Source organism: Martes martes (genome assembly GCF_963455335.1).
Source record: "Martes martes genome assembly, chromosome: X".
NCBI lineage: Eukaryota > Metazoa > Chordata > Mammalia > Carnivora > Mustelidae > Martes > Martes martes.
The window spans coordinates 88,806,918-88,951,096 of NC_137897.1; the positions used below are offsets into that span (position 1 = coordinate 88,806,918).

General features: G+C 39.2%; 1 protein-coding gene across 4 annotated transcripts; it reads right to left on the reverse strand.

Moving 5' to 3' along the window:
• Positions 1–41,427: 41,427 nt before the first annotated feature.
• IL13RA2 (interleukin 13 receptor subunit alpha 2) lies at positions 41,428–118,924 on the reverse strand. 4 transcript variants are annotated; one of them, XM_080795898.1, is made up of 13 exons: positions 118,861–118,924; positions 118,371–118,423; positions 64,793–64,918; positions 63,638–63,779; positions 60,863–60,986; positions 58,761–58,912; positions 57,234–57,387; positions 56,138–56,258; positions 53,215–53,399; positions 51,912–52,057; positions 50,171–50,315; positions 42,330–42,445; positions 41,428–41,567 (listed from the first exon to the last, which is right to left on the reverse strand). In XM_080795898.1, exons 5-13 carry the CDS (start codon positions 60,951–60,953, stop codon positions 41,517–41,519), a joined length of 1,161 nt encoding a protein of 386 aa, XP_080652024.1. In that variant the 5' UTR covers positions 60,954–60,986; positions 63,638–63,779; positions 64,793–64,918; positions 118,371–118,423; positions 118,861–118,924; the 3' UTR covers positions 41,428–41,516. The 4 variants fall into 4 exon arrangements, with proteins under 4 accessions (XP_080652024.1, XP_080652022.1, XP_080652023.1 ...); XM_080795896.1 differs by lacking the exons at positions 63,638–63,779; positions 118,371–118,423; positions 118,861–118,924 and adding an exon at positions 88,080–88,165 and having other exon boundaries at positions 51,882–52,057; XM_080795897.1 differs by lacking the exons at positions 118,371–118,423; positions 118,861–118,924 and having other exon boundaries at positions 51,882–52,057; positions 63,732–63,779.
• Positions 118,925–144,179: the final 25,255 nt, after the last annotated feature.

The window sequence follows — 144,179 nt, forward strand, 5'->3', positions numbered from 1 at the left end:
GAAAAAAAAATATCAACTTTCTGCATTTAACTAAAAAGTAGTTTATGTCAAGTTTGGTAGAGGTGTTATATATAATGCTTTGTTAAAGAACCCCCTTTTTGGAGCGCCTGGGTGGCTCAGTTGTTAAGCGTCTGCCTTTGGCTCAGGTCATGATCCCAAGGTCCTGCGATGGAGCCTCGCATTGGGCTCCCTGCTCCATGGGAAACTTGCTTCTCCCTCTCCCAGTCCCCCTGCTTGTGCTCCCTCTCTCCCTGTGTCTCTCTCTGTCAAATAAATAAATAAAATCTTTAAAAAAAAAAAAAAGAACCCCCTTTTCATGCCACTGGTGAGTAGGGATTGATGAATAAGAAGAGCTAGGTTGAACCAGTAAGCCCGTTCTGGGTTTCTTGGGTATGTTCTCATGTAGGAGATAAAACCAATTTTGGAAGTATCCATGAGTTTTCATAACTAACTTTAATTTTAGCATAGTGATTGCCTTCAATTGTCTGACCTCAGAAGTTATTAATTAACATCAAATAACATCTGTATTGGGCCCTACATAAAACATACAGTTGAGTGGGAATAAACAAAATAAAAGACAAATGTGTGTTAATGTCTCTGCAAGAAAAATCGGGATAAAGGCCTAAACAGGAAAAACTTCATCACAACCTTGATGTTAGATATATATAAGGTGATGGCAAAGGTTTAGAACAAATTTTTTCAAAGACTCTATCTAAAACCCAGAGTAAACATCCATGCTCAGAGATAGCATAATTTGGAGTTATTCAGGAATTGCAGAGAAATGCATTTCACAGAAATCAAGATGTTATTTTTGTGTACTTACATCACTTAGACAACTGATTCATTTGCTATAATCAGTTTTTAAAAGTCAGATGGGAAAAGCAATTGAAGTCCTAGAAAATAGAAATGTAATTTTAAACTATCCAATAAAGCTGGAGGAAGGAGGTGAGTTGGACTAAAGTTCTTTTTGTTTGTTTCAAATTTTCATTAATGTACATAGGGCAAAATGCCATATTAAAGAGGGGAATGTGGAGGACTAAAAAAAAAGACTATTTAAGCATAAAGTTAATATAAATAACTATAATAAAAATAATACAAAAGAAGGTGAGAAAGAAAGAGGGCATGCAATTGTGGCACAAAGGGAAAGCAAATAACAAGGTACTAAATTTAAGCTAAAATAAATATAAATATATTTATATTTATATTTATAATAAATAAATTTATATTTATAATAAATATATCCCACAAAAATGGATTAAATGCTACAATTAAAAGACAATTATTTCCAACAACTACACGTTGTTTTTTGAAAAAACATTTTAAATGGAAAGGTAAAAGTAAAAAGGTGGAATACAATCTAACAGGCAGACATTAATCAAAAGAATGCTGCTATAACTAAATTACTATCACAAAAAGTAGATTTTAAGGTAAAAGTCATCATTAGATATAAAAAGTTACATCTCATAATAAAAACATTTATAAAAAGTTACATCTCATAATAAAAACGTTTAACTCACTCATTAACACAGTAGCAAAAATTCTAAACTAGAAAAATAAATAAATAATCTAAGTTTAATCCAGGAATACAAGGTTGGTTTAACATGAGAAATCAATCAATGTAATTCACTACATTAATAGAACAAAGGAGAAAAAAATTATCTCAATAGAAGCAGAAAAATTACCTAAGAAGATCTGATTAATATTTATGGTGAAAACTATTAGAAAACTAGAAATAGAAGGGAATACACTTAATCTGATAAATGGTATCTACAAAAAAATACTATCACAAACAAAAAACTTAGGGACAAATTTTTGAAATTTTCCTTCCGAGGTTGGGAAAGACCAAAAACCTCTACAATCTCTACTTATAGTCAACATTGTACTAGAAGTCCCAGCTAGTTCAATAAGGCAAGAAAAATAAATAACAGATGCAAGAATTTAAAAGGGAGAAATGAAACTGATGTTACTTTCAAACACATGATTATGTTTTCAGAAAATTCGAAGAATATTCAAATAAAGTATATGAGTTAAGTGAATTTAGCAAAAATAGAGGTGTCTTAATTGTCTCCCATTCAGTGTGTTGATAAGAAGGAATTCCTGCTCTAGGATTATGGGGCTGGCAAACACATGAAAACATTGCACAGAAGAATCAAAAGAGTTTATTAGTCTATACTCACAGCCCACGGGAGGAGGATATTACACACCACACAGGAACAGAGTGAATAGCCAAGATCTCTAGGAGGCCTTGTAGCTAGAGGATGGAGCGACCTTGGTTTCTGGGGAAGAATGTATTTGGCTTATTTGAATAATTCTGTGGGCTATCAGGTAACTGAAGCTCATTCCTTCATGATAAGCAGAAACTATGCCTGGTCCCCTTGATAAGGAGGATATTTTAGTTAGAAGACCTTATCTACAGAAGCAGAATGGGGAAGAGAACTTAGCATTAGTTAGTGCATTAGAGGTCCTTCCAGTTTTACCAGAAGTCAAGGGAGCACATAATATTTGGTCTTAATTTTAGGACTTATACCCCAACTGCATACAAAAATCAATATATTTAAAATTCATTTTTATATGAAGATTTTATATATATATATATTCATCTTTGCTGTTGGTATATATATATATATACATATAATGTCATCAAATGTTAATACATTCCTATTAATAAATCTAATGAACAAAAGAAAGAATTCTACACAGAAAACTATAAAACATTTTGGAAAGAAATGAAAAAAAAAAACTAAATAAATGGAGTCTTATACTGTGTTAATGAATTAGAAGACTCAGTATTGTAATGATTGCACTTCTGCCCCAAAGTTAATATAGCTATTCAGTACAATCTCAGTAAACATCCCAGAAAGCTTTTTGTAGAAATTGGCAGATTCATAGCAAAATATATATGGAAAGCAAGGCCAATAATACCCAGATAATTTTGTGGAAGAAATAGACCAAAGCCAGAGGACTTACACAACCAGATACCAAAACTCATAAAACTACAGTAAATAAGATCATATGGTATTGCACAAGGATAGCGAAATAGACCAGGAGAACAAAAGAGTCCAAAATAGATTCACAATTATTCAATCACATAAATTATAACAATGATGCTTCTGAAAAAAAAAAGTGAGGAAAATATTTTGTTTTTCAATAAGTGGCATTAAATAAATTGAATATCCACATGAGAAAGAGAAAAAAAATGGCTTCACTAGACATACAGATTAATTGTAGGTAGACTGCAGGTCTGATATAAACATTTAAAAAAGAAAACTTACAAAGAGGATAATATTAAAATATCTTGGTCACCTTGGAGTAAGAAAAATTCTCTTAAACAGAATATTTAAAGATTAACGATAAAGGGAGTAAGTGATCAACCACATCAAAATTAAGGACATCTGTTTGTTGATGTCACAACAGACTAAAAAAGTAAAGTCATGGAATGGTAAAAGATAATTTGTGAGACATAACCAGGAAAAAAATTCATATCCATAAGTCATAAAGAATTAATAAAATTCAAGAAGAAATGACAGACAACCCAGTAATATTAGGCAGAAGGCTTCAACAAGCATTTAGTAAAACAGTATAGCCAAAAATTATATTAAAAAGGCCTCAACCTCATTACTAATAATGGAAGTGGGGTGGCTGGGTGGCTCAGCGGGTTGGGCCTCTGCCTTCAGCTCAGGTCATGGTCTCAGGGTCCTGGGATCAAGCCCCGCATCAGGCTCCCTGCTCAGCGGGGAGCCTACTCCCCCCCATCTCTGCCTGCCTCTCTGCCTATTTGTGATCTCTCTCAATGTGTCAAATAAATAAATAAAATCTTTAAAAAAAACTAATAATGGAAGTGCAAAATTTTAAAAAAGGACATACAATTACATAAACATCAAAATAGGAAGAATTATAAAACCTGAAAATGTCAAGTGTGGGTGTTCATGTAGAGTAACTAAAATTCATATATTGCTCACAGGATTTTTTTTAAGATTTTATTTATTTATTATTTGAGAGAGAGAGAATGAGAGTGAGAGAGCACGAGAGGAGAGAGGTCATTGGGAGAAGCAGACTCCCTGTCAAGCAGTGAGCCCGATGTGGGACTCGATCAAGGGACTCCAGGATCATGACCTGAACAGAAGGCAGTCGCCCAACCTAGAGCAACTCAGGCCCCCCTGTTCTCAGGATTGATAATGTTACAAACACTTTGGAAGAAAAAGACTATATGTTTTCATAAAATATTTACCATGTGACACAAAGATTACTCCCAGGTATTTATTTAGGAGAAAAAAATACATATCACCACACAAATAATTGCATATGAATTTCTGTTCATTGCAACTTTATCTATAATAGCCAAATTCGGGAAACAACTCAAATGTCCACTGATCAATGAATGGATAAACAAAATGTATGTGCAAACAATGGAAGAGTACTTAAAAATAAAAAGGAATAAAATATTTATAAATAGAACTACATGGATGAATCTCACAACCATTAAACTAAGTGAAAGAAACCAGATGTAAAAGACGACATGCTCAGTGACTTTATTAAGATGACATTATGGAAAAGATAAAACTATAGGGACAGGAAACAATGGGTGGATGCCAAAGGTTAGTGGTGGAGAAAGGAGTTTGAGTACAAATGGTCATGAGGAAAATTCTTGTGGTAATGAAAATATTCCATATCTTAACTGTGATGGAATTTACATGGGTGGAAAAATTTTCAAGTCTTAGCTAAATGTACACTGTAAATGGATGCATTTTATTCTATGTGAACTAAAATAAAGTTTATTTTTAAACAAACAAAAAGTGCTAAAGAAGATAAAACTAGTGTATTTTATACTATGTTTTATTTTTTTAATTTTTATTAAGTTTTTTTATTTCAATTCCAGTACAGTTAACATACAACGTTGTGTTAGCTTCAGATGTACAATATAGTGATTCAACAATTCTATATATTACTCAGTGCTCATCATGGTAAGTATACTTTTTAATCCTCTTCACCTATTTCACCCATTCCCCCCACACCCCTCTTCTCTGGTAACCATCAGCTTTGTTTTGTTTTTTCTCTATAAAAAAACAGAGTCTGTTTCTTGGTTTGTCTCTCTCATTTTTCTTTGCTTATTTGTTCTGTTTCTTAAATTTCACATATGAGTGAAATCATATGGTGTTTTTCTTTCTCTGACTGACTTATTTTGCTTAGCATATGCTCTTTAGTTTTACCCATGTTGTTGCAGATAGCAAGATTTCATTCTTTTTTATGGCTGAATAATATTCCTCTGTGTGTGTGTGTGTGTGTGTGTGTGTGTGTGTGTGTGTGTGTGTAAAAGATTCTCTTTATCCATTCATCTATCAATGGAATGGGCTGCTTCCACATCTTGGCTACTGTACATAATGCTGCAATAAACATAGGTGTACACATATCCCTCTGAATTAGTGTTTTTGTATTATTTGGGTAAATACCCAGTAGTGCGATTGCTGGGTCATAGGGTAGTTCTGTTTTTAACTTTTTGAGGACCCTCCATACTGTTTTCCACAGTGACTGCACCAACTTACATTCACGTTAACAGGAAAAACTAGTTTATTTTTAAAGTTTATTTTTAAACAAACAAAAATCGCTAGAGAAGATAAAACTAAATTAAAAAAAATTTATCTCAAATGCTATTTCGTTAACAATGAAGCATTCACTTTAAGGAAATAAAAATGTATCTTCAAAGAGAAAAAAGATCATCATACCTGTTCATCAAAGACATAATTAAGATTTTAAAAGACATAGATACAACGTAGGAGAAAATAGCTGCAAAATATAACTGTCAGGGTGACCTAACAAAAAATTCTCCAAATTGCAAAACAACTTGAAAACCTGCAAAAATTGTTAGAATGAATATTTTTAGAACTCTGCAAATCAACTACAGGCTTACAGCAATCCAAAGAGAATTTAGTCAAGAAATCTTGATAAAAATAATGAGTTTTGGTGTTTATTGACTTGCACTATTCCTCTCCCCCTCTCTCAACCTTGATACCCTAGAAAACTAATAGCTAGTAATCATGGTGGAAATCAGCAGCCTGTCAGCCAACACAGAGGCGCAACAAGATTCGAGGTTCTTCATAACCTCATTCTCACAGATGTGTAATCACTTTACATAACTGGTAGTTCCCCAGAACACCACAGTCTCAGACTATCTTCATTTGACTTGACTCAAAGCTCACTTAATTCAAAAAACCTTTACCCCAGGGAATTTTGATGAAATCACTTGGAGGTAGTTGTTTGAATTTCAGGCTTCCTAAAGAGGTGGATAAGAGTTGGGGCAAATGAGAGACTAATCAAAAACCTGAAAAGGAAAAGCAGGAGAAAGAGATACCTGTAGAGGATTTGAAAAGCTCTGACATAGCCCTATAAATCCAGAATGCCACTAGCATGTATAAGACCATGGGCACACCCAGAGACCTACACTCTCAGCCTGCTTGACCTCAAAGCTCTACACAAGCAATAAGTAAAGGCTCAGGTACAGTTGTCAATTACCTGGCTAAGTGTTGTAGGTATATCCCAACACACATACACACACAAAACCCTTCAGCAAATATTAGGAGACTGTGCTTGGTTCTAGGTGTTTGATGAAATCTCTATTGATTCATCAGCTTATGAGTAAGCTAAGTGAACTGAGATTTCAGTGACTATACACAACAAAGAACAAAAACTTTACAGAATTAACTGTGTAACATAACTAAGAAACAATCAGCAATAATATTGAAGTCACAACAAAAACAAACACGAGGCAGGGGCAAGAATCTGATTTCCAGAGTTATTACATTATATTAATTAAAATGTCTAATTTTGAAAAAAAATATGAGATATGTTAAGAAAAAGGAAAGTATAGCACATATGCAGGAAGAGAAGAAATCATAGCAACTACCCCTGAGGAAGCTAAACATTGAACTTAGTAGACAAAAACTTTAACTCAGCTATTTTAAGTATGACCAAAGAACGAAGGAAAACCATATTTTAAAAACTAAAGAAAGAGTATGAGAATATTGTCCCATCAGATATTATCAATAATGAGACAGAGATTATTTTTAAAAAGCATCAAAAGAAATTCAGGAGTTGAAAAACACAATAACTGGAATGAGAAATTCACTAACGGGGTTCAACAGCAGATTTGAGCTGTCAAAAGCAAGAAACAGTGAACTTCAAGAAGAAAGTAGGAGGACTCACACTTGCTGATTTTGAAACTTGCTGTAAACCTACGCAGATCAAGATAATGTGCTCCTGGCATAATGACAGACATAGAGATTCATGGAACAGAATTGAAAGTACAGAAATAAACCTTACATTGAAGGTCAACTGAATTTCAATAAAGGAGTCAAAATAATGCAGTGGAGGGGCACCTGGGTGACTCAGTGGGTTAAGCCTCTGCCTTCAGCTCAGGTCATGATCTCAGGGTCCTGGGATCAAGCCCTGCATCGGGCTGTCTGCTCAGCAGAGAGCCTGCTTCCCCTTCTCTCTCTCTCTGTCTGCCTCTCTGCCTGCCTGTGATCTCTGTCTGTCAAATAAATAAATACATAAAAATCTTTTTAAAAAAATAATAATAATGCAATGGGGAAAGAATAGTCTTGGGGCGCCTGGGTGGCTCAGTGGGTTAAACCTCTGTCTCCGGCTCAGGTCATGATCTCAGGGTCCTGGGATTGAGCCCCGCATCGGGGTGTCTGCTCAGCAGGGAGCCTGCTCCCCCCCACCCCTGCCTGCCTCTCTGCCTACTTGTGATCTCTGTCTGTCAAATAAATAAAGAAAATCTTTAAAAAAAAAAAAAAAAGAATAGTCTTGTCAACAAATGGATGACAACATGCAAAAAATGAAGCCAAACCAGCATATATAAAAATTAATTCAGAATTACAAACCAGCATATATAAAAATTAATTCAGAATTAATCATAGATGTAAATGTAAGAGTTAAAATTATAAAATGTTAGTAGAAAACATTATACTGGAACTTTGTGACCTTAGATGTGACACGAAAATTACAAGTGATGACTGATGTTTTTACTTCATCAATTTAAAAACTATGTTTCAAAAGACCATCAAGATAGTGACAAGATAACCCATAAAATGGGGAAAAATTTACAAATCATATACCTTATAAGCTTTTGTTTGAACACCTATTTCCAATTCTCTTGGGGATATACAAATATATATATAAAAAACACTTATAACTCCATCATAAAATGAGAAATAACTCAATTTTAAAATCAGCAAAAGTGTCAAAGGGACATTTCTCTAAAGAAGATATAAAAATGGCCAGCAAATGCATGAAGAAATGGTCAAAATCATTAGCCACTAAGAAAATGCAAATCAAAAGTACAATGAAATACCACTTCACAACCACGAAGATGGTTAGACTCAAAAGGACAAATAATAACAATTATTGGTGAGAATGCAGAGAAATTAAAACCCTCAAACATTGCAGGAGGAATGTAAAGTGGTGCAGTAACTTTGGAAAAGAGTTTGGAAGTTCCTCAGAAAGGTCATAACATTACCATATGATTGAGCAATTCTACTCCCAAGTATATAACTAGGAGAACTGATAAGAGGCCTTCAAACAAAAACATGCTGATGAATGTTCATAACCTCATTATTCATAATAAAGAAATAATGGAGGGGTGCCTGGGTGGCTCAGTTGGTTAAGCATTTGATCATAGTTGGCCCAGGTCATGATCCCAGGGTCCTGGGATCAAGCCCCACAACAGGCTCCCTGTTCAGCAGGGAGCCTGCTTCTCCCTCTCCTGCTCCCCCTGCTTGTGCTCTCCTTCTCTCACCCCCTCTCCTTCTCTCTCTCTCTCTCTAACTCTCTTTATCTCATAAATAAATAAAATCTTTTAAAAAATAAATAGTGGAAACAACATAAACACCCATGGACTGAAGAACGGATAAACAAAATGTGGTATATTCATACAATGGAATACTATTTGGCCATAAAAAGGAATGAAATGTTGATTCATGCCACAATACAATAAACCCTGAAAACGTTATACCAAGTAATGGAAGCCAGATACAGAAAGCCACTTATTAGATGACTCCATTTATATGAAATGTCTGTAATAAGCAAACCTATAGAGACAGAATATGGACTAATGGTTGCCTGGGGCTGATAGAAGGGTTGGAGAAAGAATGGGGAGTGACTGGAATAGGTACAAGGTTATTTTTGGAGTGACGAAAATGTTCTAAAATTAGATTACATGATGGTTACACACAGCATAACTAAATGAAGAAACATTGAATTGTACACTTTAAATGGGTGTACTTAAGTACTGAATAAATTATATCTTAAAATAACTTAAGTGTTTGACACATCTAAAACTGTTTTAAAATAATTAGAGAAGTGTATATCTATAGAAACAGCATAGACTTAAGATCTAAAGGAGTAGTATGAATAACTTTATGCCAAAATCTTGACCTTCTTAATTGAATGTTTAATTACCAAGAAAAATATAACCCACTAAAACTGACTAATGGTGATATAGAAAGACTGAATAATTCATAATTTCTAAAGATTTAAAATAGTAGTTTAAGTTCTTCTCACAAAGTAAACGCTAATCTTAAATGATTTATGGGTGTCATATCTTTTCAAGTGAGAATGAATTATTCAAATATTATTTGAAATCTTCCAGAGATCAGAAGATAAACAACACAGTGTTGATTTATTTTTTATTTTAAATTAACAGTATGAGTAAAGGAATTTATAAACAAATCTTACCCATAAATCATAGATACAAAGATTTTTTTAAAGGTTTTATTTATTCATTTAACAGAGAGAGAGAGCACAAGTAGGGGGAGTGGCAGGCAGAGGGAGAGGGAGAAGCAGGTTTCCCACTGAGCAAGAAATCCAATGTGGAGCTCAATCCCAGGACCCTGGGATTATGACTTGAGCTGAAGGCAGACACTTAACTGACTGAGCAAATCAGGGGCCCCGATACAAAGATTCTTTAAAAAGCAAACAAAGGGCGCCTGGGTGGCTCAGTGGGTTAAAGCCTCTGCCTTCGGCTCGGGTCATGATCTCAGGGTCCTGGGATCGAGCCCCGCATCGGGTTCTCTGCGCAGCGGGGAGCCTGCTTCCTCCTCTCTCTCTCTCTGCCTGCCTCTCTGCCTACTTGTGATCTTTCCTCTGTCAAATAAATGAATAAAATTATAAAAAAAAAAAAAAGCAAACAAAAACCAGTAATGTGTAAAAATAATAATACTTTATTAATGTTACATAGATCTCAGGAAAAGAATTAAATAAATGTATTTCAACTTTTTAATACATTAAAAGAGCAAATATATATAACAATCTCAATAGATAAACTTTTGGGGGGCACCTGGGCGACTCAGCCAGTTAAGCCTCTGACTCTGGGTTTCAGCTCAGGTCATGATCTCAGGGTCCTGGGATTGAGGCCCATGTTGGGTTCCATGCTTAGCAAAAGTCTGCTTCAGGATTTTCTGTCCATCTCCCTCTGCCCCTACCCCGTTGCATTCTCTCTCTCTCAAATAAGTGAGTAAATCTTTTTTTAAAAAGATGGGGTTTTTTTGAAAAATTCAAAATAAAAAAATTAAATCTTACCAATGATGAAGAATATGGAATTTTGCTAACCTGTTAAAGGGTATCAACTGAAAAATATAGCAAATATCATTCTTTATTTAAGATTTCATTTATTTATTTGTCAGAGAGAGAGAGAGAGAGTAGAGCAGGAGGAGCAGCAGGCAGAGGGAGAAGCAGGCTCCCTGCTGAGCAAGGAGCCCAACGCGGGACTCGATCCCAGAAACCTGAGATCATGACCTGAGCCGAAGGCAGATGCTTAGCTGACTGAGCCACCCAGGCATCCTAGCAAATACTGTTCTTAATAGTTAAATGTTAGAAGCACTTCACTGAAAATCAAGAAAAAATTTATATCCATTATTGCCATCCATTATTGCACTTCCACTTAATAATGTACTGTAGTTAACTAAATGGAACAGAAAGGCAAGAGCAAGAAACCAAAGGTATGAGGTTAAGAAGGGGAAAGTAACACTGCTGGTACCTACCATGCAAAGCCTCATGAGGAAAGATGTCTGTGTCCTTGAGTCACCAATGGAAGACCTACACCAAAACTGTACTCTATGTGAATGACAAACTAGTATTGATTTAAGACACTGATATTAAAAAAAAAAGACACTGATATTTATGGGTGTATTTGTCAGAGAGCAACTTTTACCTTAAAAGATATATTCCAAGAAGATATTATTTCTAGAGAAAATACAAAGAATCTACAACTTACTAGAAATAATAATCATTTAGCAAAGTCGGTGAATGTAAAAATCAGCATACAAAAATCAATTTTATATACCAGCAACAAACAGAAAATATAAATTTTAAAACTCCTTTCAATAGCAAAATATTAAGGTACATAGGAATAAAGCTAATAAAGTTGTGAAAGGTATCTACATATAGAAAACTATTAATGTGATTGAAAAATAATCAAGAAGGTCCAAGTAAATAAAACATATCTGCTTGTGGATGGAAGTCTTGACATTACAAATATGTCAATTCTACCAAAATTCATGTAGATTCAACAATATTCTAATAAAAACCCCAACAGAGTTTTTCCGGGAACTTGACAAGATGATTCTAAAATTTGTATGTAACAGAAAAAAGCCAAGAATAACTAAGACAGTCCTGAAGAGGAACAAAGAGGAAGTGAAGGAGTAGGAGGGAGAGAAAAATGGAGGAAGGAGAGGAGGAGAAGGCTGGGAGATATGGATGAAAACTTGCCCTAGCAGATCTCAGAACTGATTGCGATGCTATAGAAATAAAGACAGTGTGGTGTTGCCACAGACAACCACCAATGCAACAGAGTAGGGAGATCAGAAATACTCATTCACATACAGAAATAATGTATGTTAGAGTTCAATGTAAATCATTGGGAAAGGAAAGATGGTTCAATAAGATGTACGGAGAGAAACTGGTTATCTGGTTAGAAAAAATGAGGTTGGGGGCTTATATTACATTATAAGCATTAATTTAGGAAGGATTAAAACCTTAAATGTGAAAAGGAAAACATTAAAACTTCTTTTTTTTTTTAAGATTTTATTTATTTATTTGACAGACAGAAATCACAAGTAGGCAGAGAGGCAGGCAGAGAGAGAGGAGGAAGCAGGCTCCCTGCCGAGCAGAGAGCCCGATGCAGGGCTCGATCCCAGGACCCCGGGATCATGACCTGAACCGAAGGCAGAGGCTTTAACCCACTGAGCCATCCAGGCGCCCCAGGAAAACATTAAAACTTCTAAAAGAAAATATAAAAAATATTTATAGGACCTTAGAATAGGAAATCATTTCTTAAACAAGAGAACCTAAGGACTAACCGTGGAAACATTTCCATAGCACCTATTCCTTATTTCCAAAATTCTATTGTCTATTTTTACATAGGATCATAACTGCTTATTTTATTGTCTACTCTTCTGAACTGATAACTACTTGAGGATAGGGATTAAATCCTATTAATTTTATCTTCTCCCTCACCCAGGCATGTGTTAGTTGTATCTCTATGATGCAAGAGAGAAGAGAGTTTTAGGAAAGATGTTTTACTTTTTTTGTTTTTTAAGATTTTATTTATTTGTCAGAGAGAGAGAGAGCACAAGCAGGCAGAGTGGCAGGCAGAGGGGGAGAGAGAAGCTGGCTCCCTGCTAAGCAAGGAGTCCAATGTGGGACTTGATCCCAGGACCCTGGGATCATGACCTGAGCCGAAGGAAGCGGTTTAACTGACTGAGCCACCCAGGTGTCCCAAGATGTTTTACTTTCCCCTTGATTTGGCACTCCAGTGGTTTCCCTTCCCTAACAATTGCACAAGTTTTGGGGTTTTTTCCTCTGTCAGATACCTAAGTGACACACATCTATAACTTCATCCTCCTTACCCAAGTCATATTTCCATTACCTAGTCTTAATCATCTACTTATTTGTATATTTTTGGTTCGTTATCCATTCCTTCATGTTCTGAATTGCTGGGCTTTCAAAGGGAACAATTAAGTGAAGAATAAAGCCCTATTAATAACTAAGAGAAAAATCTATAGGAGAACTTTTCAGGTATTATTTGTTCGGTTCTAAATTGGATCTCTGGAGGCTAACCTTCAAAAAAGAGATTTTTAAGGGTGCAACTAACAATTCAGAATGAGAGGACTATGCCACTGCAGACCAGTCTTAGATCTGGAAGAGACCTTCCCATGGTTAAGCCGGTCTAATACCCCTTGCAACATGAGAATTTCTTCTTTCACATTCCTGGCATTTTTCATAAATTAAGTCAGCTGTAATCCTTCAATACAATTCTCATGACAAGAAGCTCACTGTTTTAGAGGAAAATCTGTTCCGTTTTGTTTTGTCCTAACTAGTTACACTAAATCTAGAAAAGGGAAATAGCCCTCAGGCAATAAGAGCTTGTGCGTATTGTCAAAATTTCCATATTTCCGTAGGTGGTTTCCCAAGATATTTTCTCCAGAAAGTTTTTCAACATGACCTCCTGGATTGCATAACTAGTGACACAGAATGCCCCAAAGCCTCTTGTATATAGAAAAGCAACTAGTTGAAGCTAGTCACCATCTTCTATATTTTGCATTCCAGAAATGTTGAGTCATTTGAAAAGGCAGAAGAAATTGAACCATGAAAATTATACACCAGCAGCTTCATAGGGTGTGTCAATATTCATATTATCCATGAATCAGAGATGAATGCTTAAGTTTGCTTTGGAAAAGAAACTAAACAAGACCTAGAGGCTGAGTGTCAAACAATTTCATTAAAGAATCAAAATATGTCCAGAATAGGAAAGACCACAAAAGATCATTTTTCCAGCTGTATTACACAGAACACAAGTTCTACAAAAGATACAGAATCAGAAGGATTTCATGGTTAAAATATGTAAAAAACAAAACAGAAACTTTAGACTGAAGTCCCCTCTAGAAGATTCTAAAAGACAAGCATGTTATAGGATCTTGATTGGAAAAAAAAAAAAAAAAAACCTATTTAAGTTTGTTTAATTTAGTGTGTCTCAAATATATCTAACAATGGGGCGCCTGTGTGTCTCAGTGGGTTAAGGCCTCTGCCTTCAGCTTGGGTAGTGATCCTAGGGTCCTGGGATCTAGCCCTGCATCAAGGCCCTCTGCTCAGCAGGGAACCTGCTTCCTCCTCTCTCTTTGCCTGCTTCTCTGCCTACTTGTGATCTCGTCTGTCAAATAAATAAGTAAAATCTTAAAAAAAAAAAAAATATATATATATATATATATATATCTAACAACAACTAAACTTTTTTTAGTAGCACCCAATACAATAATAGTGCACTTCAAATGTACTCCAAGAAATACTAACCTAGTTAATTTTTTTTCCATTTCAAAGATAATAGAGGAAAGACCCAGAAAAGTTTGCAAAATGCTCAAGTCAACAAAACTACTTAATTGCAGAGCCAGGACTAACAATTCACATATCATGGCTGCTTACAAGTCTGGAACATTCCTTGCTCTGCCTTCAGTGTCTCCACATCCCTGAAGAAGGATAACATTGCAAACATAACCACAGATTGGTTTCTTTGCATCCTACTTCATACCATCTGTAAGGAAAATTTTATTACTTATCACAGTGGTTTTTTTAACCAGATGAGCAGGGTGCTCAGGGAGATCAGAAAGAGGTGTTGATAGAATTTGTAGAGCAAGGAGAGGTATATTTTTAAAGCTTATTAAATGATAAAGTATACTTTTTTATTTAGAAAGAAATAACTCCTAATAACATTTCATTTTTTTAAAGATTCATTTATTTATTTAAGAGAAAGAGGGAGAGAGCATTTGCAAGCAGTGAGAGGGGCAGAGGAAGAGAGAGAAATCCTCAAGGAGACCCCCAATGAGTGGGGAGGCCGAATTGGGACTCAATTCCAGGACCATGAGACCATGACCAGAACTGAAATCAAGAGTCCAAAGCTTAACCCAGTGAGCCACCCAGGTGCCCTAAAGTTTTACGTTTTGAATTACAAAGAGAATATGACGTCATTGTTTACCTAAAGTACATATGGATTTTAAAAGTTTGCAAAACTAAAGGGGGGTGCCTGGGTTACTCAGTCAGTAAAGTGTCTACCTTCAGCTCAAGTCTTGATCTTGGGGTCCTGGGATCAATCCCCATGTGGGGCTCCCTGCTCAGCATGAAGTCTGTTTCTCCCTCTGCCCTTCCCTTTACTCGTGTTCACTCTCTCTCTCTCTCTCTCAAATAAATTTTAAAAAATAATAACAAAAAAAGAACTAAAAGCAGAACATAACCTTTTCTTATATTAGACTGTCTGGGGGACATTTAGTCCCACAATGAACAAATAGTAGTCAGCCAAGCTAAAGCAGGAGTGGTTGAAGTGTGTTTCAGGCAAAGATGGTAGTAAATTTTAAGGACTAGAGGCACAAGAAATGGTGCCATGACTAAGGGACTGCCAATGGTTTAGTATGGCTGAAATAGAGAACAGGCAGTAGAAGGAGAAGAAAGAACCCAAGGGAGTAGGGTGGTGAGGAAGAGTGTGCACTCAGAGAAAAGCAACGTAGTAAAGAGCTAATGAGGAGCCAGGTGATAAATGTTCTTGTATCCCATGCAATGGAACTGATCTTTATCATGACAGCAATAGTAACAAGTTTAAAGGTTTAAGCAGGAAAATTTGTATAATCAGATTTGTATTATAGAAAAATCATTCAGAGGACAAGTCCACGCTTTATCACAGAAGGAAGTTTGTACTGTTCTCAAATTGTTCTGGTGCTTAATTTCCATTTTCTTAACCAATATGGACTTTGTTCTGAGGGCTGAATGATTAATCTACAGGGTTTAAAGAGAAATTCTGACAATTGAAATCATCCAGAGTTTATAATGAAACAGTCAACTCACCAAAAGGGCACAGCTGACTCATAAGCAGTAACATAAATTGTCCAAGTCAGTAAGTATGTCAGTTGAGGTCACCAAGAATATAGCTCACAAGGAAATTCACACTTGATATTTCCATAACAGATTCAATGAAAACACTATGTTTAAGTTGTGTTAAAATTTATGATATTCTCACTGAAAGAAAAGTTTATGATATTCTCACTGAAAGAAATTAAGATTTTGAACCTTATTTCATAATTTATTCTAACTCATTATTATTTCAGAATCAATTTTCCAACAGGAAACTGTCTCAACTACCCTTATCTCAAGAACTACATTGAAGAAGGTCTTTACCACAATTTTGAAGGTCTTATAATACCTTTAATACAGTGATTCTCATGGTCAGTCTACCTGAACCAGCATTCATTTACAAGAAATTGTTTCAATGAAAGTGGCCGACTATATTAGACTATATTAGAGCCCTTGTCCCACTTAACTGTCATTGGACCTACATAATTCCAATGTCATACAACCATTCTCCGGTGCCTTAAATTCTTTGTTGTCTTCAAGTCCTCCTTAGAAGCACAAATAATAATTATAATAGAAGCATAAATAGTAATAGAAACAAAAATGATACTAATAATGCAGTACTTTCTATATCCCAGGTACTGTGCTAGAAACTACATGCATTATCTCATACATATACAAAATCCCATGAGTTAGATACTGTCAATATCCCAATTTGACAGATGAGCAAACTAATCCTTAGAAAGATTAAGTAAACTGCCCCTAGTCAGACAGCTTCTGATCAAAATCAGAATTCAAATCCAGGTCTGTATGAGTGCAAAACCTAACTCAATTCAGCATTTTCTAATATTTCTAGTTACCTGTTATATAGCACTTACTATACACTTGGAACTATGCCAGTCAATGTATAAACATTACATCATTTAACCTTCAAGCAAATCTATCAAAAGGTAACATCTATATTTTACAGATGAAGAAATCAAACCTCAAAATATTTAATTGTCAATGGTTATACAGATAGAAAGAAGCAGAGGATTCAGATCAAGACTTATCTGATTCTTCGTTTTTCAATAAAGATTTCATTTATTTGACAGAGAGAGAGAGAGGGAGAGAGAGACTACAAGCAGGGGAAGCAGCAGGCGGAGGGAGAGGGAGAAGCAGACTCCCCACTAACCAGTGATCCCCATGCGAGGCTGGATCCCAGGAGCCCAGGATCATGACCCGAGCCAAAGACAGGCGCTTAACAAACTGAGTCACCCAGGTGCCCCTAGATTTGTCTGATTCTTAAATTTGTGTGTTTAACCGCAGTCTATACCATTAGAACATGATAACATAAACCAGTAGTTCCCTGCTCCCCATGAACACCATGGCTGCGAGATTTCAGAAGACAGCCGTCCATGGTTTCTAAGGTAGAGGTCCATTGCTTCAAGTTCTTTTCCAGTAACACCTTTGCAGAGATTGGTTGATGGTCGTCTGAGAGCTGAGGGAAAGGAACTCCAGAATGACCCTGGGATCCGCGCAGCTGTGAAGACCTGATATAGAGTCGAGCAGGGGAATCTAGGGAATAAAGATCATATGTGAAGCACAGGGACCTTTTTCCCCCTCTTTCCTCCTGCAGTGGTTCAAGTCTCTAATTCCAAGAATACAGGAAAAAAAAAGGGGGGGTAGGGGGGAATTATTCTAAAGAAAACAGCTGCAACATCAAGTTCATCACCTCCTAATATCTCAGTCAACTTTAGGCTCCAGGCCATGAAAGCCTGCCCAGGGTTAATCTTGTGGATTATAAAGTTGCATTTCCTCTGTTTCGCCCAGAAGCAAGGGAAATGGGCCTCCATGAAATCAAATGCCCTTTACTCTGCTGCAAGATACTCACAGTCATGAAGATCAAATAAATACAAATACAATGTTTCCTAAATATATTCCATGGAGCGTGTAAGACACTCTTTGAAAAAAGTTCCACGGACAATTAAGTGTTGGAAATGCTGCAATAAGCTCTGTGTCTCAAAGATAGGGTGACCGATAATTAATCACCCAAACTAGGGCACGTCTGAGTGCCAAAGGGGATGTTGTTAATAATTACACTGAGACAGCAGGCACATACTGGAAATGTCCTGGGTAAATTGAGACCTATGGTTAGTCTGCTAGTTACCCCAGAACTTTCCAAATGACTTTGGCCACGGGACATCTTTTCCCTCTTGCAACACCTTTCCCTCTTGCAATCCTCATGAGAGGCCATTATTCCACAGAATATAGTTCGGGGAACACTAAACTTAGAGGTCTTAAGAAAGTCTGCTTGAAATGCAATTGACCCAATGCTTCCCAATCACTTCTTGACAATGCCCACCTCGGAAGGAAGTGTTAATATATTTGCAGTATAAAAAGGGTCACAAAGGAGGCTCGTTATAGCTAGGAAAAGGACTGGCCGGGTAACTGGGAGTATTTGAAGGGATTACTACCTCAGCACTCTTGTAATCCTCTGATACTTATAGAAATCAGGCCTAGGGACGCCTGGGTGGCTCAGTCGGTTAAGCCATTGCCTCCGGCTCAGGTCATGATCCCAGAGTCCTGCTATCGAGTCCCGCATCAGGCTTCTTGCTCAGCGGGGAGGCTGCTTCTCTCTCCGCCTCTTCCTGCCACTCTGCCCGCTTGTGCACTTTCTCTCTCTGACAAATAAATAAATAAAATCTTTTTTAAAAAATAAAATAAAAGTAGAAATTAGGCCTATAGTTCATGAAGCTCTGAATAAATGAAAACACACTCACAAATGACCTGTGTGTGTTTCTCTTCCTTGAAGACCCATTGCAGATGATTACGCTAAAAGAAGGCAGTGAAGGAGTTACCAAAAAAAAAAAAAAAATCTTGTTCTTCTAGCCTCCTGGCCTATTTTGTTGCTTAGGATTTGGGTCAGTGTCAAAAATCTTGAAAATTATGGGAAATGCAACAAATCTCTTGACTGACTCAATCTATCCATCAAGACACTGAAAAAAAAAAACCCCACTTCCATAGAAAAACAGAAACTGTATTAGGTATTTCAACATGAATTCTAACATAAGGAATCGGGCAAACAGGCAGTAAAAGATTGAAAAAGCCAAAAGGGAGCGCTGAAGCCACACAATGCCCAGATCCGGCCTCAGATTTCTGAGGAGGGGGCGCTGCCCAAATGATTCTGACACATCAAAGACCCACAGTGAGGCTGATTGTGGAGTTCTAAAAGAAGGGAAGACCTGGTCTATCCACAATTTCCTGACCAATTGACCAGCTACAGATGATTCTAGTCACTCAGTTGTGGAAGCATTTGAAAGGCAGAAGATTCTGCATTTTCAGGTCCTGGATTTATAGCCAGCTCCAGCAGATAATCCCTACCTGAGACCCTTGCCCCTGAACTGAGGCTGGGCCTCTCAGGTAGTAGCTCTTTTTTTTTTTTTTAAGATTTATTTATTTATTTATTTATTTGAGAGTGAGAGAGTGAGAGAGAGCATGAGAAGGTCAGAGGGAGAAGCAAGCTTCCCATGGAGCTGGGAGCCCGATGTGGGACTTGATCCTGGGACTCCAGGATCTTGACCTGAGCCGAAGGCAGTTGCTTAACCAACTGAGCCACCCAGGCGCCCCCAGGTAGTAGCTCTTGATAAATCTGGCTTTAAACTTGGCTCAGTAACCCCACAGAAAACACCTTAGAGGGGGGATTTGATTTCAGTGGGAATTTGAAACACTAAAGCCTTATAAAGTTGCTTTGAACATTTCAGCCAAGAAGAGGGAGGCAAAGGTGGAGGGCGGAAGCTGAGGAGGGGAATTTAAAAGGAAAGAAATGTAAGAAGTGTTTGCACATTTTCTATTCAGGAGGGAAAAGAAGTCATTTAAAAAGTGTTGCGAGCAAAGAAATGGTGTTTAAAGGTTAAGCTTCTGCCATACGCTTTTACACTGAGTTATTCATTTCATGGTGAACATTTCTCCCTATTCAACTCTTCAGCTGAAATTCAGAAGCCATATATTTGACAGGTAGCTCCCTAAAATTTATTCCAGAGGTCACACTTTGCTTACCTTCCTTAAAGCCACTGTGAAAGGTGGAAGAGTAAAAGAATCCCCTACATTCTGGCCAAGGAGGACACTTTGTAGTGCTCCAGTGAGTCAGAGACTACAATGGACCCCAGATTAAAGGTTACGGTCTGCTGCAATCACACTACTGGGTATTTACCCCAAAGATACAGGTGGTAGTGAAAAGAAGGGCCATCTGTACCCCAATGTTCATAGCAGCAATGGCCACGGTCGCCAAACTGGGGAAAGAACCAAGATGCCCTTCAACGGACGAATGGATAAAGAAGATATGGTCCATATAGACAATGCGGTTATCACGCCTCCATCAGAAAGGATGAATACCCAACTTTTGTATCAATGTGGATAGGACTAGAGGAGATTATGCGGAGTGAAATAAGTCAAGCAGAGAAAGTCAATTATCATATGGTCTCACTTACTTGTGGAGCATAAGGAATAACACAGAGGACATGGGGAGATGGAGAGGAGAAGTGATTTGGGGGAAATCAGGGGGAGAGACAAACCATGAGAGACTGTGGACTCAAAAACAATCAGGGTTTTGGAGGGGAGGGGGGTAGGGGGTTGGGTGAGGCTGGTGGTGGGTATTATGGAGGGCACGTATTGCATGGAGCACTGGGTGTGGTGCATAAACAATGAATACTGTTACACTGAAAAGAAATAAAATAAAATGGAAAAAAAGGATACAGTCTGAGATTATAAACTGATAAAAGCATTTAAAACTAAAATATTTAGAGATGTAGTCTATTTTAAAGGTTAAGATCACAGGTATTGGGACGTTATAGAGCAGGGGTTAAATCTTGGCTCCTTCACTTCCTAGCTATTGACCTTGAACACATTTCTTAACTTCTCTGAACCTTGTTATCAGAACCTTTATTTGTGGACTAGTATAATCCATGTTGGCTGTATCCACAGACAACATCTCCTTTTGCCCCTGTACCAACTGTGAAACAGAACTCAGAAATTCTTTGCATTCTGTATAAAGAAGCCCTTTTTGTCAAATGCATATCATACTGAAGATTTCAGAGGCAAATTGGAGTAGGTTCACAAAACAATATATTTTTCTTCAAAAATCCTCATTTGTTAAATCTTTCCAGTGGTCCTTTCCTACACTCTCTTCTGTTATGCTTAGCCTCCCAGCTTTAGTTTCTCCATTCCAACAACATTATTCTTTTCTTTCTTATTCTTAGGAGATTACATTATCTCTATCTAGGGACTTCCAAACTGCAAAAGCCTATTTAACAAACCAAGAACCCTCCGGTTTTTAGTAGTGCCCCTCCTTAAAAAGCAGAAAAAAAAATGACAAATAACACTTTTTGTTGTCCTAGGTGGATAAAATTATAACATAACAGCAATACAATATATTATACAACTACAATGTAATATAATATAATTATTAATATTAGTGCAAAAAATTAGTGTAAAAATATTTTTTGAAAAACACTCACAAACTCAAAACTCAAATCCATCCTGTGTCTCGAAGGAAGGTCCACTTTACCTGGGCATATGTGTTCCCTTTTCCCCTTGGATATTCATAATGTGACAGTCCTCCAGTAGTAAATTGGCTCAGATACTCTTGAAAAGCTGTATTCTGGGGGGAAGGATGTCATTTTACATCTTTTGAGAGAAATAAAAACAAACAACGTTTATTGAGCTCTCACTTTGTGATCAGTGAAGTGCTACAAACGATGGTCATTTAATTCTAAAGAAAATGCTACAAAGTTGTATTATTCTCCCATGTGGAATCTTGGTCTTGGAGATGTTAATTAATCCTCGCTTTATCTCTTGGTTTGGATAGAACACCACAAAACCCATCCCAGTCACAACTATCTCACCACAACCAAATCTCTTAATCTAGAGGAAAAAGAGGGAAGGAAAAAAAAAAAACCACTTTTTCCACACCACAGTATGTGATCACTGTTTCAAAATATTTTGAAATCTAAAAACTTCATAAGGTGATTTGTTTCTTTGCCAATAACTTTGCTTTGTCATAAGCACTTTATCACTATTGGACTCTCAAAAGTAAATAAAGACATTCTTGCTATTCTCTTTGCCCCACCCCCCCAATCCTTGTTGCTTTACATCCGGGGAGAACAGAAGGGCTGCATGCCTGAGCTCCTTCCGGCCGGGAGTGCACATCAATTAACAAAAACTATGTCTTTATCCTTCACCACTTTTCTCTCTAACTACTCCCTCAAGACAAGAAATCACAGGATCTCTGGCCCTGAGCTATGCCTGCTCAGGGACTTCTAATTCTCCACTTCTCTTTTTATTTTATTTTTTTAATTTTTAAATTTCTTTTAAGTAGGCTCCACACTGAGCACAGAGCCCAATGCGTGGCTTGAACTCACGACCCCAAGATCAAGACCTGAGCTGAAATCAAGAGATGGATGCTCAACTGCTGAGCCACCCAGGCTCCACCCCCCACCCCACCCCGACCCCACCCCTACTCCCACCAACTTCTCTTTTTAAACTAGCATTAGAAGGGGGCCTGGAGATGGTTGCCTTCAAACTACCACTCAGATCATGTGCTCAGCACCAGCACATCCCCTTCTCAGCCTGGGACCATCCCTTTAACAAAGCTCCAACCAGAAGAAGAAACTATGGGTTTGAAGTGGGAAGGAGGGCGAAGTTGGATTTTGAACAGGTTGACTTTGAGGTGATTGTGAAACAGTTGAGTAGACATTAGATGCAGATCTAAGGCTCAGGTCAGAAATCTGGGTCGAAGACCTAGAAATGGAGGTGGTACTCAAAGCCAAGAGAATGGGTAAGGTTATGCAAGGAGAAAATGAAGGAAAAAGGAAAGGAATGGAGAGGAAAGGAAAGAGAGAGTGTTCAGAACAGAAATATGCGGCCTGACTATGTGGCAGTGGCAGGGGCGAGAGGAGGAAGACTTTCTAGGGAAGTGAGCAAAGCACAGACTGCACATCATTCTATCTCACTCAGTCCACAGTCCCATCAGCAGTTGGCTGGGCAGCACTTGAAACAGGTGTAAGAACTCCACTATCAGTATTGTCTTATTTACTGGCTGTCCTCTTATTTCTTTTCTTTTCTTTTTTTTTAGATTTTATTTATTTATTTGACAGATCGCAAGTAGGCAGAGAGGCAGGAAGAGAGAGAGGGGAGGAAGCAGCCTCCCACTGAGCAGAGAGCCCAATGCGGGGCTCCATCCCAGGACCCTGGGATCATGACCGGAGCCAAAGGCAGACGCTTTAACCCACTGAGCCACCTAGGCGTCCCGGTCATCTTACTTCTAAACGTTTTTTTTCCCCAACCTTAAAGACTCTGAAGGACAACTTGTTTTTCATTCAGCATCAGATTGACTCACAGAATTTGGTTAAGCAGACAGTAATCAAATCTAAACATCCATGAACCCAAAACACACAAATGCCGTCCTTTAATGCCTCTCTCCTCCCGAGTGATAACCCCGTCCTTGGAGTTAGCTTCACCTCACTTTTCAGGCAGGCAGAAAATACCACCGATATTTTTAACATGGCTCAAACTGTTTTCTCTCGAAATACTCTCCTGGGAGATTAAATATCTATTTACACGTGGAATGTAAAAAAGCTGAACTCGGGGTGCCTGGGTGGCTCAGTCTGTTAACCTTCACTCAGGCTGTGATCCTGAGGTCCTGGGATCAAGCCCCACATCAGGATCCCTGCTCAGCAAGGAGCCTGCTTCTCCCTCTCCCTCTTCCCCTCCCCCCACTCATGTTCTCTCTCTCTGTGTCTCTCTCCCTCCCTCATTCTGCTCCTTCTCGCTCTCAAATAAATAAATAAATAATCTTTGGGTTTTTTTTTTTAATAAAATAAAAAAGCTGAACTCATAAATTCAGAGAGTAGAATGGTGGTTGCCAGGGACTCAGGCAGGGGGTGGGATGGGAAGGCGGGGGAAATGGAGAGATGTTGGTCAAAGGGTACAAACTTCTAGTTATAAGGTGACTAGGTTCTGGGAATCTAATGTACTTTATGGTGGTTATAATTTTTAAAAAGAAAAGATAATTATATGACATGATGGAGGTGGTGATAAGCTAATGCTAATATTACAGTGTTAATCAATTTGTAATATATAAGTGCATCAAATCAACACATTGTACACCTCAAACTTAGACAAAGGTACATATCAATTATATCTTAATAAAGCTAGAAAAAAAAAGAGTTGTGATTAAAAAAAAAGGTTTCTCAAATTTAGAAAATGCTGAATGCTATGATGTAAGAGTCACGATGCATAGTAAAATAAAGACTCTACCTAGTCTTGCCATTTAAAAAACTTAGATTTACCTTTGCTTAACCCAAAATTTCCCCAACTGTTTGATTCCAGAATCCTTTTTCCATGGAACACTTACTAATACCAGTGGATGAAAGTTCCACAGAGCACATGTAGGTGTTTTGTTAGTTCAAAGAATCTTTTTTAACACAAGCCACAAAATACATTTTACAATGGGGGAAATTGATCTGCACTTAAAAGTGTTCTAATTTTTGTGGAAATCACTATATAGTATATCCCCCTTCAGTCATGTTGTTTCACACATTTTGATATAGTTAGGTTATTTAATTAAACTATGCATTCCATTCCTGATGTCCTAAATGATTTTTTTAATTTGCATACATTAATGTTCACGCTTTGTGCCATAAAGTTCCATAGGTCGTGACAAATGTATAGTGTCATATATTGACGATACCAATATCATACAGAACAGTTCACTGCCCTAAAAAAAATCCTCTAGGCCGCACGTATTCAAATCTCAACTCTTCCCTGTGATCCCCTAACAACCACTGATATTTTTACTCCATAGTTTTACCTTTTTTCAGAACATCATATAATTAATTACACAGCGTATAGCTCTTTCCAGACTAGCTTATCTCATTTAGCAATATGCATTCAAATTGCATCCATATCTTTTCATGGTTTGATAGCTCATTTATTTTTACTACAGAATAACATTCCATTATATTGATGTATCACAGGTATTTTAGGATAAATTAACTCCAGTATGCTTTTTTTAATATTTAATTTTATTTATTTATTTATGTTTTAGTTAACTATTAAAGGACATCTTGTTTGTTTCCAGGTCTGTGTGAATCTGTGATTATGAATAGAGTTGCTATAAAATTTATGTGCACGTTTCTGTGGGAGTGTAAGCTTTCATATCAGTTAGTTAAATACCTAGGATCATGATTGATAGATCATATGGTAAGAAGGGGGTAGGGGAAAAAACAGCACTGACATAAGTAACTTTGGAAACAAGCGGAGTCTGTAATACTAAAGGCAAAAGAATAAAGCATTGTACTATCGATGATGCTCTTTATCATGGAGGTACAGGTTAATAACCCTGATACCACTATACATGTATACTTAAATTGAACAATTAATTAAATAGATAGCAGATGGGAGACAGGTTTCTCATTGTTGCAGTGGGAGGTTATAGATGAGTAACACGAGAAGGCTAGAACAATTTATTTGTGTGGCAATGGAATACTGCTGGTTACATCAGTATAAATTCATATTTAACTTGTATAAATACAGATGGTCACATATGGAAATACTTATATATGTGTGTATATACACTAATATAATATGGGTATATGATATGATTATAAGATATGAGTAGCAATAAGCACATTGTGTGCCCAGATCTTGGTTTCTAATACCAATTTCCAATAAACAGACCAGGCTCTTTGGAGAAATTACTCATTCTAGGGCTCAGAGAGGGAAAATAGAAGATGAGCTTAGAGGATCTTATAATGCCAAAAAGTAAGGAAGTGTTAAAACATAAAAGCTTCACAATGATGGCAGTGTGTCAAAGGGAGACAGGAAAGAGCTCCCAATGGCCAAAGCTATAAAAATATGAGCAATAAAATAAATACAATAGTATTGGATTAAAACCCAAAGTATAAGGATGCCTGGGTGGCTCAGGTGGTTAAGCGTCTGCCTTCAGCTAAGGTCATGATCTCCAAGTCCTGTGATTGAGCTCCATATTAGGCTCTTGGCTCAGTGGGGAATCTGCTTCTCCCTCTCCCTCTGCCTCTCCCTCCTGCTCATGCTCGCTGGCTCTCTCTCTCTCTGTCTTAAATGAATAAATAAAATCTTTATAAATAAATATAAATAAACAAATAAATAAATAAAACCCAAAGTATAAAAGAAGTATCCATGGGGTGCCTGCCTAGGTGGCACAGTTGGCTGAATGTCCAACTCCTGGTTTTAGCTCAGGTCATGATCTTGGGGCTGTGGGCTCAAGCCCCAAGTTGGGCTCTGTACTCAGTGCAGAAGTAGGCTTGAGATTCTCTCTCCCTCTCATTGCCCTTTCCACCTGAGTTCTCTCTCTCTAAAATAAATAAATAAATCTAAATTTTTAAAAATTAAAAATACAAAAGTATCCATGAGTCTATACTGATATAAACAAATGATTAAATAAAAAAATAAATAAATGTGGGAAAATAGATCAGTCTCCCATGCAGGAGAATTCCACATAATTTATGTAAATAATTCTGCTTTCAAGGAGGTGGAGTATAACTCTCTATTCCTTAACTGTAAGCTATACATTGTGACTTCTTTCCAAAGAATAAAAGATAGAGAGAAAAAGAGTAATTTTGCAGTAGAACAACTTGGCAAACAGTACCTCAGCCAAGTGGTCAAGGTCAAGAACAAATAGGGACAGGTTATGTTGATAATATATACCTTTGATATAAATGTGATAAAAATGGCACTTAACTTCTGTTGTCTTCCTCATCAAAAACTCATAGCCTCAATCTAATCATGAGAAAAATATCCCTAGCTGAGGGAAATTTTATGAAATATCTGACTAATATTCCTCAAAACTGTCAAGGTCATCAAAAATAAGGAAAGTTTGAGAAATTGTCACAGCCAGAGGAGTCTACGGAGACATGAGTACTAAATGCCATGTGGTATCCTGGTTGGGTTCCTAGAACAGAAAAAGGGCCTTAGGTAAAACCTAAGGAAATCTAAATGAAGTATGGACTTTAGTTAATAATAATATGCATGAGGGGCCCCTGGGTGGCTCAGTCAGTTGATTTTAGCTCAGGTCATTTGTGATTTCAGGGTCATGAGATTGAGCCCTACATCAGGCTTCGTGTTGGGCATGGAGCCTGCATAAGAGTCTCTCTCCCTCTCCCACCCCACCCCCACTCTCTCTCTCTCTCAAAAAAAAAAAAAAATAATAATAATAAATAATAATAATATGTGTGATAGATGGGGACTCCCTATAGTATCTTCACATTTTTTTTTTTGTAAATCACAAACTGTTTTAAATCTTTTTAAGTTTATTTTTTAAAAAGTAGAATGATGGGGGTGCCTGGGTGGCTCAGTGGGTTAAAGCCTCTGCCTTCGGCTCAGATCATGATCCCAGGGTCTTGGGATCGAGCCCCGCATCGGGCTCTCTGCTCAGCAGGAAGCCTGCTTCCTCCTCTCTCTCTGCCTGCCTCTCTGCCTACTTGTGATCTCTCTCTCTCTGTCAAATAAATAAATAAATATATTTAAAAAAAAAAAAAAAGTAGAATGATGGATGTAATATTAGCATTATTTGTTGATGACATTGTTGTATATATGGAGACCCCAGAAAAAATCACTATATACTTTAAAAGAATTGAGCAAGATGGCTAGATAAAAATATAAAACAAACAGTGTCATTATGTAGTAACAACCAGTTGCATTTATAATGGAAGAAAGTTACCATTTACAATAGTTATAAACAGATAACTTAGAAATAAATTTAACAGGGCTACTTCCTGTGTGCCACACTGTTGGTCATGGGCTGCACACTGGATCTGCACCTGGGCTATCGGTGAGGAGCAGTAGACCCTGGGGTGCTTCCCTGGCTCTGCTATGATGCCCTGGTGTGCCTTGCACTGGAGAACTTGGAAGATGGGAGCGAAATAGAAGGACCCTAAGCTCAACTTCTCTCATGAATACAACTAGATAACTATTATATTGTCCTAAGTACCCCAGAAGTTGCCATGAAGGCTGGTAGAACAAACTCCACAACTAAAGGTAGAGACGACACCACATAGTAGAAGGTAGAAAGTGCGGAAATGCAGTTTGGGAGAGAAACAGTTGTGTCTACTGAAGTTGGGAGGGAGCCGCAGTTGTGGAGAAGGGAGAGAGACAGACGAGCATAGAGGGGAGCACATGGGGAAAATGAATCCTCAAACCAACCGGCATGGAAAGTGAGAAAGGCCAAATTTTGTGAATTCTTGTAACCAGTGGGGCTTAGAGCCTGCAATTTTAAAGGTCAACAGGCTTGGATGTAGTAGAGCCTTGGGCGGGGGGGGGGGGGGGGGGCAACTGTGCTGCTCTTGGCGAGAAGGCAGGCAAATGCCCTGGGGTCATACAGTGTGGAAACAGAAATCTGAAGAGTACGGGAGGCACACAGTGGGAAGGTTATTTGCTCTTGTGATAACACATTTGGGAGAGACAGCATTCATGGAGAAACCCCTCCAGGGATAAAGGAATTGGCAGCAACATTTCCTTCCCAACCCAACACCTCAGCATAAGCACAGTACCACCCATGGGAAGCAGTCAAGCACCAAAACTTGCTACCTAACTTGCTTACCCCAAGCACTACCCTCTCCCCCATGTTCCAGTGGAACCATCCCACTCAGCTATGCTTCCCTCAGTCCCAGTGCAGAGGGCCTCTACCCCCAGAAGACCAGCCCATACCCTTGCCCACACAGCGTCATACCATGTGGGAGTTTTGTGGCATCTCAGTTGCGGCAGCTGTGGTGACAGGTCTTATTTCACAAACAGACCAGAGCACACCTAGTTAAATGTGCCATATTCAGGTCAGGGATCAAACGTTGTCCAAAACAGGCAAAGAGAGACTCTGCAGATGACTTGCCTGAAGGAAACAGTGGCCAGGACACAACAGCAGAGCACACACAACACACATTGGAGACACTTCCTGAAGCACCAGGACCTGGGAAACGGGGGACACTGCATGACAGAGCACTACAGGATGTCTTCTTCATAAGGCCATTACCCTCAAGAAAAGGAGACATAGCTAACTTTTCTAACATAAAGACACAGGCACATTGACTTAGACCTAATGAGAAGACAAGAAAATTTATACCAAATGAAAGTACAGGAAAAGGACATGGCCAGAGATTTAAGTAAAACAGATATAAGTAACATGCCTTATAAAGAATTTAAGGTAATGATCATAAAGATACTCACTGGACTTGAGAAAAGAGTGGAGGACATGAGGGAGACTCTTAACACAGAGATAAAGACTAACATAGCAGAGATAAAGGGTTCAATAAATGAAATAAGAAACACCCATGATGGAATGAACAGGATGGAAGAAGCAGAGAAACAAATTAATGACCTAGGAGATAGAGTAACAGAAAGTTATCAAGCTAACAAAAAGAGAGAAAAAACACGCAAAACAAGAATAGACAGAAAACTCAATGACCATCAAACATAATAACATTTGTATTATAGGAGTGCTGGAAGAGAAAGAAAAGGGGACAGAAAATTTATTTGAAAAAAATAATAGCTGAAAAGTTCCCTAAACTGGGGCAGGAAACAAATATTCAGATCCAGGAGGCACAGAGAACTCCCATCAAAATCAATAAAAACAGATCCACACAAAGACATATTGTAACTAAATTGGCAAAATATAGGGGTAACTGGGTGGCTCAGTCAAATGTTTGCTTTCAGCTCAGGTCATGATCCCAGGGTCCTGGGATCGAGCCCCACATCGGGCTCTCTGCTCCACAGGAAGCTTGTTCTCCCTCTCCCACTCCCCCTGCTTGTGTTCCCTCTCTCGCTGTGAGTCTCTCTGTCAAATAAACAAATAAAATCTTTAGAAAAAATTGGCAAAAAAAAAAAAATCCATTGACAGTAATCTGGGAAAATTGTTTAAGCACTTTTGAAAATGATATTTAGACATTTGCTACAATAAAAAAACTGCATAAAAATATTGGCAAAATATAGTGATAAAGAAAACATTTTAAAAGTAGTAAGACAAAAGAAGACAATAACTTATAAGGGAAAATCTATAAGGCTACCAGGCAGTTTTTCAGCAAAAATTTTCTAAACCAGAAGGGAGTGGCATTATATATATTCCAAGTGATAAATGGAGAAAAATCTGTAGCAAGAATATTCTATCAAGCAGGGCTATCATTCAGAATAGAAAAGATAAAGAGTCTCCTAGACAAACAAAAACTAAAGGCAGTTCATGACCACTAAACCAGTACTGCAAGAAATCTTAAAGGGGTCTCTGTCTGGGAAGGAGAGACCAAAAGTGATGACAGTATAAAGGTAAGAAATACAAAAGCAGTTAAAATGAATATTTCTGTAAAAAGTCAAGGAACTCACAAAATAAAAGGTAAGAAATATAAAAACACATAGCTAAAATGTTGGGAGGAGAGGAGTAAAGAATGAGTTCAAACTTCAATGACCATCAACTTAATATACATTGCTATATGCAGAACAGGTTATATACAAACCTAATGGTAACCATATATCAAAAACTACTAATAAACATGCAAAGAATAAAGAGAAAGAAATCTAACTACATTACTAAAAAAAAAAAAAAAATCAACAAACCATGGGAGAAAGACAAGAAAGGATCAGAGAAAATTTTCAAAAACAACCACAAAATAAAGAGTAAGTTGACAATAAATCTATATCTATAATTATTTTGAATGTAAATGGACTAAACTCTCCAATCAAAAGACAAAAGGTGTCAGAATGGATTAAAAAAACAAGACCCATCTATATGCAGCCTACAAGAGATTCATTTTAGACCTAAAGACAGGTGCAGATTTAAAATGAAGGGATAGAGAAACATCTACTATGCAGATAGATGTCAAGAGAAAACCAGAATAGCAATACTTATATCAGAAAAAAATAGAACTTTAATGCAAAAACTGTAAGAGACAAAGAAGGACACTATAATAACAATGGACACAACACAACACGAAGATATAACAATTGTAAACTTTTTGCACCTAACGTAGGGGCACTCAAATACATAAAACAGTTAATAACAAACATAAATGAACTAATTGATAAGAAGACAATAATAGTAGAGGACTTTAGCACCCCACTTACATCAATGGACAGATCATCTGAACAGAAAATCAACAAGGAAAAAATGGCCTTGAATGGAACACTGGAACAGATGGACTTAATATATTCGGAGCATCCCATCCTAAAATTACAGAGTACACATTCTTTTCAAGTTCACAAAGAACATTCTCCAGAATTGACCACATATTAACCCACAAAACAAGCCTCAACAAATTCAAGAAGATGGATGCCATGTATCTCTTCTGACAAAACACTATGAAACTAGAAATCAACCAAAAGAAAAACATCTGGAAAGACCACAAATACATAGAGGTTAAATAACATGTTACTACATCATAACTGTGTCAATCAGGAAATAAAAGAAAAAATTTAAAAGTACATAGAAACAAACAAAAATGAATACACAATAGTCCAAAATCTTTGTAATGCAGCAAAAGCAGTTCTAAGAGGGAAGTTTATAGCAATACAGGCCTACCTCAAAAAAGAAAAATAATCTCAAATAAACAACCTAACCTTGCACATACAGGAGTTAGAAAAAGAACAATAAACAAAATCCAAACCCAGCAAAAGGAAGGGAAACAAAAACCAATTAGAGCAGAAATAAATGATATAAAAACTAAAAACAAAAATATAAGAAAACAATACAACTGACCACTGAGGGACACCTGGGTGGCTCAGTCAGTTAACCCTCTGACTTTTGCTCAGATCATGATCCTGGGGTCCTGGGATGGGGTCCTGCATCATGCTCCCTGATCAGTGCGGAGCCCACTTCTCCCTCTGCTTGTTGCTCCCCTTCCCTGTACTCTCTTTTTCTCTCTCTGACAAATAAATAAATAAAATCTTTAAAAAAAAAAAAGAGGGGTGCCTGTGTTGCTTAGATGGTTAAGCATCTGCCTTTGGCTCAGGTCATAATCTCCAGGTCCTGCATCAGGATCACAGCTCAGCAAGGAGTCTGCTTCTCTCTTTCCCCCTGCCTCTCCCCCTCTTTGTGCTCTTTCTGTCTCTCTGTTTGTCTGTCTCTCTCTCTCTCTCTCTCAAATAAATAAATAAATAAATAAATCTTGAAAAAAAAGAATTGATCTCTGAAACTAGGAGCTCATTCTTTGAAAAAAAATGGCAAAATTGACAAACCTCTAGCCAGACTTATCAAAAAGAAAAGATAAGGATCCTAATAAATCACAAATAAGAGAGGAGAAATAACAGCCCACACTACAGAAATACAAACAACTATAAGACAATATTATGGAAAAACTATATGCCAACTAATTGGACAACCTGTAAGAAATGGATGTATTCCTAGAAACATATAAACTAACAAACTGAAACAGGGAGAAATAGAAAACTTGAACAGACTGATAACCAGCAAAGAAATTAAATCAGTTATCAAAAAACTCCCAACATGGGGCACCTGGGCGGCTCAGTGGGTTAAAGCCTCTGCCTTCGGCTCTGGTCATGATCCCAGGGTCCTGGGATCGAGTCCCGCATCAGGCTCTCTGCTTAGCAGGGGGCCTACTTCTCTCTCTCTCTCTCTCTCTCTCTCTCTCTCTGCCTGCCTCTCTGCCTACTTGTGATCTCTGTCTGTCAGATAAAAAAATAAAATCTTAAAAAAATAAATAAATAAAACTCCCAACAAACAAAAGCCCAGGGCCAGATGGCTTCGCAGATGAATTCTACCAACATTTAAAGAAGAGTTAATACCTATTCTTCTCAAACTATTACAAAAAATAGAAGAGGAAGGAAAACTTCCAAATTCATTCTATGAGGCCAGCATGACACCGATACCAAAACTAGATAAAGACTCCACTGGAAAAGAGAACTATAGGCCAATATCCCTGATGAACATAGATGCAAACATCCTCAACAGAATACTAGCAAACCAAATCCGAAAGTCCGTTAAAAAAATCATTCACCACAATGAAGTGGGGTTTATTCCTGGGTTGCCAGGGTAATTCAATATTCACAAATCAGTCAATGAGACACATCATATCAGTAAGAGAAGCCATATGATCATTTCAGTAGATGCACAAAAAGCACTTAACAAAGTACAACATCCATTCATGATAAAAAATCCTCAAATAAGTAGGTTCATAGGGAACATACCTCAACATAATAAAGGCCATATATGAAAAGCCTACAGCTAACATCATCCTTAATGGGGAAAAGACCTCCTTAAGGTCAGGGACAAGACAAGGATATTTACTCTCCCCACTTTTATTCACCATAGTACTGATGGTCCTAGCCTTAGCAGTCAGACAACAAAAAGAGAAAAAAGGCATCCAAATCAGCAGGGAAGAAGTCAAAACTTCACTATTTGCAGACAACATGATACTATATATAGAAAACCCAAAGGACTCCACAAAAAAATTGCTACAATTGATACACAAATTCGGTAAATGTGCAGGATAAAAGATCAACATACAGAAATCTGTTGCATTTCTATACAGCAATAATGAGGGAGCAGAAAGAGAGAGGAAGGAACCAATCCCATTAACAACTGCACCAAAACAATAAGATACCTAGGAATAAATCTAACCAAAGAGGTAAAAGATCTGTGCTCTGAAAACTACAAAATACTGATGAAAGAAATTGCAGATGACACAAAGAAATGGAAAGACATTCTATGCTCATGGATTGGGAGAACAAATATTGTTCTACTATATTGTCTATACTACCCAGAGCAATAATGCAATCCCTATGGAATTACCACCAGCATTTTACACAGAAGGAGAACAATCTTAAAATTTGTATGGAACCACAAAATTCCCTGAATAGCCAGAGGACTGTTGAAAAAGAAAACCAAAGCCAGAGGCATCACAATTCTGGACTTCAAGTTATATCACAAACCTGTAGTGAGAAAGAAAGAGAGAGAGAGACAAATCAAGAAACACACTCTTAACTCTGTAGAACAAACTGATGGTTACCAGAGGGAGGGGTGTGGGGGAGGAGATGGGTTAAATTGATGGTGGAGATTAAGCAGTGCACTTGTCATGGTGATCACAGAGTGATGCATGGAATTGTCAGAACACTATATTGTACACCTGAAACTAATATAACATTGTATGTTAACCAACTGGAATTAAAATAAAAAGCCAATAAAAAGAAAATATAAAAAAAGAAATTAAACAGAAAACATTCAACATCTGTTTGAAGACAATTTTGTAGCGCTACTGAAAAACACAATATATTACCTGACAAAGTGTAAAGGCATCCATTTCCTTTAACAGGAAAATCTAATCTTGTATAGTTAACAATTTTCCCCTAATTATTCTGTAATTATTAATGTGATCTCAAATAAAAAAAAACAATATGATTGAAGTAGAGAATAAAGCAAGCTAATTCCAAAGTATATAGGGAAAAACAAAGATGTAAGAAGAGCCAGAAACTCTCTGAAAAAGAAGACTGATGACAGGGAGATGCTGTCCTTACTGGATCTTAAAGCACATTAGGCTACATAATTAAATAGAGGTACGGATACATGACTAGTAGTTGTACATGATTAGACTTAGCTCAACGGAAAGAGAGTCCAAAAAAAACCTAAACTACACATACAAACTAATTTTGTCTGAATGTTTTTGTACCTGCACCCCAAATGCTCATTGTGAAGATATTATGAGGTGGGGCCTTTGGGAAATGCTTAGGCCCTAAAGGCAGAATCTACATGAGTGGGATTAGTGCCCTTATGAAAGAGACCCCACAGAGCTCCCTAGCTCCTTTCACCATGTGAGGATATAATGGATGTCTGCAGTCTGGAAGAAAACCTTCACTTGATCATGCTTGTATACTGAGCTTGGACTTCTAGCCTTCAGAACTATGAGAAATAAATTTCTATTTACAAACCACCCATTGTGTGGTCTTTTGTTATATGGCAACCTGAAAGGACTAGGATACACACACACACACACACACACAAATTAAATATACGGTAAATGTGGAAAATGTCATTTTACATTGGGAGAAAATAGTTTGTTCACCAAATTGTGATGCAATTATTGGGTAACTTTCTGGGAAAAGTTGAAAAATTTTTCAACTTTCAAACTTGAAAAATTATTTTTCTATACCCCATAATTCACACATAAGTTCCCTACTGAAATTTCCTTTATCTTTGATTGTCAATGTCCACTTTCACTACAAAATTCAACTCAAGCACCCCTTCCCCTTTCCCTTCTTCCTTCTTTCCTTCTTCCTGAGCAGCTGGGATAGATCTAGGTAGGCATCGATGATGTAGAGGAATGGAACCGTGGTGTTCCAGAGTTGAGATGTTTGAGGTGAAGGGGAGTGAAGAGGATATCCATGCAGTCAAATTAACCTAGTATCGGGTGTCAGAACTCAAATAGAGTGAGAAGATGAGATCCACAAATGTGGAGGACAGTGTAGTATGAGATGTCAGAGTCTGATTAGTATAAATAGCATGTCCATGCTAGGACCTGTCCTGACATTGGCAGTCAGTGCCTAAGTGGAATTAAAAGGCATCTGTACAGGGAAGCAGCTCAGTATCCAAACAGGAGGCAGGCCTGGTGTATAGAATCATAGTCTGAGTAGAGGAAGAAATTGACAATGTGGCAGGTTGGCATGGAAAGTCAGAAGTCAAGCAAGACAAGGAGCACACACATGCATGGGGTGGGGCTACCCTATGTGGGCAGTCAGAGATTGACTAGAGTAAGGAAGGTATCTGCACATGGCAGAGTCCAATGAGAAGAGTTGGAAAATAATGAGTACATATATCTCTTATATATTGGGTTCTATATTCCATTTTCCACTGACTGGAACTGGGACTTGGAGACACAGTTAATTTCATGGCTAGGGCAGGAATAGTACAAGATGGGCCCAGAATATTTGTACCAAAAGCATGGAATTGCTCAAAGAATGATGGGGATGTGTCAAAAGGACAGAGAAGCCAGCTTAAAAAGTTCCCATTGTCCAAGACATCTGGAACAATGTTAACACAAAAATAAATAATAGTGATGGATTATAATTCAGTGAATAAAAGAAGAAATCACTAATTTAACAGATACAAATTAGTTAACAAGTCTAAAGTTTAATGAGGAATAGAATATTTACATTCTTTAAAATACAAAATACTTAATCGGGGCACCTGGGTGGCTCAGTGGGTTAAAGACTCTGCCTTCAGCTCAGGTCATGATCTCAGGGTCCTGGGATCAAGCCCTGCATCGGGCTCTCTGTTCGGCAGGGAGCCTCCTTCCTCCTCTCTCTCTGCCTGCTTTTCTGCCTACTTGTGATCTCTGTCTGTCAAATAAATAAATTTTTTAAAAATCTAAAAAAAAAAAAAACAAAATACTTAATAATTACAAGATGGAGAGAGAGTAACTTTACAGGGTAAAACTTGATAGCAACCACTTTAATGAAGTTAACGAAGTGGATATCATTAATAATGATACACATTGAAATCATGCACTACCTGATAACATGCAATGAGATGAACACAACATTGCTTCTGTGATGTTTCTGTCAAAGATGTATGACATGAATCTAATCATGAGGAAACACTCAGTGAACCAAAATTGAAGAGATTTCTACAAAATAACTGCCTTCTGGTTTTGGCATCCAGGTAATACTGGGCTCAGAGAATGAGTTGGGCAATGTTTCTTCCCCATCTACAGTTAGAATGAGCTTGTGGAGAATGGACATGAATTCTTGTTTAAATATTTGGTAGAATTCACCAGTGAGGCCATCTGGGCCCAGGCTGTTGTATGGGGAAGTTTAAAAGTCACTAATTCTATCTCTTAGGTCTTTTATTTCCTCTTGAGTCAATTTCAGTCATTTGTGTCTTTCTAGGAAATTGTCCACTTCATCTAAGTTTTTTACTTTGTGGTATGATACTCCCTTATACACATTTTTATTTCTCTAAGGATGGCAGTAATTTCTTTTTCATTCCTAATTTTAATAATATGAATCTTCTCTCTCCCTTTTATCAATATAGCTAAAGGTTTGTCAACTTACTGATTTTTTTCAAATAACTGTGTTTTGGTTTCTTGATTATCTGTTTTTCTATTCTCCGTTTCATTTATTTTGCTCTAATTTTTATTACATACTATCTTTGGCTTACTTTGGGTTGAGTTTGCTCTTCTTTTCCAATCTCTTCAGTGGAAGGTTACATTATTGATTTTTTTCTTCCTTTTTAATATATGAATTTGTAGCTATAATTTTCCTGCTAAACACTGTTTTGGCTGGATCCCGTAAGTTAGGTGTGTTGTGTCCTTTTTTTTCCAGTCTTACCAATGTATTTTCTATATTCCCTTGTGATTCCTCCTTGACCCACTGGTTATTTAGGAGTGTGTTATTTAATTTCCACATATTTGTCTATTTCTAAATGTTTATTTTTTATTATTCTCTAATTTCATTACGTTGTAGTCAGAGAACATACTTCAAATGATTTAGAGCCTTTAAAATTTGTTTAGTTTTGTTTTATGTCCTAGCATATGGTTTATCCTGGATAATGTTCCATATACTCTTAAGAATGTGCATGCTGATGCCGTTGGATAAATTGTTCTATAGATGTTTTAGACCTAGCAGGTTGATATTATGTTCAAGTTCTCTGTTTCCTAGTTGATCTTCTGCCTACTTGTTCCATCATTGGAAGTGAGTTGTTGGGGCACCTTGGTGGCTCAGTCTGTTAAGTGTCTGCCTTTGGCTAAGGTCATGATATCAGGGTCCTGGAATCGAGCCCCACATTGGGCTCTGTGCTCGGCAGGGAATCTGCTTCTCTCTCTCCCCCTGCTTGTGCTTTCTCTCTCAAATAAATAAATAAAAACTTTTTAAAAAAATAAAGTGAGTTATTGAAGTATAGCTATTATTACTGAGTTTGGGCTCCCTTCTCAGTGGGGAGCTTACTTCTCCCTCTCCCACTCTCCCTGCTTGTGTTCCCTCTCTCGCTGTCTCTCAGTCAAATAAATAAAATCTTTGAAATTCATTCATTCATTCATTCATTCATTCCAGTCTCAAAATGTCTGCTTTTTGTACAGAATAACTAACTCAGTTTTATTGTTATTAATATGACTGGTTTTACAACCGTCATTTTACTTTATGTTTTTCCTATGATCCATGTTATTTTCTCATTCTTTCTCTCTGTATTGTCTTCATTTGAAGTGAATATTTTTAATGTAGTATTTCAGTTATTTCAATAATTGTTCATTATTTTTAAAATTTATTTTCTTGGTTACCCTAGGGCTTTCAGTATACATCTTAATTCCCAGATGTATTTCTAATTTATACCAACTTAAGGACAGTGAGATAGGGAAATGTTACTTCTATGTAGCTCTATCCTCCTCTGCCTTTTTGTATGATGTTTGCTTATCAGCAAAATCTGCACTTTTTAAAGATATTATTGATTTTTGTTAGAGAGAGAGTATCCACACATGGGGGGGGGCAGGAGTAGACTCCCTGCTGAGCAGGGATTTCCCCATGCTGGGCTCAATCCCAGCACCCTAGGATCATGACCTGAGCTGAAGGTAGATGCTTAACAGACGGAGCCACCCGGGTGCCACAGATCTGTATTTTTTGACAGCATCCATAAACGAACTTTTCCAGTCTCTTTCAAATAAAGTCAACCCCTTTAGAGAGAGCTACAAAGCTCTCTGTTCTTACGGCTTGACTCTCGCCATATGTGAAACTCTTTGCTACTACTCCAGAGATGGGGCAGGAACATTTACCCTTACAGTATCACCCATGAGAAGCAAGACTCTGGGCTAGGGGGCAGGAAGGGAACGGACATCTCTGATCTTCTTGGTTTGTCCCTTCCAGCATAGAACCTTAGTCCTTCATGGAAGCTGGGGTGAAGATTACTGGAACCCAGTATTCTCAGCTCACTGTGCCTGTGAATGGGAGCTAGGTGGAGGGAGGAAGCCTCAAAAGTCCTTTGCCAAGAACAGAGCTTCTGCAACACAGAACTGGGAAGGACAAGTAATGCTGGTGACCAACACCTCCTAGAGAGAAATCATAGTCATAAACGGATATGGATGTTTTTATGGTATAGCTTGAGCAGTCTAATCAGAACTGATGCTGGCTATCAGGAGTGGATATATAATTAAGAAGGCACAGTGAAGAATAAAATATGGGGTTCCTTCTTCAAAACTCATTAGGAATTTCAAGACAGTGACAGCAGATCATTAAATCATGTCTGAAGCTCTTCCAAGGCCCCAAGCATAGGTACCTGTGTAATTACACAGGACATATAGTCATGAAGTCATCCTCACTCATTTTTGCCCTAGAGTAGGATCCTGGAGAATTCCTGCTATTTAAAGTTTATTAAAGGTGTTTCTGGGGGCACCTGGGTGGCTCAGTGGGTTCAGGCTCTGCCTTTGGCTCAGGTCATGATCTCAGGGTCCTGGGATCGAGCCCCGCATCGGGCTCTTTGCTCAGCAGGGAGCCTGCTTCCCCCTCTCTCTCTCTGCCTGCCTCTCTGCCTACTTGTGATCTCTGTCAAATAAGTAAATAAAATCTTTAAGAAAAAAAAAAAAGGTGTTTCTGGGAGGTCCTAGGGGAGAGGCTTCTAAGTGAGGGTATAGGGCAGCCCTAGGTGACAGAAGTCAGATGGGAGAGAGGGGGGAATGTGACTTAGTGGACTATCTATATAGCAAACATTTGGGAAATCTTTGGTATCTTAAAATTCTATCATAATGCAAAAAAAAAAAAGGACTTGAAAAAATTCAATTTCAGAAAATATGGAGTCACATTATTGAAAGGTTAATAAACCTATAGAGTTAGTAGGCCAGGAGTTCCGGGGGTCCTTCTGCAAAGACCTTTTGTCTTTTTGTCCAGATTTGTTGTCATTTTGTTGTCATATCCTGTTTATTAGGGCAATTTTGGTAGGGACTTATAGGTTTATGGCAGGAATTCCAGCAATCTTTTGATTAGTAGAACTTGTTATGCAGCTCTGAAGAGAGGAATTGAAATACTTGTTCCCCAAGACCCACTCAATATGGCTGACTTCCATTTCTGTCTAGGCTTGGCATTTTTCCCTCCACATTCCTCCTTCTTCCCCAACACCTCTCAACACTTCAAAAACATCTTTAGCAAGACCTGGTTTGAGAGTAATTTGCTAATCATATATATTGCTATGGGGCTTTTAATGTTTAACAAGGATAGGTCTTAGGAAGGTGGTAGTGCATCTGTCATTGATTACAAGGGATTGTAGAGGGTGGTATTCTGGTTTACACCTTAGTTTTATCTCTTCTTCCCCTTTTAGAGATAAATGGTCACTACCAATAATAGTCAAAGCTGTGGTTATCCTGCTCATGGGCTTATCTCTCCATTATACTGTTTTAATCAATTTCATTCTAAAATGCTCCTATATATCAGTGCTTTTCAAATTGAATGTGCAAATGAATCACCTGGGGATGTTCTTAAAATACAGATTGCTAATTAAGTAGGTTTGGGTTAAGGTCTGAGATTCTGCATGTCTAATAAGCTCCCAAGAAATCCCTACTCTATTGGTCTGTGGACCACAAGGAAGAAACACTCTGAATAATATTAAACAGAAATTTGTCCAAACTAAAACTTGGCTCTTGACTGTAATCTATAGGTCATTATTCCCTAAGTTTTAAAGCAACTCTCTACACTTAGGTTGCCATGTTCTCTCCCAGAAGTTAATTGTCAATTAGTCTGAAAGTTGGATTTACTTTTAAAAGGCTTCTTAGTAATTTCAAGGCTTCTGCCTTTTGGTTCCTGAATTAAAAAAAAAAAAAAAAAATCAGGGGCGCCTGAGTGGCTCAGTGGTTTAAAGCCTCTGCCTTCGGCTCAGGTCATGATCCCAGGGTCCAGGGATCGAGCCCCACATCGGGCTCTCTGCTCATGGGGGAGCCTGCTTCTTCCTCTCTCTCTGCCTGCCTCTCTGCCTACTTGTGATCTCTGTCTGTCAAATAAATAAATAAAATCTTAAAAAAAAAAAAAATCACACCATCAGAAAGTAGGAGATGCGGCCTGCCAACTAGTACAGGAAACTCCCAAGATTTTACTACATATTTGTGACATCTGGATTTTTCAAATATGATCTCTCTACTCATTTCATTATTTTCAGCCTTCCTATGCATTCATTTCTTCCACCTTTTTCACAAAATACAAAGCACATATTTAGACTATCAATGCACTGAAAACTTCTTATTTCTTATTAATCCTCTCCACAGGTTAATTTTAAAGCCAAACAACTTTACTTATGGTGAATACATTCATCCCAAGTATTATTTTTTTTTAAAATGAGAATCTCATTTTCCAGAATTCAACAATATTTCTGGCTTAGTGCAAGTTATAAAATCACACTGTTTTATTAACACATCAGTGAATAGAATCTGACCCAACCCTTGACTTCTCTATGTGTAGTACTCTGACTATGTATTAATGAGGAGAAAACTTATTAATAGAATCCAGAAAATGTACTACTAGTTGAGGGTTTGAGTATTCTAAAGCCTACTTAAATACAACAATGCTTTTAAAACAAGATTTATTCAATATTTGGTGAAAAGCTTCAGTTTAATAAGACTCATATTTAACATTTGGTCATAAGACTGAAAGTTAATGAGTCAAAAAAATGTCTCCTGATGAGAAAAGACTTCTTTTTTTGTATGAAAGATCTGAAATAAAAAAAAAAAAGAGCTCCATTATTAACAAATAATCAATAATAACACAAACTATTTCAACTCAGATTAGTAACTGAGAGAAATAGATTTTTAAAAAGCGTTCAGCAGAGAAATACAGTGAAACATTTCATGCACATTCAAATTTCCCTTTATCTTTAAAAGACTTGGCATTAAGATATTTTTCTCCAAATCACAATTTCTCCTTAAAGCCCACCAATCTTTACTGACCTTCATTTTCTGAAATTGTATAACATTTGTACAGCTTAAATAGGAACCATCTAAAAACAGCTCACAGTACAGATTATTACTTTTTATGGATTCTATCTCCCCACTAGAGTATAAACTCCTGGAGGGCAGACACTATCTTTTTCAATTTTTGTGATTTTTGCCTGTGACATACTAGTAATATATTTCAGGCTATATTCAGTTTAAGTCACTCTTTCCTTTCTCCCAATCCTGCTTTTCTCCTGTAACTTTTTGCTTATATTGTTCCCTAATCTAGAGGTGAATATTGTTTCATATTCCAAAACATTATTCCTATATTTCAACAAAAGTAAATCCACCTCCAAATTTAGCTTTATAGGATTAATTTTTTAAATTATTGTATTTTCTGAAGACATCATCATAATCCATACAACATCAATTGTACACGCAGTTTATAGGAAAAATTATAAAACATAGGTCTATCAATTCTAAACACAGAACATTTATTTGTTTGCCACTATCTCAGACTAAACATTATGTTATACAACTTACCGTTTTCAGTAAAGCCCTTTGATTATACAAAAGCAGACAAGTTATTACCAAAACAAACAGTGAGATAAAAGCAAATGGTATCAAGAAAAATACTACGGTTTCCTTCCATATGTCACCTAGGATTAAAAATTAAAAAAAAAAAAAAAAAGGAAAGGTTAGATGTTTACAATTATTTTTGAAGCTAAATTAGTTTGTAAGTAAGCCAGTAACTGGTGAAGAACTGAGTTAAACTTGGAAGCCTCTGCCATATTTGCTAGTGCGTAGGTACCACAGTTATGTTTGAGTATAGCATTCCTTCCATTTGTGCAATTTGTATATAGAACAATTACTTGACTAAACGTCACATCTCTTCATTGCACTTAGAAAAACAACTTCCCAAAGCTCAATTCTTGTTTTCCGATATGATTTCATTTAAAATTTTACCTTGTGAAATTTCATACCAAAATGATAAAATATTAGCTAAGTGATTAGAAAAACAGGTCTTGTGTATCTCTTAACTCTTACTAAGTCAAAGTTTTGTATTCTATCACCTAATGCTATAGTGAGCAAAATCTGGTAACAGGGAGCAGAATACATGACCAGAAAATACGCCACCTTGGCGAGGGGATTATTTTAAGCCGAAGGCAATCCAGACTCAGCAGACGCGGGGTGCCTGGGTGGCTCAATTCTTAAGCTTCTGCCTTTGGCTCAGGTCATGATCCCAACATCCTAGGACTGAGACCTGCATCAGGGTCCCTGCTCAGAGGGAAGCCTGCTTCTCCCTCTCTCACTCCCTCCCCCTGCTTGTGTTCCCTCTCTCTCTCTCTCTCTCTCCATAAATAAAATCTTAAAAAAAAAAAAAAAAAGACTCAGCGGACTCAAGAAAAATGTTTACCTCTCCCTTAACCACATAAAAGAATTTAGATTAGGCAGCCTGGTCTGAGAGCAAGCTATTACCAGAAACAACTTTCATTTGAATGACCTATCCGTATGGCAGGGCAAACATGTAATTACAGTAGCATCTCCCCACCACCAACATCCTTATCCATGGTTTTGCTTTCTATGGTTTCAGTTACGAGTGGTCACCTGCAGTCCAGAAGCAGATGATCCTCCTTATGATGTACAATCAGATCAACAGTAGCCTAATTCTATGTCATAATGCCTACAGTATTGCCTCACTTCATCTCATCACTTAGACGTTTTATCATCTCACATCATCACAAAAAGGGAAGATTGAGTATAAGGTATTTTGAAAGACCACATTCAGGGGCGCCTGGGTGGCTCCGTGGGTTAAAGCCTCTGCCTTCGGCTCAGGTCATGGTCCCAGGGTCCTGGGATAGAGCCCCACATGGGGCTGTCTGCTCAGCAGGGAGCCTGCTTCCCCCCCCCTCTCTCTGCCTGCTTCTCTGCCTACTTGTGATCTCTGTCCATCGAATAAATAAATAAGATCTTTAAAAAAAAAAAAAAGAAAGAAAGAAAGAAAGACCACATTCACATAGCTTTTATCATAGTATATTGTTATAACTGTTCTATTTTATTAGCTATTGCTGTTAAATCTCTTCCTGTGCCTACTCCTAAATTAAACTTTACCACAGATTATATAGGAAAAAACAGTTTATAGAGGGTTCAGTACTCTCCATGGTGTTAGGCTTCCATTGGGGGTCTTGGAACATATCCCCTGTGGGGATATCCCCCTCTTCCTATTGTCCTGTGAATTACCCTTCTCCCACTTTGAAATCCCAGGTCCCAATCCCATTCCTTAACTCATGATGGCATATAAGCCTCAACTGCCCTAATTGCCCTTGGGTCTCACATTTCCATGGGGCCCCTGTACTTAAGAAATTAACTTTTTTTTTTTATTGTTAATCTATCTTATATCAGTTTAATTATTAGAGAAGCCAAAGAACCTAGAAGACTAGAAGGAACATTTTTCCTCCACGACAGTTAGTTTATTCGGCAGGATAAATTCTAACTGGCTGGCAAGAATTCTTACTATGTGAGTCTCCTGGATCTCTGCCTACAGAGTCTCATGAAAGCAAGAGTGGTGAGAGTCCTTTTCTTCTCTAAATTTAGATTAATAGGAGAAAATATTTATGGAACCAGTTCCCTGGGTACAGTACGTCTGGTAAAGATTTGGTATTAGTACTTTTGTTTTCTATTAATCCTTTTCCTCGTTTCTTTTTGTCACTTTCTACAGCTTGAGAGCTTGGCTTTATGACCAGTGAGAATATTCTGCCAACCAAAGGGTGCATGTACCAGTGTGCATTTGGCAGAGAGCTGAACAGGCTGTGGATCTGAGCTGACTGGAGTTAGGCCTGGGTCCAATGCAAAAACCAGAACTTGGGCTACAATAGGGTCTAGACTTAGGTTTCTTGGTCTGACTCTGCCAGCTGTCAGGGCAATTTTGTCTTAAGGGGTCTCAGTTCATAAGGGGCCTTTGTCATCTCAATTTTTGTTGTCTCATTGTGATAATAAAGGTCTTTGTTTTCTTAGGCTGAATCCTGTGAGGGCTGTATCTTGTGCACTCTCCTTTGGGATACCTTTTGTGTCCATAGAGAGGCTTATTGATTTGAGTCACTACTGAGATTAATAGATCTTACTTATCAATGGCCAGAAAATGGATCTTTTGAATTAGATTTCTAGATTGAAGCTTTTAGAGAGCACTCATCCTATTGACAGCTGTGGAAAAACTAAATTGAAAAGGGGACACAGGGGCGCCTGGGTGGCTCAGTTGTTGAGTATCTGCCTTCACGTCGGGTTGTGATCCCAGGGTCCTGGGATCCAGCCCTGCGTCGGGCTCCCTGCTTGCTTCTCCCTCTCCCGCTCCCCCTGCTTGTGTTCTCTCTCACTCTGTCAAATAAATAAATAAAATCTTTTAAAAATAAAAATAATAAAAAATATAAATAGAACACAAAGGAATATAATATGGCAAGCCTTAGGGACTCCCTTAACAAAATTAAAGAACAAAAATTAGGAAAAAAATTAAAGTCTACATCCAGTGTAAATTCTCCTTTTCAACATCTGGCTCCATCTACGCAGTTCAGCTTCCCCTTTCCTCTAACATTTACAGAGAATCCCCTTGCCTGATCTCCAGGTCCAGGGTATATGGGTTACTTGTGTAAATACTGAAAGCTAGGAAGTGATTTTAGCAGAAGCCCCCAATAAGGGTGGTGGGACTCATTTTGCTATCCCTTATAATTCCTACTTTCCAGGGCTCTTTAATCAGGCTCTACCAGCTTCAGGTCTTCCCATAGGAAGTCCTTCTCAGGTATATCCTGGACCCCCACTGTGAAGAATTCACGTCCCATGGACAGCAGCCATTCTTTGAAATTATAAAGCCCCTTTACCTTTGCTTTCAGAAGATCATACCAGGGGCGCCTGGGTGGCTCAGTGGGTTAAGCCTCTGCCTTTGGCTCAGGTCATGATCTCAGGGTTCTGGGATCGAGCCCCACATCGGGCTCTCTGCTCAGCATGGAGCCTGCTTCTACCCCCCTCCTCTCTGCCTGCCTCTCTGCCTACTTGTGATCTCTGTCTGTCAAATAAATAAATAAAATCTTTAAAAAAAAAAAAAAAAAGAAGATCATACCAATTTAGAGAGGAGTTGGAAAGATTAGTGGCCATTCAACACCCCCACTCACAAGGACCTTATTAGATGCTGACGGGTGTTCTTCCCACCAGTATATTACAGTTAAGTGACAAATCATATGGCTCCCTGAGAAAACTGTCCTCCCTTACCCACCCCACCCCCCCAAGATATGAGCAGAATTGCTCTTAGGCCCTCCTACAAGTGATCAGCTGACAGCCAATGTTCAGGGGCAGATAGAAGCAACAGGAGATGCTTCCCTCCAACTCTAGAACAAGGGTGAATTGGTCCAAGTTTAAATTGTACACTCAGAAAGAAGGCCTTTGCTTAAAAGGTTTGCTTAGAAGTTTTGCTTAAAAGTTTTACACAGACTTTACAAAGGCCCTATGCAAATTCTTCAACATCAACTCAAATGTCCTCATATTTATCCTTCCCTGAAGGAAGGTTCCCGTATGGGCCCCTCCCAGGGTTGATGAGACCCTGAGGGATTTTCTTGTAAACTGCTACGTTATTCCCTTAAATAGCCAAGGGAAACACTAAAATTAATTAAAAACCTTGCCAAATTCTGGAGTCTGCAAAGGGCATCTTGGGGAAACTGGTAGAAGCCAGCAAAGGGTGAGAATTCTTACCAGAGTCAGCTCTCACAAATCTCTGCATAGTGCTCAATCAAGAGAAGAAAATAAAATTTAATATTGTCACTTCCTTTCCAAATCCAGACCCGCTGGTTATTGATCCTGTCTCTCCCAGAGATAGCTATATGCCTTCTTGCTTGTCTCATTTGTGTCCTACAAATCAGGCTTGGATTCCTGCTGCCTGGGACATGCAGGTGGTTGATTCCTTCCTTTGGCTATCTTTGGGAGTGACTCTGGATCTTGGGAAGGTAATATCCTTTGCATTCTCTTTGGGGCCCCTCTTACACCCAAGTGCGGGTTGTTAAGTGCTGCCAGAAAAACTGTTTGTCCCAGCTGAAAACTCACAAGATAGTCTAAAGGATTTTTTAGCAGTTCTATGGTCAGAAGTTGGGTCAGAAACTGAAATCTGATACACAGAGCCTGAAAGAAATTTTTCTTAGGCTTCCTTCCCTAAACCGAAATGAAATTACGCACCCACAAAGAGAAACCTTCTGAAGTCTTGGTAAAAGGATTTACTAAAACATTCCAAAGATCAGTGGTATAAAAAAGCAAATTGAAGATAAGGTACTTTAATGGGTGGATCCACCTCTTACATCATTTAGGCTGCAATCCAGTTCTTGGAGAAAATAAGAGTAATTGTCCTTATCTTACAAATCTTTACAGAACGAGAAATGCAGCTGTAGAGGTAGTTTAAAGTTCACTTCTTCCCTTTTATCACTCCCCAAACCTCCCCTGTTTATTTCTAAAGGCTTGTTAAGTATTGTAAAAATTCTGGCCTTGGGAAACTAAAGTCCTTGTTGGAGGAACATGCATTCTTTCCCTGTGTCTTTGGTAAATGCTTTTATCTAGGTCATCTCTTTAAAGTACAAACTTCAGGGAGGTAATTCTTACCAGAAGAACTAAAAAATAAAAAGGTCATTTGAAACTTAGATGAATGCCTATCACAAATACTAATTTGTATTATTGTACCTGATTCAATGGCAGTGATTTTTTAAAGGGAAGCTATAAGTTTTCTGTCTGTATATTTCTAGTTATTTATTTTTTAACATTTTATTTGAAAGAGAGAGAGAGAGAGCGCGCGTGCATGCACACACACACACACACACACACACGCACACATGCAGGGGGAAGGGCAGAGGGAAAGGGACAAGCAGGCTCCCTGCTGAGCTTGGAGCCCTGCTGGGGCTTGATCTCAGGACCCTGAGGTCATGACCTGAGCAGAAGTCAGAAGCTTTACCGACTGAGACACCCAGGCTCCCCTGTTTGTGTGTGTTTATATATATGTATTGTAAGATATTTTTCTGCCTATGGATAGTACTGTCAAAATTAATTTGTAAAAAAATTCTATTTAACCGACTTAAAGAAAATTAAACATTTATATAAACTGAATTCTCAGGAATATAATAAGAAACTAACGCAAATGAATTTCAGGTTTACATGATCTGGGAAAATACTGGGTATTAAAACTACTTTAAGTTTGTTGGTTTAATTAAAACAGGCACATCTTTCAAGTTACCAGGATTAAACATAATTCTTTTATTCTACCAAGGCTTATTAAAGGTCAAAAGAGTTCATGTTATCTCTTACAAAATTTGTCAGCATGAAAAAATAGTTGGAGATGACAGTTGACTTTGTTTCATGTCTTACCAAGTTTTTGTGAGTAACATTAACATAATTGAGAACAATTAGATAGATGTTTATGAAATAAGAGTTTTTTAGGTGAATTTTTTTGTTTCCCCAATTCTTTTTGGTAACATAAAACCTTAAAAGTTTTGGTAAGTTAGGGGTGCCTGAGTGGCTCAGTGGGTTAAAGCCTCTGCCTTAGGCTCAGGTCCTGATCCCAGGGTCCTGGGATGGAGCGCCTAGTTGGGCTCTCTGCTCAGCAGGGAGCCTGCTTCCCTTCCTCTCTCTCTGCCTACCTGTGATCTCTGTCTGTCAAATAAATAGTCTTAAAAAAAAAAAAGTTTTGGTAAGTTAAATGAAGGATAGCTCTAAATATCCATAATATAGTAATAAACAAAGATCATTTTGAGGGCACCTGGGTGGCTCAGTCCTTAAGTGTCTGCTTTCAGCACAGGTCCTGATCCAGAGTCCTGGGATCGAGCCCCTCATCCGGCCCTGCATCAGCCCCACATATGGCTCCCCACTCAGAGGGGAATCTACCTCTCCCTCTGCCCCTTCCCCAATTCGTGCGCTCGCGCTTGCGCGCGCTCTCTCTCTCTCTCTCGCAAATAAATAAAATCTTTTTTTTTTAAAGAAAAAAGACATTTTTATTTTATTTATTTATTTATTTATTTCAGATTTTATTTATTCATTTGACAGACAGAGATCACAAGTAGGCAGAGAGGCAGGCAGAGAGAGAGGAAGGGAAGCAGGATCCCCGCGGAGCAGAGAAGCCTGACGCAGGGCTTGATCCCAGGACCCCGAGTTCATGACCTGAGCCGAAGGCAGAGGCTTTAACCCACTGAGCCACTAGGCGCCCCGAAAAAAGACATTTTTAAATAAGATAAAATACTAAAACATTAATTACTGAACATAGGTTTATCTATTTTTTCTTCCTATTGCTAAAGGAAAAAGATAATAGGCTCAAAATGGAGTCCCTTGTGCTAAGCTCCACACCAGAAAACTAAGACTTAATATCTAACTTTATTACAGTTTCAGCATTGTGCCAGGGACATGACCTTTATCAAGTGTCTGGAATTAACTGATCAGTACTAGTGAGATAATCTGCCTGGTGGACCTCTGACCCCTTTCATCCTGTAAAGGAAGGTGACCTTTCCTAAAATAATCCATAATTTTCCCCCTTCTGCCTATAAAACCTTCCATTTCACACAGCTCCTCAGAGCTCCTTCTTATTTGCTAAATGGGATGTTGCTCAATTTATAAATCTTACATAAAGCCAATCAGATCTTCAAATTTACACAGCTGAATTTTGTTTTTTAAACACTATTACAAAGAAACTAAGATATTTGGGTCTGTTGGTAAGCATGTCTTGTGTTATACTGCAAGACTATATTGTGAAGAAGCATATGTTTCCAGAAATTATGAAATGTATTCATAAATTTTCCAATCTAAAGAATGTTGGCAAAATATACAGTTCACAATTGCTTTAGTTTCACTATAAATTAAGATTTCTAAGGATTAAGAATTCTAATTAATACATGTAATTAAAGCTGCTAGAAATAATAAGGAAAATATCTCTGTATGCAAGGATAGTACGATATGTATGTTTGGTAAGAGAGGTTATGAGGAATGAGATGCAATTTTTGTTGATGAAAAAGAAAGTAGTTTTATCCTAAAATGAATGGTTGTTTCAGAAGGAGAAAGAAGATAATAAAGGACAAATTATATAGAAAATTAGGAAGAAAGAAAGAGAGAGAGAGTCATACCTTGTGTTCTTAAGTTGGTTAAAATAGAATTAATTTATTACAGGGGATATAAAATTAAACTTTAAAATCAGTAATGCACTTTCATAAAACTGGAGCTTAATTTTCTTTTCCATAAATCTATGTTTGAGGTGCTTGCTAATTTATCTTCTATTTACAGACTATATGCAAGAGCATTTTTATTTCCATTATTACAAAATACACTGAAAGAAAATAAATTTGTTACCAAACAGCTATTTAGATACTGCTCTCATCTCATACCTTTCCAACATTGTTCATCACTCCACTCACTCCAGAGTCCATCATCTGAGCAATACATATTTATTTTACTTCTTACCAAAAAGCATAATTTTTTACTTTCATTTGATGTTCTTGTGATTTGTATCTCATTTTCAACTGTGGTAGTCTGAAAGCCAAGTAAAAAATAAGATGCTATTATTTGATCTAATTGCAGCTAGATAGATCTCATTTGACTTGTCATTTTTGTAGTAGATTTTATTACATGAAATATAGATATCAAATGACAAGAAAGCTATATACCAAATCTTAACAGTGATTATCTCTCTGCATGGTGAGGTTTTTTTCATTTTTTTCTTCCCTTCCTTACCTGTATTATAAAATTTTTCTATACTAATAATGGATCACCTGTAGTAAAGGCATGTGGGACAGAGCAAAATGCCTACCTAGCTTTATTGTTTATGATAACCAGTATTTGGAGTAGTGTCAAATTTCTCAGATTACATAAACTGGAATATGCTAACAGATACTGAGTTAGCAAAAGGAGCCATCATGGGGGCACCTGGGTGGCTCAGTGGTTTAAGCCTCTGCCTTCGGCTCAGGTCATGATCTCAGGGTCCTGGGATGGAGCCCCTTATCGGGCTCTCTGCTCAGCAGGAGCCTGCTTCCCCCTCTCTCTGTCTGCCTCTCTGCCTAGCTCTGATATCTCTCTGTCAAATAAATAAAATCTTAAAAAAAAAAAAAAAAAGGAGCCATCATGTGAATGTTATTTCTATGGAAACTACAGAGTTTATACACATAAAGTCTTTTTTTTTTTTCTCTCTCTCTCTCCTTATTTTGGCTAACTGCCATAAAAGCTACATAACAGTGCTCAGGGCTTAGCATGAAGCTTCTTCAGATATGAGAATACACAAGTCTAGATGTTCTCAAAGGGAAAAAAAAAAATCACTGAAGAAATTGCTTCAGTTTTGCATTTCAAAGAACTGAATAGTATCTCTCATCCAAAATAACAGCTTCTATTTTGTTGTATCTTTTCTTGGGAACCAGCATAACATAGTGGACTGGGAATAGCTGAATAATTTGTAAGTCAATGCACTTCCTTGGGACATGTAAATCAATTCAACTCCCAGTTTTCTTCTCAACCGTAGGTGAAATTAATTGATTAGAACTAATGGCTCACCTATGTGTCTCCACCACTTTCGAAGTTGGAAACCAATGAATAAAATTAACATATAACAATGTAGGGCTAAAGGCATCATCACACTGTTGTTGCTGGGGGGTAATGAGTCTTGGGATCATTGCCTCCTTCCTCTGTCAGCCCCTCTCCTGCATTACAAGCAATTCAGGTAGCCCTGTCAGAGTCTAATTCTGACATGATGCTTGTTCCTCAAGAAGTGGTTTTATTATGTTGTTTTCCTTTCTTTTCACCAAAGGCCTCATCATAACCCATCTCATACTTGCACTTGGCAACTTTAATTTATTGGCACAATATTAGAAACAACTGACTACATTATCTCTAAAGTCCTAATGTAGCTTTAAATTTTCTATGACTGATTATGCTTTCAGACTACAAGCAAGCATCTTTCTTTTGTCCCCTACATTATATTGTTTTCTGGAAACTATACTAAGATACATGTCATATTCTATTCCTCATGTGGATAGCAACCGATTTTGGTTCTCTTATTTGCTTATTTTATTAAGTCTATATTTAAAAAAAATTAAAAACTATGTTTACATTTTTTCCAAACAAATGCAATGTTCGTACCACCCAGGTAGTGTCATCTTCGGTGAATTCAATTTCATAAATAAAACATTTGGCTGGAATGGGTCCTTTAGGCATGCTCCATCTCAGGTTAACTTTCTCTGAATTCTCCACAGTAAGACTAAGGTACTCTGGTGGCAAAGGTTTAACTGAAAAGCGAAAGGAAGACATTTTAACATGGAGGTCATTAAGTTTAGCAGTAGCTCTTATCAAAAGCTAGGGACACCTAGAAAGAGAAATCTCTAAGATAAAACGGATGGGTCAAGACTAATCTCTACGATGTGAATTAAAATCAAAGTTGCTTGGCAACCAAGATTAGTTTATTGAGAAACTTGGTTATTTTGGAAACTAAATTTTGGAAAGTCACATATTGACAAATATTTAAACCCAAAAGAAAACTTAGAAGATCCAAATCATTACAGTCATTTTTCCATTTGGTAGCACTAGGAACGACTGCCACAACAATTACCACTACTATTTTTATCAATAGCTAACTCTCATTTAGACCTTATGATGTGTCAGGCACTGAACCAGGGATGTCACATCATAAACTCACTCACGGTGGTATCTACATGGCTTAGTCTGTTAAGCGTCTGTCTTCAGCTCAGGTCATGATCCCAGGGTCCTGAGATGGAGCCCCTCTTTGGGTTCCCTGCTCAACAAGGGAGTCTGTTGCTCCTTCTTCCCTCCCCCCACCACTCTGCACATGCTCTCTCTTGCTCGCTTTCCTCTGAAATAAATAAAATCTTTAAAAAAAAAAAACAAAAAAACTCACTCATGTCTCACAATAAACCTATGAAGTGTCCTCTATCATCCTCATTTTACTGATAAGGAAATTGAAACAGACATTAAAAGTAACTTGCCCAAAGTCATACAACTATAAACTGGTAAATCTAAGATTCAGATCCAGGTATGGCTGACTCTAAAACCTGACATTATTGTAACACTGGAACTAAGAACTCCAACTCAGAATATCCAACCATTTGTGCATTGAGATGTGGGAATAAGGGTTTCTATAATTACTCCATCATTAACACTAGACAAAAATACTTTACAGCAGACCAACTCTTTGAAGCTAGGGAATAAATTGTAAGTTCTAAATAAAAATTTAAAAAAAAATTTCTTGATTCAATTCCTTATTCCTGTACTTTTATATTTAATAAGAGCTTCTTCATATGCTCTCTTGGCCCTCACTTCTCAGGCTTTGCATTTCTGTAACTTTTTCTATATCTTTGTCTCCATCTCTTCTCTTCCATTTGATTGTAAATGGCTTAAACTAGAATCATTTTGAAGTTGTTTAACTCACCTATATTTTGAAGCTGAAAAATAAAATAGCTGGGTTGGATAGGATGGGATTCTGATGATCCATTAACACAGATATAGAAATCTTTATAGTCTGATGACTCCAAATGGGGAAACCTGCAACCTGTATTTTTTCCATTAGCCTTGATATAATCGGGGCACTGTATTGCGTGCTTCAAGCCCTCAAACCTGTAAAACGAGGTATTGTAAGAATTGTGCTTCCCAATATCTTAAAGTATCATGGTATTCAGTTTTCAATTATTTTAAGATACCAAGTGAATTAAAAAATCATTTAATAACATTCAATATTTATTGGGCACCAACTCTGTGCCAAATCCTATGCTATGTGCTAGAGATATAATAATAAAGAAAGCATATTTGATAATTTCATGGAGATTACAATCTGATGAGAGTCTTTACAAAATATCGAGGATAAGGCAAGGATTCTTACTCATGTATTGAAGTGATATTAACTTGCCCACAGGATTTGCGAATCAGAGAGTAAGATTTCTATTAAAAAAAAAAAAAACCTGGGGTTTAAATATATAATGCCGGGTGATACTGCTCTTTTAATATTGTACTGGAGAATTTATATTAGAAGAAAGCACATCTAAAAAGCAGACTTACAAAATGCTGCTATGTTTAATAAAATGAATGAAAGTCCTCTGAAGATATAATACACATCAAGAGCTAAGCCTAGAAAAGCCAACAGAGGGGTCAAAAAGAAAAAGAGCTGTCTGGCAAATAAATATCTAATTTCCCATTCTCTTTGACAAGAAATGTTGCCATATCATTGAAAGTTAACCTCTTTCCAGTAATAAAGCTAATGGGAATTAGGGTGGATTTCCCTACTGATTTTCAAAACACAAATGTCTGGTTTATTTTCCTAAATTATATTTTGCAATGCAAAATGTGACATCTGTAAAAGCAGCCAAAATCCCTCTTGAAATTAGGCCAAGCTAGCAGCTGATCAGGTGCTGATACAAACAGCCAGACTTTACTGAATTCACTTTTTGCCAAGTAGCCAGTTTGTTTCCATTGTTTGTTTGTTTTTTAATCCCAAGTTGTTATGTATTTGCATGAGGGGGGTGATAAAAGAACTTTATGATAGTGAAAATTACTTTATTTTCTAACGCAATAGCTGCCAGCAGCTAGAAAGAGGGAAGAAAATACAAGCGTTCTATAATAAGCTTTAATTTCCCTTTTCAAGTAGTCAAGTATTAACTTTGGGCAGATTTTGCAAAGTTACAATCTCTTGGTTAGTTCACCTAATTATGTTTGGGAGACTTGAGTTTTAGGCTTGACTTTACCCAGATTTACTATGTGCCAGTGTGAAGCCTCATGGCAACCTTATTTTCCAGTTTCTAAGATGTCAGTATTTACCCCTCGCCACTAAGATGAGGATAAAGCTATGTTAAATATGAACTACAACGTATAAAAGGGCATACTTTCGGTCTTTTTATCTAGAACAGTGCCAGGCATTATATAATTGCTTAATATTTGTTGAATTAATGAACAAATAAATTAGACTGTAGAGATTGACCCGGCCAATTCCAGATGAAGAAACCCCAGAAAGGAAAATGGCTTGCCCAAGACCATCAAACTCAATGATGCCAGAGCAGGCACTAGAACCCAGTTCTCAGTATTCTCAATAGCTTATGGCTTATCAGTTATGTCTTATGATTTGTCTAGAGAAAAAAGCCACGATAATTTGGGCCTGAAACACAAAGAGTAACACTTTGTCCTCTCTTGCTTTTTTACATTATTTAATAAATGCATAATTCTGATACACATTTATCAATGTACCAATACTCTCATTTAATGAATATTTTGTGATGATCTATGACAGGCATAGCACAGCCCAGATAGTGAAAAGAAATGTAAGAAACAGCTCGTGCCCACTCATCAATTAAACATTTAAGGGACCAGACAAAGCACACATACATGACAAAAATTTAAATGTCATCCGGACAAGGAATTAAGAGCTAAAATAAGTAATAGTTCGGAGAAAAACTGAACAGAAGTTGATGTGATCAGTAAAGAGTTAATGAAACTGAATACCAGATGGCATTCCAGATAGTAATGCACACAAAGGCCTAAAAGATCATAACATAGGTGAGAAAAAAAAATGTAGAGATGGGTCTAAATGGAGTGGAACACTCACACCGGTGATAGTAGAAGGTAATGTTGGAAGAGCAGTGATAAACTGAGGCAGACATCTGAATGCCAGACTAGATTTTTATCCTGGAGCAATGAATAGCCACCGGAAGTTTTTGATATATGAAAATAGCAATATGGGAAGATAAATCTGGCTACACTGTGCAGAATGAATAGGAAGGGAAGAGACTGGAAGCAGAGACCATCATTTGGGAAACTATGGGAGTCATCCAGTTGTGGAACAGAGGTGAGCCTACAGTAGAGTTCTTACAGTAGAGATGGGAAGTGAAGAACAGATGTGCAACCTTGGAAAGCAGTGTCAGAATGCAGTGAACAAAGTTATCATGAAACAAGGAAGGAATGAAGGAGATAGAAGATTCAGATGGCTCTAAGTTTAAAGCCTCAGTGATAGTTAAAAAAGGGAAGAAAGTAAAAGGATTCACCGTTAATAGGTACCTGTTTTTTAAAAGGAGAGAGTATAAAATATGCCAAAACTTTTTAGGTTATAATCCTATATATCTAAAAGATACAAAATTTAATCCAGTACAGGAACAGTGTTGCATTCCTTATATCACCCATAGAGTGACTTCCAGTAGCTACAGCCTAAACCTACTTATTCCCCTTGAAAACCCCAAATAACTGTAAGCAACCTTCATCATAAATGCAACTCTGAAAAATAATAAATTTAATTTAGTAAAAATACAGTTACTCATACTATAATTCTTGTAGATACTTTCTTAATATGGAATTCTTATTATAAAAATACTTACCAGTAAAACAACTGGTAATTGGTAACCAAATGGGCACTCATGCCAGGTTTCCAAGTACAGAGTAAATGTTGCCAGTTGTAATATACACAGTCCATTTCCCGAACTTTGGTATCCTCGTTTCCTAAAGAATGAATGAACTATCAATGCTTGAAAGGCATGGTTATGAATAATTTGGGAAATCACTATGCAATTTAATTCATTTCTTTTGATCTCTCCATTTCATTTAGCAATCTATATATAATCAGGAATATCTCAAAAGGAAATTATTAGAAGTCACTTCACTGTAATGTGGCATGTAAAAATCAAAAAACTTTTCAGGGCTCATTTAATGGTACTAGTGTAAGCATATGCAAAGGTACTAAATTAATTCTAGGATGCAGGGTGCCTGGGTGGCTCAGTTGGTTGGGCAACGGTCTCCAGCTCAGGTCATGGGCCCAGGGTCCTGGAATTGAATCCTGCATCAGGCTTCCTGCTCAGCGGGGGCCTGCTTCTCCCTCTCCCTCTGTCTGCTGCTCCCCTTGCCTGTGCTCTCCTGCTCTCTCTCTCTGTCAAACAAATAAATAAAAAATCTTTAAAAATAAAAAAAATTAAAAATAAAAATTATTCTAGGATGCTCTGAGCAGTTGAGCAAATACTCACGTACGTATTTACTAATATGACCTCAAAACTGGGAACTATAGGGGCACCTGGGTGGCTCAGTGGGATAAAGCCTCTGCTTTCGGCTCAGGTCATGATCCCAGGGTCCTGGGATCGAGCCCTGTATCGGGCTCTCTGCTCAACGGGGAGACTGCTTCCCTTCCTCTTTCTCTGCCTGCCTCTCTGCCTACTTGTGATCTCTGTCTGTCAAATAAATAAATAAAATCTTCAAACAAAACAAAACTGGGAACTATATTAACCTAGTAAGATGCAGGTTTTGCCAAATTTGTTTACTGATTTAAAGGATTCAAAAAGGCCAGTCACCCACTCCTAAGAAGAATTCTATCTGCTGCCACACTTTCATTTATATATACAATCTGGTAAATAAGGGTTAAGGGCCTTGTGCCCTGTATGGGTTGTTCTGACAGTATTAAATATGAAAAGAGAACTTTATTTTAACCTCTTGGTGATGTCCAATAAGTAGCTTCTGACCATGAACTTCGAACTTCCAATCCATTTGTGCATTGTGCCGGCACCAGTGTGTGTATCTTTGCTTCAACACCTTTGTTAAGATCAAACCCATCTTTGTAATGTAGATTCTTGGTAATGACGGTCTGTTTGATAAGAAGATGAGACAAAGTCAAACTTACAGTGACAGCATCATGAGCCACATTATTAGGGCTAAGAAGTCACCCTAGAGTGTTCCCAATATCTAAGAAATTCCTAATGATTATTAGATACAATGTCCTAGATATATTCTTGGCAGGCTCATTTCTGCATACTGTATCATTTGAGAATCTTAACATCTTATACAAAATAAATCCAGGGGTGCCTGGCTGGTCTACTAGGTAGAGCATGGGACTCTTGATCTTGGGGTCCTTGAGTTCAAGCCCCATGCTGGGTGTAGAACCTACTTAAAAACTAACGATGACAACAAACAAAACAAAACCACAAATAACCCCAAAAAACTCTGGAAAAGAAAGTCTCTATGGCAAGATCTTGAGCTATAACGAACTTGAAATCCAGAGATAATTTTCAGATACCGTATGCCTATTACATGACAAATGATCTAATCACATTTCAAGTATCATTTGGACTCTTCAGGAACCATATACAGTAAAACCTTGGAGGCAACTGGAGAAAGGCAGACAAATTATGAGCTCCCAGAGGACTACAATCATGTCATTTATCCTTGTATTCTTGATACCTAGCCAAATGCCTGGCACAAAATGTTGCTCAAGAAATGTTGTACTTGAATTGTCTCTTGAAACTACCTATGAATTGAGGAAGCTAACAGTATGCCTCCTACAACAGAAATCTTTGAACATGCTTGACTATGTCCTTAGTAAGTCAATAAACTTTCACTGAACACTTACTATAATATATGCAAAGAATTATGCTGTGTTCTGGGGGGCAAGTGCAAAGATAAATAAGGCTTAATTCCTACAAAGAAAAAGCTTATGGTCCAATAGCCTATATAAGACCCTTATACAGGTATGTACGTAATCATAAAATACAGTAAAATGTATAAGTATTCTTCAAGTCTATATTCCATGGAATCAAATTTTTTTTTCCTATACTTCTAATGGTAGTCTTAATACTGGGTGGGGTAAAAATAGATGTGGCAGGATACACAGGCGATAGCAGCAGGCATGGCAGCTTGTTTATTCTTAACATTAACTATTGAGGGGGTGCCTGGGTGGCTCAGTCGGTTAAGTGTCTGCCTTCGGCTCAGGTCATGATCCCAGGGTCTTGGGGTGGAGCCCCACACCGGGGTCTCTCTTCAAAGGGGGAGCCTGCTTCTCCCTCTGCCTCTGCTGCCGCTCTGCCTACTTGTGTTCTCTCTCTCCGTCAAATAAATAAATCTTTAAATAATAATAATAATAATAGCTATTGAGATACAGGATTCAGAGTGGACACTGACATCAAAAATTACAAGAAAGGTCCTAATAATCACACCAAGTTTGCAAGTGCTTGCTTTACTTACCTTCCAATATTTGCTACCGATGTTTCGGTATTTTAATTCATATTCTATTGGGCAGTCGTTAAAATTATCCAGAAACAGTGGAGGTTGCCATTGCAAAGACAGATAACCTAAATATCCAGAGTCCACTATCTCAAAATCCTCAGGAGGATTAACTGAAATAAAATCAATAAAATATTTTTACTTTTTTTCCTGTATCTTACAACAAAATTTGCCAAATCTAGATTACTTCCATATGTCCACCAGGTGGTGAATGGATAAATAAACTGTAGTACACCAAACAATGGAATATTATTCAGCCATAAGAATGAAGTACTGATCCACGCTACAACATCCAAAGGCCCTGAAAACATTAAGCTAATTTGAAAGAAGTCAATCACAAAAGATCACATAAGACCGATTTATATGAAATATTCATAATAGGCAAATCCACAGAGACAAAAGTCAATTAGTGGTAGCCAGGAGCTGGAGGAAAGGAAAAATAACACATGACTACTGTATAAATATTTGATTTCTTTGGGGAAGGGGATATAAATATTCTGGAATTGAGTAGTTGGGGCTGTTCAACAAGTATATTGTGAAGATACTACGGACCACTCAACAGTACACTTTAAAAGTCTGTGTTTTATGTTATGGAAATCATATCAATAAAGCTGTTAAAAAGTCTAGATTACTGCTATATGCAAATATGACTTTGCCTACCTAGCTACTAAGTTTTCATAGAAACAGGCAATTGAACATGGAGTTATCTCTGTGGTTATATAACCAGAATTTGGCCTAAGATGGGAACACTTTATTACATAAATCTCTCTAATACCAAGAACCAATCAGTATTAATTCAGTGTTTACTATATGCATATAACACAAAAGGGATAGAAAATGTAAAATATGACTACTATGACTTAATGCCTTAAGGATTAGAACAAGCAGATCTTGTCATTCCATTCTGGTTAACTGAATTCTCCAACTAAAGTTCAGTACTATCCCAGGGAAAACCAGGGCCACTCTTCAGAAGAACTTAAGAAAAAGTGTCAGGCAGCTGAGGAGAGTAAAAAGCCCATTTTATTTGTCGGGAGGAGCAGTGGACGGCAATGGCTGCCCCAACTGGTGGTTTAAAAAGCAAACAAACAAGTAATTCTATAAATTTTCTCACTAGCAAATCTAATAGTACTATAGTACTGCCCTCATGTTGGCTTTCTGCTCATAATTTCCTTTCATTTTTGCCCATTTGTTCATTTTAATGCCTCTCATGATACATATTGAGGTGAAGAAAAGAATCTACAAAAAGATTTGTAATTTGCGGTACAAATTATGATTTGACTTGGGACCCCCACCAGGTACCAATAAAGAATGTCTCTATCCTCTATTGAGGATAAAATGACAATCCTATTGTTTCAATTCTTACAGTTACAAATCTTTGTGAAATGAATTGTTCTAATTACCTTTTGAATAAGGAAAATTCAGTAGACATGATTTAATAATTCTGTAATTATGTTTAAATTTTACTTTTTTAAAAAATTTTTATTTATTTTTTTTAATTTCTTTTCAGTGTTCCAGAATTCATTGTTTATGCACCACACCCAGTGTTCCATGCAATACGTGCCCTCCACACAATACGTACCCTCCACAATACCCACCACCAGGCTCACCCAACCTCCCACCCCTCACCCCTCCAAAACCCTCAGGTAGTTCCTCAGAGTCCACAGTCTTTCATGGTTCGTTTCCCCCTCCAATTTCCCCCAAGTCCCTTTAAATCTCTATATATTTTTCCATATTTATCTAATTATCTCAAAGATTAAGGACCACAAATAAGTTTTGAGTTAGTTGAGTATTAGGCAATGAGATTTCAGATAATTAACCTATTTCTTAGAAGACTATATGAAAAGGTCTGGAAAGTGTCTTTTAGTTTGACTTTTATCCTGCAAAATGTTTGTTACCATTAGTTACCTTAAACGTGAGGCTGGCTAGTAAGAACATATCTTTTGTGTATGGACTTCCTAAAATATTTCCAGTAATAATCTATCTACTTGTTATGCACTTCCACAGGTTAGGTTGAAAAGACAGTTAATATCCTAAATTTTAAAACTACTCCATTGTTGGTTTACCTTTTATCTCAGCATTTGAAGGCACAGAGACAAATGCTGTGCAAATAAGCAGGATACAGAAGTGTCTCACATCCAAATGAACGAAAGCCATTTCTCCAAGATTAAATATCTTGAAATTTCCACTCTAAGAAGGAAAAATACATTTTAACTTTATCTTACTTCAAATAACTAAGACTAAATGTGATTAAAAACACATTTGATAACTCTGTGTGCCTTCAACCAGGAATTAGGAAAACTGTGCCCTTTTGAACCATGGAAACAAAAAAAATCAGGTTTGGAACCAATAACCTAGAAAGGGAGGATTCTAGGCTCATTTTTCCCTAACAGTTAAAAAAAAACAACAACAAACAAAACAAATATATAAACATAAAACTGCTTGTATCCCTTCATATTGGCCCCCCAACATAGATTTTTCATACATCACATGCTCTGGCCAGGACAGGATAACTTCAAATAGCCTTCAGCCTGACGACTGAGTCAGGCCCACCAGTGTCCTTACTGGATCACAGTGGGAGTTATGACATCATTAATCTCCATAGCAACCCTCTCCCCTAGCAACAAGATAAATACACTGATACATATACTCTTTTCTGAGATTAAAAAGCATTTGAAAGTTATCTGATTACCAAGAAAGCACAGAACCTACACCAAAGCCTCAGACTTTTTTTGCTGCATAAGTATTAAACCATCATCCTCTACTCTTTATCTGTTTCTGTTTGCTGTATCAGTAAATAGCATTCTCATCTTCCCAGTTGCCCAAACCAGAAACGTGGGAGTTCAACTTCTCCCTCTCCTATACAACCTCTCCCATTATCACTACCCCTTCCAAGATGAGGAACTCATCCTTAGGATTTCATTATCCAGTCTTTCCTGTCTCCAAACCATCCTCCATACCACATACAGCCAGAATGACCTCTCTAAAAAGCAAATCTTACTTTTCACCTGTTTCTTAAAACACTTCACTGTCATAGAATACAACTTAATAGTCTTTACATTCTTGAAGAATATTGGTTGTATGATCGAAATTTAAAGGATTCATGTCTCCACATAACAACTTAATCACAAACCACTCTTCTTTCAAAGAAAAATCACTACTCCCAATTCTATACTTCTCCTTGAGTCTATACTCCTGGAACCAACAATTTCACAGGAAGTTAAGGAGTAAAGGTCACTATACCAATATTCAGTGATTACCTTTCTTTTCTCTTACATAAATTCATTAAGCAGGGGAGACCCTCTCTCCCTGTACCACCCTCTTCAACCTACCTGGACCATCTGTAACATTGTAATGTTGCTAGGTTTCATTCTAATTCTAATGTTCTAGGTTTCAATTATTGTAACACAGAACCTTGAGATCAAGCTATTAAAGCCAGCATGTATTTTAGAGGCCATGTTAGCCCAGCCTCATTTATATGTTGGGAAGTAAAACTCAGACTTGCCCAAGATTACACAGCAAGTTAGTAACAGAGCTGGAAATAAGACAGAAACATGATCCCTAACCCAGTGTACTTCCACCCTATTATGCTGGATCCCACACTTTTGAGGGTTATGAAACCTTCCTCTGGGACTCCAGCATTTAAGTCTTCCTTCAATTAGTTAGCCAGGCTGAGTCCACATCATGCTCTTTTTTTTTCTATGTCTCATAAAATCATAAGAGAATAGCATTTCTCTTACTAATGTTGGGTCCATGGTCAAAGGAGCGAGACCGATACAAAGCAAAGGTCAAGCAAAGCTTTATTTCGCGCCAGGCATCAAGAATCAAACTGACCGGCCAGGGCCTTCTCTTGCAAAGAGGCGACCTCTCTCTGCCTTACAGACTAGCTTTTAAGGGCAAAGGCCATGTGGTTGGGCCTGGCCACGCACAGGTGGCCAATGAGATTGTAACACACAGAGAAAGCTGCACAGTCATGCTAGGTCACAAGCGGGTGGCCAACTGAATTACAATTTACCCTAGTAGATATTTGACCTAGCCTATCGTCTTGGTCAGAATTAGCGCCCAAAAGGTGCCCAGAGGGCGGGGCCCATCCTCCTTGGTAGCTAAGGAGGCAGTATGCGCCCCCACTGATTGGATACCTCCACCTGGCCTGACCCACCCTTGTATTTGGGCTTTGTTACCTGGGACTGGTTTCCGGGACTTGTTTTTAAGTAAGTTCCCTGAGGGGGTGGGGGGCAGGGTCAGTTTTAAGTTTTACTGCATAAACAACAAAATCACTGTTTAACCGGATGGAGCTGCTCTGGCTAAATAGGCCCTTACACTAAGATCGAATAAATCTCCCTCAATTCCTCCCTGCCCACACGCACACCCATTGCTGTCCTCGAAAGCATCTGTAAGTAGTAGGTAGGCCTGTCAACAGATCTTCCACAGAGCTGCTCTCATGGATTGAGATGAACACTCGGGTTACATTCTCATCTAAGGCAGCACATAGGTCTGACAAAGAGAAATCCTTTCCTATTCCTAATAAGGACGAATCCAGTCAGAACTCCCTTAAACGGCTCCCAGAAAGATCTTGAAGTTCTCTCTTCCTTATCAATCTGTCCTTATATATTTTCATAGGCCTGAGTCATGTGCAGCACAAATGGTGAGAGTTAAAAATCCCTTGTTTCTGCTCCTTTTATAGGCTACTGAAATTTGATTTCGGCTACCAAATCATATTTTTCCTACATCGGCCCAACACGTTTAAGCAAAGGTAGGAAATGGAATAGTCACTTCCTGAGTCACTTTTCTATAAACCTATGAAAGGAGTCCCCTGAATTACAATGCACTTAGGGCCCCACCTAGACCTTCTCATACAAATGAATGTGAAGACGACTCTTTCCTTGGCTTCTGGGTTGCAAGATTGCCACTTGAGCAATGAGGTGCTTTACGTACTATGTGGTTACCAGGAAGGACAGGATTTTTCACAAGAGGGGAAGGAACCTGAAGGCAAAGGGAAAACAGGGGATGAAAACACAGACATAGAAAATTTAAAACAGTTTCTGGTAAACTCTCCACCCCAGCCCACAGTTAACCACCACAGTTAACAACAAACCGCATCTGGTCTTAACTCCTTATTTTTAAAAATGAGGACATACCAAGAGAGGTAGATGAACTGTCCAGACTCACACAACTTACTGTTGTGTGCCGGAGGTAGGACTGAAAACCCGATCTCATGATCCCTTTCCACTGACTAAAGAATAAATTTTCTTGCTATAAGGAGTCTGTGCTGAGCCCATTTTACCAGAAGCCTCCCCTAACCTTGTCCAGCCTACTTTCACCACCCAAACCATCAACGCAGCACACAGTTTTACCATCATGAACTTTTTGGCAGAATAATAATTGAAAAAGTTTTCACTGAGCTTTTTTTTTTTTTTTTGCCAGATGCATTTCCAGGTAAATCTTGTCGGGGTATAATGTATAAGTAACAAGTCATAATATCCATAACAATAGCAATCCTCCTACTATTTATTCAGCATTCACAGCATTCCAGGCACTACTCTGTGCTAAGCACCATATGTACATGATATCATATAATACTCATAGTCAGCCCTGGATGCACATACTATTTTCATTCCCATTTTAAAGACCAGAAGCTGAGTCACAGAGAAATTAAACAACTTCCTGTAAGTCACGCGGACCATAAATGATGAAGCTTGGATTTGAATCCAGACAGTTTAGTACCAGAGTCCTTGATGACAACCACTAGGCTAGGCATTTTCCACTGTTAAGATTAATGTGGAGGGCAGCTTCCTGTTTCTACCCACTCAGTTTCACACAACACTATTGCTTAAACAGTTTCCCGCTGAGAATCTCCTTTGGAATGGCAAGCCTAAACTATTTCCTGTTTTCAGCCTCACTTCCCCACCTCTTCAAAGCCATGCTACATCATTCGCTTGTTCTGGGAGTTGGGCGAAGATAATCCTTGCATGACTGGAGAAACTCCAGGTACTTACCAATAATATCGTTTCTCAAGAAATGAATTATCATAGGCAATTATCATAGGTCCTTCTTTTTTTCTCTTCTTCACTTTGGAGACATTAATTAGAATCTCTAACACTTCCCTTCCTGTCTGATGAACACTGGGGAAAAAAAAAAAAGATAGTGTTCCTGAAATAGCCAGCAGGCCAGGATATGGATTCGGCAATTCACAAGACAAGGAGGTTATGGGTGGGGCTAAAAGCATCTAAAACAAATTTAGAATTACAGCAGGGAATGTAAAAGCTGACAGGACTAATTAATCTTTGGATAAACAAATAGATATATAGCTGAGGAACTTGTTAAAACAAAAGGCACAATGGTCTAAGTATCAACTGGGATTTCAGCACTGCCTCAACCACTACTGTTCCTGGAAGCAAATTATAATTCGATTCCCATTTATACAATAGAGGTAATGACACCAGCCTGGCAGATTCGTGCTGAAGACTAAAGGAAACAATGTATGTGAAAGGACTATAAGACTTAAATTGCTCTGTATGCTTAGGAGGAGTTTGCTTCTGAGCACCTTGCTACTAATCACAATTTTGAAAATAACTTGCTGTAACCCTACACATTTGCTCCTACTAATTCAGGAAAATTGATCCGTCCACAGTTGATAAGTAGACAGTTATCAGCCTCCAACTTCCACTACCCTTATTGATCATCAGTTGCCTTTATTGATACTTATCTTAGTAACAAAAACTTCACACATTCTGCTTATCTTTTACAATTTACAAAGAACTTCTTAAATTATTCTAACAAATCTGAAGGTGTATAAGGTTGGAATTACATATTTACAGTCAGTAACACTGCAGCTTAGAGAAGAGATATGACTGGCGCAAGATCCCACAGCTGATACAATCTCTCTCTCTTTTTTTTTAAGATTTTATTTATTTATTTGACAGACAGAGATCACAAGTAGGCAGAGAGGCAAGCAGAGAGAGAGGAGGAAGCAGGCTCCCTGCTGAGCAGAGAGCCCGATGCGGGGCTCGATCCCAGGACCCTGGGACCATGACCTGAGCTGAAGGCAGAGGCTTTAACCCACTGAGCCACCCAGGCGCCCCCAGTTGATACAATCTTTATGGAAAGGCAAGGTAAAAGAAGTAAGGGACAGAAATGTTGCAAGCCTAAGAATGCAGTCACTTACATAATATGGCTTTGTGGAAAAGTTCCATTTCTGCCTTGACAAAGAAATACAAAAAGACTATTCCAAAGTATCTGAAATGACCACAGCTTCTTGTTTCATTTATAAAGGCAGTGAGCGAGTTGCAGAGACAAATAATAATGAATGGAGTTTTGTAATGTCACTAAAGTGATCTCTAAAAAAAACACAAAGTATGGCCATGTCATTTACGTTGCCATTAGACTGAGAAACCACTCTTACAAAATTTGAGACTTTCCATTCACATTATTTAAGGTATCTAAAAAAAATCAGCCAAAGCAGTAAGAATAGGGCTTGGAGAAAAAGAAAATGGGAAAATGGGAAGTACAGCTTGAGGAGAGAAAAATAGAAAAGTGGGGTGACGGCAAAGGCTTAAATCTCATCTGCGGACAAAACAATTTATGTGGTCTTAAGTGAGAAGGCACACCGACTAGGAGATCTGGGCTCTAGTACCAACTTTATCAGGGGATTTAGAAAATAATAACAGGAACTATAGTTTTTTAAACACCAGGTGTCAAGCTCTGTGCCAGATGCTTGATATGTGATGAGGGAACAGGCGGCTAGCTGAAGAGAAAAGCGTAAACTGACACCCTGCAGCCTCCTCCTCCCCCCAACGCCAGGGTGGGACAGGTGTGACATTCTTCCAGGAATCTCCCAACGACCTTAATGTTAATACCTTGCCAGAGGTAAAAACAACCTTAGCTTGATAATAGCCAGGCGTCCAGAATCCTGAGGTTCTTCTTTAACATATGAATATCCTTTTGTAACCTCTTTTTCCTTACTTCTCCCAACTCCAGAGTATCAAATCCGCCACTCCTTAAGACCCTGCAGCAGCTCTTTCTGCCCAGGGATCCTGTCCCCGTGCTTTAATAAAACACCTTTTTGCACCAAAGACCTCCCAAGAATTCTTCCTTGGTCATTGGCTCCAGACTTAACTCCACTGAACCTCACCTAAATTCTAAAACCACATCAGTAGGGATTAGCTCACTTAGGTCTCACAAACATTGATAGTTACTGTATTATTATCCCAATACTACAAATGAGTCATTTGAGGCTCAGAAAAGTTAAAGTACTCAAGGTCACATAATTTAAGCAAGAGAAGATGTGTATATCTGATTCTTTTTTTTTTTTTTAAGATTTTATTTATTTATTTGGCAGAGAGAGATCACAAGTAGGCCAAGAGGCAGGCAGAGAAAGACGAGGAAGCAGGCTCCCTGCTGAGCAGAAAGCCCGATGCGGGGCTCGATCCCAGGACCCTGAGACCATGACCTGAGCCGAAGGCAGAGGCTTTAACCCACTGAGCCACCCAGGTGCCCTGTATATCTGATTCTTAAAGACTGTTCCTTTTAACATATAATGCTGCCTTTCAACTAATCTCACTTTAGTGAAGCTAAATTTCCTCTCAAACAAGTTATCCCTGGGATATCATTCTGTTTCATTAGTTAATCTGCTGTGTATCCATGCATGGTTTCAGGATGTCACTCAAAAGTACTAGCTTCCCAAATAACTGACCACCCAACATGCGCAAATGTCTAGTCACAGCTTCTGGCCTATGGCCATGACTCGGCATTATAATCAGCATCTCTAGAACATGCCAGATCCTGAGACCTGACAACATGCTGAGATCAATACGTGGATCAATCAGCATAGGAACTAGTGGAGAGTCAAATTCAATTTAAGTTTCAGTGGAGTAATTCATAAAGAATGCTGAAGATGACTGTGTACTTTCAAACATACACACACACACAAAACTTTGAATCAGGCAGATTCCTCATACTTGCCACTAGTCAAGTGTAAGTCACCTCCCACAAAAATACACAAAAACGTTAGGCACATGCTGAATGATAAAAATTATTGTAGAGCAATGAGATACAGGTAGGATCTCTTTTCAACACATACCACTTTAACAACTGGTTATCTATAATATGATCATATTTGTGCCCTTAACAACATTACATTCTAACACTGTATACAAAAAAAAATTCTTTCTGTAGATGATTTCCTGTACGACACCCTGAGTTCATCCAGCGAACAAGTTTCCAAAAGCATGCACAAAGCCAGTGAATTCAGTTTTGAGCTACAATAGCCACTGCCAGTTTTACAGTGTTAATTCATGAAGCAGTTTGCACATTTCAGAATCAGTCCCTAATCTGAGACGATCAGAGCTTTATTAGTTTATAACCCCACCCCACAAAAACACCAAGAGGCTTTTACAACCCTTTAAGAAAAGCCCCCACTTCATCCACTTCCTAGAACAGGTCAAATTGTTATTATGAAATATACCTTACTCTCTATTCAAGTGAAGTCACAGCTGTAAAGCAATGCAGCATCTTGAAAGGCACCACTTCTCTGGAGCTGGCAAAACAATCTCTTTTGTTCAACACCCTTCTCCCCACTACCAGATGCTCCCAAATACTTGTCAGCAAGCAAACACTGTGTACTCAAAACATTCACTTCGCGTAACTTCGCATAACAACTTCAAAAGTAAATAATACAGTGTGCCCCACCCCCTCCAATTAAGTGAAAACAGAATACAAAATGTACCATACCAGGTTTTTGTTTTGTTTTGTTTTGTTTTTTTTAAGATTTTACTTATTTATTTGACACAGAGCACAAGCAGGGGGAGAGGCAGGCAGAGGGAGAGAGAGAAGCAGACTCCCTACTGAGCAAGGAGCCAGATGCACCAGATCCCAGGACTCTGGGATCATGACCTGAGCCGAAGACAAATGCTTAACAGACTGAGCCACCCAGGAGTCCCACCACAGTAGGGTTTATATGACTTCGAGGTTATTCTACCAGTATATTTCTTCATGTCCATGAGGTATAAACTGCAAATACATGAAAATATGGTATTATATCATATATAATACCATCAATTATAGTAAGGAATGCTAAGAAAAACATATGAATATTTCTATCACATATTCATTATTTAATAATTAGATTTGAAAGCCTACTAGATGCCAGGCCCTCTTCCAGGCATGAGGGATATAGCAGTGTACAAGACAAAAAAACCTGCCCTCCTGGAATTTTCTAGTATGGGACAGAGGCAATAAACATATCAGATAATTATAATTTCTAATTTTGATTTTTATAAAGAAAGATAAGGCAAGATAATATGAAAGAGAGTAATGAGGGCTCCTTTTAGATAGGGTGGTCAGGGAATGTCTCTCTGAAAAAGTGGCATAAAGGACCTCAACGAAGTGAGGAAATGAATCAGGTAAAGGATTCATGGAGAAGAGTCTCCCAGATAGAAGGAACAGTCCATTCAAAAGCCCTGAGGTGGGAATCAGCTTAGTAGTTCTAGAAGTAGCAAGACCAGTAGGATAGGAAAGGGAAAAGTTTATACCATCTCATAAAGATAGGCAGGCTGTAGACCATGGTAATGAGTTTCTCATTTATTTTAGTAAAATGGGAGACAACTGGGCAGTTGTGAGTATAGCGACACCATGTGTGGAAGGAAAGGGTAGAAGCAATAATACAGGCTAAAGCTGATGGTGATGGGGATCAAGCTGATAGCAGTGGAGATGCTGATAGGATCTACTGATGGATTAAGTACAGACCATCAGAGGATGATGCCTCTATTTTTGTCGTGGGCAACTGGGTAATTATTTATGTAGCCCGGGGATGATGGACAAGGGATCAGCTTTGTATGTTTCAATTGAAGCTGCCTAACTAAACATCCAAGGGAGGAGGATGAATAGTTGGATATTTGACTCTGTTAGGGGAAAGAGCAGAGCTATAGATAAATATTTGACAGTCACCCATATATAGACAGTATTTAAAGGCACGGGAACAACTGAAGTCCCCCAGGGTATAAAAGAAATGAAATAAAGAAAAGAGGACCAAGAACTGAGATCTGGGACCCTCCAACATATTGAGGTCAAAGAAATGAGGATGTACCCACAAGGGAGACTAAGGAGAGCCCAGGGAGATGAGAGGAAAATCTAGAGCTTGTAATGCCCCAGAAACCAAGTAAAGAAAATATTTCAAAGAGTGATAGATAATGTCAAAAGCTGCTCATTGGGCAAGATGAGACCTGCAAAAAATCTAACGGATTTGGCAAATAGGAAATAGTTGGTGACATTGATAAAGGAACAAGTGGAACATCTGGAGCAAAACTCAGATGAAAGTGGGTTCAGAAAAGAATGGATGAGCCAGTGGAGACAATGAGTACAGTTAACTCTGCTAAAAGTTTGCTATAAAGGAACATGGGTCCCTTTAGGGAGATCATAGGCGCTCCTGCTAGGAGGCAATCACACATTTCTTCCCTCTTAAAAACATAAATGGAGAACATCTCACATGAAGGTTTGATCCTACTTTTTCCTGGATTTTTTTTTTTTTTTTAAGATTTACTTATTTATTTGAGAGAGAGATAGCACATCCAGAAGGTAGGGCAGAGGGAGAGAGAATCCTTTTTTTTTTTTTTTTTAAGATTTATTTATTTTAGGAGCACCTGGGTGGCTCAGTGGGTTAAAGCCTCTGCCTTCGGCTCAGGTCATGATCCCAGGATCCTGGGATCGAGGCCCACATCGGGCTCTCTGCTCAGCGGGGAGCCTGCTTCCTCCTCTCTCTCTCTGCCTGCCTCTCTGCCTACTTGTGATCTCTGTCAAATAAATAAATAAAGTCTTAAAAAAAAAAAGATTTATTTATTTTATTTCAGAGAGAGAGCAAGTGTGCACAAGCCGGGGGGATGGGCAGAGGGAGAAGGGAAGCAGACTTCCTGCTGAATGGGGACCCTGAGGCTGGGCTCAACCTCTGGACCCTGAGATCACAACCTGAGAAGGAACCAAGAGTAAGACACTCAACCAACTGAGCCACCCAGGTGCCCTGAGGGAGAAAGAACCCTTAAGCAGACTACATGCTAAGTGTGGAGCCCAACTTGGGATGCACAACTTGCTGTGCCACCCAGGTGTGCCTCCTTGGATTTTTGCCATACCTGTTCAGGAATGGCAGGTGTTCTTATTTGAGGGATGCAGGCCAGAGTAGTTTAGAATTGTAATATGAAAGGGTATCATACCAAGAAAAAACATTTTTTCGAGGGCAACTAGAACCTAACAAAATTTAGTTTCACCAGTGATTACTTTAACAAATAGTTTTCGTCTGCTCAAATTATTTTGCAAAGCTATCTCCAACTTCTTGTATTTCTAATGAAATAATATTTTTCAAAAGTACCATTTCTCCAGACTATAGAACATCTTTACTTTCTATGAGCAAAAGAGATTTCATTTTTTTCCTTCTAAATTTGTCTTTTGCACCAAAAGTCATCACAAACTATTTTATTTTCATAAGGCACGTAAAAAATTCAGCTGTGAGTCTAGAAAGATAATTGAAGATCTGAACTGAGAAATATCAGAGATTCTGGTTCCTGTCCTGATTTCAAAATGCAAAATAGAAACATACAGTCTTTATCATATGTTGAAAACTTTGAAACTGAGGAATCAAACAATACAACTGGACATACTCCCAGAGTTCCAGTAAGTGCATCTCTCTAGGCGAGAGGATTTGTATTCTGCCTTACAGAATATCTGAGACTCAGACCGGGGATCGTAGCTAATCCATCATTTCAGGCTCTTGCTGTTTGCTTCTTCTCCCTCATGCCCCTCTGCTACCTGCTCCCACTTTCTTTTCTCTTCTGATTCTGTTTTTTTCCCTCTTTTCCTTTTTCTGACTGATGTTTCTCTTTTCCATTAAGTAGAAATTAATATATTTTTGGATCACTGGCTGTCCTCATTTTTAAAACACTGGAGCATTCTCTCTTCTCAATGTACTTTCATTAGTTCTTTGGCTTCAGAATAATCACTTGATCACTTGAAGATTAAACCAGTTTTTATTTATTTTTTTAAAATATTTTTTTAAAGATTTTATTTATTTACTTGACAGAGAGATCATAAGTAGGCAGAGAGGCAGGCAGAGAGAGAGGGGGAAGCAGGCTCCCCGCAGAGCAGAGATCCCTAAGCGGGGCTTGATTCTAGGACCCTGAGATCATGACCCGAGCCAAAGGCAGAGTCCTAACCCACCGAGCCACCCAGGTGCCCCAGGTTTTTTTTTTTTTTTAATTAACATATAATGTATTATTTGTTTCAGGGGTACAGGTCTGTGATTCATCAGTCTAACACATTTCACAGCACTTACCATAGCACATACCCTCCCCAATGTCCATCATCCAGCCACGCTATCCCTCCCACCCCCGGTCCCCTCCAGCAACCCTCAGAAGATTAAACCAGTTTTGTAACCCTGTAAACTTACTTTTTAAAAGTGCTTATGATAGGGGCACCTGGGTGTCTTAGCCAGCTGAGCATCTGATTCTTAGTTTCATGATCAGGTTTCATGACCTGACATGATCAGATCATGATCTCGGTTGTGAGACTGAGCCCAGCGTCAGTCTCTGTGCTCAGCAGGGAGGCTGCTTGAGATTCTCTCTCCCTCTCTCTTTGCCCCTCCCCCCCCAAAGAAATAAATCTTTTTTAGAAAAGTACTTATCTAAAGTGACCCAAAAAAGAGTTATTTTTTACTTGTATGTAGGCAGAGATTTCTTGTTCTTCAGTGGACTTACTGCCCTTCATAAAAATGCATTCCACGGTGCCTGGGTGGCTCAGTGGGTTAAAGCCTCTGCCTTCAGCTCAGGTCATGATCCCAGGGTCCTGGGATCGAGCCCCACATCGGGTTCTCTGCTCCACAGGGAGCCTGCTTCCTTTCCTCTCTCTCTGCCTGCCTCTCTGCCTACTTGTGATCTCTGTCTGTCAAATAAATAAATAAAATCTTTAAAAAAAAATGCATTCCTTTCTTTAAGAGAACTGGTTTTTATAATCATATCTGTTTAAAGGTTCAAAATCCACTTCATAATCCTAATAGGTCTGCCTACCCACCCAGTTTCTCACTGTTTTTGACAACAGCTTTTGAGCTTCAGTGAGACAGTATTTCCTAAGTGACTTTAGAGCCCTCTCATCAAAATGCAACCTCAAAATTTCTATTTTTTCAGCCTGACCTTTGACTGTTGTATTGGTGCTGACACAGTCATAGGCATCCATCCAGATCTTTATTTCACAGACATTTCCTGAGTAGCCTTGCACTCAAGGCTACAGATATGAAAACACGCAAGATATAGTGTTCCCTACCCTAAAGTCTACTGAAGGAGCAGTTAAAAAATAAATAAATAAATAAAATTACTACACATCTATTAGAATGGCCCAAATCTGGAACACTGACAACAAATGAGAAAGAGGATGTGCAGCAACAGGAAAGACCATTTATTGCTGGTGGTAATGCAAAGTAGTACACCCTCTTTGGAAGACAGTTGGGTGATCTCTTAAAAGCTAAACACATTCTTACTATACCATCCAGCAAACATACTCATTGGTATTTACCCAAAGAAGTCAAAAACTTAGGTCTACACAAATATCAGAGCATAGATCTTTCTAGCAGTTTTATCTTAACTACTAAAATTTAGAAGCAACCCAAGATGTCTTTCAAGTAGGTGAATGGATAAATAAACTATGGTATATCCAGACAATAGAATATTATTTAGTGCTAAGAAGAAATGAGTTATCAAGCCATAAAAAGATGTGGAAGAACCTTAAGTGCCTATTACTTAGTGAAAGAAGCCAATCTGAAAAGGCTGCATCCTATGTGATTCCAATTATATGACATCCTGGAAAAGCCGAAAGTATGAAGACAATAAGCAGATCAATGGTTGCCAGGGATTGGGGTGATGAAGAGGGATGAATAGGTAGAGCAAAGGATATTTAGGGCAGCAAAACCACTCTATATGATACTATAATAGTGTATACATGCCATTATACATTTGTTCAAATACACAGAATGTACAATCATCAAGAGTAAACCTTGGGGCACCTGGGTGGCTCAGTGGGTTAAAGCCTCTGCCTTCGGCTCGGGTCGTGATCTCAGGGTCTTGGGATTGAGCCCTGCATCTGGCTCTCTGCTCGGCAAGGAGCCTGCTTCCCCCTCTCTCTCTCTCTGCCTGCCTCTATGTCTACTTGTGATCTCTGTCTGTCAAATAAATAAATAAATTTAAAAAAAAAAAGAGTAAAACCTTAATGTAAGCTATGGACTTTGAGTGATAAGGACAGGTCAACACAGGCTCATCAATTGTAACAAATGAACCACTGTCATGTGGAATATTGAAAATGGGAGGGCTATGCATGTGTGGGAGCAGAGGGCATATGGGAAATTTCTGTACCTTCCTTTTTATTTTCCTATGAACTTAAAATTGCTCTAAAATTAATCTTTTAAAAATAAATTCTATAAACTTAGAGTTAAATAAATTATAATTCAAGCAAAATTAATAAAGTGTGAGCCTTCTCTCAGGCTACTGGTAGAAATACAAATTGGTATAATCATTTTTGGAGGTGGTGCAGCTAACATTACTAACTGTCTCATAATATTCATCTCCTTCAGTAGCAATGGAGCCCCCAAGATTTAGCAGGACACATGGCCACACAAAATGGAGACTACATTTCTGAACCTCTTCTCAGCTACATGTGACATGTGCTGAAGTTCTGGCCCAAGACATATAAATGGAAGTGTTATCTCCAATCTTTGGGTCATATCTTTTTTTTTTTTTTTTTTTTTAATTTAAATTCAATTTAGTAGGGTGCTTGGTGGCTCAGTCAGTTAAGTGGCTGCTTTTGGCTCAGGTCATGATCCCAGAGTCTTGGGATCAAGCTCCGCATTGGGCTCCCTGGGAGCCCACTTCTCCCTCTCCTATTTGCTTGTGTTCTCTCATGTTATCTCTGTTTCTTTCTCTTTCAAATAAATAAATAAAATCTTTTAAAAATAATTAATTAATTAATTCGATTTAGTTAACATACACTGTATTATTAGTTTCAGGGGTAGAATTTAGTGAGTCATCAGTTACATACAACACCCAGTGTTCATTCCATCAAGTGCCTTCTTTAATGCCCATCATTCAGTTACCCCATTGCCCCCCACCACCTCTCTAGGTCTTACCTTTAAAAAGAATGAATGTTTTCTCCTCTTCCCCTTTCTTCCTTTCTCTATCCTGCTGCTTAGAATATGGTTTTGGTAGGGGCGCCTGAGTGGCTCAGTTGGTAAAGTGTCTGACTTTGGCTCAGGTCATGATCTCAGGATTCTGGGACAGAGCCCCAGTGTCAGTGTCAGGCTCTGCACTCAGTGGGGAGTCTGCTTCAACCTCTGCCCCTCTCCCTGGTTCATTCCCTCTCTCTCTCAAATAAATACATAAAATCTTTTTTTTTTTTTTAAGATTTTATTTATTTATTTGACAGACAGAGATCACAAGTAGGCAGAGAGGCAGGCGGAGAGAGAGGGAGGGGGAAGCAGGCTCCCTGCCTAGCAGAGAACCCAATGCGGGGCTCGATCCCAGGATCCTGGGATCATGACTTGAGCTGAAGGCAGAGGCTTTAACCCACTGAGCCACCCAGGCACCCCATAAATACATAAAATCTTTAAAAAATGTATTTTTAAAAAAGAATATGATCTTGGTAGTGAGCCACCTTTGATCAAGTAGATGAGGGAATCACCCTAGGTGTGGTAGAACAACAAGTTTGGGGTAGCCCAGTGCTCTTAACCTGATGCAATAAAGCTGCATATTCTTCCTGCAGCCTTAGATTAGCCAACTCAAGACATTCAGGTGAGAGCAAAATAAACTACTTTCTTATTTAAGCAGAACCTGTAACCTAATTAGAGGAGTATTTAGCATTGTGTATTAAAATACTTTAAAAGTTCATAACCTTTCAAGCACAGATTTCCATGAAATGAAAGATGTTTGCACTTACACAGTCCAACCCCTCGTTTTCTACATAGCCTGAGTCAAAAGCTCATTCCTGTAAAGGGCCACATTTGAACTATGTAGCACTTCCTTTGGCAAAAACCTGCAACCGGATACCTGGGGCTGGGGAGGGTGGGGACATACTTGAACCACCCCACTTGTGAATATAATCACAAAATGCTGAAGTAGAAGCTTTTCACAGTGACCAAAAAAACATTTCGATTCCCCTCTCTGAGGCCTTTGAAGTCCTTATAGCAATAGACAAGAGGATCCAGGTGCTGGAGGACTCTATGGCCCTCTGGAGGTTCTACCAGTAACAACTGCTCTTGTGAACCACAGCACTTCTTCCCACCACCACAAGCTGCTGCCATGGTGTTCTGAATGATGTTGTGGTGATGCACTCACATATCTTTAATCAGACCTAATTTCTCCTTTTCCAGATATTGACAGTTCACCCCACATGCTTTGGCTATTATCAGGATACCCTGGAGTTCAAGTTTCCTCTCAATAAATCAGTACTGATTCCGTCAACAATGTACATTGTTCTTCCCGCAAAAGTGCTAGACAAAGCAAATGGCTGATTCCATTATTAGTGATTAGTCACTGCTGGATGAGCAAAGTCAAACACGCCTAGGGGAAAGAACACTACTTGTAATAGAATTACACCTTTAGAACACGGTTTTGTCTTCCTTTACCTTAACATCCATGGGAAAGTTAGAATGACGAATACCTCCTACCCCCTAACTCCACTTCGTTCCTTAGAAGTGGGTGGGGTGCTCCTCAGGAGTTCCTAGGCCCATCCCAGTCTATTGATACTTACTACCAAAACACAATGAGATATGTGCAGAAATTAGTTTCCACCATCTATCACCCTGGCTTAAAAATAAATGAGAAAACAGAGGCCAGAGAAATTAAACGATTTCCCCATAATCTCATTTCATTCTAGCTTAGGTCTTTAAGTACTGCCACTCTGTTTATTTTTCTGCTTTGCAAAGAATTGATTATTTTTTCCCAAATTCATCCATCAGATTTGGTCTTGTTTCCCTTCTTTATGTCATCTAGATTGGCTCCCCTACCCCAAAATAAATTTGCCTCTCTGCTTTTCTATCATAACTTTCTAACAAAATCCCAACCCTAAATGAATTTAATTCTCAAGTCCCCCCTGTGCCTCTCACTGAGCAGGTTAAGTGCTGATGGAACAAGTCCCATGCTCGGTTACTCCATGATAGAATCCTAACATTCCATTTTATATAAATCCACCCTACTACTCAAAAACACTATTATATGTCTCTGTTCAACTTCTTTTTTTAAATTAACATATTATGTAGGGGCGCCTGGGTGGCTCAGTCCTTAGGCGTCTGCCTTCGGCTCAAGTCATGATCTCAGAGTCCTGATATCAAGCGCCGCATCAGGCTCCCTGCTCAGTGGGGAGTCTGCTTCTCCCTCTCCCTCCTCCCCTACTTGTATTTCTTCTCTGTCTCTTTCAAATAAATAAACAAAATCATTATATATATATATATATATATACATATATATATATATATATAGCACATACCTTCCCCAATGTCCATAACCCAGCTACCCTATCCATACCCCCCACCCCCCAGCAACCCTCAGTTTGTTTCCTGAGATTAAGAGTCTTTTATGGTTTGTCTCCCTCCCGATCCCATCTTGTTCCATTTTTTCCTTCCCTACCCCCCACGATCCTCCACTTTGGCTCTCAAATTCCTCATATCAAGGAGATCATATGATAATTGTCTTTCTCTGATTGGCTTATTTCGCTCAGCATAATACCCTCTAGTTCCATCCACGTTGTTGCAAATGGCAAGGTTTTGTTTCTTTTGATGGCTGCATAGTATTCCATTATATATATGTATACCACATCTTCTTTATCCATTCATCTGTTGATGGACATCTAGGTTCTGTCCATAGATTGGCTATTGTGGGCATTGCTGCTATAAACATTCGGGTGCACGTGCCCCTTTGGATCACTACATTTGTATCTTTATGGTAAATACCCAGTAGTGCGATTGCTGAGTCATAGGGTAACTCTATTTTTTTTTTTTAAGATTTTATTTATTTATTTGACAGAGATCACAAGTAGGCAGAGAGATAGGCAGAGACAGAGGCGGAAGCAGGCTCCCTGCTGAGCAGAGAGCCCGACTTGGGGCTCAATCCCAGGACCCTGAGACCCTGACCAGAGCCAAAGGCAGTGACTTAACCCACTGGGTCACCCAGGCGCCCCAGGGTAGCTCTATTTTGAATTTTTTAAGGAATCTCCATACTGTTTTCCAGAGTGGCTGTACCAGCTTGCATTCCCACCAACAGTGGAAGAGGGTTCCCCTTTCTCCACATCCTCACCAATATCTGTTGTTTCCTGACTTATTAATTTTAGCCATTTTGACTGGTGTGAAAAGCCTTTTTCTAATATCTTCAATCCTTTCCTACCCTCTCCTCCAACCTTAGCACATGACCTTACCTCTTTGAAAATAAAATTAAGTCATCCAATGGGAATTCCTTCATTTTCCTGAATCCATATTTTCCCCACATCCTCCCTGCCTACCCTCCTACTATAATAAAGGAAGTATATTTTCTACTATTGAAGATAAAACACCTCTTGTGTGTTTTGAATTCCTACCCTGCTCAGATGATCAGAAACCTTCAATTTAAATTGTTCCTTCTCTTTAATATCTCCAACATACATAAGATATATATATGGATGTATGTCTCAGCCAGATACATCCCATTAGCATTCAAACATGCTCATCTCTCCCAAAGCTTAAAAAACATAAACTACCTTGCCCACATATTTGCCCCCAGCTACTGCTCCAATACTTCTTTATAACCAAGCTTCAAGAAAGAGTTGTCTATATTTACTATATTCTCCACATGCCCCCACTCACTCTTTTTCACTTCATTTTCTTCTAGTTTTTTTCCTTCATCCCACAAGTCCATGACTCTTTTAAAACAGGTCTCACCAGAATAACCTTAACCTTGACCAGAATAACCAATGACCTTCACACTGCTGAATCAATATTTTTCATTCCAATCTTGTTTCTCTCTTAGGGACATTCACCTGTTTACCACCATCCTTAAAACGCTATTCCTTTGGCTTTTCTGACAACAGCTTCCCAGTTTTCCTTCTATCTCTCTGGCTACTCATTTTACTTCATTTTTAGGCTTATCCCTTATACATCAGAGTTCTTTGGTCCTCATTTCTTCGGACTCTATGCTCTCCCTAGGTAATTTTATCCATTCCTACACCTTCCATTACCATCACTATGACAATGACTTTCAAACGTATATCTCTCATCCAAACTAGTGCTCTAAGCTCCAGACTTGTATATCTAATTGTTTTCTTAAGATCTTCACTTGGAAGTCTCAAACACACCTCAAATGCAAAATGCCAAAAACCAAAATCATGATCTTCCATCTGAAAATGGGTCTTCTTGCCAGAGATGTAGTTTCAAGGTATAGTAGTTCCATCTTACTAGTTATCGGTGGTGTCCATTCCACAGTACAAGCCAGAAACCAGGAACCCTAGACACCTGACATTGCATCTCCCATGTCCAATCCATAATCAAATTCAATTCAGTTTTCAAATATCCGTTGAAACTACTTATATCCATCTATACCCCTCCAATACTAGGCCAAACCAAATCACCATCATAATTTGCCTGGACTACTATAATAGTTTCTTTAAAAAAAAGAAAAAAAATCTGGGGGCACCTGGGTGGCTCAGGCTATAAGAGTCTGCTTTCAGCTCAGGTCATGATCCCAGGGTCCTGGGATTGGGCCCCACACTGGGCTCCCTGCTCAGTGGGAAGAGGCCTGCTTCTCCCTCTCCTACTCCTCCTGCTTGTGTTCCTTCTCTCGCTGTGTCTCTCTCTGCCAAATAAATAAATAAAATCTAAAAAAACAAAAAAATCTGTATTCAATTTTTAATCATCACCAATAGGCACTAGCAATCATTTTTTAAAGTAATCTCTACACCTAATATGGGGCTTGAACTCATGACCCCCGAGATCAAGAGTCACATGCTCTTCCAGCCAGTGGCCCCTATAATAGCTTCTTAATACATCTCCTTGAATTTACTCTGGTCCCTGTAATTTCTACAGTCAGGGTACCTGTCTTCTGTTCTCCAAGAGCAAATCTGATTATACAACTGCCCTGTTAAAAATTCTCCATGGCTTCCTCTTTATCTTGGGACACTTGATCTTCAAGGTCCTAAACATTGTGGCATCTGACTAATTCTATAGACATTTCTTATACACTCTCCCTCTCCTATTTTGTGCTCTGCGCTCTCACCACAGGGCTTGTGTACATGTTGCTCCATCTGGCTGAAAAAATCATCTCTTATGGTTAATCATAAGGCCCATGAGAGTAAGAACTGCTTCTGCTTTTACATCAGCATAATGCCTATTACCTAGTAGGCAATAAGTTTTTGGTTAATAAATGAATGCACTGATATGGTTTTAAGGCTTTAAACTAGTTATCTCCAAAGGTCCTCTTATTTTGGAAAGCTGACAGACTCCTGATCCAAAATAAATTTACCAGAGCTCTGTTATGGTACCTTGATACTTCTACAACATGAGTCACCAAAGGATTCTTCTCAATAATATTTTTGAGCTATGCAAATAACAAACCAGTACTTGTCAAAGAACAGCATGTATATCTTCCCTAGAACAAGCTTATCTTCCCTAGAACGGTGATAAATTCCACTTATGCAGATGACCTTAAAATATCCAGATAATCCTTCCATACGTGATTTCAAAACTGATAGACAATGTAACAGTTTTGAAACAGTTTTCTCTGTTTCAAAGAACATGAATACACATGGGAACTATGAATACTCAAAATATTAATGTAACTTATCATCACTTTCCTTTCCTCTATTTCCAGTACCAAACAGTAGTGTGACTTCTCAAGCAGTGCCCTAAAATAGAAACATAGGAGTCATCCTAGATTCCTTCTTCTCATTTACCTTCAATCACCGTTTCATACACACACATACACACAATATAAAGATTCCATTCTCTAAATACCTTAGAGGTCCATCCATAATCACTTCATCTTCACTGACACGACCCTAATCTTAGCCCTTAACATCTCTTCACTGATCCACTGCAATAACCTCCTGATGCATTTCCATCTTCTAACAGGACAGATTCACGTCACTCATGCTGTAGTCAGTGTGACCTTTTCAAAACACAAATATGTCCATTCAAACTCCTTCACTAACTTCACATTGCCCTACAGAATAATTTATAATAATAGCTCATAATTCAATTGTGCTCATATTGTGCCAACGCTTCTGAAAACGTTTTCCTATATTAATTCACTTAATCCTCATCACAGCGTTATGAGACAGGTACTGATGTCATCACATTTTACCAATAAGGAAACTGAGGCACAGAAACACTAGAAGATTATTGCAGGGTCTCATAGCTGGTAAGTGATGGGGCCAGATTCAGAGCCAGGCAAGTGTCATTCCCAAATTGGTGCCCTAACCTCTATGCTGTATTGCCTCATAAAATGAAGTATAAACTCTGGCATGGCAGTCAATACTTTTCATTACCTGGACCTTACCAGCACTTTCAGTCTCATTTCCTACATGTAGATCTTAAAAAGTAGGGTCTTATTTTATCTCTAAACTTTTGTCTATAGAGGTCTCCCGAGACTAATATTGTTTTATCTAGCCTAGTCATGGATTACTCCTAGTCACTGAGATTTAGCTCAGGTAGCAACACTTCCCTCTCTATGCTTTCTGAGTACACCTTCTCCCAGACTAAACTGTGAATCATGTCTGCACTCTCTATTGAAATATTAGGAAATGAAATTCCACAACACATTAAAAGGCACTTGCAATTTAATGAAGGGAAGAGACTCATAAACAGACAAGTATACGGCAACATATTTTGAGATAATTATTTGTATTTTGCTCAAAGCTTTTTTTCTTCTCCCTCTCTTTTCAAGAAGATAACCAGTCTTTTTTTTTATTTTCTTTACCTCACCCAAGGGGTTTCCTCCTCCCCTGTTGCCAAGACTAAAAGCAGAAGTTGTGCACACAGACTTACCTTCCTAGCTTTTGTATTGCCAAAAATCAAGCTCATAGGAGAGATTATGCTTAGGAGTGCCAATGCAAGTCTTAAGAAGGCAAATGAAATTCCTTTTAGGGTACTCAGGAGGGAAAGGAACAAATACTTTTTCTTTTTAAAGACTTTATTTATTTATTTGACAGAGATAGTGAGAGAGCACAAGCAGGGAGAGCAGTAGGCAAGGCAGGCAGAGGGAGAAGCAGGCTCCCTCCTCAAGGAGCCTGATGTGGGGCTTGATCCAGGACCCTGGGATCATAACCTGAGCCAAAGGCAGAAGCTTAACCATCTGAGACACCCAGGCACCCCGGAAAGAACAAATACTTTAGAAAAAGAGAAGTCAAGGGTCTGGCAGAGAGAACAGCTCAGCATTCAATGGTAGCGGTTTATAAAGGGGCAAACCTGAAAGGACCATCCTTGGTTGAGACAAAATAGTATCTCAGAGACTATATCAGAGAATTGACAGAAAAGTAAAGATCAGTGACCAAAAGGGCCTCTCTAGTATTTTGGTGTTGCCTAAGGCCTCAGAATATTTGCATAACCTGGTAGGAGGATCAAGTATTAACTGAAATTGCATATCTTACTTTCTTGGCAGAACGCTGAATACAGGGTAGCTTAAAGAACATATTAAAATGCGAAATTTCTTGGATACCCAAGTTGCAGACTAACTTCATACTCCCTTCAGTTATAATAAGGTGTGGTAAATTCTAAGACAGAGACAAGCACTTAGAAGCACAGAGGACGGGTACCTAAACTGGTCTGGGGAGATGAAAGTGGTCAAGTAAGAATCCTTAGAGGAAGTAGTACCTAAACTATCTCATATATAAGGAGTACGTTTTTGCAGGGACAGGGAATATGAGGGAAGGATTCCTCCTCAATGGAAACTGATTAGGCAAAAGCAGAGAAGTGAGAAAGCTTAATGACTTCAAACATCTACTAGTGTTTTGATTTGGTTGCAGTGTAAGATGTACTTAGGCATGCTTTCTGAGCCACGTTAAAAGACTCTGACTTAATACTGATGGTAATAACTGGTATTGACAGGAAACAGTACTGAGGAAAACTACTGAAGTAGAAGATTTCAAGGAAAAGGTATTAAAACCTCAGATGCCAACAGGGATGGCATGGGGGAAGGTAAGACAAAACTGCAATGGTTCTGTTGTACTTGGAAATAAGTAAGGAATCCCTGGGTGGCTGAATGGGTTAAGCATCTGCCTTTGTCTTAGGTCATGATCTCAAGGTCTTGGGGTCTTGATCCCTACTCAGCAGGGAGTCTGCTTCTCCCACTCCCTCTCCCTCCTCCCTACTCATGCTCTCTCTCTCTTGCTATCTCTCTCTCAAACGAATAAAATCTTTTAGGAAAAAAAAAAGGAAATAAGTAGTGACTTTGATAAAGGTAGTTACATGTATGGACCACTTTTTACTGAAGTTTAGTTGTATGGATTGTGCTGGTCTTGGTTGTACAGAGAAAGGTTAAGAAAAGGTATCTTGGGGGGCGCCTGGGTGGCTCAGTAGGTTAAAGCCTTTGCCTTCGGCTCAGGTCATGATCTCAGGGTCCTGGGATTGAGCCCCGCATCGGGCTCTCTGCTCAGCAAGGAGCCTGCTTCCTCCTCTCTCTCTGCCTGTCTCTCCGCCTACTTGTGATTTCTCTCTGTCAAATAAATAAAATACTAAAAAAAAAAAAAAGGTATCTTGGGGCGCCTGGGTGGCTCAGTCGTTGGGCATCAGCCTTTCACTCAGGTCATGATCCCAGTGTTCCTGGGATGGAGCCCCGCATTAGGCTCCCTGCTCAGTGGAAGGCCAGCTTCTCCCTCTCCCATTCCCCCTGCTTGTGTTCCTTCTTTCACTGTCTCTCTGTTTCTCTGTCAAATAAATAAATAAAATCTTGAAAAAAAAAAAAAAAAAGAAGAAGAAGAAAGAAAAGGTATCTTGGGGTGCCTGGGTGGCTCGGTCATTAAGCGTCTGCCTTTGGCTCAGGTCACGATCCCAGGGTCCTGGGACAGAGCCCTACAGAGGGCTCTCTGCTTAGCAGGAAACCTGTTTCTCCCTCTCCTATGCCCGCTTCTTGTGTTTCCTCTCTCTCTCTCTAATAAATAAAAATCTTAAAAAAAAAAAAAAGTCTCTTTTTTTTTCTTTGCTGAGAAAGAGGAAGAGACTAAAAGACAGAAGAGAAAGAGAATAATTACGTAAAGAAATCCCTGAAAAAGCAAGAGGCCAGCATGTAATCTAAAACAAAAGTGGAAAAATTGAACTTGGACTGACAGAGGGCTCTGAGACAAGACAAAAGCATGGATGAAGACAAAAATTGATGTGTTTATAAAAGACAGTGAGGTTGGTGGATAAGAGGTTCAGGCACACCTGATGGCATTTGTTTTCTGTGTGAAATGGGAGAAAAGCTTACCTCCCAAGAATAAATATGTGGTAGCTGAGTAGAAGGCTCAAACGCAGAGGAGAAAGTTTGCAATAGCCACCGAGGAGGGAGTAAAAGAACTGAGGAGAATCCAGAAGCCTCTGAGCAAAGACATGTAGAAGGATAACCTGCCTAACACCTGTTCAGTCCTCAGATTTCAGCTCAGATGTCACTTGCTGAGAGAAGCTGAAATGAGGCCCTTGTTATGTGCTTTATGAGCACTGTGTTTCCTTTAAAGACTTGTAATGGTTTTAATCTTATACTAATTTGTGGGATTATCAAATTAACTTCTACTCCATTAGACTATACACTCGGTGAGGTCAGGGATCATATTCATTTTGCTCACCACTATATGTATTTTGCTCAAAATGTAACCCTTAGGGGCGCCTGGGTGGCTCAGTGGGTTAAGCCTCTGCCTTCGGCTCAGGTATGATCCCAGGGTCCTAGGATCGAGCCCCCGCATCGGGCTCTCTGCTCAGCAGGGAGCCTGCCTCCTCCTCTCTCTCTCTCTGCCTGCCTCTCTCCCTGCTTGTGATCTCTGTCTGTCAAATAAATAAATAAAATCTTTAAAAAAAAAAATGTAACCCTTAGTTTCCAATCCCTAAAATGTGAAGAATATTAATACTGTTCTGCATGACCAGAATATGGATATAGTTAGGTTAGCAACAAGCTAGAATTTAAGATATAAGGAAGCAAGAACTTCAAATGGTTTATGTTGGACCCTCAGTGCCTAGCACAGTGCAAGACACATAGTAGATACTCAATACTTACCTGAATAAATGAAACAAATATGGCAGAACACCAAGTCTCCTGAATTCCATTCCAGTGCTCTTCCCACTCTATCACAGCAACCCATACCAGATGTTCAACATATTGATTACTATAATAAGGGCCTATGCATATGCATTATTATCTCTATTTTTTTTAAAGATGTATTTATTTATGTTAGAGAGAGAGAACGGGGGTAGGGTTGGTGGAGCTGAGGGAGAGGGAGAGAGAGTCTTAAGCAGGCTCCATGCCTAGCATGGAGCCTAACACGGGGCTCAATCTCACAACCTATGAGATCACAACCTGAGGCACAACTAAGAGCTGGACACTTAACTGACTGTGCACAGGAACTCCTATCTCTGTTTTACTCAAGAAGAAAATGAGAGCTCTGAAAGATGCAGTATCATATGCAAGTTAAACAGCTAGGATGTGGTGGAATCAGAATTCAATTGCCAGTTTCTCTGGCTCCAAAACATGAGTTATTTCTTCTATTCCATGCTCCCTGCTAAGGTATTATGTGATAAAAGACTTAATCTATGAACCTTCCTAGGGATATGTGCATTTGAAAGTCCCCCCAATATCCCCACTGGCAAAGAAAAACAGAACAAACAAAACACTTCCATATCCAAAGTAGTGACTTCCATGGTAAAATCTTAGGCAAAGGGACTGAGACAGGTCAATGAAGAGAACATTTGTGGGCAGACACCTGTCAGCCATCTCCTAAATCATCCCAGGCAGGCACCTGTAGTGTGATTGGTCATACTCTATGATCCTGGACATTATCCATCTACCCAGCATAAGTCTTGATTACACAGCGAGAATGAAAGAAATAAATTCCAAACAGCTTATCTTCTCAGCGTTGCTTCAGTGTGACCCTAGACTAGAAGCAGCATGGAATGATGGAAACAGCATGGCTACTGCAGCCACAGAGATCTGGGCAAGACATTTCAGCTCTCTATGCCTCAATTTTCTTATCTATAAAATGAAGGCAACAATATTTGCCATCATAGGGTTTAGGAAATGATTAAATGAGATAGTGCATGTAAATGTCTGCAACATAGTGGGCGCTAATTGTTCTTACTTGCCTTCCACTTCTTCCACATGCAACAGTCACCCCCTGTTAATTCCTCAAAGACACCCAGAAAAATACATCAAAACGAATAAGCAACCCTCTCCACCCCTACTCCTTTTGTTTAATCCTACCATTTAAATAATAGTTTTTAACAGTTCTTAAAAAAAAGGGGGGGGGGCCTGGGTGGCTCAGTGAATTGGGCCTCTGCCTTCGGCTCAGGTCATGATCTCACAGTCCTGGGATCAAGCCCCGCATCGGGCTCTCTGCTCGACAGGGAGCCTGCTTCCCCCTCTCCCTGACTGCTTCCCCCTCTCTCTGACTGCTTCTCTGCCTACTTGTGATCTTTGTCTGTCAAATAAATAAAATCTTTAAAAAAAAAACAAAAGATTTATTTATTTATTTGAGAGACAGAGAGTATGTGAGTGGGAGGAGGGGCAGAGGAAGAGGGAGAGAGAGAAGAGAAGCAGACTCCCTGCTGAGCACGGAGACCTATGCAGGGCTTGCAGGACCCAAGATCATGACCTGAGCTGAAATCAAGAGCTGGCCGCTTAACAGACTGAGCCACTCAGGTGCCCCCATTTTTAACGTTTCTATTGGCTTTCACAAAATGAGTCCTCATCAGGACATTTGGCTCATTTTACAGTTAAAGAAACTAACATGTACAGATAAAGAAACTAAGATGAAGACCACTTAGTCCTTACTTTATTATTCTCTGCTCAAAATAATAATAATAGGAGGTGCCTGGGTGGCTCAGTCGGTAAGCACCTGCCTTCCACTCAGGTCATGATCCCAGGGTCCTGGGATTGAGCCCCACATGGGGCTCCCTGCTCAGCGGGAGCCTGCTTCTCTCTCTCCCACTCCCCCTGCTTCTGTTCCCTCTCTCACTGTCTCTGTCAAATAAATAAACAAAATCTTTAAAAAATAATAATTCTATGCAATTTACTTAAGTCTTAAACCCTCTAAAACATTTCATACTTTAATAAAATTTGTATCAAAAAACAGCTGCTAGGGGTGCCTGGGTGGCTCAGTGGGTTAAAGCCTCTGCCTTCAGCTCAGGTCATAATCCCAAGGGTTCTGGAATCAAGCCCCACATAGAGAGCTCTCTGCTCAGCAGGGAGCCTGCTTCCCCCTCTCTCTTTCTGCCTGCCTCGCTACCTACTTGTGATCTCTGTCTGTCAAATAAATAAAATCTTAGGACAAAAAAAACCTAAAAAACCAGCTGCTAAATCCCCTGTATTCATGTCATGGTTTCATATACTCTCTTACATGTTAAACAAAGAAAATGAATCTGGAAATATCCAAAGTGAGTACAATGTGTAAAAGTGATGGTCAGATTTAAGTGTTAACTATGTTTTTGTTTTTGTTTTTGTTTTTGTTTTCAGAAGAAAATGAGCATCAAATGTATGTTAGTTCATTTCAGAACAAAAACAGTGAAAATTGGAATTTTTATTTTAATAACTCTACTATGTATGTGTTTAACCATACTACACAAATAAATGAAATCATCACATACAGAAGACATGCATGTTCCATAAATAAAATCAAACATCATATAAAATACATTAAGTCATTCATTTTAGAGGAGATCTATGGTTATTTCTGAGCAAAATAGAGAAAAGTTGCAGCAAAGTAGAGAATTCGCATTTATAGGGGGAAAAATCACACAGAAAATAATTTCAGAAAACTGAATTCTAAAATGCAATTATCCTTACCATTTCCAAAAGACCAGTTTTGCTTGTAAGAGGTACGATTTTTTTATAGGAAATAAAGGCCAATAAAAGAACAACTAGAAATTAAGCAATAGTGTTATTCATATTGATTAATTAGCTGCATGCAAAAAAGCAGTATTTTCTCAAATGAATATATATCATTTCAAACAATTTTGCTATAAAAAGATTTCTGAGCCCATTTTTTATTAAAATTTTTAAAAATTATCTCTAAGTTACCTTTCATCCCCACACTCCCTCTCAGAAACTTCAGTTTCAGACTTACTGTGAGTGAATAATATGTCCAGTTATATTCAAATTCTTCTGAAATACCACTGAAATCTGTCTCAATGAACAGCTTCTTAGCTTAATGGATTTTAAATGACCTAAGAAATGAAGACTTTATGTAGGAGGAGCTCTGGTTTATCCACTGAATGTACTGTCATGAGAAAATTTGCATTCAAAACAGGTCAGCATTCAAGGTTACATTTGTCAAAAGTTTCAGAGGAAATCACGAAGTTCATCTGAGTGATTTTCTTTCCCTTTTAATTAGTTCCTGATATGGCATTTCAGTATGCCAATGTTATTTTACTATGTGACTCACCACATTGGGAATTAAAAGATAATCCAAAGGTAAGTATGTGATTGCCAGATCTATGCTGTTTCCTCAGAGTGTACAATCCAAAGTACTTCACTGTTTTGAGTTTCAAATACCTTAAGTATGAAAAAGAGTCATAAATGGACAAGGAATCTGGAAACCTAGGTTCTACTCTAGGGTGTCCCTCCCACAATCAGCTAGGTGTAGGTGACCTTGGACACTTCCCTTAAATTCTTTAGGACTCAGTTTCAAAAAAGTAAAATATTAAATGGAACCTCAGAAGTCATCTAGTTTAACCTTCAATTCCAAGTAAAGATTGCCTCTGCATTTCACCAAAAAGGTGGTCAGTTTCTTATATGTAAAATTAGCAGTTGGAACTCAATGATGTCCTAAGTTTCTGATTTCTAAAATCTTTGGTGCTGTAATTAAAATTCATTGTCATGTATATGTTTTTTTCCTCCACTGAAAGTTCATCGAATATATCTTCATATAACCAAACAAGATTTTATTTCAGTCCAGGTAAAAGTAAATAAAGAAACTTAGATTGTCACCAAATTGCCCCTCAACCTTTAAGTCTCCAAAGTAATTGCCATGTCCAGGAACCATGCAAAGCCATAAGAAGATGGAACACTTTGGATGCTTTTCTAAAGTATGTCAAGTACTTATTCCAAAATACAAGTAAATTGAGATTGAATCCAATCCATATAATATCACCTAATTTCCACTGGTTAAAAAGTGTCTTCCTTGGTTCAGAACACAGGTTCACACTTGATAAACTCTCTCAGATACCAAAGATACATTTTACAATAAATATGTGAACAAATAAAAGGCAAGGAATCTGAATGAAGAGAAGACCGTGGGTAGAGTCTTCTCTCTATCACTAACTTTATCTTTTACTCTACGATTTTTTTTTCTTTTTTATTCACTGCATAGTTGATGCTTCACCCTAAATTGAAACTGGGAGGTGGGAAGATTACAGATGTCAGCTAATTTGTCTATTTCACAATCATTTTTTCAAAAATCACTTATCAGACCTACATGAGGAATATCACAATCAGAATTTGCTGACTTGGGGGCGCCTGGGTGGCTCAGTGGGTTAAGCCTCTGCCTTCAGCTCAAGTCATGATCTCAGAGTCCTGGGGTGGAGCCCCGCATCAGGCTCTCTGTTCAGCAGGGAGCCTGCTTTCCCCTCTCTCTCTGCCTGCCTCTCTGCTCACCTGTGATCTCTCTCTCTGTCAAATAAATAAATAAAATCTTTAAAAAAAAAAATTTGCTGACATGATGGTAAGAAAACGACCAAGATTCAAAATCTTCTTTCCTTTTCCTGTGATTGCAACTTCAATTAACTGTTTATTTATATTCTTCCATTAAAAAAACTCTCCATGAAGTTTTCTTCAAGCTTCCTGTTTTCCCCAAATCTCCTGACCCTTGCAAACATTTCATTACACTACACTTTATAGTTTTAATGGAAAGGTACATTCAAAGAAATGCAAGTATAATCATATCTTGGAATGATACAGTGCATTTATTCATGGCTTGCAAACGATAAGCTAAATATAGGTAATAAAATACAGTTGGGAAATTTTTTAAAAAATAAAATAAAATACAGTTGAAAGCAATAATGTACCGTGCGTCAGATGTTAAATTTCATTAAATATGAACTTCTATCTTGATTTTATAGCATAATCATGAAAACATAGGCAAATCTTTGTTTCATGGTGTGAAGAGAAAGAAATTAAAAAGACAATCCGAGGCATCTGGGTGGCTCAGTCGTTTAGGCATCTGACTCTTGGTGTCAGCTCAGGTCATAATTTCAGGGTCATGAGATCGAGCCCTGTGTCAAGCTCTGTGCTCAGTGAGTAATCTACTTGTCGCTCTCCCTCACCCTCTGCCCCTACCTCTCTTTGCCATACTTTCTCTCCCTCTTTCTCTCTCTCTCTCAAATAAATAATCTTAAAAAAAAAAAAAAGAACTTATTTTAATATACTACAAGTCCTATTTGATGGCTTTCTACTGATATCAATAGAAGTTGCCAATGATAATTGTGTGCTTGTACCTTAGCATTCATTACTCTGCCCTAGATACATGACATGTTGCAACTCCTAATAAAGAGAATTTGGAAGTAAACCTGATTGGTGCAGAGAAAGGAGGTTAGATAAGACTAATTGGAACAGTCCCTCCCTAGCTGGAAGTTAGTCCAAAATCAAGAGACTATAAACCAACATTTGATGCAGGGCAGGGTCAGTGTCACCCCACAGGGATGAAATGAAGAGGTGCATCAAAGCCTCAGGGTGGGGAAGTTCTTCAAGATAGTGGGGATCAAGTCACATTTCTGGGAGAATTGAGCAAGATAATACAAGAAATTCTGCAAGCAATCAACATTCAGTTCTGGAAGGGGGCCAGCAGAAAGTAGGCAAGAAGATTTAGGCCTGGGCCCTCCTTTCATCAGAGACACACAGAACTGAGCTTTCATAAGGGAGCCAAAGTCCAATTAAACACCCAACAGCAGATGGTGGGGTAAGAAACAAAGTCTAAAGCCTGATGCTTACATAATTTCCCAGGGGCCCAAATCAATTCTAGAAGCAAAGCACACACTAGGCTACTTCCAGACTTCTACCTGGTAAAAGAGAATGGCTCTCACTGGGCCAGAGCTGTGTAAGAACTAAGACTTCCTAGCCTGACACCATGAAGTGAAACTAGGACAGACAAAGGGTACCCAAGTACCATCCCTGGCCTTTTTAGCGGGAACATAGTACTTCATTTTATCGCTTCTTGGCCTTTTGGCTAAGATCAAGTGTAGTACTTCATTTTATCCACTATCCCCCTGGGATAGCTAAGTAGATACTATGTAGTTTTACAAATGGATATCACTCAAGTCTCAATAGGTTGTTACTTTCCAGAAGTCAAAAATTCAAGAGTAATTCAATAAAATCTAGGTGGGCATGACACCTACCCCAGTGCTTTCCCTGCACAGTCACACTATTGCTAGAATTCTCTCTGATAACTCAGCTGCTGAACTAGTTGACTAGCAAGGATCTTGGTATCTCTTTTGCTGTGTAAAGCTACAGAACTCCTATTCTGTAGACCATCAAAACAGGAAATGGGTATTCCTGAACTGCTGCTCAAATTAAGTAATCAGCAAAGTCAGTATTTAGTGCCCCAAAGTGTTATTTCCTTTGTAAGTTTAAAAGACACTAAATAAGCAAAAATAAATAAATAAATAAATAAATATTAAAAAAATAAAATAACCACTGACTCTTTAGTTTCTGTGTACACATACACACACACACACACACACACACATCTCTTAACAAAATTCCTGGATCTGAGAACAGTTTTTAAACTTTCAGGCAAATGTCAAACTTATAATGTCCAGAGAGCTTTTCTTTTCACATGACACCTCTGGAAAACTGACCTGAAGATTACTTGGTAGGCTTGGCATATTGCACAGAAAAGCAGTGTTTTACAAAGAACAAACTGTGAGACAAAAGGCATCTAGACAGCCTGCTTTCCCTGAATTCCAGTCTTTTTATTCTGAAACCAACTAATTTATGAGTCTTGAATTTCCCTCCAGACTACCATAGATTCAACAGCAGAATACCAGAGCTGAGATTCTCGGGAAACCCACATGAGCTGAAAAATACAAACAGTAACAGTGTGATCCAGTCCCCAGATTAACACCAAACAGGCTTAAACACAGACCCACAGACCACAGGGGTCAGCAGTGCCAGACTCCGCTTTCTATTCACTCACATTCATTCAACCATTTCCAGAGCAGCAATGTGTCAAGCACTGTGCTCCATGCTGGGGGTTCAAAGGGGAGCTTAAGACAACCTCATGTAGGTCAATTCTAGTTAGAGCTATGAAAGCTAGAAGCTACTGAATAATTATAGTACAGTGTGATAAGAAAACAGCATACTCTGACACAATCTACCGAATCTTTGTCAGCTAAGGAGCTCAGAGAAGAGAACAACTCATTCGATCTGCTTTGTGATGAGAGGGATATCTTCAGGCAGAAATGGTTTGGGGGGTCACTCTTGCTCCTGATGTCAAATTGTGGTACGGTAAAAAAATATATTTGGTCTTTGTCTCCAGTTTCTGGCACAGAGCTCCTAAAACCCTTAGAAATTCCTGAGTGACAGAAGTGTCTTTTGTTATTCATAATGAGTCCCTTTCAACCATACCTGAGCTTACGCTGAGGTGACTATTGGTGAGCTCCTAGATAGCTTCAGGATGGGGGTCAGTTGCCAGAGGAAGCCACCATGTGATTAGAAGGTAAGAACTATGAGCCCCACCCCCAACCGCCCACACCGCCGACCTCCTGGGAGGGGAGAGGAACTGGAAGTTGATTTCAATCACCAATGGGAAATGATTTAATCAGCTGGAATGGACCTAAGGTAGACAAGTGTTATCCCTGACCTCTCTAGCAGGAACATAGGTATTACTTTATTTTATCCATTTATCTCCCTGACATAGCTAAGTAGATACTATTTCAGTTTAACAAATGGATATCATTCAAGTTCCAATAGGTTAAGTCACTTTCCAGAAGTCAAAAATTCAAGAGAGGGTGCCTGGGTGGCTCAAATGGTGAGGCGTCTGCCTCTGGCTCAGGTCATGATGAGATTGAGTCCCTCATCAGGCTCCCTGCTCAGTGGGGAGCCTGCTTCTTCCTCTCCCTCTGCTGCTCCCCCTGCTTGTACTCTTTTGCCCTCTCTCCCAAATAAATAAATAAAATCTTTAAAAGATTCAAGAGAAATAAAATCTAGGTGGACCTGACATCCAGGTCCATGCCATAGTAAAGAAGCGTCCATAAAAATGCCTAACAGCCATGTTCACGGAGCTTTCGCATTGGTGAACACATTGCGGTACTAGGAAGGTGACATGCCTGGAAAGAAAATGGAAACTCCTCAAGATTCATCACCCCTACACACACACACACACACACACACACGCCCCTTGCCCTAAGCATCTTTTCCATTTGGAGTTGTATCCTCTATAATAAACATGTAAGAGTAAGTAAAGTATGTTCCTGAGTTGTTCTAGTGAGTTATCAAACCTGAGAAGGGTCATGGGAACTCCCGAATTTATTACTGATTAGTCAGAAGTACCATGACTTTCAGTTGGCATCTGAAGCGTGGATAGTCTTTGAGGGACTGGGCCCTTATCCTGTGGGGTATTTGTTCATTACATGTATAATGTACTATAGCATGTGTAATATAACTACACGTATAATGTCAGAATTGAACTGAATGATAGGATACCCAGTTGGGGTCAGAGAATCTGAGCCTGGATAATTGCTTGATGTCAGAAAACATCCTTGACAAGTCAACCTTCTTTATAACTGTTTCTTTATGCATCAAATAGCCACCTATTTGGAAAGGCCTAGGTCTTTTAGGAAGCTTATCAAGATAAATTTGTCTGATACACTGTGGTAGAGACTGCTAATTTTTTCTCAGTATCTATTCTCCCCTTCTTTCTTTTGGTAACTGAAACTCATGAACTTTAGCTGGGTACACAGCCTCCCAATCAAAGACTGTATTTTCCAGAACTGCTTTGCAGTTTAATATGAAGATATGACAGAAATTTAGAGGATGATATGCAAACACAGTGATATGTGCAACCTTTGGATCATGTTTTGACAAGAAAATCTCTTGTCCTCTTCCTTCTCTCCCCTCACTCAACCAGTAGGCTATTCTACAGACATGACAGTAAGGACCATATCTGACCACAAAATCAACACACTAGGAAATGGCAAAGCAACAGGGTAGAAGGATTCTGGGCCATGGATGGCCTGCCGCAGTGCTGCCTGCTCACCTTTGGTCTGTTACTCGAGCCGTAATATTTTGAGGTCTCTTGATTATGGCAACTTACCTTGTACCCTAAATAATATAGAAATACATTTTCATTAAAGTGCAAGTGATATTACTTAATGTGTTATTCTTCCCAAAGTCACTTGTACCTGGAACCCCAAAATCAAAGAATGTATAAAGTCCAAAGGAAAAATATCTTAATGATATTTCAGACCTAGTCACAGGCCAGAGGTTTTTGGTTTGGGTTTTGGTTCATTTCTACTTCCCTTTGAATCTCAGCAGACTAATCATTGCCTACTCTGTCACTCCTTTAAGTTTGGCCCTGACTCTAAGCTCTCATATATCGGGGTCTCTCCTTAGTAGGTGATTTCCTTAAGAGCAGGAAGTGTGCTTTACTTGTCTCTATACAACTGGTTCCTAGAATATAGCATATGTTCAGTAAATATGTATTGAATGCTTCTAGTGAAGGTAACCAAAACAGCCATATTTCCTTTAAAAAAAAAATTCCTCCACATATAACTTTTATTCTAATAGTGCAAATAAGTAAATGAACAAAAAATAATGACAGAATAGGCTGACATTGTTGGTTGAAACTTGTCAGGCTGTATGTTTAATGATTACCCACGGTCTTTAGTTGTCATAATGATCCTATGATGTATATACTACCATTGACATTCCCATTTTACAGAAAAGATAACTGAGGCTTGATGGGCCGGCTGGGAAACTGGGGCTCCAAAATGGCGGATCTTCCCACCAACCCTCTCCAAGATGGCGGACTTTCCCGCCACCCTCACTGCGGCCTCCACATCACCGTCAGGAGACTGAAACTCTCCACCCAGGAGCTTCCAAATTGAGAACTGCCCATCACGGACCACCCTCGCCCCATACCCTCTGATCACCACATACCCATTGGGCACAAGGCTATGCCCTACCTCAACCCAATAAAAGACCCCCACCAACTCCCTCCCAGTGCGACTTCCCCGACTCACTATCCACCCCCCCTTTCTGTGAGTCACGGAACCTCACCCGAGGGTGCTTGCAATAAAGTTCATCTCTCGGATCCATTTGCCTCGTAGCCTCTTTTCTTACCATCGCCGGCGGGAGCAACTTTACATTTGGTGCCGGCACCCGGGAGAGAGGTTGAGCCCTTGCCCGGCACAGAGGCTCCCTCCTCACCTGCGGACCGCAACCTCCCACTGCCCACCTCGAGAAGGCTTACTTCAGAACCTGTTGTGGTGAGTGTTCCCCGGCCCCTGATCCACTTCCAGGTCGCCCTGTCCTAGCCGCGGCCACTCCTGAGCAGACCTCCGGCCACCTGGTGGCCCCGCCAGTCCCAAGGAATCGGGAGACCTCCTCATTCCGTGGGAACTGCTGTCCCTCCGGTGACCCAGTGCACGAATGAGGGGACACTCTCCTCCGTAATCTGAGTCGGTCGGTGAAGGGGACCATGGGAGCCTTCCAATCCAAATTCGACTCCAAAACGCCCCTGGGCTGCCTTCTGGCCAACCTCTGTACATTGGAGTTAGACCAGGACTTAAGGCGACGCCTTATACATTATTGTACCGTTGCCTGGCCTCAATACAAATTAGACAACCAATCGCAACGGCCTCCCGAGGGCACATTTGACTATCAGGTGCTCACAGATCTCGACAATCTATGCAGGCGTCAGGGCAAATGGTCCGAAATTCCCTATGTCCAAGCTTTCTGGACCCTACGGTCTCGGCCATCCTTGTGCTCCCGGTGTTTGATCTCTCAAGTCCTCCTTGCTCGCGCCCCTCCCCCAACTCTGCGCATATCCCCTACCGCAGTCCTCTCTTTCTGAACCGCCCGAAGACCTGTCTGTACCCCCACCTCGAGCTCCCACCTTACCCCCTCCTCCTCCTTATCAGCCCCCTCCTCAACCTCCATCGCCCCCTGAGCCCTCCGGGGAATCGGCGACCTCAGCACCCCCGCAGGCCCCAACAGTCTTTTCCGAGGTCGAGCCCCCACCCCCAGCACGGGCCGAGTGTCTGTCAGACTTCCCATCCTCCCCCATTTCGGCCCGGACGCGCTCCCGAGATCCTCCGTCCAGCTTAATCTGCCCCTTAAGGGAGGTGCCTGGAGCCAAAGGGGTCGTTCGAGTGCATGCACCCTTCTCCCTACAGGACCTCTCCCAAATTGAGAAACGCCTGGGTTCCTTCTCGGCCAACCTGGACAATTTCATAAAAGAGTTCCAATACCTGGCCCAAGCCTATGATCTTACCTGGCATGACTGACACGTGGTTCAGACCACTACCTTCACCACCGAGGAGAGGGAACGCACCCAGGCCGCCACCTGAGAACATGCCGATCAAGTCCATCTCATGGACGCCACCATGCCGGTAGGCGCTCAGGCCGTCACCGCTGTAGAGCCCGGATGGGACTATTAGAATGGCCAAGATGGCCGCCAGTGGCAAGACCGCATGGTTCAATGCCTTATCGCCGGCATGAGGGCAGCCTCCAATAGAGCGGTTAACTACGATAAGATCAGGGAGGTTATCCAAGCCCCAGACGAAAACCCCACCCTGTTCCTTAACTGGTTGACTGAGGTTCTAACACAGTACACCAGATTAGACCCTGTCTCCACGGCGGGAGCCACAGTCCTGGTGACCCACTTTATTTCCCAATCGGCGCCGGACATCAGAAAGAAATTTTAAAAGGTAGAGGAGGGCCCCCAGACCCCCATCTCTGACTTGGTGAAAATGGCCTTTAAGGTTTTTAACTCCCGAGAGGAGGCAGCCGAACTCAAACAGCAAGCCAGACTCCAGCAGAAGGTCCAATTACAAACCCGGGCCCTGGTGGCGGCCCTGCAGCCAGCTGGTTCCAGGAATCAGCAACGAGGGGCAACCGGACGTACCCCTTCTGGTGGCATGCTTTAAATGTGGTGCCGGAGGGCACTGGGCCCATCAATGTCCTAACCCAAAGGCACCCATGAAGCAGTGCCCTCAGTGTCACCTGATGGGACACTGGAAGTCAGACTATCCTAGCCTCGGGGGATCTTCGGCGCCTCTATGTGGGGGAAACCCTGAACCAGCAAGTCCTGCTTTCTAGCTACTCGGGCTAGAGGATGACTGACGGAGCCCAGACTCGGATACCCCCCTCACCCAAGCCGAGCCCAGGGTAACGCTCCAGGTAGTGGGTAAGTCCATCTCCTTTCTGCTGGACACGGGGGCTACCTACTCAGGCCTGCCATCCTACTCGGGACCCACCCATGCCTCACCAGTCACGGTGATGGGGATCGACGGTACCTCCTCTTCCCCTAGGATGACCCAACCTCTTACTTAGATGGTTCCCTTTCTCTCACTCATTCCTCATAATCCCCACCTGCCCAGTGCCTCTCTTGGGAAGAGATATCCTCCAAAAACTGCGGGCCACCATCTGCCTCTCTCCTTCTCCTTCAGCCTCGGAGTGTCTTCTACTGCCACTCCTCCCCTCTCCTCCAACTCCCATCCCTACAAACCTACCCGCCGTTAATCCCCAAGTTTGGGACACATCCAAACCCACCGTCATCTCCCACCACAGTCCTGTTCATATCTGGTTAAAGAATAGCTCCACATACCCTTTTAGGGCTCAGTTCCCCATCTCCCTGATCCATCGTCAGGGTCTCAAACCTATAATAGACCGTCTAAAGCAGCAGGGCCTTCTCATTCCTATCAACTCCCTCAGCAGTACCCCCATCCTGCCTGTACGAAAGCCATCAGGGGCTTATCGGCTGGTACAGGACCTACGGCTCATTAATGAAGCCGTCATCCCACTCCACCCCGTCGTCCCCAACCCCTATACCCTGCTGTCTCACATCCCTCCCGGCACCTTTCATTTCACTGTACTCGACCTAAAGGATGCATTCTTTACTATTCCCCTGCATCCTGACTCCTATTTCCTGTTCGCTTTTACCTGGGAAGACCCTGACACCCATGTTTCTGGGCAACTTACCTGGACGGTTCTACCACAAGGGTTTCGAGACAGCCCCCACATTTTCAGCCAGGCCCTGGCGGCCGACCTCCAGGAATGCCTCCTGGAGACCAGTACCCTGCTGCAGTATGTAGATGTCCTGCTTCTCTGTAGCCCTTCCCTCCTCACCTCCCAGGAAGATACCTCTACCCTACTAAACTTCCTGGGAGCTAGGGGGTGTAGAGTCAACCCATCTAAGGCCCAGCTATGTACCCCATTAGTCACATATCTAGGGATCTCTCTGACCCCTACCTCTAAATCCCTTACTGGGGACCGTATTCGCCTCCTCCGAGAACCACAACCCCCCCAGAGTGCAGATGAGATACTCTCCTTCCTGGGACTCGTGGGGTTTTTTAGACACTGGATTCCGAACTTCTCTATCCTGGCCCGGCCTTTATACCAAGTGGCCAAGGAAACCCCCCAGGGCCCCTTAACTGATCTTACCTCAATCCAGCACGGATTTTTGAAGCTCCGAGACTGCCTCATCAAGGGGCCAGTTCTGGCCCTCCCGGACCCTACTAAACCATTCCATCTCTTCACGGATGAATGTTCTGGGTCAGCCACCAGCCTTTTGGCCCAGCCCACCAGGCCTACGTATAGGGCCGTGGCCTACCTGTCCAAACAGTTAGACCCCACCACCCGGGGTTGGCAACCCTGTCTCAGGGCACTGGCTGCCGCGGCCTCCCTCACTAAGGAGGCCCTAAAACTGACCCTAGGACAGCCTCTTACAGTCTACTCCCCCCACCAACTCACGGACCTCCTTGGACATCGGTCTCTGGCCCAGTTGACTCCCTCCTGGGTGCAGTTGTTTCATTTGCTATTCGTTGAAAACCCTCAGATATCTCTGTCTGTCTCCCCCTGCTTAAACCCTGCGACTTTACTGCCTGCACCCTCGCCTACCCCTGACCCTTCTCACTCTTGCCTTCAACTTCTGGAGGACTTTACCCCCTCTTACCCTGGACTCTCCGATCAACCCCTGACTAACCCTGACCGCATCCTGTTTGTGGATGGCAGCTCCCTTCTGACCCCAGATGGCCTGTGCCGCGCCACCTACGCCGTTGTTGAAGGAGGCGGTTGTTGAAGCAGCCCCCCTTCCTCTTGGGACTACCTCCTAGAAGGCGGAGCTGATAGCTCTAACCCGGGCGCTCCACGTGTCCAAGGGACAGCGAGTCACTATTTACACTGATTCCAAACATGCTTACCTCATATCCCACACTCATTCGGTTATTTGGCAAGAAAGGGGATTCCTGACTACCAAAGGTACCCTTATCATAAATGGGCTGCTCATCACCAGGCTCCTCGAGGCCTTACGCTTACCCACCGAGGTCGCCATTGTCCACTGCCGGGGACACCAAACTACTCCTGACCCGATCTCCCTAGGCAACAACAAGGCTGATACGGTGGACAGGCAGACGGCCCTTAGCACCACTCCTGCCCCTGTACTCGTCTTCAACACTGCACACCAACCTTGTTACACTGAGGAGGAGACGCTAGCACTCCAAAAGTTGGGGGGGGCAAACTGGGGGACAAAGGGTAGATTCACATCCAGAACCGCATTGCCATACCTGAAAACCTGGCTCACACCTTGGTCACAGAAATTCACCAGTCGCTCCATATCAGTCCCAAGGCATTGTTTCAGTTCTTACAACCCCTCTTCTATCACCCTTCCCTGTCCAAGTCATTGAAACCGTTCACAGGGCATGTACTGTGTGTTCAGCTGTCAATGCACAAGGTGGGATCCGCAGGCCAGGACCTAACCACCAGTTGCGGGGCCGCCAGCTGGGAGAAGACTGGCAACTGGACTTCACCCACATGCCCTGTCATAAAACCCTCAGCTACCTACTAACCCTGGTTGACACGTTCACAAGTTGGATAGAGGCCTATCCCACGGCCCGCGAGATGGCGGACGTCGTGACTGCAGTCCTTATTGAACACATCATTCCCCGTTTTGGACTGCCCCGAACCCTCCAGTTGGACAATGGGCCCGCCTTCATAACCAGCATAACCCAGCAAGTGGCTGAAAGTCTCAACATCTCCTGGAGACTACACATCCCTTACCATCCTCAGTCATCGGGTAAAGTAGAAAAGGCCAACGGCCTACTTAAAGCCCAACTCACCAATCTTACCCTGGAAACCCGTCTTTCTTGGCCTACCCTCTTGCCCCTAGCCCTCACCAGGCTTAAGGCGACCCCCCGTGCACCCTCGGGATTGAGCCCATTCGAGCTCTTCTACGGTCGTCCCTTCCTTATAGACCACAATCTCCCGGCTGTCCCCCCACCCCTCCTCTCTTATCTGCTGTACCTTACTCTCCTTCAGGCCCTCCTGAGAGCTCATGCTGACTCAGTCACCCCGGCCCCGAAGGACCCCGAGGATGATGAGACTCCTCCCCGGAAACTACTCCCGGGTGACCAGGTTCTCCTCAGGAGTCGCAACCCCGGTCCCTTACAGACACGGTGGACAGGATCCCACACTGTCATCCTCACCACCCCAACTGCGGCAAAGTTACTGGGCTACCAGCCGTGGGTGCACATCAACAACCTTAAACGGGCCCCCACTGACAGTAAGTCGGCCTCCCAGATGGTGGGCCCCACCAAACTCCGCTTGGTTAGGGCTCCTTCTCATACTCCTCCTGAGTCCCCAGATCCAGGTGGAGTCATGTGACTGCATGAGGGGCTCAGCTACCTCACGCTGTTTTTCAGCCTATACCTCTATGCCCAAGTCCTGCTACCAGGGAAAAACACCAACCCTCTGCACATTGACCCATGCCCCGGGAAAGACCTTTTGGACCTCTGAACTCTCTCAGACCTCCTGCCCCCCCGTACTAATTACCCCAAATCGGGAAAAGTCTGCTGGACCTATTTGGCCCAAATAGGACTCTCTGATGGGGGGGTGATTCCCAGAACCAGGCCACCTGCAACAATTCCCTCAAGAAAGTACAACAACTTCTAAATCGGGTACAAGCACAACCCGAATATAAAGGGATCAACCTTGACTCCTTACGGGGGCACCCTCCAGCGAACCACTCACCCTAACCTTCCTAAATTCCAGCTACAACCTCTAGAAAAATGTCTCCGGGGGTCAAGACTGCTGGATCTGTTTTCCTTTTTCCTCCCTCATTAACATCATCGGGATACCGATTCCTAACTCCTGGCCTATACCCAGTTCCTCCACTAAGACTGTCCACATCGGACCCATTGGTGTTCCCATACCGATCCTGAACCTCACCTCCTCCACACCTCACACCACCCACAACATCTCCACTCTCCCCTACTGCACCCCCTCGGGAATCTTTCTCCCCTGCCCAAAAGGGATCTATCGCTGCCTAACCACCAATGATTCCTTGGATTGTACTCTCATCCCTGTCTCCAACCACCAGCATATATTAATATGAACAACTCTTATCTCAGCTGTTCCCTACCTCTTGGAAGAGGAGGGCTGCCTTCCTCCCCTTCTTAATAAGGGCAGGACTAACAACTGGGGCGGCAGGGCTGGGAACCTCCATTAACTTCTATTATAAACTCTCCCAGGCACTCAATGAGGACATGGAACGAATAGCAGACTCCCTCACCGCCCTACAGACTCAAATCACCAGCTTAGCCGCTGTCACCCTACAAAACCGACGCGCCCTGGATCTCCTCACTGCCAAGAAAGGGGGAACGTGCCTCTACTTGAACGAGGAGTGCTGCTACTTCGTCAACCAGTCGGGCATAGTCACCTCCAAAGTCAAGGAACTCAGGGACCGGATCCGAGCAAGGCATCAAGATGACTCTAATTGGGGCTTAAACCCCTAAGCCTGGGTAACCTGGCTCCTCCCTTTGGCAGGACCCTTCTGTGTACTCCTCCTGTTAATCTCTATCACTCCCTGCCTGCAGGAAATGACCAGGGTATCAGTCAACCAACTCTTCCTACAGCCCTATTCCCGCCTGCCCACATCTAATGGCCTCTACAACGATGTCCCACTGCCAGTAGGAAGCAGCCAGAGCAAAGTCGACGCCCCCTGACACCAATATAAATACAAAGAGGTCAGAATGATGGGCCGGCTGGGAAACTGGGGCTCCAAAATGGCGGATCTTCCCACCAACCCTCTCCAAGATGGCGGACTTTCCCACCACCCTCACTGCGGCCTCCACATCACCGTCAGGAGACTGAAACTCTCCACCCAGGAGCTTCCAAATTGAGAACTGCCCATCACGGACCACCCTCGCCCCATACCCTCTGATCACCACATACCCAATGGGCACAAGGCTATGCCCCACCAACTCCCTCCCAGTGCGACTTCCCCGACTCACTATCCCCCCCACCCTTTCTGTGAGTCGTGGAACCTCGCCCGAGGGTGCTTGCAATAAAGTTCATCTCGGATCCATTTGCCTCGTAGCCTCTTTTCTTACCATCGCCGGCGGGAGCAACTTTACAAGGCTCAAAGAAGTAAAAAAACAAACAAAAAAAGAAGAAATTAAAAAAAAAAAAACTTTCTCAAGATGTTACATTTAGGAAATAGCTGAAATAGGGATTTTTTTTAATATAAAGTTTTTTTTATTTATTTGAGAGAGAAAGAGAATGGGTAGTGGGGAGGGGCAGAGGGAGAGAGAGAGAGAGAGAGAGAGAGAGAGAGAAGCAGACTCCTTGCTGAGCAGGAAGCTCACCTCAGGGCTCTATCCCAGAACCTGGAGATCATGGCCTGGACCCAAGTTAGACGCTTAACTGACTGAGCCACCAGGCGCCCCTGAAATAGGGATTTGAACCCAGGATTGCTTAACATGAAAAGACACTTTCTTAGCTACAATGTAGTCTACCATATTATCCTCCACAAACGGCCTGGTAATGTGTAGGGTGGCAAGGGAAAAAAATCAGCCTGGCTTAAGAATGAGTTACAGATAATTAAACTAATCTAGATTAGGTGTTATGAGAGAGCCAAATTAATATAAATTATATCATACTTGTAAAAACTTTTACTAGTTTCCTGATCAATGAATATCTTTACCTTGAAAATCTGTTCATGGGGAATTTTTTAAATCTGGTCTAACCCTTAGCACAGTTATTTAAAAACTGAAGAAAACTGCCTGCCCTGGAATGCTCATAAAGACTGCTATTTTGCATAAATATTTCAGAGAAAAATGGAAGAAAACAGCATAGGCAGAAAATAGACTTCATAGGACCAGTTTGAATGTAGTATCTGCTATCAAACATTTTATTAATCAATTATATTTCTAAATTTGCTATTTTATAAAAATATTCAAACCTACATAAAAGTAGAAATAGCTAAATGAAATCAAATGTACCCATTATTCAGATTCGACAATTATCAAGCTAATATTTATTAATCATATCATGATAACTGACATTCCTATTCCCAGACATCAGTAAGTATGTTCACAGAAACTGAAACTGGTAATGCTGAAACAAATCTAAAAACTCGAGTCTAACACTCTCTTTTCATAGCCAAGAAAATCAAGGACCTGAATGAAGAGATGATCTAATCAAGGTCATTGATAAGCCTTTATAACAATCAGTTTTCTGGGATGCCTGGGTGGCTCAATCAGTTAAGTATCTATCTTCAGCTCAGGTCATGATCCCAGGGTCCTGGGATCGAGTCCCGTGCCAGGCCCCCTGCTCATCGGGGAGCCTGTTTCTCACTCTGCCTGCTGCTCCCCCCGTTTGCATTCTCTCTCTTTTTGACAAATAAGTAAATAAAATCTTTTAAAAAAATTTTTTTAAATATCAGTTTTCTGATTCATATTGCTATTTAGTGTTAAACACATTTTAATTTACTAGAATCCTTTGAAAACAATTAATGAAACGCAATAAAAGCCTTTTCTCTATAAATCCGTTAATACAGACTAGGTTAGTCTCCAAATATAAGTTTTTTCTACGTAAATTTTTTCCAAGAATATAAGTTACAAAACAACTCTCCCATTTATCCCCTTTCAAATATAAATGAATTATAAAATAAACAGTTCGTCAATCAAAAGAATTCAGAGAAAGAATCATATAGAATTTTGCCATAACATCATGATCTTTTCCAATTTGTCTCTTGATAATGCTGAGACAGGAACAACCACATAATGAACTTGTTAATGAACTATTAACAGGAAACCAGAGTGTACACATGTGTGTCCTCAGATTGAGGCTTAACAAAATTAGGAAGTTAAGCTCCAGCTGGAGACCAGACAACTGGCAGAAAATTCCTTACAGCCAGGGCACATCATACTTTCAGGAAAAATAAAGATCAACAACACATATTAATTTCCTCAAGTTGTCACTCTATTAGTCGCAGGCATATGGGTTTTCAAATGCTTAAGCAGGCTACTAAACAGGGTTTCAAAATAATCTCATCTATTATTCTTTACATTTAATTTAGAAAAAAACCACAGATCTTATGGGTCATAGTCACTGCATATTAACATGTGACTTTAAAGTGGCTATATTGCCTGAAAAGAGAGTAGCTAGATCTTTTACACTAATCCTGAGATGATCTTGTGAGTGGTATTTCAGATTGGCAGCACATCTTTGAAGAAATGTTTTCTTTCTTTCCTCAGACCATGACCTACTTTCTCCCTAGGTTACTGCCATTTAGTGATTCATTGATTCAGCCAGTCGGTTACTAATTCAGCAAATAGCTACTGAGTTTGTGTTAGGTCACAGGGCTATAGCAATGAGTGAACAAACTCCTGCTCTCATTGAATTGACTTTCCAGTAATGGAGATAGATCATAGATAAATAATCAGAAATACATTAGGTCATGATAAATGCCGTTAAAAAAGAGCAGGGTAAGATGTTAGATAATGATGGGTGAAGTGAGGGAAAGAGGCTATTTTAGAAAGGAAGATGAGGAAAGCCTCTGTAGGAAGAACCTGAATAAAGGATGGAGAGAGTCATGAAGACGACTAAGTGGAGAGTGTTTCAGGCAGACGGAATAGCAAGTGCAAAGGCCATGAAGAGGGACCATGTCTGGTGGGCGGCTGCTAGGACGCCTGTGCTGCTGGAGCAGAGTAAGCAAGAAAGAAAGGAGGAAAAGTCAAAGAGGTAGAGGGGACAGTCTGTGTGGTGCCTCCTAGGCTAGTTTAGTTTGACATTTTCTTCTGAATGAGATAGGGAGCCACTGGAAGGGTCTGATGTTTGATCAGGGAAGTATATACAATTAGTTCTGTTTTAAAGATAACTCTGGGGGCGCCTGGGTGGCTCAGTGGGTTGGGCATCTGCCTTCGGCTCAGGTCATGGTCCCAGGGTCCTGGGATCAAGCCTTGCATCAGGCTCCCTGCTCAGAGGGGAGCCTGCTTCTTCCTCTACACCTACCCCCACTCCAGTTTTCTCTCACTATCATTCTCAAATAAATAAATACATAAATAATCTTTAAAAAATAAAAAAAGAAGATAACTCTGGCTGCTGATCCCAGGACTCTGTGCAGATGTTTAACCTACTGAGCCACCCAGGGGCCCCTTTATACCTGAAACTTTTAACACTGTGTATCAACTATACTCAAATAAAAAAGAAACTTGGAGGGGCACTTGGGTGGTTCAGTCGTTAAGAATTTGTCTTCAGCTTAGGTCATGATCTCAGGGTCTTGGGATCAAGCCCTGCATTGGGCTCCCTGCTCGGCAGGAACCCTGCTTCTCCCTCTGCCTCTCCCCCTGCTGTGTTCCCTCTCTCACTGCATCTCTCTCTGTCAAATGAATAAATAAAATCTTTTTATAAATAAATAAATAAATAAATAAAATGTATGTTTAAAAAAAAATTTGGAGCACCTGGGTAACCCAGTGGGTAGAGCATGAAATGCTTGCTTTCAGAGTTGTGAGTTTGAGCCCTGTGTTGGACAGAGAGATTACAAAAGGAAAGAAGGAAGGAAGGAAGGAAAGAAGGAAGGAAGAAAGGAAGGGGCTTAAATAAATAAATAATGTGGAGGGGGTTTTTTTGGCAATCCTTCTTTCTTGTGTCACCAAATTGTTGCGTGATTTCCAGTTACTGCTAGTTTCGGGTGCTCTTTTTGGTACATTCCCCCTTATTTGTTGTATACTGGGTTTAAATGTTAAGAGCAAAGTTACATATGGTTTTCTTTTGTTCTGAGCTACTCTCTAGCATACACATATGACACATAGAAGAAGACACAGAATAGCTAAAAGAAAATGAACATATACATACTAAATTGATCATACTAGTTCCATATCTGAATATTGTATCTAAGGGCATTAAATCTGGAGTCATATTGCCTGGGTTCAAATCTCAGAACCATCATTTACTAGCTATGTGACCCTGGAAAATGTACTGAATGGGGCGCCTGGGTGGCTCAGTGGGTTAAAGCCTCTGACTCCGGCTTAGGTCATGATCCCGGGGTCCTGGGATCAAGCCCCGCATTGGGCTCTCTGCTCAGTGGGGAGCCTGCTTCCTCCTCTCTCTCTCTCTGCCTGCCTCTCTGCCTACTTATGATCTCTGTCTGCCAAATAAATAAATAAATCTTTTTTAAAAAATGTACTGAACATCTCTATGCTTCAGTTTCCTCATCTTTAAAATGGGGGATAGTAATAGGGTTTACATCATAGTAAGAATTGAATGAATTTATATGTATAAAGCACCTACTATATGCCTGACACACACACAGTTAGCCTCTGTATGAATTAGGTGATGGAAGATTTTGATCAGAAAGTATTTAAAGCTCCAGGATACCAGGACAGCTCGGTTGGTTAAGCATCTGCCTTCGGCTCAGGTCATGATCCCAGGGACAGAGCCCCACATCAGGCTCCTTGCTTGGCAGGGAACCTGCTTCTCCCTCTACCTGCTGCTCCCCCTGCTTGTGCTCACTCTCTCTCCATCAAATAAATAAGTAAAATCTTAAAAAAAAAAAAAAAAAGGGTAAAGCTCCATCTGTCATTTACTTGTCGGTATTTCCCCTTGCTACCTACTGGGTTTAAGTCTCAATATTAGCACCACTCTTTTGAGACAAGCTCCCAAAGCAGGAATTATTTTCTCTAAAAACCCCATTGATATTTACATAAAGTACTCAACAGGTCTGTGTGGGAAAGAAGCAGTGTTAGTTTTCCACATTTGTACTGTATGACTAATTCTTATCTTGAGTATTCTGCAAAGTACAGAGACTAGGACTGGTAAACTTTAGTGATGTATAAGGAATGAATATGTGACTATGTGGATGCATGCATAAATGAAATAATAAATTCTAGAAGAGGGAGAATAAACATAATGAAAAAGTATCAAAAGGGAGGGAAATGAGAAAGCAAAAACTGCTAAGCCACCAAAGATCTCATTCCCCACTTGGCAACTGTTCCTAAGCCTCCTGCTTTTTTTTTTTTAAGAGGAACTGTTTTCTGTAAATGCTTAACAGAAATCCCTTAAGTTCCACTGTTGATACAAAAGAGGCCCCTCCTTTGGAAAAAATGAAGTTCAGAATGTCTCAGGATACAATATCCACAAATAATTGTAAATGCCCAAACATGAAATAACAATAACAAGATCCCTTCCCTGGCTTATCAATTCCATATGCCAAATTGGGTTACAAAAACTCAGGGACTCAGATGACAGAATAAAGGATTGTGAGGAAGCCAATGTAGAAAAACTGTTAACATTTTCACTTCTCGCTAAAGGTTGGAAAACTTAAATTAGGGGCAAGTGGTAACGAAAAATATCTTACAAATCTTTCAAGTAAAATTGGTCACACATGTAAAATTGATTTGTAATAACTACTAAAAAGTGTCACTTTTTTTCCTGAATAACCTCTGTGATGAGGTAGCCACGCAAATCTTTACAAGCCTTTATAAAGACCTCACGTATGCCCCAAAGTCAGATAAGCATTGCAAAAGATACAGATGGGTATACAATACCTGAGAAGTACATGAAAATGAGAGAAACTAAAGGACAGGTCCAGGATGGTAAGGAATCAAGGGTTAAACTACTGAGGATGGATTCTAAGGGCATTCAGAAGAGGCAGAAAAGGGTGAGTACAGACTACTCTCCTGAGCTCCAGACCATCATATCAAATTGCTTAGTAGAAATTTTTACCTGGATATTTCACAGGTGAGTCAAGCTCAACATGTCCACGTGTGAATTGATCATCATCCTCCCCCATGCAGAACTGGTCTTCCTCCTCTGTTTCAGATTTCATAGAATGGCACTGCTAACCAGTTGCTAACGCTAGATAAGATAATCCTAGTTCTCTCCCCTCATTTCATCCACCACAATCAATCTAACAACAAATTCTGTCAACAGCAATTCCTAACTACTTCTCAAATCTGTCCGTCTCCCCGTATTCCCACCACCATTGCTCTAGCTACATCATCTTCTTCATGATGCCTCTCAACTGGGCTTTCTGCCACCGTGCTTACCCTCCCTCCAAAGCATTCTCTACTTAGCAGTCACAAGATCAAAATGCAGATTGGACTGGGTTATTCTTCCACTTGCAACATATTCTACTGCTCTTCAATTTCAACACTATAGGGTTCATGACATACAAGACACCCCATGGTTAAGCCTCTGCTTATCTTCTTGACTTGGATTTTTCACCTCTCAGTAAAACCATACCAAACATTTGGAATTTCCCCAAATACACCATGAATTTCTTATGCTTCATTGCCATTCAAATGGGAGCTCCATTGAAATGTAGTAGGGCAAGCATGTCGGCAAGACTTTCAGTTAGGGAATACTTTCAATAATCCAAAGAGAAGATAATGAGATCTTCCTATTTATCATTCAAAACTCCACTCAGACATCATCCCCTCACTGAAACACATAGCTTGAGTTTCCATAGACACATATGGAAAAGTTCTTCCTGATATCACAGTATTAAGTAGAATGCATCATAATTGTCTCTATTTCTCTACCTCCGTGAACTGGGCTGTGAGCTTCTTGAGGAAATGAAATATATTTTTATTTATCTCTATGTCCTTGGACTCTAACATACAGTGCATAGCTAGTGGGGCCAGAGAGATAGGTCAGAGGAAGGGAACTATGAGGGAGGACTTGAATTGTCTGGGAAAGCAAAACCTGATATTGTCCAGCAAAGGTGCTTTTTATTTGGGACAAAGTATCTTGATCGTGTATAAATTTGGGCTGCTTTTTCCTTCATTTAATAGATTAGTGATATTGGCCTTCCACATCACCATGACCCTTTTACACTGCCACACTGCTTGACAATTCTTATTTGTTATGTCACTCAAATACTTAATGACACAGACAGAATCTAATTCCAAACTACATAGATACTGCTTACTATGGACACCTTGGGGGAAAAAAATGGATAGCTATGAGCATTCTATTATATAAAGTTTAGTGGGATTTTCTTGTGACCAATACATGCCACATTTAATTTCTTAACTACTGTCTATGATATTTAATATGAGGAAAATTCCCATAATGCCAACCATTTGTTTGTATTTCCATAAATGTCGAATTAGTACCTCTCCTTCTCTTCACCCTTTATTCTAGAAGAGCCCAAAAAGAAAAATATCATCTCTAAAATCATAAGACATATCTTCTGTATGAGTCTCCGTCTACAATGGCACCCTTCCTGTGTCTCTCCTCTTCAAAGAACATACTCTTTTGGGAGGAGGAAGATGACATTGGAGTAGGAGGACCCTAGGCTTACCTTATCCTATGACTATAACTAGATAACTATCAAATCATCCTAAATGCCTCAGAAATCAACCTGAAGACTACAGAACAAACTCCACAAATAAAGGGAGAGAAAAGACCACATCAAACAAGGTAAGGCAGGGAGGTGGTTTAGGGGAGAAATGGATTCTGGCTGCTGTGGAAGAGAGGGAGCCATGGTTACAGAGAAGAGCAAGAGAGAGAGGAGTACATAGGGAAATGCTCAAGGAGAACATTTCCACATAGCTCTTGGCTTGGAAAATGAGAGGGTTTGAATTTCATGAGTTCTTTCAACCAGCAGGGCTTAAAGCTGGGAGTTTTAAAGTTTAGTGAAGTTGATTGGGATAGAGCCCAGAGAGAATAGTGTTGCTCTTGGAGAGAAGGCAAGAAAAACAAGCCAGGGGCACACAGAGTGGAAACAGCAATTAGAGCAGTGTCTGGGGCACACAGTGGGGAGATTATTTGTTCTTTTATGAGCATGTCCCTGACAGGCAGTGTTCAGAGAAACCTCTCCCAGAGCAAAGGAGTTGGCAGGTGCCATTTCCCTCCTCCCACCCCTCAGCATAAACACAGAGCCACCTGTGGGAAGCAGCAAAGCACAGACACTGGCTGCTGAAATTGCTTACACTAAGCCCCACCTTCTTGTCTCCAGGGGAACTGCCTTTCTCAGTTACACTTTGTCTCAGCCAGGCAGCTCCCTCACCCAGAAGATCAGCACAAACTCCTGCTCATATCACAACTCCCAACCAGAGAGTTTTGTAGGGCCTCGGTTCCAGTGGAGGTGGTGTCAGGTCTCATTTCAAAAGCAGACCAGAGAGCACCTAGTTAAGACTCACCACGTGCAGGCCCTGGGAACAAATACTACTCAACCAGGTGAGGAGAGCCTCTGTAGACAACTGGCCTGAAGGGTAGAACAGCCAGAACACAACAGCAGAGCTGAAGCAGACACACTGAAGACAATCCGTGAAGTGTCAGGCCTACAGTACTACATGATCTCTTTTTCAAAAGGCCATTACTTTGAGGAACAAGAGACGTAACTAGCTTCTCTAATACAGAGAAGAAGGCAGAGACTTAAACAAAAAGAGAAAAACAAAGAAATTTATCCCAAATGAAAGAACAAGATAAGGTCAAGCCAGAGATCTAACCAAAACAGATATAAGTAACATGCTGGATGGAGAATTTAAAGCAACTATCAAAAGGATACTAAATGGACTTGAGAAAAGACTAGAAGACGACAGTGAAACCCTTACCCCAGAGACAAAAAAAGTTTAAAAAGAATCAGAGATTTTTTTTTTAAAGATTTTATTTATTCATTTGAGAGAGAGAGAGAGCATGAGTGGGGGTGAGGAGCAGAGGGAGAGGGACAAGCAGACTCCCCACTGAGCAGGGAGCCCAATATGAGGCTCCATCCCAGGACCCTGAGATCATGACCTGAGCTGAAGGCAGACACTCCACTGACCAAGGCACCTAGGCACCCCAAGCAGGACATTTTTAAACAGAAGCTTTCCAAACCAGAAGGGAGTGGCATGATATATTCAATATGCTGAATGGAAAAAATCTGCAGCCAAGAATGCTCTATCCAACAAGACTATCACTCAGAATAGAAGTAGAGAGAAAGAGTTTCCCAGGAAAACAAAAACTAAAGGAGTTCATGACCACTAAACCAGTCCTGCAAGAAATATTCAAAGGCACTTTGAGTGGAAAAGAGAGACCCAAAGTGACAGTATAAAAGCAGGAAACACAAAAGCAGTAAAAATTAATGTTTCTGTAAAAAAATCATCCAAAGAACTCACAAAAAGGACATAAAATATAAAAACGTATGTCTAAAATATAGGGAGGAGAGAAGTAAAGAATGAGTTCAAGCTGAAAGACCATTAACTTAACATAGACTCTTACATGCATAACAGGTAACATATAAACATAATGGTAACCATATATTAAAAACCAGTAATAAATATGCAAAGAATAAAGAGAAAGAATTCCAGGCATATCACTAAAGAGGTGAAAAACCTACACTCTGAAAACTATAAAATATTAATGAAAAAAACTGAAGATGACACAAAGAAATGGAAAGATATTCCATGCTCATGGATTAGAAGAACAAATATCATTAAAATGTCTATACTACCCAAAGCAAACTACACATTTAATGCAATCTGCATCAAAATACCAACAATATTCTTTTGCAGAGCTAGAACAAACAATCCTAATATTTGTATGGAACCACAAAGACACCAGATAGCAGAAGCAATTTTGAAAAAAAAAAGCAAAGCTAGGGGCGTCTGGGTGGCTCAGTGGGTTAAAGCCTCTGCCTTGGGCTCAGGTCATGATCCCAGGGTCCTAGGATCGAGCCCCACATCAGGCTCTCTGCTCTCTCAGCAGAGAGCCTACTTCCCCCTCTCAATTTGCCTGCCTCTCTGCCTACTTGTGATCTCCATCTGTCAAATAAATAAATAAAATCTTTAGAGAAAAAGAAAAGAAAAGAAAAGAAAAGCTAGAGGCATCATAATTCCAGACTTCAAGTAACATTACAAAGCTACAGTAAACAAAACAGTATGGTACTGGCAAATAGATCAATGGAACACAACAGAAAACCCAAAAATAACCCCCAAATTATGTGGTCAATTGATCTTCAACAAAGCAGGAAAGAATATCTATAGGAAAAAGAGAGTCTTTTCAACAAATGATGTTGGGAAAACTGGACAGCAACATGCAAAAGAATGAAACTGGACCACTCTCTTACCCCATACACAAAAATAAACTCAAAATGAATTAAAGACCTAAATGTGAGACCCGAAGCCATAAAACTCATAGAAGAGAACACAGGCAGTAACTTCTTTGACTTTGGCCACAGCAACTTCTTTCTAGATATGACTCCTGAGGCAAGGGAAACAAAAGCAAAAATGAACTATTAGGACTACCTCAAAATAAAAATCTGTACAGTGAAGGAAACGATCAACAAAACTAAAAGGCAACCTACAGAATGGGAGAAGATACTTGCAAAGGACAATACATAAAGAACTGAGGGGCACCTGGGTGGCTCAGTTGGTCTACCATCTGACTTTGGCTCGGGTCATGATCTTGGGGTCAAGGGACCAAGTCCCATGTTGGGCTCCATGTTCAGTGGGGAGTCTGCTTTTCCCTCCCATTCTCCCCCTGCCCTCTTCCCACTCATTCTTCCTCACTCTCTCTCTCTCTCTCTCAAATAAATAAATAAAATCTCTTTACAAAAAGGAAGAAAAAATAATTGATACAATTCAGTACCCAAAAAACAAATAATCCAATTAAAAAATGGGCAGGGGACATGAAGGGACATTTCTCCAAAGAGGATATAGAGGTGGCCAACACATGAAAAAGATGCTCAACATCATTCATCATCAAGGAAATGCAAATCAAAACTACCATGAGATATTACTTCACACCTGTCAGAATGGCTAAAATCAACAATGCAAGAAACAAGATGTATGGGCAAGAATGTAGAGAAAGGAGAACTCTCTTGTACTGTTGGTGGGGATGCAATCTAGTGCAGCCTGTGTGTAAAACAATATGAAGGTTAAAAGTAGAACTACCCTATGATCTAGCAATTGCACTACAGGTTATAAGAGCTACACCCCAATGTTTATGGCAGCATTATTAACACTAGTCAAATCATGGAAACAGCCAAGCGTCCATCAACTGATCAATGGATAAAGAAGATATACTGAAGTGTATATGAATATTACTCAGCCATAAAAAAATAGTTAAATCTTGCCATTTGCAAGGACATGAGAGTGCTAGACAGTATAATGTTAAGTGAAATAAGTCAATCAGAGAAAGGCAAATATCTTATGACCTCACTCATATGTGGGATTTAAGAAACAAAACAAAGGAGCAATGGGAAAAAAAGAAAGGCAAACCAGGAAACAGACTCTTAACTATAGAGAATAAACTGATGGTCACCAGAGGGGAGATGGGTGAGGGATGGGGAAATAGGTGATGGGGATTAAGGAGTGCACTTGTGATGAGCACTGGGTATTATATGGAAGCGTTGAATTACTATATTGTAAATGCGAACTAATATTACATTGTATGTTAACTAATTTAAATAAAAGCTTTTAAAAAAAGAACGAATTCTTTTGAATTGTCTCCCACTTTTGAAGTGAAACAGAACTTGTCACCCTAAAATATGCTTCTTTGGTATAAGGACTTATTTTAGGCTGATTTTTTTTTTTTTTTAACCTGCAGATTTAGGAAAAGCCTTTTACTCTCCACCAACTGTCTAAATTCTCATTGGAAAGGGAGCCTGAACCAGGAGGAGAACTATTAGCAGAGATACCTTTTTTCCTAAGAAACTTACCTGCATAACAGGGCAAACTTTGTTTTCCAAAAATCTCTCACCTTCTTGTGAATGGCCTTCCTCCATTTTGTATTCCCAGAACCCTATCCCTTTCCTTGGCTCAGTAAGTCTTATAAGCCTCAATTATCCGGCTGCCCTTTAGGTCTTATATTTTTATGGGACTCCCATAAATATGAAATTTGGGCTTTTTTCCTGTCAATCTTCTTCTTTTTTTAAGATTTTATTTATTTATTTATTTGAGAGAGAGAGAGAGTGAAAGAAAGAGCACAAGTGAGGGTTGGAGTAGAGCGGGAAGCAGACTCCCCAATGAGCAGGGAGCATTACAAAGGGCTCAATCCCAATCATGGCCTGAGTCTAAGGCAGAGCTTTAACCGACTGAGCCACCCAGGCACCCCTCTTCTTTTAATCTTTGGTCAATTTGATTATTAGACCAAAGAACCTAGAAGGGATGAAAGGAAAATCATTCCACCCCTACAGCTGGCAACAACAAAGGAATCTTCAGTTGCTGGACACTGCTCTCTCTGGGGCTGTTGCAGTTGTGAGATCCTGGGACTTATGACAAAAGCCAGCAGAAGTTAGGAATTCTTACCATCTCGGTCTCCCAGATCTCTGCCTGCAGGGTCTGATGGAAGTGAGAGTAATGAGAGTCCTTTTCTTTTTCTAAATTTAGATTAGCAGAAGAAAATAGTTGGGTGAACTAGTTCCTTGGGTATATGCACTTTGGTTAAAGTGTGTTATGATGACTTTGTTTTCTATCAATGCTCTTCCTCCCAAAGATGGTCTCTGTTTTCTTTTTTTCTCTGTTATAAAATTTGGCCAGAAAAATGTGGGTTGTATCTCACTTGCAGCTAGATATGGCTGGACAGAAATGTGGGTTGTACCCCATTTGTGGCTAGATATGTGTCTTTGTCTTTTTTTATTATTACTATTTTTGGAACTAAAATTTTTGGATTATGAGGACTGCATCGTTTTCACTCTTCTTTGGAAGTGTCTCTTTCTTAAAGACTTATTGGTTTGGTCCACTATTGAGATTAATATAAGATAATACTTGGCAATGGCCAGATGATGGATCCTTGGAATTGGACAGATTGAAAAGAAAAAAAAAGTAGAGAGCGCTCATCCTAAACAAATGTCATATGGGTACCTATGGAGAGACTGGGTTGAAATGAATACAAAGGAGTAGCAAGCCTTAGGGACTCCTTTAATAAGATGAAAGAACATACATTGGACTTAAAACAAAAATTAAAGTCTACTCTAATGTAAATTCCTTCTCTGTGCTCTTATGTACACTTTTAAAGTCCCCTATTCCCTGTTCCTGATACTTCAGGAGAACGCTTGTATCTCTGGACCCCTGGTCTAAAATCCCCACTCTCAAAATCCAGCCTCATTACCTCAGCAAATTCCCTTAAATCCCCAAATTTCTACAGCTTCCCCAGAAAATCCCTTAAATTCCCAGCTGCCTGTTTGACTTCCCTCTCTTCATAAGATTTACAGAGAGCACTCCAGCCTGATCTCCAGGCCCAGAGTACAAAGATCACTCACGTAAATAACCAAAAGCAGGAAATGTATCTAGCAGAAGCACCTGAGACAAGAGGTAAGACTTGCTTGGTTGCCCTTTACAATTCCTCCTACTCTCCAGGATACTGTAATCAGGTGCTGCCAGCTTCAGGCCTTCATATGCAAAGTCGTTTATGAATGCATCCTGGATACCCACCACAAAGAATTCACATCCTCTAGACATCAGCTTAAGTGCTTCATCTTAATGGAAATTTACAGAAAGGACTCTGGCAAGCACATGTTTCTGATCATTTTTAAGTCATAAAACTGAACTGGATAAGAATTTTCCAAAACTAATGGAAAAAAGTGGATTCAAGCAGAACAAGAATTAATTACATGGGTCCAAATGAACTGATGATGATTACAATTTGTATGACTTTTTGTTTGAAATATTGCTGGTTCTTTAATGTTTCATTTTTCCAGATTTAAGGAAACTTTTTCTCCTAAGGTACCTAAGACTTAGAGCAAATTGGTAGAGTGTACATTTGTAAATAAAAATGAAACAATTACTTGTTCTCCCTACCTGATCTCTCCAGAATTTGGAAACTCTTAGTGAGTCCTCTTATTTTCATGTTAATAAATTTATCTGCAAAAGTTCAATGAGAATCTGTTCTCTTTGTCACAGGACACAACTGGAAACATTGGTTATATTACCAAGGCTTTGACTACAATGTCAGATTTGAGAATATACATAGAATAAGATATTCTAAATGGCTTTAAGGAACTAAGGTTGACTTTATAGCCAAAAAGGCCCTGTGAAAAATAGCCTGGTACTTGCTTACAGGGTTCCCAACAGCCTAACTAGGGAAGTAAGGAAAATCACTTTCTGGCAGCTGCAGAAGACTCAGGCTATTTGAGGGACCCAAAAAAGAGAGAAGTTTACCCAAATCTATAGGCATTGCAGGTGAATTCTGATGGCAAGTCTTCGGCTTGGCTTACTGGCCTCAAGAGGCTTTTAGAAGTTCAATCGGAGAGTCCTTATGAAAAGTCCCAGCAAAGCGATTTAAAAGAGCCTATAATGATCAATCATTATTCTTGATGTACTTATATAATCAGGCCAAATTTAATAAGACTAGACGTATGTCAGCAAATTAGTTATGCCATAATTTGCTTGGGTAGAAATGGGAGTATTTGTAGAGAGAAAAAATTTGTTTCAATAGAAACTATAGTACATACATATAGATTCTGGTTCTATTGTCTTTGAAATTTTATTATTTATCTTTAAACTGGACTAGATCCTGAATTCTAGTTTCTTTAAATGTCTAATATCTAATTTCTTTCAATATCAGATATGCTAACTAATATCTGCGATTTTTTTTCTCATCCTTTTGACCTGGAACCATTGGGAACTAAAACTGCTACTTTTCCTAAAGCCCTCACACTGAGACTAGATGACTTGATATAAACTTGAGAGAAATCACAACGATAACTCACGTTTAGACAATCTTCCTTATGCCTGTTGCTGTGTGCAGGACTCAGAAAGATTCCCAGACAACATCATTAAAGACATTCAAACTGCAAACCAGGAACATCTATCAGATTGCCACGGCCTGCCCTTACTCATTCTGAAGATGCCTTGAGCCAGACATCTAGAAATCTTGCCTGGAAGCTTTCAGGACTGACGCTGCCACTGGGTTTATAATTGACTTTAACCATTCATCTTTTTATTTTCTTTCTCTATAAATTCCTCTGAATAATTGTCTCACTGCTTACACAATTTAAACCTAACCTTGAGAACCCACCTACAAGACCACCTCCTGAATTAAAGCAAAACCATTTAACTGAACTATTCTCAAGACTGAGACTGGTATAATGAGACATACAACAATCTATCAACTGGACTTCTAGATGGCAAAATTCCTTATTTGAAGTTTCAAAGACTGGACTAAAGGGGAGCAGAATTTACCACCCCAAAATGTGTCACTTTGGCATGAGGATTATTCTGAGCTAAAGACAATCAAAACCCATCAGATTCAGGTGAAGTTCTTACCTCTCCCCAACAACTGCCTTAATTTACACTGTAAAGGGGGCCTATGCCAGGAAAGAGTGCTATTAACAGAGATACCCCAGAAACTTTGCATAACAAGGCAACCTTTGTTTTACAAACATTTTATCTGCCTTCCTGTGAATGGCCTTCCTTATCTGCTTGTCCCCAGACCTCTGCTTCATTCCTTAGCTCAGCATGTTATATAGAAGCCTTCATAACCTCACTACCTTCTGGGCTTCAGATTTTAATGGAGCTCCAGTACAAATTAAGTTTATTTTTCTCCTGTTAACCTGTCTTATGTCGATTTGATTATTAGACCAGCCAAAGGAAGAAGGGAAATTTTTCCACTCCTACACTTCCATGTGGCTGTCACACTTCTGGGGACCACAGATTCTTAACCCTAACAGACATGCACATAGTCATTCCACTAAATAACCACTAAATAAGCACCAAAACAGAGAAAGATTTAGTGATGTGTGTTGCAAAAAGCACTAGACTGTGAGTTACAGGACCTGAGATTTGGCCTTTATGTTATCACTGTTACACTGGATACAAACTTCCTTTTCTCAGAATTTGTTTCCTCAACAGTAAAATAAGCTTGATGACCTTCAAAGTTATATCCAGTTCTAACTCGTCTGAAAAACAATTTAAAATAAAACTTGTTTCATTCCAAATAAATTTATTTTATGCAACTTTTTAAAACAAGTTTTAAGAAGATTAAAACTTACCTTTCCAAATGTGTGTGAGATCCAGCCACTTCTTGTGAATTGTCTTACAAGCCCTATGTAAGGAGAGTAAGGAATATGGGTTAAAAGAAAATGACCTTACAGGAAAAGAACATGAAATGTGGTAACCTCCTGATGATATCTGTGGAAAGGAAATATTTCAAGTAAATATTCTACTCTTTTACAAAATGTTTCAGGTAACAACTTGAGTAGACTGGCATAGTTCACATTATTTCCTCTCTTTTCAGGAAGAATGGGTAATAGTAATACAAGTCGTCACTGAAATAATTATTACTGACAGGATAAAGAAACAGACTGATATATTACTCAGACTGTCATGATACAATGTTTGGAAATGAGAGGAAACCACTAAAGGTTTGTTTATAGAAGATATATATTTCTAATATTATTTAACCTATAGTTTAAATGCAAATCATGCCAGTACACTCCAACATTATATACAGACAACATGATTCCAATAAATATGATGTACCAAATGTAAAATACCACAGAAGAAACCTTAGGATTGCTAGGTCTTGCTGCTACACTCAACCATCAGACAGATGAGACTTTATCCTATTTATAAACCTCTCTAGAGAAGATTCCACAGCTTTCCTTAGGAACCATTTCCGGTGTTTCACAATCTTGATTCCTCCTTAAGTCAAACCAAAATCTCCCATGGCCTCTTTTAAGTCTACTTAGTCATCTAAGAATAAAGAGAGTATTTATCGACTATCCTCTGCATCTGAGTCATTGACATTTTAAGACGATTATTAAATTACCCACAAGGCTTCTCTTCTTCTGGGTTAATGGATACTATCTCTTCAACATTCCCCAAAGAGCACATTTCTTATATCCTGTGATGTATTTGTTCTTCAGGATTCTGGTAAGTTCTGCCTAGATTTGAGGTTTTGTTTGTTTGTTTGTTTGTTTTTATTTTGTTGTTGTTGTTGTTGTTGTTTTTAATTTTATTTCTTGGGGCGCCTGGGTGACTCAGTGGATTAAAGCCTCTGCCTTCAGCTCAGGTCATGATCCCAGGGTCCTGGGATCAAGCCCCCCCGTTGGGCTCCTCAGAAGCCTGCTTCCCCCTTTCTCCCTCTGCCTGCCTCTCTGCCTACTTGTGTTCTCTGCCTGTCAAATAAACAAATAAAATCTTTTAAAAAAATTATTTCTTTATTTGAGAGACAGAGAGATAGTGAGAGAGAGCAAGAGCAGGGGAGAGGGAGAAGCCTGCTCCCTGTTCAGCAGGGGCTTGATCCCAGGACCCTGGGACCAGACCCAAGCTGAAGGCAGGCACCCAACCAACTGAGCCACCCAGGCACCCATGAGTTTTTTGACACCATGAGTCTTTTTGTTTTGTACTCTGAAGCTCTTGAGAATGTATTCAGAATTCCCATGGGGCCTATAGAATCTGCTTCTTCCCTAAAATTTTTATCTCCCAAAATAATATTAAGCAATTTTACTCAGATGATCCAAAATATAGCTTTATTATCACAGTGCAAATACAAATTTAAAAAAAATTAAAGTCCTGACTCTAGCTCACAAAATAAAATAAGGGCAATGCAATTTTATCTTTGTAGTATTCCTGTCCAGAAGCCAAGAAATTATTCAAGTGGTATTTCTCAGGAAACAAATGTTTAGACTCCTGGGAGGAAGCCAGAAATCTGGAGTGGGTGATGCGGTTCTTGGCTCCCCAATTCTTATGTCACCAGAGAAATATTTTGGCTGAGTACTAGAGACTCATCCTCATTTCCAGACCACTTCATTTAGTGAAGTTTTACATAGTGCATCCCAAGGTGCATTTTTACGTTCTAATTGCCATATGCTATATATCTGAAACTTGAACTCTTGGAATGTATGAAGGTATTGCCAATATAAAAAGCTGTCTTCCTATATATTACACAATAGCATGAGACTAATGTCTCTCTGACATTTCTGTCTTCTGTTACTGAATCAGACTCCCAACGAGAGAAGGGAATGGCACCCTCTGAATTTAACCCTAGTGTGGCTTACAATTGTGACCAACCCCATACGTAGACAGAATACGTATTACCTTTGTAATAAGATTTGAGGAGCCCTAAAAAAAATCAGTGTGGTTGAGTATGTGACTGGCTCCTTCAGGTTCTCAAATGTCTCCTTGGTAAGACCTACACCATGGCCACTTTATTTGGAATTTCAATCTGTACCAATCCATACCTTCCAGTATAACTATCATTTCTGTATTTTACAAAGCATGTATTTCCTTCTAATATACAGTATCATGTACTTATTTAGTTATATAGTTGGTTATTTTGTCATTTATTGCTTGTCTCCTTCCTCTAGACTGTAAGCCCTATGCAGATTTTTTTTGTCTATTTCATTCACTGATGACACCCAAGTACCTGAAACAGTACCTGACACACGTTAAGTGCTTAATAAATATATTTTAAATGAATGAATGTGTTGAATAATCCATATGAAGGATAGCCAGTATACACACTGGCACTCTGACATGCTATTTTAACATAGTAATGAAGGTATCAATTGTCAGTTAAATCACTAAGTTGACAATAGCCAGTATCATTCATCCAACCGTGATTATTAGATGTTGCTTTTGTTTATTTATGTCAAGACATCTATTCAGTGCTCAGAAGTTGTACTTTATCATCATTTATATAGATAATCATATCCAAATTACATGTAGTGTTTATAAACACTTAGACAAGGGCACACATGCAAGAAGCAAAAAGAGTAAAGGAGAAGAGCAGAATTAATGCAAAAATAAAATGGAGACAACCATGGACTGATTTGTGAGGTAGTAGGACAGCAAGTGGTTTATGCAGAACTGAAGAGAATACAAAAATGTTCAGGAAAAAATCCAAAGGTGATGTCAGAGCACCATCATTTTTTTTTTTTTAAGATTTTATTTATTCATTTGACAGATAGAGATCACAAGTAGGCAGAGAGGCAGGAAGAGAGAGAGGAGGAAGCAGGCTCCCTGCCAAGCAGAGAGTCCGATGTGGGGCTCAATCCCAAGACTCTGGGATCATGACCTGAGCCGAAGGCAGAGGCCTTAACCCACTGAGCCACCCAGGCGCCCCAGAGCACCATCATTAGGAAATATCTCAATTGGATCTTTCATGAACCTTAACTTTTTTTTTTAGAGAGATTTTATTTTTTTATTTGAAAGACAGATTGAGCACGACAGAGAAGGAGCAGGAAGAGGGCAGAAGGAGGGGAGGAAGAAACAGACTCCCTGCTGAGCAGGGATTGTGGGATCATGACCCAAGCTGAAGGCAGATGCTTAACCAACTGATCCACCCAGGTGCCCCTCATGAACCTTAACTTTGATCAGACAGGATAACTCAGCCTTACTCCATGTAAGCCTCACTCCTTTTATTCTTGTTTCTGGGATCCCCAACTATTAAAAACCCGAGATTTTATTTATTTTTTTAAGATTTTTATTTATTTATTTGACAGAGAGAGACTCAACAGGAGAGGAAACACAAGCAAGAGGAGTGGGAGAGGGAGAAGCCGGCTTCCCACCGAGCAGGGAGCCCTATTCAGGGCTCAATCCCAGGACCTCAGGATCATGACCCGGGCGGAAGGCAGACACTTAACAACTGAGCCACTCAGGCACCCCAAATCCTGAGATTTTAATAGGAAACTCCTTTCTCCCAAGGTGTCACATCTCCCTGGTTTTATGAAAGGGCTATAGTGCATTTTCTCACACAAGCACAAAATGTATTTGGTTACCTTAGTTGACAAAATAGAAGTCAAGTATTAGACTTGCTTCTCCTGTGATTGTACCTTCATATTCTCAGGAAATGAATTCTCAAACAGAACAGGAAAGCTGCCCCAGGATTTCTCTTTCGTACTTTCCACTTGCATTTCTTATCTCTACAAGAGTTATTTTTAAGTGGAATTGACTGAAAACAAGAACAAAGGTAATGTTGACACTACTTCAACTATAGGAAGCATTTGGAAATGGTAGGCAAGGTAATGCTTACATCTCCTTTTCTCCTTACCGAAACTTCTATAACTTTAACAGCGTGTTCATTGAAACAATTCATTTGAACAATTGGAGGAAAGTGTCAGCATTCCAAGGGCTAAACACACTAAAAGGCATTTGTTTTAATTTTCAAGACCTAGTTAACATTTTTCTTCTGTCATTTCCTTTTCTTAGTTTTTTCATAATACTAAGCTTCCAAAGTAATTTATATTTGAAAAATAATATGAGCACATCGAGGTACACATGGCTTTAAAATTTATCATTATTTTTTATTTTTTTAAAAAATATTTTATTTATTTATTTGTCAGGGAGAGAAAGAGAGAGAGCACAAGCAGGGGGAGCACATGGAAGAGGTTGAAGCAGGCTCCCTGTGAGCAAGGAGCCTGATGCAGAATTCTATCCCAGGAACCTGGGATCATGACCTGAGCCAAAGGCAGATGCTTAACTGACTAAGCCACCAGGCATCCCTCTCTTTATTTTTGCATGTGAGTCCCATAAGAAACCATAGAAATATGTAGAACTGGAAGTATTCATCCCATTTTCTAGGGGAAAAAAAATAGCATATTCCAAGATCATATGGTCAAAAACTATGTATTTAGTAAAAGAACTCAGGCTGTTTTAGTTCTTGCTGTCATTTAATGTTGGTTACAAATTTCTATTTCCATTTAACAGATACTGAACACCTACCACTGCAAAACCAAGAGCTACATACTGCAGATACAAACATAACACACAACCCCTCTTCCCTCAAGGAAAGGAAATTAGTATTTAGTTTAGAAAACAGATTTGCCAATACAGTAAGATAAGGGATTATGTTAAGACACTGGTATCCCAACTTTGTAGACAATAAACTCTATGGTGTTTTCTTATTTTGAACGTACCCTCTCAGTAGAAGTGTTTATTTGCACATTAAACCTGTATAGTGTTATAATTAGCTAATATCTTAAGGCATGGAACATATTTAGGGTAAAGCTTACTGATACTATATAGGATATACATTGATATGTCAAAGTCTTGTTAATTTTGAACTTTGTAGGACAACATTTTAGCAGGTCTAATTAGATCATCATTTTTTTAAATTTGTTTTGTTTGTATTTATTTTTCTTTTGTTTTGTATTTAAAATAATAGTGTGGTTGAAAAAGAATACTGTCAATTTCTTTTTCACTTGCAGTAATCTCACAAAATGATGGTTAGTTTATTGGAAAAAAACTTGATAATCTGAGAAATTTAACTGGGAATGTATAAATTGCAACATCTTGCAAGACGATGAAAATAAAGTAATAAATGAGTATTTCTGTCCAATGTTTCACACTTTTGCTCCAGACGACTCATAAATATATGACATTACATATGACCTTCTGTTATCAAACACATTAAGTGATAACATTGTTTTTATATGTATGTATGAGTGTTTATGTGTAATTATATTTGTTTTAAAATATTTTATATAATTATTTTATACAATAAAACATTATTTTTTATTTCATTTTATTTTATTTTACTTATTTTCAGTGTTCCAAAATTCACTGTTCATGTACCACACCCAGTACTCCACACAATACGTGCCCTTCATAATACCCACCACTAGGCTCACCCAATCCCCTACCCCCCGTCCCCTCCAAAACCCTCAGTTTGTTTTTTTTAAAGAAATAGCTCTTTCTTTGCTTTTTTAAAAAATTTTTAAATTTATTTTTGTGAGAGAGAAATAGAGAACAAGTGGGGGGAGGGGCATTAAGAGAAGCAGACTATCTTGACAAGCAGGGAGCCCAATGTGGGACTTGATCCCAGGACCCTGGGATTGTGACCTGATCTGAAGGCAGACACTTAACTAACTGAGCCACTCAGGCACCCTTTTTCTTTTCTCTTTTTTAATGATCTTATTCATTTAGTTTAGAAAGAGTGGGAGAGAGAGAAGGGAGAAGGGCAGTGGGAGAAGGAGAGAATCCCAGACTTTCCTCCAAGGCAAAGCCTGAAGTGGGGCTCTATGGCACCACCCCTGGATCACAACCTGAGCTGAAATCAAGAGTCAGACATTCAAATGACTGAGTCACCCAGAGGCCCCTATTATTTTTGATTAATAAAACACAGATATTCTTTTTTTTTTTAAAGATTTTATTTATTTGACAGACAGAGATCACAAGTAGGCAGAGAGACAGACAGAGAGAGAGAAAGGGAAGCAGGCTCCCTGCTGAGCAGAGAGCCCGACACAGGGCTCGATCCCAGGAGGACCCTGGGATCATGACCTGAGCCAAAGGCAGAGGCTTTAACCCACTGAGCCACCCAGGCACCCAACACAGATATTCTTATATGTATACTCAACCCCAATATCTATCTAAAAAAAATCCCTAGAGTATATCTCTCTAGTTTGGGATACCATGGCACCAGTCTTTTCAACAGACTGAATTTCCAAATTTTGAAAGATTTTCCAGAAAGGACTAAAATGAAAAATGTTTTCTGATCCTTAACCAGAAAATCATTTAACCATGGTGTCTCAAATTCAATCTCCATTTCTTGTAACTGAGCTTTTACTATATTTACTCTGTAATTTTAAAGATCACTTAGGGAGAAAGAGTATAAATGGTGATCATAAAATGATTACCAGGCAAAACAAATGGTTTTATTAAGTGGCTAAGACTACATAGCCCACATGTTATTATTTTATTCAGAGATTTACTGAATTCCAAATGATTACACTTGGCTCTGAATCATATTAATATTCTCAAGATTACAAATCTAAACAACAAACATGGTGTATTAAATGAAACATATTGAAGGAAGCATAATGTAATGGAAAGAGTTTTGAAGTTAGATAGGCTTAAATTTGAATCCCAGCTCAGCCATTTGGGAGCTGGGAAATGCTTCACCGACTGAGCCACCCAAGTGCCTCAGAGTTTTCATTTTCAACATGTAGGTCCCAGTGTTGTTTTGGTTACCATCATTTCTTCTTATGGGGAAGCAAAAGAAGCTTGGAAGTACATGTGTGGATATTCTATGGAAAAGTCCCGGAATTGACACCTGTAACTTCTGCTCCCATTCCACTGGAGAGAACTTAGTCAGATGACCTAACCGAACTGCAAGAAAATCTCGGAAATGTAATATAGCTGTGTACACAGAAAGAAGGGGGAGAACAGAGATTGGTAAACAGCTATCAGCCTGCAACTGATTTTTAAAGAGACATAAGAAAGACAACAATATCGCAATGCATAGGGAATCAAGTTTAAGAGAGGCTGGGGGAACATACTCATACTCCTGCTATTAGAGAAAAGATTCACAACCAGATCACTGTGTTTACTCTTTTCCAAAGGGATCTTAGAGTATCATACTGAAACAGATGATTTACTCACGAATTAGCAAAGTTTATATATATATATTTCCCTAGTCCATATTTAAGATCAGGGTGGTATTAAAAGAATTAAGATGCTGTGTGTCCTCTTTTCCCTCCCATATTCCCCAAGATCATCTTGGCTCCCTCCTACAGTTCCCTAGAACAATAAAGCATAAATATCTGTCCCTACACATAAGTGTCCCCTGAAAGAGGAGAAAAGCCAATGCAAAGGGAATACACACACATGGAGATATAAAGAGAGAGAGAGAGAAACGGAGACTTACCAGTTTCTGAATAACTAAAAAAAGAAAAAAAAAAAGCTTCTTTTCAAACCTGGACTGCAGATCTAACAACTGTATTTCACTGGAAGACAATCCAATAAGCTAACAACGAAATGGTCATAGGTAAAAGAAGAGTCTCCTGAAATAGGTAAAATCCTCTTTTTCTGAAGGCAGTGGTCAAGCAGATGTCCCCTGTGAGAGAACTTCCTTTGTTGTCATTTGCACTGACAGTCTTCATTCCTCATACACTGGAATTACTGCTGTCAATCCCGTTTCCAAACCTATCCGTACATATATTTGTACGTATGTGCACATTTAGGGATTGTCCACTCTCCTCCTCATACACATATCCAACAGCATCCTGGCGAAAGTACTAATATTTCCTGAGAACGGAACATATAGAAAGCCTGGGCAGACGGGGTAGCTGGGGGAAAGAGATTTGGGAGGGAAGCAGATATATAAGTGAGAAGTATGGAAGCAGTGCCACAAAGAACACACTTACACAAATGGTAAAGCCAATTGCATTAAAGCATTAGGAATTCATTCTTGGGCCTAGAATTAATTCTAGTTTTAAAGCCTTTTAGTAAAATGCAAATGCCTGTGAGAATAATACTTTTAGATGTGGTCGTTAATCTTTGAGGAAATAACTGAAAAGAAGGGCAAGGCCATACAGAAAGGAAAATCAGGCTAGACAGGAAGAGGATGAAAGAACAAAAAGAAGGATGGTGGTGGTGGGGAGAAAGGCTGAACGAGAATAATAGAAGGTAAATATTTGTTTGCTTCATAAATTTTATTAAGTCCCTTTCCAGATGTTCTAGTTTGCCTTTGTTATTCTTTTCCTGCAAATTCCTCATTCTATTTTATACTTCATTCCTAATCTCTGTTCTTTAATTCTTAATCCAGACACAGCTGATCTAGCTGATGGAAAGATAAAGAATCAGTGTGCAATTTCTGAATTTCACACGAAATAGAGGAGGTAGTCAAGAGTAGAAAGCCAAGTAAAAAGGAAATATGAAGTACAGGCAAACAGGTATATGGTTTTCTCTTTTACCCATCAGAGTGCTTTGATTTCAGTTTGTTTTCTCACCTCAAGTAACATTCAGCATCAAAATTATGTTAAACAACCTTGACACCGGAAAAAAAAAAAAAAAAAAAGAGGAAACAGTCCAGAGAGAGAACACCGAAACAAAAGACATCTGGGAAGACTGAGTTATAAACCCTGACCGTTACACAATATAACCTAAATTAAACAAAGAGGAAATTGGCAGTGTTATTTCCAAAAGAAAGAACTTGCTTTGGATTAGAGGGGGAAACAACACCCACGCCTTGAAACTCCAGAGCATCCTAGAAATCTTGACGTTTTATTTAAAATGTCATAAATTTACCATTTTTGTTTAAAAATATTTTCAAAATTATCACACTTTTGATAAAGAGTTTAAAGATTTCTTAATCATATTCTCCTGGGAATAAATAAGGCAAACATCTTTATTTACATGTCATGACTGAAAAACTAATGAAAATAGAGACCACGTTGCCAATGTGTTCTCTACTCTTGTTAAAATACTGCACATATTATTCTTGGAAGGCACAGATTATGACCATAATGAGGGAAATGTTCTTAAGAACCCAGTCTTTTGGATGTTGTTTATTAGTACACAGCCAGCTGTGCATGTAGCTCCATGTCATGTTGTTGGCCTATTTTCTCTCTTTGTTCAGTATTTCTCCTCCTCTAAGGGATTTATTTTTAGCATCTACTGAAATTAGAGAGTTCAGTGGAATTGGGTATAATAAATAAAAACAGCTTTGTCAGAAAAACAAAGAAATTCAAGAAAAAGAAAATACTTGATTTCTTTTGATTGAGACTAGTATAACAAATCCTTGGCTTCTAACGGAAGAGATAAATGTTTTATCCAGTTAAACCTTACAGATCTTTAAAGAGTCAGTCTGTGGGTTGATTTTTCTCATTTGACTAAACAATTAAATGGCTCAAATTATTTCATAAAGCATATCAATGAGCAGGTACACAATCCTTTGAGAATGGTTCCTTCCCTTGGGTTTCAATCCAAATTTTTTCAGATTTCAGAGAGTCAGAATGCCAGTGCATAGCCCAGGGAAGAACTGATGGATTCCTTCCTGGTTATCTTTAGGTCAAAGGACATAATTTGCTCTATGTCATGCCTACCTGGAATGTGCGTTTTTCATATTAGTCCAGTTTACTCTCTGTGATCCAAACAGGAATATGGGATTAAAATGAAAAAGAAAAGAAAAGAAAAGAAAAGAAAGCTTCACAAAAAAGGAAGAAAACATCAAATGAAATTACAATAAGAAATAATACACTTTAGGGGCGCCTGGGTGGCTCAGTGGGTTGAGCCTCTGCCTTCTGCTCAGGTCATGATCTCAGGGTCCTGGGATCAAGCCCCACAGCATTGGGCTCTCTGCTTGGCGGGGAGCCTGCTTCCCCCTCTCTCTCTGCCTACTGCTCTGCCTACTTGTGATCTGTCTCTTTCTCTCTCTCTCTCTCTCTCTCTCTCTCTCTGTTAAATAAATAAATAAATAAATAAAATCTTTAAAAAAAAAGAAATAGTTTACTTTAAGTAATGAAAAGTCAATATATGCAGAATTTATTTTTCCTATTCTAAATCTGCTTCTCCTACTATCTTCTTTATACTGGTAATGGCATCACCATCAATACGATTCAAGTCAGAAAGCCTACAGTAGCCTTTACTTCTCCAATGCCCATATGCAGCCACTCATCAACTTCTGTTGCTTTCACCCTAAAAAACTCTCTAATCAGTCCTTTCTTCTACTACTACTACCACTGACCTAGTCTGTGTCCTCATCATTTCTCACAAAAACCTATCTCCAGACTTCTTGCCAATGTTCCCTCTTATCTGCCACAGTCATCCACACATACCTCTAAAAGGCCAATCTGAATATTCCTTTGCTTAGAAAGCTTAATTAACATTCAACTCTAAAAGAATTATGGCTAAATTCCTTAGCACGGAATCCACAGTCTTTCACAGCCTATCCTCATCAACCTTTCTAACCGCACCTCCAGCCACTCATTTCCATACATCTTATATGCTAACAGTAGAGATGGATGGATAGATTTATTTTATTGATTGATTGATATTTTTATCTTGTTTACTTTTCACCCTGCTGAGCTATGTAATTTCAGGCCCCCATTTGCAGTTTTTGTTCCTTTATATTTATTCTCTCTTCCTGGGATGCCCTCACCACCTTCAACCACCAACTGACTCATCTTTAAAGATTGAACTCTCAAATATTACCTTTGCTCCGCAGCTTTCCCTTTATTTCCTCCACAACCATAACCCCCACTCTAGAAATACAGAAATAAGCACACCCTCATTTACGTTCCTATAAGCACTTCTCTTACAGCTCTTAACAATTTATATCATACGTGGATTATATGTGTATGCTAGTCCTTGCTTGTAATCCATTTCTCACATCTCTGCTGAGTATGTAAAACCAAGGTCTATACTATATGACCCTCTCCACCCTCAAGCTATGGTTGATTGGATCAAAGGGGAAACAGTACTTTGCAATGGAGATATGGTGGCTACCACATTAATCAAGAGGTCAAGCTTAAGCACGACAAGAGTAGAATGGCTTGATATGATGTGCCTCCCGATGTGCTGCTATGGGAATTATACACACCACTCAGATGATCTTCTTGCTAGATATTTTACCTGAAACTTATAAGGAAACATTCAAATAAATCCAGAATGGGGGCCATTCTGTAGAACATCTAGCCTGGACTCTTCAAAAGACTCAATGAAATGACAAAAAGGTTGTCATTATCTACTCTGTGAATCTTTGGAGCTATGACCCAGATCCCCAAGAATTCAAGCCAGGTAATAACTTCCTCCCTTGAATCCAGCAAATACGCAACTCCTCTCAGGAAGTTTAATGGACCTACACCTATTCACTGCCATCCACTAGAGAAAAAACAGGATTTCTTGTAACTGTCAAGCAGCTTAATCTACACATCCTTGATCCACTCCCAGAATGTAAATTCATTCAGCTGTCTGTTCTCCTTCTCACAATTGTTTCTTTCTTCCTGGCTAAATCTACCACCGATCTCATCTCTTACCTCTCCATTATATCTTTTAAACCTCCATTACATTTTAACAAACTGGGCTACAATTTAAGTTCCTTTCACTGACTGTAACTTTCTCTAACCCTAATTTAAACAGGTTTATCTCTGGAATTGCTTCTCTTGCCATTCATTCAAGTAGAAGCTATTTCTCCCACATCAAATGCAGCTCTGGATCAAGTAATGGGATCAGTGTCCTCTTCATTTCATACTACTTTTGGAGCCACGCACATCTGTAAAAACCTTATTTTATTGCCTATGAAAACATCAGCTTATGCTACTCAGATCTAACCATACCTTCCTTGGTAGCAGAACTACCAGTTCTTGCTAATATTCCTCCATTCAATACATCTGACTCACAGTTCAGTATTCTTTTCCACTCATGTCCTGACATCCTAAGGTATTTCAAGTCTATGTTAATAATATATCATCATTCTGGACTTTTAATACCTTAATCTCCATCTCCTATGACTTCTACCTCATTTCAGCCAGACATTTCCATGACAACACTCTGAACCTTGTAGTCACACAGGAATAATTACCTCTTAACTAAATTTGGTCATGATGCCATTTGATGACATTTTCAGAATTCTTACTCTACCAATCTCAAGATATCAGTTCTTTAACCACTGTCTCACAAGCCCATCTGCTTCATCAATATAAACCTTCCATTATCTTTGCTTTTATTCCCTATTAAATTTAGATTTAGATTCCCTATTAAATTTTATTCCCTATTAAATCTATTACCTCAACCCTCTGTTGTCAATATCAACTCCCATATTTTCTGGGTTAACCTGTGCTTAGGGCAATATATTTAGTTTTTATGTAAAAGTGTATTTAATAAAATATATTAATTGTGCTGTTATAATCTTTATCCTTACTGGTTTTTTGTTTTCTTAATGAATTAAGAAATTAGTGTTTAATGAATTAGTGTTTAATTAATTATTAATTAATTAATAATTAATTTAATTCATTAATTAATGAATTAGTGTTTAATGAATTAAACACTGAAAAAGACATACTAAAGTATAACAATGATTTGGGGAACCTGGGTGGCTCGATTGTTAGGCATCTGTCTTCAGTTTGGGTCATGATACCAGGGTCCTGGGACTGAGCCCCGCATTGGGCTCCCTACTCATCAGGGAGCCTGCTTCTCCCTCTCCTTCTGCCACTCCCCCTGTTTATGCTCTCTTGTTCTCTGTCAAATATATAAATAAAATCTTTTTAAAATAATAAATAAATATTGATGATACATGTGTCAATTTTTTATTTTCTTTCCATGGATTTTGCTTTATGTATATTAAGGCTAAGATATTGGGTGCATGCAAGTCTGGAATTATTATATCTTCATAATGAGTTGAAACTTTCATTATATGATAACTGGTTCTAGGAATGTGTCATGTTTATTGTCCATTTTGCCTCAGTATAATACATAGCTCTTTTTTAAATTTTCATTTATTTATTTGACAGAAAGAGAGTGAGATAGCATAAGGAGGGGGAGGGACAGAGGGAAAGGGAGAAGCAGACACCCCACCTAGCACAAAGCCCGACATGGGGCAAGATCCAGGATCCTAAGATCATGACCTGAGAAAAGGAAGATGTTTAACTAATTGAGCCAGCCAGGTACCCCAATACATAAGCTCTTTGTTGTTATACTTTGCTAACTTCACCATGAATTTACATTCTACCATTCAACATATGTTGTAAACAGCAGATATTTGTATATTTTTGTTTTTTATATGTTTTTTATATTTTGTTTTTTATATTTTTTATAACAATCTGTGTTTGTAACTAGAAATTTAGCTTTGTTTACATTTATTTTCTGAAATTATTTTATATTTTTTGTCTTGCTTTTCTCTCTATTTTATTACTTTTATAAATAATAGCTTTGAGATGTAATTCACATGTAATAAAATCTACCCTTTTAAAGTGTACAAATAGATTTTAGTATAAATCCAGAATTGTGGGGTGCCTGGGTGGCTCAGTGGGTTAAAGCCTCTGCTTTCAGCTCAGGTCATGGTCCCAGGGTCCTGGGATCGAGCCCCACATTGGGCTCTCTGCTCAGCGGGGAGCCTGTTTCCCCCCTCTCTCTCTGCCTGCCTCTCTGACTGCTTGTCATCTCTGTCTGTCAAATGAATACATTAACAAAATAAATAAATAAATCCAGAATTGTGCAAACAGTAATACTATCGATTCTAGAATATTTTCATCACCACAGAAAGAAATCTCATTTGTATTAGCATGCACACCCACCTGTACACCTACCCCCACCTTATCAAAACATAGGAACTACTAATCTGGGATGCATGGACAGCTCAGTCTGTTAAGTGTCTGCCTTCAGCTCAGGTCAGGATCCCAGGGTCCTGGGATCGAGTTCCACTTCAGGGTCCTTGCTTAGCGGGCAGCCTGCTTCTCCCTCTCCCTCTGCCTGCCGCTCCCATTGCTTGTGTTTGCTCTCTGGCAAATAAATAAATAAAATCTTTAAAAAAAAAATCAATGTATCTTTAAATAAAGGAACTACTAATCTATGTTATCTCTATATAGATTTATGTATTCTGATACAGAAAAAGCACTTGACAAAACACAATATCCATTCACAATAAAAACCCTCAACAAAGTAGGGATAGAGGGAACATACCTAAACATCATAAAGGCCATCTATGAAAAAAGCATAGTTAATATCATCTTCACTGGGGAAAAACTAAGAGCTTTTTCTCTATGGTCAGGAACAAGACAAGGATGTCCACTCTCACCAGTTATTTAATATAGCACTGGAAGTCCTACCCCCAACAATCAGACAACAAAAAAATAAGCGGCATCCAAATCAGCAAAGAAGTCAAACTTTCACTATTTGCAGGTAACATGATATTCTGTATAGAAAACCCAAAGGACTCTACCAAAAAGTTGCTGCAACTGATACACAAATTCACTAAAGTTGCTGGATATAAAGTCAATGTACAAAAATCTGTTGCATTTCTATACACGAATAATGAAGCAGCAGAAAGAGAAATTAGGAAAATAATACCATTTAGAATTGCATCCAAAATCATAAGATATCTACAAATAAACCTAACCCAAGAGGTAAAAGACCTATACTCATACTGACAACTATAAAACACTAATGAAAGAAATTGAAGATGACACAAAGAAATCAAAAAATAGTCTGTACTCATGGATTAGAAGAACAAATATTGTTAAAATGTCTATACTACCCAAAGGAATTTACACATTTAATGAAATCCCTATCAAAATACAACCAGCATTTTTTCACAGAGCAAAAACAAACAATTCTAAAATCTGTATGGAACCACAAAACACCCTGAATAACCAAAGCAATCTTGAAAAAGAAGATCAGGGGTGCCCGGGTGGCTCAGTGGGTTAAAGCCTCTGCCTTCAGCTCAGATCATGATCCCAGGGTCCTGGGATGGAGCCCCACATTGGGCTCTCTGCTCAGCAGGGAGCCTGCTTCCCCCTCTCTGTCTGCCTCTCTGCCTACTTGTGATCTCTGTCAAATAAATAAATAAAATCTTAAAAAAAAAAAAAGAAGAAGAAGAAAGAAAGAAAGAAAGAAAGAAAGAAAGAAAGAAAGAAAGAAAGAAAGAAAGAAAGAAAGAGAGAGAAAGAAAATCAGGGGCACCTGTGTGGCTCAATTGGTTAAATATCTGCCTTTCGGGTCAGGTCATGATCCCATGATCCTAGAATCGAGTCCGGCATCAGGCTCCCTGCTCAGTGTGGAGCCTGATTCTCCCTCTCCCTTTCCCCCTGCTTGTGTGCACTCACTCACTCTCTCTCTCTCTCTCTGTGAAATAAAGAAATAGAATCTTAGAAAGGAAAGAAGGAAGTTAGGAAGTAAGGAAGGGAAGGAGGGAGGGAGGAAAGAAGGGAGAAAGAGAAAAGCAAAGCTGGAGGCATCACAATTTCAGATTTCAAGTTATATTACAAACCTATAGTGATCAAGACATTATGGTACTGGCACAAAAATAGACATGTAGATCAATGGAACAGAACAGAAAATCCAGAAATGAACCCACAACTATATGGTTAACTAATCTTAAACAAAGCAAGACAATGGGGGAAAAAAGTCCCTTCAACAAAAGATCTAAATGTGGGACAAGAAACCATCAAAATCCTAGAGAACATAGGCAGTAATTGCTCTGACATTGGCCATAGAAACATTTTTCTAGATATGACTCCTGAGGTAAGGGAAACAAAAGCAAAAATGAACTATTGGGACTTCATCAAGATAAAAAGTTCTGCACATTGAAGGAAACAATCAACAAAACTAAAAGACAACCTATGGAATGGGAGAAAATATTTACAAGTGACCTATCTGATAAAGGGTTAGTATCCAAAATCTATAAAGAACTTACTAAGCTCAATAGCCAAAAAACAAATAATCCACTTAAAAATGGGCAGAAGACATGAATAGACATTTTTCCAAAGGATACATCCAGATAGCCAGCAGACACATGAAAAGATCCTCAACATCACTCATCACTGGAGAAATGCAAATCAATACTACAATGAGATACCACTTCACACCTCTTAGAATCTAAAATCAGCAACACAAGAAACAGTAGCTGTTACTGAGGATGTGGAAAAGGGGAACACTTTCACACTGTTGGTAAGCATAAAAACTGGTGCAGCCACTCTGGAAAACAGTATGGGGGTTCTTCAAAAAGTTAAAAATAGAACTACCCTATGATCCAGCAATTGCACTACTAGGTATTTACCAAAAGGTTAGAAAAATTACAGATTCAAAGGGATACATGCACACTATGTTTATAGCAGCATTATCAACAATAGGCAAATTATGGAAACAGCCTAAATGTCCATCCAGTGATAAATGGATAAAGAAGATATATGCACAATGGAATATTACTCAGCCATCAAAAAGAACGAAACCTTGCCTTTTGCAACAACAGGAATGGAGCAAGATAGCATAACACTAAGTCAAATAAGTCAATCAGAGAAAGACAAATACCATAAAATTCCATTCATATGTGGAACTTAAGAAACAAAACAGATGTATATGGGGGGGAGGGTGCAAGGCAAACCAGGAAACAGAGTTAACTATAGAGAACAAACTGAGGGTTACCTGAGGGGAGATGGGTGGGAGGATGGTTTAAATAGGTGATGGGGATTAAGAAGGGTGCTTGTTGTGATGAGCACTGGGTGTTTTATGTAAGTGATGAATCACTAAATCTATACTTTAAACCAATATTACACTGTATATTAACTAACTGGAATTTAAATTAAAACTTGGAGAAATAAACATTTGCCTATTCTGCCCATTTCATATAATTGGAATGATATAATGTTTGATCTTTTGTGACTGCCTTCTTGGCATGTTTTCTGTTTCTTTTCTTTCTTTTTTTTTTTTTTAAGATTTTATGTATTTATTTGACAGAGAAAGAGAGATCACAAGTAGGCAGAGAATCAGGAGGAAGCAGGCTCCCTGCTGAGCAGAGAGCCCGATGCGGGGCTCGATCCCAGGACCCTGAGATCATGACCTGAGCTGAAGACAGAGGCTTAACCCACTGAGCCACCCAGGCGCCCCCTTTTTTTTTTTCTTTTTAAGATTTTATTTATTTATTTGACAGATAAAAGAGATAGCAAGAGCAGTAACACAAGCAGGGGGAATGGGAGGGGGCGAAGCAGGCTTCTCGCTGAGCAGGGAACACGATGTGGGGATCGATCCCAGGACCCCAGGACCATGACCTGAGCGGAAGGCAGACGCTTCAATGACTGAGCCACACAGGCGCCCCTCTTGACATGTTTTTGAGATTTATCCATGCTGTGGGATATATGAGTTCATTTCTTTTCATTGACTAATAACATTACACTAATATAGTGTAGGACTATATAACCATTTGCTGAATCATTCATCTTTGCACTTGATCTTAGCCAAAAGGCCGAGAAGCGATGAATCATTCATCTTTGAATGTACCTCTGGATTGCTTCTGCTTTGGGGTTATTACAAATGATGCTGCTATAAACATCCATGTGCAAGGTTTTGTGTGAACATGTTTTCATTTTTCTTGGGTATATATTTAAGACTGGAACTTCTGGGTCATATAGTAATTCTATGTTTAGCCATTTAAAGATCTGTCAGACTGTTTTCCAAAGCATCTTCAGTACTTAACATTCCAGCCAGCAAATATATAAGGGTTCTAATTTCTCCACATCTACACTAATACTTGTTATTGTCTGTCCTTTAGATTATAGCCATCCTAGTGGGTATGAAGGGAAATCTTCTTGTGCTTTCGTATTCATGAATACAAATCAAATGTTTTCCATGCCTTATGTCTTTCTGGTTTCTGGTTCTTCTATTCCTCTTCCTCACTTTTTTTTTTTTTTTTTTACTGTTCCACATTTTCTAGTGTATCATTTTAATTCCCTTGTTTCTTTTCATCTATTTTCTTAGTGGTTGGCATTGGAGTTAACAATTAACATCATACCTTTAAACAACCTAGTTCTGATGAATACCAACTTAAATTCAATAGTATTCACAAACTTTGCTCCAATATTCTGTCTTCTCCCCCAGCCTTTGTTCTATTGTTGTAATACAAATCACGTCTTTATAGATTATAAACCCATCAGTGTAGTTTTGTAATTATTGCTTTATGTGGGAGTCTTTAAAATCAGAAAGAAGAGTTACAAACAAAATTGCATTTACACTAACGTTTATATATCCATGTAGTTACCTCTACAGGTACTTTTCAGATGGATTCAAGCTCTTGTCCACATTGGACTCCCTGCTCAGCAGGGAGCTTACTTCTCCATCTGTCTGCTCTGTCTGCCACTCGCCCTGCTTGTACTCTCTCTCTGACAAATAAATAAATAAAATCTTTTTTTTTAAGATTTTTATTTATTTATTTGACAGACAGATATCACAAGTAGGCAGAGAGAGAGAGAGAGAAAGGAGGAAGCAGGCTCCCCGTGGAGCAGAGAGCCCGATGCAGGGCTTGATCCCAGGACCCTGGGATTATGACCCGAGCCGAAGGCAGATGCTTTAACCCACTGAGCCACCCAGGCACGCCAATAAATAAAATCTTTATAAAAATTAAAAAAAAAAATAAAAAGAGATCCACGCTTACAAACCTTGTGGTAATATATAGAACACCAAAGGAAAAGCAAAAGAGAAAACACCTAGAGTGAAAAGAGCTACAAAGCATCAGTGATTACGTTTATTATAATACAACAATGAAAGCTAGAAGGCAGTAGAATAATATCTTCAGTATGTGATAGAAAATCATTATCAGCTAAAAACTATATAGTCAAGGGGACCAACTTTTATTTATTTATTTATTTATTTATTTATAAAAAATATTTTATTTATTTGTTTGACAGAGATCACAAGTAGGCAGAGAAGCAGGCAGAGGGAGAGAGGGAGAAGCAGGCTCTCCGCTGAGCAGAGAGCCTGATGTGGGGCTCAATCCCAGGACCCTGAGATCATGACCTGAGCCAAAGGCAGAGGCTTAATCCACTGAGCCACGCAGGTGCCCTCAGACCAACTTTTAAAAGGCTAAGACAAAATAGTATTTGTAGACATAACAACTAATATTATTACCCTCCATTGAGTCATGTAAATGAAAAATTTAAAGGAAATACTTTTGGCAGAAGGAAAATGATCTGCTCTCTAGCCTCACTTTTCCTCCCTCATTTTGAGTTCTTTTTAAGTGGAATTTTTTTTTAAAGATTTTATTTATTTATTTGACAGACAGAGATCACAAGTAGGCAGAGAGAGAGGCAGAGAGAGAGAGAGAGGAGGAAGCAGGCTCCCGGCTGAGCAGAGAGCCCAATGTGGGGCGTGATCCCAGGACTCTGAGATCATGACCTGAGCCGAAGGCAGAGGCTTAACCCACTGAGCCACCCAGGTGCTCCTTAAATGGAATTTTTAAAAAAGATTTTATTTCTTTATTTGAGAGAGAGAGAGAGCACATGCAGGAGGAGCAGAGGGAGAGGGAGAAGCAGGGTCCCCACAGAGCAGGGCTAGGATCATGTCATGAGCCGAAGGCAGACACTTAACCTACGGAGCCACCCATGCATCCCTGATCTCTTTTTATTTTAATTGAGGTGTTCCCTCTCTTTGAAAAATGCATGTGGAACTTTGATCCAGATGGCATTGAAAGTATAGATGGCTCTAGACAGTATAGACATTATAACAATATTTATTCTTCCGATCCATGAGCATGGAACGTTCTTCCATCTTTTTGTGTCTTCTTCAATTTCTTTCATGAGTGTTCTGTAGTTCCTCGAGTACAGATCCTTTACCTCTTTGGTTAGGTTTATTCCCAGGTATCTTATGGTTCTTGGTGCTATAGTAAATGGAATCAATTCTCTAATTTCCCTTTCTATTTTCATTGTTAGTGTATAAGAAAGCAACTGATTTCTGTACATTGATTTTGTACCCTGCCACATTACTGAATTACTCTATGAGTTCTAGAAGTTTGAGGGTGAAGTCTTTTGGGTTTTCCATATAAAGTATCATGTCATCTGTGAAGAGAGAGAGTTTGACTTCTTCTTTGCCAATTTGAATACCTTTTATTTCTTTTTGTTGTCTGATTGCTGTTGCTAGGACTTCTAGTACTATGTTGAATAACAGTGTCGAGAGTGGACATCCTTGTCATGTTCCTGATATCAAAGGGAAGGCTGCCAGCTTTTCCCCATTAAGGATGATATTCACCGTGGGTTTTTCATAGATAGATTTTATGAAGTTGAGGAATGTTCCCTTTATCCCTATACTTTGAGGCGTTTTAATCAGGAACAGATGCTGTATCTTGTCAAATGCTTTTTCTGCATCAATTGAGAGGACCATGCATACTTCTCTCACCTCTTATTGATTTGTTCTATCACATTGATTGATTTGTGAATGTTGAACCACCCTTGCATCCCATGGATAAATCCCACCTGGTCATGGTGGATAATCTTTTTAATGTACTGTTGGATCCTATTAGCTAGGATCTTGTTGAGAATCTTGGCATCCATATTCAGCAGGGATATTGGTATGAAATTCCCCCTTTTGGTGGAGTCTTTGCCTGGTTTGGGGATCAGGGTAATGCTGGCTTCATAAAAAGAGTATGGAAGTTTTCTTTCTGTTTCAATTTTAATTGAGATGTACTGGGCTCTTTAAGAATTGTTGTCTTTTTTCCATTTTGCAAAATTTCAGGTTTCATCTATTCAAATGTTTCTTTCTCTCACCGTTTCTTATACCTCTCCTTTTGAAAATGCCATTACACTAATATCAGATGTTCTCCCTTTTATCTTCCATTTCTTAATTTCTCTTTGTGTCACTATGATGAATTTAGGGTAATATCTTCATTAATTTTCTCTTCAGATGCTTCCAATATGCTCCAAAATCTGATCACTAAGAATTTAAATTTGGTTATTAAGACTTTAATTTCTAGGTAATTTTATTTTAAAAAGTATGCTTCATCTTATTTATAGCCTGTTGTCCTTCACGGTAACTGTCCATTCTGTTTTTTATTTTTTAACATTTTCAAATATTTTATTTTTAGTCTATGTCTAAAGTCTTTTCATATCCTTGGGGCACCTGAATGGCTCTGTTGGTTTAGCGTCTGACTCTTGGTTTCTGCTCAGGTCATGAACTCAGGGTGATGAGATCATGTCATGTGAGACTCCATGTTCACTGGGGAGTCTGCTTGGGATTCTCTTTTTCCCTTGCCCTCTGTACCTTCCCACCCTTCTCAAAAATAAATAAATAAAAAAGATCTTTAGAAATAATAATAAAGTCTTTTCATGTCTTAGTCTGTTTTCTATTATCTCTGCAGAACCTTTGGTTTTTTGTGGGATGTTTTGAAATTTAATGGTGAGCTCATAGTCTACAGAATCCTATCTATGGGAGTTTGAGGTTGAAGATGCACTCTTCCAAAGGAGATATGCTTTTGTTTTGTTCAATTAGCTGGAAACACTACCAGTCTAGGTATACTTTCATTAAATTCTATGTGTGAGGTTTGTAAAATACATGCACAGAAAAATATGTAGTAAGTAATAAACCCATGCAGGAGATGCTTAATGTGATGTTATACTTAGAGGAGTTTTTGTGTGTTTTTTTTCCTGCATTTCACTAAATGTCAAAGTCAAGCAAGGCAAGTTTCCTTGTCCTCTTTTATACATCAAAAAACCCTCTGAAGGCCTAGTTTCATGTCACATTATCTTTTTCAATGAGATGAAATTTACCAGGTTTTAGTTGAAAAGTATCAGGTTTTATCTCCTGTCTCCAAGTCCTATGCAACTGTCAAAATAAATTTTGCCAGAAACACTCAGGCTGGTTAGTACCTATGGCTTCCTAATTATCAGCTCAGTAGTGTCTTTAGCAATTTGTGTTTTAATTGAGCACTCTTAATTACTTTCAGGAGGTGTGTGGTTCTCATGTCATTTCATTTATAATAACTTAGGAAACAGATATCTTTTTTCAGAGGGGTCAGGGGTGGAGGAAGAGAGAGAATACTAAGCAGACTCCACACCTAATCCAGAACCCAACAAGGGGCTTGATCTCACAACCCTGGGATCATGACTTGAGCCAAAATTAAGAGTGGAATGCTACCAACTGAGCCACCCAGATGCCTCAGAAACAGGTCTCTTGAAGCACTGTTCTAAACACTTAAATCTCAATAAAATATCTGGATTGCACTGATACTAACATGCCAGACAAAATTTTGCCTGTTCTGTTATTTTCTTAACAAATATTTTTTCATGAATACTTGATATAAATTAAGCTACGTAAAAATAACTCTGCGTGGAATGTCTATAAGTACCCTAAAACACTTCAGAAGCATGTACTTACCATTATCTAGAAGATTTTTAATCAATCCTATCTGTATATCAAGCATTCCTCCACATTTCCATCATAACCAGGAGCCTAGAAACATGCAGGTAAATAGATGGGAAGAAGTGAATGAGAGTTTCTAAGTATTTTGTTCTAATTTGAGAGTATGTTGAAGACCTGGCAGAAACCATGCTGGTCCAAAATAAGACTCGTTACTACTATCATTGTTAATGAAAATTGCATCTTCAAAACACTGTTTTCAGGAGACCAGGCAACATACAGAGACTAGCAGGCAGCTTGTTCTGGTGGGTTAATTAATTAATTAATTAATTTTTATTGGTTTTACCAAGTACGGGAATTAGGAAAAAAACCCTATTCATAATATATCTTATTTCTGAAAAAGTTATTTGTAGACCTGTTTATGACCATTTTCATTGAGATTGAAAAATGTGCCTAGGTCCTCACTGTTCAAAACATGTTCTGTGGACCACCAGCATCAGACTCACATAAAAGCTTGTTAGGAATGCAAAATTTCAGGTTCCTCCCCAGACCTACTGAATCAGAATCTGCATTTATCAAGATTCCTAAGTACTTTGTGTGCACATTAAAGTTTGAGAAGCACAGGCCTGGATGATTTTGGAACTGTTCATAGCTAGTTCACAAACTACTTTGATAGTGTGTCAATAGTGAATAAGGCCTCAACAAGAATACATTGATAAAATTCTGAAGAACATCATTTTTAGAGTAAAGACTGAGATGGAGACAAAAATGGTATGCTTATGAATTTTGGAGAAGATAACTATTAATATGCTAGATTGCAGAATCAAGACCCAAAAATATTTCAGAAACGTCTGACAACTAACAAGATTAAATATGTTGAGAAAAACCATAAAGATTCATAAACTAAATTGTACAAATACAGAGAAAGAGACTCTGGCTCAATAGCAGTTTATATATAAATACCTAAGCAAGATTTCTAAAGATACTGTCACTGATGTAGAACTAACCCAATTACTAACTTCTTTCCTGAAATTAATTCTAGAGAAATGAAAGAAGAAAACACAGACACAGAAAACTAATTTAAAAATCCCCAAGGGGCGCCTGGGTGGCTCAGTCAGTTAAGCGTCTGCCTTCAGCCCAGGTCATAACCCCAGGGTCCCTGCTCAGCAGGGAGCTTGCTTCTCCTCCTGCCCCACTCCTCCCTCTCCCTGTGCTCCTCCCCCTGCTTTAGCTCTCTTTCTCTGTCAAATACATAAAATCTTTAAAAAGAAATAAAGAAATAAATAATAAAGATCCTTAAAAATCCACTGTGAAGACACAAACTGATGTATGTGGGAGGGGTCATGGAGTTGGAGACTAGTACAAAAGTTACCTGAAAGTAACAGTAGAAGGAATAGTTAGGGGAAAAAAAGAGGTTTATGTTTTGGTTTTGCCTCTACTCTGCATCTCCTTAAGACAATAATACTGCAGTAATGAGAGTAGGTATATATGACCATAGAGTTAATAACAGGGCAGCCAAATGAAATATGAGGTACTAAAACAATTGTTATCAGAAAGGACTTATGCCATCACTACAAGATTGAATCAATATGAGAAAATCTATTAATGTAAATTACCATACAGTAGACTATTGGATTATATTACAATTGATGCAAAAAAATATTCAGTAAGGTTGGACATCTGTTTATGACTATCACTAAAAGTCTAGAAAACTAGAATACTTGATAAGTGTTCAAAAAGCTACAGAAAATATTATACTTAATGGAATAACATTAATTCATTTCTGGTAAGACCAGCTATCACCACAGTATAACATAGTATTACAGGTCCTGGCCAATGTTAAAAAGAAATAAGAGGTTTAAGGATTAGAGACAGATCTTAAACTATTATTTGAAAATGATATGACCATTTCCATAAGATAATCAGTAGAATAAGTAAGTCATTGAGACTAAGAAGACTTAAGCAAGATTTCCAGATACAAAATGAATAGCATTTTAACATGTCAGAAATAACCAAGTAAAAATATAATTTTTTAAAAAATAGCACTCTGGGACACCTGGGTGGCTCGGTGCATTAAGCCTCTGCCTTTGGCTCAGGTCATGATCTCAGGGTCCTGGGATCGAGCCCCACATCGGGCTCTCTGCTCAGCAGGGCACCTGCTTCCTCTCTCTCTGCCTGCTGCTCTGCCTACTTGTGATCTCTCTCTGTCAAATAAATAAATAAAATCTTTTAAAAAAATAGCATTCTAATATTTAGATTCTATATAATCTCAACTAAAATGGTAGTTTATTTTTTAAGAAAGTAAAGGTACTAAAAATGTACACATTATAATAAATCCACAAATTGCTACTTCAACCTTTTTTTTTTTTAATATTTTTATTTATTTATTTGACAGAGATCACAAGTAGGTAGAGAAGCAGGCAGAGAGAGCGAGGAAGGGAAGCAGGCTCCCCGCTGAGCAGAGAGCCTGATGCGGGGCTCGATCCCAGGACCCTGGGATCATGACCTGAGCCGAAGGCAGAGGCTCAACCCACTGAGCCACCCAGGCGCCCCTTGCTACTTCAACCTTAATAAAAGATGAACAAAGTGCCATAATAACTTTTTTTACTTTAAAATAAAACCATAATATTGCTGCAGCAGTCAAATAAACCCTATATAACAAAACAGAAAGCTCAGAACTGAACACACCTTTATATGATAATTAAAAAAATAAAGATGGCACCACAAATCAAAGGAAAAATAATGGATTACTTAGTAGATGCTGTTGAAAAAAATCCTCTCTATATGAAGAAAATTAAATGACTATTGCCATTGTGTTACAATGATAAATTTTCTGCCTCCCAAGTGTGTCCCTGTAATCAAACACAGGTCTGAGAATTCCATTTTGATTAATGAAGGATTAAGAAAATAATCCTTCCTTTTAAAGAATTTGTCTTACAACAACTGGATGGCTCAGTCAGTTAAGCATCTGACTCTTGGTTTCAGCTCAGGTTGTGATCCTGAAATCAAGCCCCTCATCAGGCTCTGTGCTCAAGTCAGAGTCTGCTTAAGTTTCTTCTTCTCCCTCTGCCCCACCTCCCACTCTCTCTCTCCTTAAAATAAATAAATACATAAATCTTTAAGAAAGAATTTGTCTTTATAAAAACACAATAATAGTTCCTCAATCATAACACATTTAAAACACATGATAAATATAAGACACTTTAAACATAACTACAGGACAAAAAGCCAAGTCATATTTCTGCTCTGGTACCACTATTTTGCAGTAAGAAATTAAGCCCCTTTGCAATCAGACAACTTTTATC

Bases quoted from the DNA above. Each gene is read 5' to 3' on its own strand.
- IL13RA2 (XM_080795896.1), bottom strand. From the start codon at position 60,953: ATGGCTTTCGTTCATTTGGATGTGAGACACTTCTGTATCCTGCTTATT. The intron at 56,259-57,233 runs GTTAAAATAAAG...TTCATTCTTTAG, and splicing joins TTATTGGACATCACCAAGAG to GAAACGAGGATACCAAAGTT. The intron at 41,568-42,329 runs GTAAGTTGTATA...TTTTTATTTCAG, and splicing joins AAAGGGCTTTACTGAAAACG to ATCTTTCATACAAAAAAAGA.